Source organism: Scyliorhinus torazame, chromosome 5, assembly GCF_047496885.1.
Source record: "Scyliorhinus torazame isolate Kashiwa2021f chromosome 5, sScyTor2.1, whole genome shotgun sequence".
Lineage (NCBI taxonomy): Eukaryota > Metazoa > Chordata > Chondrichthyes > Carcharhiniformes > Scyliorhinidae > Scyliorhinus > Scyliorhinus torazame.
Window position 1 is genome coordinate 173648009 of NC_092711.1, and position 115942 is coordinate 173763950.

General features: G+C 46.7%; 4 protein-coding genes, 1 long non-coding RNA gene and 3 other non-coding genes across 13 annotated transcripts; 5 read left to right on the forward strand and 3 right to left on the reverse strand.

Moving 5' to 3' along the window:
- Nucleotides 1-23084: 23084 nt before the first annotated feature.
- LOC140420710 (uncharacterized) lies at nucleotides 23085-30199 on the reverse strand. Its single transcript, XM_072504709.1, has 2 exons — nucleotides 29641-30199; nucleotides 23085-25377 (listed from the first exon to the last, which is right to left on the reverse strand). The coding sequence occupies exon 2, from the start codon at nucleotides 25034-25036 to the stop codon at nucleotides 24167-24169; it is 870 nt and encodes a 289-aa protein (XP_072360810.1). The 5' UTR covers nucleotides 25037-25377; nucleotides 29641-30199; the 3' UTR covers nucleotides 23085-24166.
- A 17-nt stretch (nucleotides 30200-30216) lies between these two features.
- LOC140418051 (uncharacterized) lies at nucleotides 30217-110580 on the forward strand. The gene is made up of 4 exons (XM_072501478.1): nucleotides 30217-30443; nucleotides 33160-34557; nucleotides 101104-102693; nucleotides 110294-110580. Exons 2-3 carry the CDS (start codon nucleotides 33508-33510, stop codon nucleotides 102256-102258), a joined length of 2205 nt encoding a protein of 734 aa, XP_072357579.1. The 5' UTR covers nucleotides 30217-30443; nucleotides 33160-33507; the 3' UTR covers nucleotides 102259-102693; nucleotides 110294-110580.
- On the forward strand, nucleotides 43698-43769 carry trnae-cuc (transfer RNA glutamic acid (anticodon CUC)). The gene has a single exon. It is a non-coding gene; the product is annotated as a tRNA-Glu (tRNA).
- Nucleotides 44928-44999, forward strand: trnae-uuc (transfer RNA glutamic acid (anticodon UUC)). The gene has a single exon. It is a non-coding gene; the product is annotated as a tRNA-Glu (tRNA).
- trnae-uuc (transfer RNA glutamic acid (anticodon UUC)) lies at nucleotides 46204-46275 on the forward strand. The gene has a single exon. It is a non-coding gene; the product is annotated as a tRNA-Glu (tRNA).
- On the reverse strand, nucleotides 64466-76546 carry LOC140420709 (uncharacterized). 3 transcript variants are annotated; one of them, XM_072504707.1, is made up of 3 exons: nucleotides 72634-72730; nucleotides 70298-70352; nucleotides 64489-66375 (listed from the first exon to the last, which is right to left on the reverse strand). In XM_072504707.1, exon 3 carries the CDS (start codon nucleotides 66199-66201, stop codon nucleotides 65191-65193), a length of 1011 nt encoding a protein of 336 aa, XP_072360808.1. In that variant the 5' UTR covers nucleotides 66202-66375; nucleotides 70298-70352; nucleotides 72634-72730; the 3' UTR covers nucleotides 64489-65190. The 3 variants fall into 3 exon arrangements, with proteins under 3 accessions (XP_072360809.1, XP_072360808.1, XP_072360806.1); XM_072504708.1 differs by lacking the exons at nucleotides 70298-70352; nucleotides 72634-72730 and adding an exon at nucleotides 76329-76546 and having other exon boundaries at nucleotides 64466-66375; XM_072504705.1 differs by lacking the exon at nucleotides 70298-70352 and having other exon boundaries at nucleotides 72634-72768.
- Nucleotides 72852-80213, forward strand: LOC140420707 (uncharacterized). 4 transcript variants are annotated; one of them, XM_072504704.1, is made up of 3 exons: nucleotides 72852-73268; nucleotides 73661-73787; nucleotides 76781-80213. In XM_072504704.1, the coding sequence occupies exon 3, from the start codon at nucleotides 77127-77129 to the stop codon at nucleotides 78219-78221; it is 1095 nt and encodes a 364-aa protein (XP_072360805.1). In that variant the 5' UTR covers nucleotides 72852-73268; nucleotides 73661-73787; nucleotides 76781-77126; the 3' UTR covers nucleotides 78222-80213. The 4 variants fall into 4 exon arrangements, with proteins under 4 accessions (XP_072360805.1, XP_072360803.1, XP_072360802.1 ...); XM_072504702.1 differs by having other exon boundaries at nucleotides 72854-73268; nucleotides 76776-80213; XM_072504701.1 differs by having other exon boundaries at nucleotides 73044-73833; nucleotides 76776-80213.
- On the reverse strand, nucleotides 88761-96460 carry LOC140420717 (uncharacterized). The gene is made up of 2 exons (XR_011946530.1): nucleotides 96260-96460; nucleotides 88761-93247 (listed from the first exon to the last, which is right to left on the reverse strand). It is a non-coding gene; the product is annotated as an uncharacterized lncRNA (long non-coding RNA).
- Nucleotides 110581-115942: the final 5362 nt, after the last annotated feature.

Sequence of the window (115942 nt, forward strand, 5' to 3'; positions counted from 1 at the left end):
TCTGCCTCATGAGCTCAGCGTATCTCTCCCTTTATGCACATATGTCAGGCGGCATCTCGGATTTTATGTGCTAGATTCTCCACTGTCGGGATTCTCTGTTCCTCCAGCAGCACATCCACTCCCAGGGATTCTCCAATGGCGTGGGGCTGCCCACAATGGGAAGTCCCATTGGCCAGCTGGCAGGACAGAGAATCCCGCTGCCGGCGGGGGCGCCGCACCATAAAACTGGTGCAGCGGGACAGAGAATCCCACCCATGGTTTTCCTTTTAAGGTTCAGAGGTAATTGATCAAAATATTGTCAAGAAAAAGGCAACTTATTCATCTCATCTACACGTCCCTGAATCTCACTGGAATATAGGTGGACACCAGATTGATACATTCCAGTTAACTACACCCAAGGTGAGTTATTCTAATTCCTTTACTGTCCAGGACAATCAAATATTCCCATCTGATCCCAGGTATTAGCATATTCTGTTTGTTTATTCTTTATTGTCGATGTCAGGCTGGGGTTGTTCACCTTGGAACAGAGGGGGATGAGGGGAGATTTGATAGAGGTGGACAAGGTTATGACAGGTTTAGGTCAGGTGGATAAAGAAAAGCTGTTCCCATTAGCTGATGGGACAAAGATAGGGCCGGGGGGAGGGGGGGGGGGGGCACAGATTTTAGGATTTGGGTAAGTGATACAGGGGGATGTGAGGGAGAATATTTTTACACAGCGAGTAGTAATGACCTGGAACTCACTGCCCACGAGGGTGGAGGAATTGGAGATAACAACCAATTTCAAAATGAAATTGATGGGCACTAGAAGGAAATAAACTTGCAGGGGAACGGGGACATCGAGGGGGAATGGGACGGACTGGATTGTTCTACAGATTCAGCATGGACTCCAGTTACTGAATGGACCATGTTGAAGGTAACTTTGTGACATTGAACCCGAATCTGTGCAGCTGTTGATCAAAACGAACAACATTTTCATCAAATATTTCTGACTCCTGACCAATGGGAAAAGTCAGTGATGTGGAGATGCCGGCGTTGGACTGGGGTGAGCACAGTAAGAAGTTTTACAACACCAGGTTAAAGTCCAACAGGTTTGTTTCGATGTCACTAGCTTTCGGAGCGCTGCTCCTTCCTCAGGTAAATGAAGAGGTATGTTCCAGAAACATATATATAGACAGATTCAAAGATGCCAGACAATGCTTGGAATGCGAGCATTAGCAGGTGATTAAATCTTTACAGATCCAGAGATGGGGTAACCCCAGGTTAAAGAGGTGTGAATTGTGTCAAGCCAGGACAGTTGGTAGGATTTCGCAGTCCAGATGGTGGGGGATGAATGTAATGCAACATGAATCCCAGGTCCCGGTTGAGGCCGCACTCATGTGTGCGGAACTTGGCTATAAGTTTCTGCTCGGCGATTCTGCGTTGTCGCGGGTCCTGAAGGCCGCCTTGGAGAACGCTTACCCGGAGATCAGAGGCTGAATGCCCTTGACTGCTGAAGTGTTCCCCTACTGGGAGGGAACATTCCTGCCTGGTGATTGTCGCGCGATGTCCGTTCATTCGTTGTCGCAGCAACTGCATGGTCTCGCCAATGTACCACGCTTCGGGACATCCTTTCCTGCAGCGTATGAGGTAGACAACGTTGGCCGAGTTGCACGAGTAAGTACCGCGTACCTGGTGGGTGGTGTTCTCACGTGTAATGGTGGTATCCATGTCGATGATCTGGCACGCCTTGCAGAGATTGCCGTGGCAGGGTTGTGTGGTGTCGTGGTCACTGTTCTGAAGGGTGGCATCTTTGAATCTGTCTCTATATAAGTTTCTGGAACATACCTCTTCATTCACCTGAGGAAGGAGCAGCGCTCCGAAAGCTAGTGACATCAAAATAAACCTGTTGGACTTTAACCTGGTGTTGTAAGACTTCTTAATGGGAAAAGTGTTACCAGCTTCCCCACAACAAATTGAACCAATCAGCTTGAAGCGTCTTCGAACGATGAACTAAAACTTGTATCAAACAGAGTGTCCTGGAACAGCTGGTACTCTGACCCCTTCCTGACCTTCACACCAGTTTTGTTTATTCTTAAAGCTACAGTACAGTATCTGACACGAAAAGAGACATGCCACTGAAGAAATTTTGTCACCGAGCTTACGTACAGTACAACTAATTAATCACACAAACGTGTTAATGAGGTGATGTCTAACTGATACTGATGGCTGACTCCAACTATTCTCCATGGAATCACTTTTCTTTTTAGTGACTACAATGCATTGACATCACCAAACCTAAACACGTAGAGCTTTCATACTCATCGATCCTCAAACAGGCTGAATGTGCCCCGGTGCCCAAAGTGGGGAGTCACAGGAACAGGGTACAGAGGAGCCAAAGAGAAACTATTTGGGTCCAGAACATTGTGAACATCCTTTTACTCTGATTGTCTTTGATCCTCAAGTCATTTTCTGCTTCTTTTTTTTAAAAACCATGTTCGGTTTCATTAATAAACTTGTATCAGGAAAAATATTTGATTTTTCTGGACTTTTCATGATTAGATTGATGCACTTTAGGAAAGTGGGTGAGGGGTTGACAGGCTCTTTAACAGAAAGTGAGACCCTCTGAGGTAATTGGCAAAGGAGCCAGAGGGGGAGATGAGATTTTATTTTATTTTTTGACACAGCGAGTTGTTCTGATCTGCCTGAAAGCAGATTCAATTGTATATTACCAAAGAGTAAATACTTGAATGGGAAGAATTTGCAGGGCTGTGGGGAAAGGGCAGAGCAGTTGGATGAATGGCAGAGTCCTTTCAAAGAGATAGCAGAGGCACAATGGGCTGAATGGACTCCTCCTGCAGCCTGTGAATCTGAGCCTCCTGTTTTTGTGCAGATTAAAAGGGACAGATTTCATTGCAGCCTCTTCCCTATATATGTATTTAAAGAGATGGGTTTCTCTTTAGCTCTGAGTGACCGATATAACAATCAGTTGGAGGCCCATATGCCAGTCAGTCCTCCAGCACCTTCCTGTCTCTATTAGTGCAACGCCCATGGCAGTTTCCCAACAGGGGCACAGGCCCCATTATTCTCAGCTAAACCGGGCAGGAGATACAGAAGTCTGAGAACACGCACAAAGACTCAAAAACAGCTTCTTCCCCGCTGTTACCAGACTCCGAAATGTCCCTCTTCTGGACTGACCTCAGTAACACAATACCCTGTATGCTTCATCCGATGCCGGTGCTTATGTAGTTACATTGTATACCTTGTGTTGCCCTATTATGTATTTTCTTTTCTTCCCATGTACTTAATGATCTGTTGAGCTGCTCGCAAAAAAATACTTTTCACTGTACCTCGGTACACGTGACAATAAACAAATCCAATCCAATCCAATTCAGCCCACATCTCCGTCTCCTGCCTGTCATTGACATGACCAATACACAGACAAGTGCCCGAGGTTCAATGGGAAGTTAAAACTTGTGTCTCGAAATCAACACGTCAACATTTGTCAGTCAAACATGTTATTTATACTGGGATTTTTATTAGATTTAGGCACTGGAGGCAAAGGGTGGGGATTTTAAAGGGTAACTTTCCCTTTCTAACTTTGTATTGTCGAAAGCGTGAGCCATGGCTCAGTGGGCAGCTCTCTCACCTCTGAGTCAGAAGGTCCCAGTCAGGGACCTGTGGACAAAAAACAGTTCCAACATTCATCATTCCAGCACGGAGGGAGTGCTGCACTGTCAGAACAGCATTCTTTCAAATAAGATGTTTAACTGAGGCCCTGTCTGCCCATCTCAGGTGGGTGTAAAAGTGCCCACAGCCACTATTTTGAAGAAGAGCAGGGAAGTTACCCCAATGTCCCGGTCAATATTTATCCCTCAATCAACATCACTAAAACCAGATCATCTGCTCATTGTGACATTGCTGTGTGTGGGATCTTGCTGTGTGTAAATTGGCTGCAGTATTTCCTACATTACAACAATGACTACACTTCAAAAGTATTTCATTGGCTGTAAGCACTTTGGGACGTCCTGTGGTTGTGAAAGGTGCTATACAAATGCAAGTTTTTAAATTGAAGGTTTCTGTTATCTGATGTTGTTATCTGGAACTTAATTGATTTCAGCCACCCCCAACTTACCATTTAATAAAGTCACTTTGGTTCAGACAATACTTTAACCAATTAAGACAAAATCAGAATTCTCTGGGTAGCAAATTAAAAAATAACTTTATTAGATGAAAATGTTTACTGAACAACTTTCAGACATTGACTTTTACAACTTCATGTGGGTGATCAGTCTGTAGAAGCATAACCCTCTCTGGCTCCTTCTTTGACAGTAATTCTTGTAGAATTCAGCCTCGGGAGTCTGGCTCCTACATTGACAGTTATTTCCTTGGAACTCGCCCTCGGGAGTCTTCAGTACTTGGCCAGCAAGAAAGACCTTCAGAACCTCTACTTTTATCCCTAAAGTGACCATTACCTCACGTCAGAGTTGGGCCTGTTGTAACATGACAATTGGTCAATTTGGTCACTAGATTAATTTAATTGGATCCTAATTACTGACACCACCTTCTCTCATTATCTCAGACAGGAATACAATAGAACTGTTTCATACTATCCCTTTATCTGATTCTATACAATCCCTTATTCAGACAGTTTCAAATGTTGAGGCTAATCAGAGCTTGAAGGTCTCTCTTGTCAGTACATTTATCCTCATTGCACTTTCTTTGTACACAGCATTTAACCTTTGACATTTTTACAACAAATGAGAATCAGGGCACGATCTAATGGCCACGATGGGCAAGGCGCGAATCCAAGGGCGCCAGTTACATCACAGAAGAGTCCGAAACTGGGCACCAAGCGGCAATCGGTTTCCGATCTAACCGGCCTATTCCCATTGGCCAGATTAAGGCCAATCTCCAACCCGTTAACGGGAAGGACCCCCTATCTAAAGGCTGCACTTGATTTAAGCGACTCCCCAGTCGGTCACATGGACGCCAAGTATTGACCCACACAGACATGGGCCAGGCATCACAGTACCTGAACAGTCCCGCGTCATTGGAGACCCCCCCGAGTGGTCAGGGATAGGGGAGGGTGGTCCCCCGGCCCAGCCCCTGGAACGTGTGCACCTTGGCACTGCCAGACTGGCACCTTGGCACCGCAAACCTGGGTATTTCACACTCTGCCCATTTATGAAGATCACTCTAAGACTGAGTCTTGATTTTGTACAACAACCATGTCTTTCTCTCCATTTCAAATCCCCTGTGAAAATCCAAACACAGTGTATCGTAAATTATGAGATTTAAAACAGAACGAGTTGTTGGGATTCACTGCCTGACAATGGTGCAGGACGTAAATTCAACTGTAACTTTCAAAAGGGAACTGGACAGATTCTGTAGAAAAAGAAACTTGCAGAGCGATGGGACTAATTAGCTACCTCACTCAATGAGCTAGCATGGGAACGATGGACAGAATGGCCTCTTTCTGTTTTCTCGGAGACTCGTTTGCATTTGGAGAAAGTGGGAAATACCTGGAAGCCACTTCCTACGAGGGGGGGTAGAAGCAGAGATGTTGGAATGTTTCCAAAGGGAAATTCGATGGGCTTTTGAGGGAAATAAACTGACAGGAATATGGGGATAGAACGGGGCAATGGCTTGAACTACAGAGATCTACAAGTTGTGAATCTTTGGAATTCTCTACCCCAGAGGGCTGTGGGAGCTCAGTCATTGAGAGTGTTTAAAGCAGAGACTGACAGATTTCTAAATCCCAATAACACAAAGGGATATGGGGATAGTGTGGGGAAAAGGCATTGAAGTGGATGATCAGCCATGATTGTATTGAATGGTGGAGCAGGCTCGACGGGCTGAATGGCCAACTCCTGCTCCTCTGTTCCAATGATACAAAGATAGGTAGGAAAGTAAATTGTGAAGAGGACATAAGGAGGTTAAAAAGGCATATGTTAAATGAGTGTAATAAGATCTGCCAAATGGGGAACGTGGGAAAATGTGTGATTGTCCATGTTGGCCAGAAGAATAAAAAAGCTTATTATCTAAATGGTGAGAGATTGCAGAGCTCTGAGACTCAGAGGGATCTGGGTGTCCAAGAGCATGAATCACAGAAGGCGAGTATACAGGTACAGCAAGTAATTAGGAAAGCTAATAGAATGTTATTGTTTATTGTGAGGGGAATTGAATACAAAAGTAGGGAGGTTATGCTTCAGTTATACAGGACATTGGTGAGACCACATCTGGAGCACTGTGTACAGTATTGCTCTCATTTAAAGAATGATGTAAATGTGTTGGAAGCAGTTCAGAGAAGGTTTACTGGTCTCATACCTGGAATTGGAGGCTGGTCTTATGAGGAATGATTGGACAGGCTGGGCTTGTATCCGATGGAGTTTAGGTGACTTGATTGAACCGTATAAGATCCTGAGGGGCCTTGACAGGGTGGATGCGGAAAGGGTGTTTCCTCTTGTGGGAGAATCTAGAAATTGGAGTCACGTCAAAAGTAATAACTTGCCCATTTAAGGCTCATTTTTCTCTCAGAGGGTTGGGAGGCTTTGGAACTCTCTTCCTCAAAGGGCAGTGGAAGCAGAGTCTTTGAATATTTTTAAGGCAGAGCTGGATAGATTCTTGAAAAGCAAGGGGGTGAAAGTTTATCAGGGGTAGGTGGGAATAAGACCACACTAAGACCATAAGGAATAGGAGTAGGCCATTCGGCCCTTCCAGCCTGCTCCACCTTTCAATAGAATCATATCTGAAACCAACATTCCTCACGTTCACTTTCCTGCCCTTTCCCCGTAATCCTCGGTTCCCTGACTGATCAAGAATCTATCTCAGCTGGGCAACACAATGGCACAGTGGGTAGCACTGCTGCCTCACGGCACCGAGATCCCAAGTTCGATCCTGGCTCTGGGTCACTGTCCGTGTGGAGTTTGCCCATTCTCCCCGTGTTTGCATGGGTTTTGCCCCCACAACCCAAAGATGTGCAGGGTAGGTGGATTGGCCATGCTAAATTGCCCCTTAATTGGAAAAAAATGAATTGGCCACTCTAAATTTATATTAGAAGTAAAGAATTTTTTTTTTTACAAAAAGAATCAATCTCAGCCTTAAATATACACAAGGACTCTGCCCTCACAACTCTCAGTTCCAAAGACTTTCAGAAGAAATTCTTCCTCATTTCAGTCTTAAATCGGCTCTTCTTTGTTCTGAGCGATTTCTTCTGGTCCTAGACTCTCCCAAGAGGGGAATCATCCACTCAGCATCCCTCCATACCTGGGATCATCCTAGTGAAACTTCTCCAAACATCCTCCAATAAAATAATATCTTTCCTTAAATAAGGGGACCAAAACTGCTCTCAGTTCTCCAGATGTGGTCTCACCAGCACCTTGTACAGCTGCAGCAAGACTTCCCGACTCTTATACTCCAACCCCCTTGGAATCAGGGCCAACATTCCATTAGCCTTCCTGATTACCTGCTGCACCTGTCTGCTAGCTTTCTGTGTTTCGTGTACAAGTTCCCCCAAGTCCCTTTGTGTTGCAGCTTTCTGCAGTTTTTCTCCAGTTAAATAATACTGTTCTTTTGTTCTCCCTTCCAAAATGAACTTCACATTTTTCCACGTTATGCTCCATGTGGCAACATTTTGTCCACTTGCTTAACCTCTCAATATCTCTTTGCAAACTGTTTGTATCCCCCTCGCAACTTGCCTTTCCACCTATTTTTGTGTTGGCTCCAAATGTGGGCACAGTACGTTCACTTCCTTCCTCCAAGTCATTAATATAAATTGTACACAGTTACGGTCCCAGCACTGATCCCTGTAGAACCCCACTGGTTACAGGTCACCAACCTGAAAAAGAACCCCTTATCCCCACTCGCTGTTTTCTGCTCATTAGCCAATTCTCTATCCAGGCCAACAACATGGGTTCTTATCTCATGACTTAACGTTTTGTGAGGTACCTTGTCAAAGGCCTTCTGGAAGGTTAAATACAACACATCTACTGGTCCCCCTCTATCCACTCTGGTTGAGACTTCCTCGAAACACTCTGATAAATTAGTCAGACACGGTTTCCCTTTCACAAAGCCATGCTGACTCTGCTTGATTAGATTATGATTTTCTCAATGTGCTGCTATTACTTCCTAATAATTGATTCCAACATTTTTTTCAACAATAAATGTTAGGCTGATCGTCGTATAGTGTCTCGTTTTTGCCTCCCTCCCATTCTGAATCGGCGGGTTGTCACATTGGCAGTTTTCCAATCCTCTGGTACTTCTCCAGAATCCAAGGATGTTTGGAACATTACAATCAATGCATCCACTATCTCTGTAGACATTTCTTTTAGGATCCGAGGATGCAGCCATCCAGGGGACATATCTTATCCCCATCGGTTTGTCCAATACAACTTCTCCAGTGATGGCATTTAATTGCTCCCTCCGTATTCTTTCGTATTATTGGAATATTCGATTTATCTTCCACCATAAAGGCTCATGCAAAATATCTGTTTAACTCCTCTGCCATTTCCTTGTTCCCCATAACTGACACAGTGGCATGGAGGCACATGGTGGTTAGCACTGTTGCTTCACAGCTCCAGGGACCTGGGTTCAATTCCCGGCTTGGGTCACTGTCTGTGAGGAGTTTGCACGTTCCCCCCAAATTGCGTGGGTTTCCTCCGGGTGCTCCGGTTTCCTCCCACAAGTCCCAAAAGACGTGCTTGTTAGGTGAATTGGACATTCTGAATTCTCCCTCTGTATACCCGAACAGGTGCCGGAGTGTGGCGACTAGGGGATTTTCACAGTAACTTCATTGCAGTGTTAATGTAAGTCTACTTGTGACAATAATAAAGATGATTATAATAAAGAATATTATTACGCTCTCCCAAGATTTATTTTCTAAGGGGCCTCTTTGGAGTTGAGGTGTCAATCAGATCAGCCGGGAACTTATTGAATGGTGGAGCAGGCTCGAGGGGCCAAGTGACCTACTCCTGTTCCTAATTTGTGTGTTATCACATCCTTTGTAGTAGATTGTAGCATTTTCCCTCCTACTGATGTCAGGCTAATGGGTCTGTGGTTCCCCGTTTTCTCTCTCCCTCCTTTAATAGTGAGGTGACATTTACCACCTTCCAATCTGCATGAACCATTCCAGAATCTATAGAATTTTGAAAGATGATCACCAATGTATCCACTATCTCTACAGCCACCTCTTTCAACACTCTGGGATGGAGAGCATCAGCTTTTGGGGATTTATTAACTTACAACAAATTTCTCCAGTATTACTTTTTCACTAATACTAATATCTTTCAGTTCCTCGTGCTCACTGGTTCTCTGGTGTTTTTCGGACAATTTCTGTATCTTCCTCCATGAAGACAACACACATTGTTTAGTTTCTCTGCCATTTCCTTATTCCCCATTATAAACTCTGTGCCTGGAATGGACCCACATTGGTCTTTGCTAATCTTTTCCTTTTCACATTCCTATAGGAGCTTTTCCAGTCAGTTTTTATGTTTATCCCCAGTTTGCTCTTATATTCTATTTTCTCTTTATCAGTTTCTTGGTCCTCCTTTGCTGAATTCGAAAACAAGTTCCCAATCCTCAGGCTCACTATTATTTGGGCCACTTTATGAGTCTCCTCCATTGATCTAATAGAATCTTTAACTTTTCTTGTTAGCCACGATAGCTTCATTTTGCTGTTTAATTTTTGCTTCTTAAAGGAATCTATATTTTATGTAAATAAAATGGGAGTGGTTGCCTGTCTATTGTCTATCGTCATACAAAGAACAACAAAGAACAAAGGACAGTACAGCACAGGAACAGGCCCTTCGGCCCACTAAGCCTGCTCGGATCATGATGTCTGACTAAACTAAAACGTTTTGTGCTTCCAGGGTCTGTATCTGTCTATTCCCATCCTATTCATTTATTCGTCAAGATGCCTCTTAAACGTCACTATCATACCTGCTTCCACCACTTCCTCCGGCAGCGAGTTCCAGGCACTCACCACCCTCTGTGTAAAAAGCTTCCCTCGCACATCTCCTCTAAACTTTGCCCCTCGCACCTTAAACCTATGTCACCTGGTAATTAACTTTTCCAACCTGGGAAAAAGCTTCTGACTATCCACTCTGTCCATGCCAGTCATAATTTTGTGAACTTTTATCAGGTCATCCCTCAACCTCTGTCGCTTGAGAGAAAACAATCCGAATTTATCGAACCTCTCCTCATAGCTAATACCCTCCAGGCCAGTCAACATCCTGGTAAACCTCCTCTGTACTCTCTCCAAAGCCTCCACATCCTTTTGGTAATGTGCTGACCAGAATTGTACGCAATATTCCACATGTGGCCTAACTAAGGTTCTGTACAGCTGCAGCTGACTTGCCAATTTTTACACTCAATGCCCCGACCAATGAAGACAAGCATGCCGTCTGCCTTCTTAGCTCCTTATCCACCTGCATTGCCACTTTCAGTGATATGTTTATTGTAATTTCCCAATCTACCACAGCCAACTTGCCCGTCATACCATGACAGTTTCCTTCTGCGAGAAACACCCAGATAAATTAGGCAAAAGAACCCTGTGACCACCATAGCCCATCTTAATGGCAACATGGCTGCTTTGGGAACTAAATATCTTTCAACGTGCAAACACCTTTTCATTCTGTGCTCCTCGTCAAACTTGGAACCAGGTAATCGCAACGAGGCTCAAAAATGGTCAGCCCACCGGAGGCAGAGGTGTTAGACCGGCCAGTCCAGCAGAAAGAAACCCTCCAATCATCACCATTCACCAGATGTCAGAATGAACAAAATGCAGTCCTGGATGTCAGTGAGAGCAGAAACAATAACAACGGAGCCAACATCTGTAATTTATTCTGAACCTGTTGGAGTCACAACAGGTGTGATGAATCACAAACCCCTCCCCACATTGAGAGCAGATGAATGGTCTCTCCCCAGAATTAACTTGCTATTGTCTCCGTAGTTGGGATGGATCATTGAATGTCTCCCCTGCTCAGAGCAGGTGAATGGCTTCTTCCAGGTGTGAACTCACTCGTGTTCCCGCAGGGTGTTGGATATCTGAATTTCTTCTCTCACTAAGAACAGGTTAACACCTTCTCCCCAGTGTGAACTCGCTGGTGTATCCGCAGGCTGGATAACTGAGTGAATCCCTTCTCACACAGAGAGCAGGTGAACGGCCTCTCCCCAGTGTGAACTCGCTGATGTATCCGCAGGCTCGATGAAGTAGCGAATCCTTTCTCACACTGAGAGCAGGCGAACGGCCTCTCCCCTGTGTGAACTCGCTGATGTATCCACAGGCTCGATGAAGTAGTGAATCCCTTCTCACACTGAGAGCAGATGAACGGCTTCTCCCCAGTGTGAACTCGCTGGTGTGTCTGCAGGCTGGATAACTGAGCGAATCCCTTCTCACACAGAGAGCAGCTGAATGGTCTCTCCCCAGTGTGAACTCGCTGATGTATCCGCAGGCTCGATGAAGTAGTGAATCCCTTCTCACACTGAGAGCAGATGAACGGCCTCTCCCCTGTGTGAACTCGCTGATGTATCCACAGGCTCGATGAAGTAGTGAATCCCTTCTCACACTGAGAGCAGGTGAACGGCCTCTCCCCAGTGTGAACTCGCTGGTGTGTCCACAGGTCGGATAATTGAGTGAATCCCTTCCCACACACAGAGCAAGTGAATGGCCTCTCCCCAGTGTGAATGCGTCGATGAATTTCCAGGTGAGATGGGGCCCTGAATCCCTTCCCACAGTCCCCACATTTCCACGGTTTCTCCAGGGTGCGGGTGTCCTCATGTTTCTCCAGGTTTGTCGATCAGCTGAAGCCTCGTCCACACACAGGGCATGTGTACAGTCTCTCCCCACTGTGAATGGTGTGAAGTTTTTTCAGGCTTTGTAACTGGTTCAAGCTCTTTCCACGGTCAGTGCTCTGGAACACTCTCACTCGGGTGTGTGTGTGTCTCGGTGCTTTTCCAGTTACACTGATGTTTAAAATGTTTTGATGCCGACAGAAAAGACAAACATTTCTCCTGCTAGATTCAAAGGCCGATGATATTCAGTTCCAAGGAATTGAGACACTCAGTCAGATTGAGACGTGAAGTTTGAGATTTCTGTCTGTAATTCCTCCTCTTCTAATATCCTGTAAAAACAATTTACAAAAGACATCACTGTCAGTACCGGTTAGAAATTCAGAACAGACAATTCTAGTTGCTAGAGAACATTCTTTCCTCTCTCATTCCCCAAAAGCTGTAAATCTCCTTCCCACACACTCTCCCTCCATTCTTACTTTGCTGTATCTAATATTCACCCTCCCAATTCGCCTGAAGGTGCTGATTCAGGCCGATTGACAGATCCATGGTCGCTGCTTCCTGTCCGAGGCACAGAGATGACAACAAATACGAGCTGCAGTTGGCCACCCGGCCCATCGAGCCTGCTCGTCTATTCTGTGGGATCATTGGCCGCTCGATGTCAGTGACATTCTCCGTGTTATTGACCAGAGGCTGAGTGTGCTGACTCAATATCTGTGAGCTCATGAGGTCGAGGTGTAAAACACCATGAAGAGGCCCAATGTTTCGGAGGAGAGAATCCTGAACGTTGAGCAAGATGCTTCCTCGGCAGAGGCAAGAATTTAATCCTTGGAAAACCGGCTGAGTGCTGTGGTGGATTTCTGGCGGACTTGGAGAACCGAGGGTCAGAGAAAGAACATCCGAGTCGTCGGCCTGCCAGAAGGTGTGGAGGGTAAGGCTCCGGTTAGGTTCTTCGAGGACCGGCTGCCACGTTTTCTCAAGCTGGATGTGAAGCCTGGGTGTTTCAAATTAGAAAGGGCATCGGATCCTGTCTTTGAGGTCAAGGGATAGTTTTCATCCCAGGCCTGTAATCATTCACTTCCACAACTTGAAAGATCACCAGAAGGTCCTGGAGACAGATAAGGTGAGGTGAGACCTGGCTCCCACCTCACCTTACAGTGAATTATGTTGCTTTATCCTGTGACCCTGAAAATTGTATCCGACAATTCCGTCAAGTCTTTCAATAATCCGACTACTGCCTTGGTCTTTGCTAAATCGGATGAGCAGCATGGTAGCATAAGTGGATAGCACTGTGGTTTCACAGCGCCAGGATCCCAGGTTTGATTCCCCGCTGGGTCACTGCCTGTGTGGAGTCTATACGTTCTCCCAGTGTCTGCGTGGGTTTCCTCTGGGTGCTTCGGTTTCCTCCCACAGTCCAAAGACGTGCAGGTGAGGTGGATTGGCCATGATAAATTGCCCTTAGTGACCAAAAAGGTTAGGATGGGTTATTGGGTTACAGGGATAGGATGGAAGTGAGGGCTAAAGTGGATCGGTGCAGACTCAATGGGCTGAATGGCCTCCTTCTGCACTGTATGTTCTATGTGCTAAACCCTTGAAGGGCAAGGATTGGAGTGATGATTTGCAGTTCAGACTAACTCAGGCTCTAATCCGAACTCTTTCCCTATCATGGTGCTGGTGTTGTTGCCTGAAATTGTTATCTTTTATCCTGTTGAATGGAGTTGTTATTCTGTGAGCACCGATTAAATGCCTTCTTCTTCTCCTCGAGTGTTCCAGGGACTCGTATTATCTTATCTCAGTCATGGTAGATGTGCCGTGTGCTTATTATCCATCGTCTTTCTTCTATTATCCGAACGTTAATCATGGCAGAACCGAGTGGTGCCATTGCCGAAAGGGTGGTTCCACTGTGCTAAAGTGGATTGGTCACACTAAATTGCGCCTTAGTGTCCAAGGTGTTCAGGTTAGGTGGCTTGACCATGATCAATGCACCGGGTTAAAAGAATAGGATGCGGAGTGGGCTTCAGTGAACTGTTCTTTGTGAGGCTGACTGCAGACTTGAGGGGTGAATGGCCTTCTGCATTCTTGGAGTTCTATGTCATCTATGTTGTGTTATTCATTTTCATTTGTATATGCTGTTAGTCTGTTTGTCATATTTTACAAACTGAATTGTTATCCTCTGATTTTAGATAATCTTACCCTTTCCCCACTCACTATTTTAACCTGTTAACTAGTTGTTCAGTTGATCTGGCATTTCATCTCGAGGCTCTGGTCCCTCAAATATCCTGTTCCAAATTAATTCTGCAATGTGTTGCTTGTATTTATGTTGGCAATATCTCTTGTTCCGCTCTGTGCTCAGTTCCCACCATTTTTTCTGTTACTCTGTTGCACTCATTGTTTAGAAATGATTTAAAAAATAACAATTTATTAAAAATCTGTCCACCTCATCCGTGAATTTATTCAATGACCCCCACACCCCACTGGTCCCTGTGGAAGAGAAACCAGAGACTAATAGCCCTCTGAGTGAAGAGATGACTGGAAAGATATAACATAGCTACAGTACAATATTACAAGGCTAGAAATAATAATAAATGTACTTCAATGTACTACAGAACCATAAACACTATATCTAATCTGTACCATATAACAACACGAGATGTGTCTCTATCCAACATTAATTTACTGTCTTCTTAAATGTCAGCCATCTCCTGGAAAAAAACAGCCCTTTAATTGTGAACAAATAAATGTGTCAAGCTGAGGGAGCAAAGGATGTCAATGTCTTTACGACGAGGCCTGGGCCTTTCCAGAGTCTGCACCCTCCCTGGATTCACTTCCTTTCCCTTCATTTGCTGCAAGTGACCAATTGAAGGTCAGAATGAGAAAAGAAATGGAAAGGGGGAGAAAAGAAAGTGTTTTACTCACAGATGTTGGAGGCTGGAGGACGTTTCAGTCTGTGTGAATCCAATCTTCTTTCACATAAAGCCCGCGCTGATTGGAGGACCGGCGTCCTTCCGGTCCTAACTCTATCCATTAGCCAACACCTCACAGGAAGGTCAGGGGCTGGGCTTTCCTCCACACATGCGCAACTTCCCCTCACCCTTGGACATGCGCAGTACCTGATCACCCGCCCGTGCGGCGGATAGAGCGGGTTCCCCAGCGCGGGGGATTGTGGGAGCTACGGCCGACACTGTCCAAACTCCTGGGGTGAAAAGTGGAGGAGGCTTGGGCGGTTGTGTGCGAGCTTGGTGTCCGCCCCCGGGCCGATTCGAAAGGCAGGCCGCCTCTGGGAGCTTCCTGGGTGGGGTGAAACAGCAACTCGGCGCCCATTGCTCCTGGTCCCCAAGGGAAGGGGAGAAGACCGGTTTCGGAGTACTGTGACCAGTCGTGTTTCAAGTCAGCGGTTGAGCTGCGGAGACGCTGCTTCAGACTGCGAGGTTTACTGTCGGCGGTTTTGAGTTCGCCCAATGGAGGACGAAGGAATGGAGGAAGGATGGCAGCTGGATAGGCTGCTGGAAGCGGCGGGTCGGAACCGTGGTGTAGATTGTCCGATGGGCGGCCCACGGCCTGCAGCCCGGGGTGGGTTGCTGCCGTTCCTGGGGTCTCCGGGGGTTCGGCCCCCCTGGACGCCCTGTGGGCGGTTGGGACTGACTCTGGGACTTTCTTCCCCGTTGTCGACTGTTGCCAACATTGGAGCGACTCTGGCCGCTGCCATTGGAGGACTTTGAGGACATGTTGTTCCTTGTGAAATTTTGGCAGGAGCGCCGGGGTCATGATGTGGAACGTGCAAAATTAATGGACTCTTTTTACAGACTTTATTTTTTATTTCTTATGTGTGCTGAGGGATTTGTTTTCTTGTTTTCTTTGCTTTCGTTTTATTTCGTAGCCTATGACATTTAACTCATTTCGGTTTCTCCGAAATGGTATTTAGTATTAGTGGTGGAACGCTAGTTGATGCGAAACTGCTCTCCCTCCGAATGGTCCCGTGCCTTTGGGCGGGGTCCAGGAGGGGGGAACCCTCTCTCCTCCGCCGCGCCTGGGTCTGGCTCTCCGGAGGTCTGTGCTCTTAGCGAGGAGGGGCCTTTCCTCCGGAGTGTCGGCTGCAGGGCGGGGTGAACGGGGGTGGGTGAGCAGGGATTAGTGTTCGGTGATTGATTCTATCCTGTTAAATCTTTTCTGGGGTGAATTGAGGCCTGGTGCCTGATGATTGGGTTTTTGATATGATACTGTTAAAATGAATCGAGGCCCTGTGGGTCATATTTGTTTCCGAAGCGGCCGTATTGTATCGGGGCCTTGTGCCTCGCGACTGCTTGTCTTGTGTTTAGAGGTCGTCACCTTGAAATGTACTTGTGTTTTGTGGATTGTATTTTTGGTTTTTGTTTCATCTCTTTTGAAGCGGTCGTATGGTTCCGAGGCCTTGTGCCTCGCGACTGCTTGTTTTATGTGTTTAGAGATCGTTACCTCGAAATGTATTTGTGTCTTGTGGTTCTTTGTTCCTTTTTTCTTTGGAATGGTCGTTGGGTTTCGAGGCCTTGTGCCTCACGACTGTTCGTGTTATGTGACTGTTCGATTGTTACTTGAACTATGCGTAGGGCCTGTGCCTTGCGGCTGGTTGTGATAAGTGACTGGCTAATTGGTATCTGGAAACGTATTTCGGCCCTGTGCCTTGCAGCTGTTTGTGTTCAATGACTGTTACAACGTTACTGTGAAATGTAATTGGGCCTTGTGCCTTGCAGCTGTTTCGTGTTCAGTGACTGTTTAATTGTCAATTTGAAGTGTGTTCAATCGTCAATTTGAAGTGTAATGAGGCCTGGAGCCTTGTAAATTGGTTTCTGTAATAATTGTGACGACAATAAAAGAGTTACTCACAGATGTTGGAGACAGGAGGGATTTTCAGTCTGTGTGAAGCCCCAGGTTTCCTCATTGTCCAGCTTCCGCATTCAGACAACGGGGGAGCGAATTGGATGGTGGAAGAGAGTCCTTCCGGTTCACCAACTCTTACCATTGTTCAACAACCTTCCGGTGCACGCATCGGAATCCGCGATGACGTCCCAGGGTTCCAGTGCGCAGCAGCTCCGCCCCACTCATTGTTCCCCCTCCTCGAGACAAGGTTTCCAGGCAACCGGCTGACAGCTCCGGCCAGAGCGAGAAGCCTCTGGGTGATTTCCCCTCCCCCCGCACGGGGCTGCGCATGTCCAAAAGAGGAGAGGCTGCGCATGTGCAACGGAAAACCCACTCCCTGACCTTCCTGCTGAGGTATTGACCAATGGGAAGAGTTAGGACCGGAAGGATTCTTGTCCTCTAGCCAATCAACGCGAGGTTTGTGTGAATGAGGATTGAGCATCACACAGATTCAAACTTCCTCCTGTCTCCAGCATCTGGGAGTAAAACACTTTCTTTTCTCCCCCTTTCCATTTCTTTTCTCCCCCTTTCCATTTCTTTTCTCGTTCTCACCTTCAATTGGTGATTTGCAGCATCTGAAGGGAAAGGAAGTGAATCCAGGGAGGGTGTAGACTCTGGAAAGGTTGGCTCAGATCTCTCTCTCTAACACATTGACACCCTTTGCTCCCTCAGTTTGACACATTTATTTGTCTGGCTAAAAGAATGGTCTCTTTCATAATATCCACAATCCCACTATCCCCTGACGCTCTCAGTCCATCGCCAATGGTTCTTTTGCCAGGGCAAACAGCAGCGGGGAGAGTGGGCACCCTTGCCTCGTCCCCCACTGCAGCCTGAAATAATCTGAACTCACCCGGTTCGTCCGTATAAATGCCACCAGTGCCTGGTATAACAACGAGACCCAGCCCACAAAACCTCCCCAAATCCAAACCGCACCAGGACCTCCCACAAATAGTCCCACTGCACTCGATCAAAGGCCTTCTCTGCATCCAGTGCGACCACCACCTCGACCTCTCGTCCCTCTGGAGGTATCATGATCAGATTGAGTAGCCTCCTGATGTTGGCCGCCAAATGCCTCCCCTTCACAAACCCCGTCTCGTCCTCCCCTATCACCCCTGGTACACAATCCTCTACTCTCGAGGCCAAGATCTGAGCCAACATTTAGCAGGGAGATCGGTCTCGGTGACCCACATTGTTCCGGGTACTTTTCCCACTTCAAAATGAGGGAGAACGAAGCCTGCGACAATGTCGGGGGTGCACTCCCAGCTCCCTTGCCTCGTTAAATACCCTTACCAGCAGCGGCCCCAATACCCCCCCCCCCGAGAATTTCTTAGAAAATTCCACTAGGTACCCGTCTGGACCCTTGCCCAATTGCATTGCCTCCAGCCCCTCCACCGCTTCTACCAGCACAATTGGGTCCCCAGGGCCTCCACCAGTTCCTCATCCACCTTTGGGAACGCCAACCCCTCTATAAACCGCCTCATCCCCGGCTGGGGGTTCCGACTCATACAGCTTGCTATAAAAGTGCCTAAACACCCCATTCACCCCCGCCGGGTCCAAGACCATATTCCCTCCCGTGTCCTTCACTTTCCCGATCTCCCTCGCAGCCTCCTGTTTCCTCAACTGGTGCAGTAGCATCCTGCTCACATTCTCCCCGTACTCATACACCGCCCCTCTCGCCCTTATCAACTGTCCCATCGCCACTGTTCTGTTCCAGGAACAGGGTCACTTACTGATTAAAGGGACAGGATCTCTGTTCTGTACCAGGGACAGGGTCTCTCTGATTAAAGGGACAAGGTCTCTGTTCTGTTCCAGGGACAGGGTCTCTCTCTGATTAAAGGGACAGGATCTCTGTTCTGGCGAGGGTGTGGCCAGGGGGGGGGCGACAGCCCTGGCCATTTATTTTGTGGAGGCAGAGAGCGTTTCGTGGTGTGGCTGCCAACCCCTCACCGGTCGCAGCATCGGGGAGGGGGCTGCGCCAATTGTTTTCCATGTAAAACGCCACAGATCCTCCGCACTTAGCCTCGGAATTGGAAAATTTGGCCCAGGATCTCGCACTGATTAAAGGGACATGGGGCGGGATTCTCCGCTTGCCGACGGCGATTTTGTAATCAGCGATCAGGCAGAGAATTCGTTTCTCAGGCCGAATCGGGGGTGGCGCCTGTTTTTGGGCGCTCCGCACCTTCCAAAACGGCGTCATCGAGGAGTAAGCCACATGCCATTGGGACGGCCTCAGGACATTAACTGAAGGCCCTCCCCCGATGCTCCGCTCCCGACGGGCCAAATTCCCGACCGCGCAGTTGACGTGTGCGCCCAGCCGTGTGGCAACCTGTGTGGCGGCTGCGGACTGTGTCCAGCGGCTCCACAGTCGTCGCGGGGGGGGGGGGGGGGAGAGCCTTGCTGCTGGCCAGTGGGGGCTTCGGTGAGAGCTGGGGGGACTGGTGGCCCAGGGAGGTCCAGAGGGGCCACTATCTGTCAGGTTAGGTCCGCGCGCGGCCGACATGTTGTACAGCGCGACTGCTGCAGGTCGTCGCCATGCGCATGTGCGGCCACAGACCCGGCCATTCTCTGGCCGTTTATTTTGTGGAGGCCGTGCGTTTTACATGGCGCGGCTGCGAGCCCCTCTCCGGTCAGAGGATCGGTGCTGGGGCCTCACCCATTTTTCCCATGGAGAATGTTTCAATTCTCTGTGAATACCTAGCACAGCAAACGCAAGGTAAGAAGAAATAAAGAGGTTGGTTTATTTTTACACACACGGGGTGAGAGGGGTTTCCCAACATCCATCCATCCACTTTTGCACTCGTACAATAAACGGGGAATGAGGAAAAAGGAAGAGGGTTCCGGGAATGACCACAATAAAATACAAGTTATTGTTTTCCATGTGTCCAGAATCCAAAGTCTAATGGAATGTTCCTTCGGAGGGAGGTTTACTGTTATGGGAGATCTGTCTTTCCAGCAGTGAGACTTCCACGATGGGGGAAGACACAGAGAGTGAGTCAGTCTGGGAGGAACAAGAGCCAATGTTTCAGCCATTTGCAGGTTTTTTAATTTATATTATTATTGAAGTTTTTCCATTTTAACAAATATCCAACAAAAGCTCAGGATCGGTGCAGCACAGCAGAAATGTCTCAGCAATACAGAAATACAGGAGAGGACAGAAGGACGACAATACAGATGGACCAGTGTAATCATTAAACTTGGTGCCTCCGTATGTACCAATGGATAAAAGGGAGAGGAGAAAAAGGCCATGAAAACATGGTGAAACGGTGCACACCCTCCCACGTAGCGAGTGCTCGCACCGCCCACCAGAATTCAGGATAAGATCACGGCGTCAGGTTCGGGCGGGCGTCAGAACACATCTCCCCCAGCTCCAGTCATACCAGAGACATCAATAACATCTTTATGTTCCCTTCTCAGATACAAGACCTGTCTATACCTTAGCAGGAACCAGGCAACGATTCTTTAACCCCAAAATAACACACATAAATTTCAGAAATAAAATCAACAAGGACACTCGTCCTAAAAGGACGCAATAAAACCCCAACTCCAGCACAGCACAGAACAATCACTCAACACAATTACACAGAGAAGACCAGCAAATATTCACACAATTGGTTCAAATTCTAATCAATGCAGCTTCCAAGAGAATTTAAAAAAGTACTACCAAAAGCAAAGGGTCTCAGGATAACAAGGAACAAGATACAGCCCTGAGCACACGGTCCCCTGGTGCACGCTCCTCACCACAAGACAAAAAAGGGACAAAGTTGCACATTTAAAACCTCACTCAGCCTCTCAGCACAACACCCCGGCCAAGAAGGAACCTCTCAAGCAAAAGGGGGCAACAGGAAAGCGACCACAGTACAAGACCTGGCCCGGCCCTGTACACAGAAGTCAGGAAAGCAAGGATAGCCACACTGTGCCAGGACACCCAACCTCACTCCTCTCTCACCACATCCGAGGGCAGCGCACACAAGAAGATTCATGCCATCCACCACCAAGGAGATTCCACCCATAAGGAGAGGAAGATTTGTCGAGACACCCAACAACTGGGCATCTCTGGAGGGATGCGTCCTCCATCCCCGCACACGGCAAAGGCACCCCCCACCCCCACCGAGATACAATGTACCAAATCGGGGCCTACATCAGTACGCTACCTCCCCAAGGAAAAGTAACCCCAAAGGAGAGGAACATCAGGATTAGCCAAAGGATGGCAGACAAGAACCAGCACCATATGTGATAAGTCGATTGTCATCTATATTACCATCTGTATGGAAATAATAATACATGTATAATTGTTGTAGTTCCAGCATCCGACCTCCAGGTGGTGTGAGTATGTAGACACGTGACCCGGACACACCATGTGTTCCAGGAGAAGCTGTGGTGAGGAGTTTGCAGCAGTCGCATATTAGACTAGCCCTGTAGTATCTTAGTGTAAGTTAGTGTTAGACCATTATTTCCAACTGTATTAATCTTAGACATTTTAGTAATTTGTTAGTGTGTTAGTAATAAATAACTATGTTTATGAAACAAAGTCTAATGTTCTTTATTCACACGACAATATAAAGATTCAACATCTGCCCAATCAAAGAACATTGCACCGTGCACCGTCACAAAAAGGATACTCGGGGCAGAGCTGCGTAGCCTCATTGGCGTCAAAACACTGTCTCCCCACAGGAGACCCTGCTTCGACAAGGAGGGCATTCAGGAAGTCACTATATAATCCCACTTGGAGCAGGGTGCCTATCTCCCCCCTCAGCCTCACCCTCAGACCCAATGAGGGCTCAAACATCATTGATCCACAACACTCAGACTCTCACTCAAACTCTCCAACCCACAGGTTACTACCTCCCCAGTGGAACCTATCCCGAGAGGATTGATTGATGATTTGATTGATTGGTTTTATTGTTACGTGCACCGAGATACAGGGACAAGTATTGCTCTGCGTACAGTCCATACAAATCGTTCCATCCATGAAAAACAAAACATAGGACATACATAAATACACAATGTAAATGCATAGACACAGGCATCGGGTGAAGCATACGGAGCGCAGTACTACTCAGTGGAGAAGGTGTGTGAAGAGATCAGTTCAGTCTATAAGAGAGTTATTTAGGAGTCTAGTAACAGCAGGGAAGAAGCTGTTTTTTTATCTGTTAGTGCGTGTTCTCAGACTTTTGTATCTCACTGCCCGATAGAAGAGGTTTGATGAGAGAATAACCCGGATGGGAGGGGTCTTTGATTATGCTGCCCGCTTTCCCAAGGCAGTGGGAGGTGTAGACAGAGTCAATGGATGGGAGGCGGGTTCGCGTGATGGACTGGGCTGTGTTCACGACTCTCTGTAGTTTCTAATGGTCTTGCCCCGAGCAGTTGCCATACCAGGCTGTGGAGGAGGACCACAGGAGGAGCAGACTAGGGGCCTCCAAAGGGGACAACACAGGGAGGGAAACTCACTCCACCACCCAACAGACCCTCCGCCCGACCCAATAAACAGAGTTACTTCTGCCCTACTCTAGCCGATCAAGTGACCACTGCCATTCCCAGGCAGCCAAGAGAATATTGAAGAAGACAAGTGGAACAAGGATTAACTGACCACACCCAGTTCCTCGTGCTCACTAGTCCCCTTGGTTCTCTTGTGTTTTGGGTCGATTTCTGTGTCTTCCTCTGTGAAGACAGATACACATTGTTTAGTTTCTCTGACATTTCCTTATTCCCCGTTATAAACTCTCCTCTCAGCCTGGAACGGACTCACATTGGTCTTTACTAATCTTTTTCTTTTCACATTCTTATAGGAGCTTTTCCAGTCGGTTTTTATGTTTCTCGTCAGTTTGATCCCATATTCTATTTTCTCTTTCACAATTTATTAGTCCTCCTTTGCTGAATTCTAAATCAATCACCAATCCACAGGCGTACGGTTATTTTGGCCTCTTTATGAGCCTCTTCCTTTGATCTAATGGAATCCTTAAATTTTCTCGTTAGCCACAGTTGCATCACTTTTCCTGTGGCTGTTTGTTCCTTAAAGGAGTCTACATTTGATGTCAACATGTAATAATACCTTAAAAATTAGTGATTGCCTGTCTAATGTCATATCTATTGTTGTAATGTCCCATTCTACCACAAACAACATGCCTTTCAAACCTCGACAGTTTTCTTTGTGAAAAACACGTGGATAAATTAAACAAAGGAACCATGTAACCACCATAGCCCATCTTCATGGCAACGTGGCATGCTTTCAGAGGTTCCAAACACAAATGGGAACTAAATATCTTCCAACCACTGTTGCTATATTTACTTGCTATAAATATGGCAGCTAATAAGGTTGCCCTTCTTAATCTCGATATGAATAGGATATGCTTTCAGTCGCCAGGTATCAAATGATACCGCCACAAGGTTCAATCGGATATCGATCAAAGACCCAAACAACCAGTTCGTTAGTTCAAGATCAATAATACTTTATTTACACACAAGATTAACTTACACATGCAACATAAACACTATGAGCTAAATTACACCTATCACTATGACAACCTGTACTTAACTTCTGGCACCCGGCTTAGGTCAGAGGAACAGTGGCCTTTGTTCGAATCTGGATCTGCTGGGTCTGGAGAAGTAACTGTGGGGTTCAGCTCGGCTCATCCGCATGGTAGCGAGCGTTGAACTTGAACTTGCTTCTGGTCGTGGTGCTGCAGATGGAGTCAGACGTTGCCGGAGCGCCAGGTCCAAAAGAGACCGAACACATGGCAGTGTCTCTCTTCATCCTTGGGGGGTTTCGCACTCTATTGGGCGGTCCTCAGGTTTGGACCCAATAATTCGTCAGTCCTCGATCACTGCCTTCGAGCCGAGCCAATAAAGGGGAGGGTGCCTTGATGGCTGGGCGTGTCCTGAGCGGTCATTGACCTTGGCTGTTTATGCTTCCTGAGTAAAGGGAGTGGCGCCGATGTGTCTGGAATTGTATCGGATACCCGAGTACCAGTTCCTTTGTCTTAAGGAAATGGGTCATTAGCCTTCAAATCGGCTGGGGGTTTCGATCCTGTCTGGTTCTGCTTACAAATATACATTTAGGCTCTGAGCCTGCCTGAATCTTACATTGGCCATATTTACCTTGAGGCTTTGCAAATGTCCATGTGTCTTTGTAAGTGGCCATCCCAGGTGGCTACACCACCAAACACCCTTTCGCTCGGTGATCCTCGTGAAAGTTGAAGCCAGGAATTCACGACATGGCTCAATGATCATCAGCCCACTGGAGGCAAATTTGTGAGACCAACCAGTCCAGCAGGAAGATACCCTCCGCCCATCCCTATTGATCAACTGACAGAATTAACAAAATGCAGCCCTGGATGCAATTGAGAGCAGAACAGCAGAATCCAACCCCTGTAATCAATTGTGAACTTGGTGTGTGAGCATGTGCGATGAAACACAAAATCTCTCCCACACTGAGAGCAGGTGAACGGCCTCTCCCCAGTGAGAACTCGGCAGTGTCTCCATAGTTGGGATGGATCACTGAATATCTCACCTACTCAGAGCAGGTGAACGGCCTCTCCCCAGTGTGAACTCGCTGGTGTGTCCGCAGGGTGGGTAACCGAGAGAATCCTTTCCCACACTGAGAGCAGGTGAATGGCCTCTCCCCAGTGTGAACTCGCTGGTGGCGCCGCAGGTGGGATAACTGAGTGAATCCCTTCCCACACTGAGAGCAGGTGAACGGCTTCTCCCCAGTGTGAACTCGCTCATGTCTCTGCAGGCTGGATAACTGAGTGAATCCCTTCCCACACTGAGAGCAGGTGAACGGCTTCTCCCCAGTGTGAATTCGCTGATGTCTCTGCAGGCTGGATAACTCAGTGAATCCCTTCCCACATTGAGAGCAGGTGAACGGCCTCTCCCCAGTGTGAACTTGCAGATGTTTCTGCAGGGCAGATGAACGTTTGAATCTCTTCCCACACTGAGGGCAAGTGAACGGTCTCTCCCCAGTATGAACTCTCTGGTGTGTCCGCAGTTGGGGCAACTGAGTGAATCCCTTCCCACACTGAGAGCAAGTGAATGGCTTCTCCCCAGTGTGAACTCTCTGGTGTGCCTGCAGGGTAGATGAATGACCGAATCCCTTCCCACACTGAGAGCAGTATAATGGCCACTCCCCAGTGTGAACTCTCTGGTGTGACTGCAGGATGGATAACCGAGTGAATCTCTTCCCACACTGAGAGCAGGTGAACGGCCTCTCCCCAGTGTGAACTCGCCGATGTCTCTGCAGGTCAGAGAATTGAGTGAATCCTTTTCCACACTGAGAGCAGGTGAATGGCCTTTCCCCAGTGTGAATGCGCCGATGAATTTCCAGCACAGACGGTGCTGTGAATCCCTTCCCACAGTCCTCACATTTCCATGGTTTCTCCATGTTTTTGGTCTCCTCGTGTCTGTCCAGTTCGGACAATCATTTGAGGCGTCGTCCACACACAGAACACGTGTAGGGCCTCTTCCCGCTGTGAATGGTGCGATGTTTTTTCAGGCTGTATAACTGGTTAAAGCTCTTTCCACAGTCAGTGCTCTGGAACACTCTCACTCGGGTGTTTTTCCAGTCACACTGATGTTTAAAATCTTTGAAGATGACTGATGAGGCAAACATTTCTCCTTTAGATTCGAAGGCCAATGATATTCAGGTCCCAAGGAATTGAGTGACTGTCAGATCCAGACGACATGTATTAGATTTCTGTCTTTAATTTGTCCTCTTTGAATCTCCTGTTAAAACAATTTACAAAAGACATCACTGTAAGTACAGGATAGAAATTCAGAACAAACAATTCTAGTTTCTCTGGAACTTTCTTTTCTCTTGCATTCCGCAACATCTGTAAATATCCATCCCACACACTCTCCCTCCATTCACTGTATCTAATATTCACCTTCCCAATTCTCCTGAAGGTGCTGATTCAGGCTGATTGACAGATCCATGCTCATTGCTTCCTGCCCTGGACACAGGGACCATAACATATCGGAGCTGCAGTCGGCCATTCGAACCTGCTCAACCATTCAATGAGAGCATTGGCCGATCTACCTCAGCACCATTTTCCCGCACTGTCCCCCATATCCCTCGATAACTTCACTCCCTTGAAACGTTCGCAACCTCTGTCTTGAAAATACTTGATGACTGAGGTTCCACAGTCCTCTGGGGTAGAGAATTCCAAATGCTGACGGGGGAGTGAGGGGAAGCTGTGTTTGGTGGTGGAATCATGCTGGAGTTGGCAGAACTGGCGGAGGATGATTTCTTCAATGCGGAGGCTGGTGGGGTGAAAAGTGAGGACAGTGGGGATTCAGTGGTTCTGGGAGGGAGGAGCGAGGGGGAGGGCAGAGGTGTGGGAGATGGGTCGGACACGGGTGAGAGCCCCGTTGACCACAGTGGGTGGGAAGCCATGGTTAAGGAAGAATGAAGACACGTCAGCAGCACCATTTTGGAAAATGGCATCATCGGAACAGATGTGACGGAGGTGAAGGAACTGAGGGAATGGGATGAAGTCCTTGCAGGATGTGGGACATGAAGTGCTGGAGTCGACGTAGCTGTGGGAGTCGGTAGGTTTGTGATGGATATTAGTGGACAGTCTATCTCAGAAATTGAAACAGAAAGGTCAAGGAAGGAAAGGGAAGTGTTGGAGACAGACCATGTGGAGGTGATAGAGGGGTGCAAACCGAAGCAAAATGAATATATTTTTCCAGGCTTTGCAGAACACCTCCGGTCCATCCGCAAGCAGTTCCCAGACCTTCCTGTTGCTTGCCATTTCAACTCACCGCCCTGCTCTCAGTCCTGATTCACATAAAAGCCAGCGGGGAAATGAGGAAGATGAAACTTGATCCAGAATGCACTGCCTGACAGGCTGGTGGAAGCAGATTCAACACAGGGAGTTGGATAATTAGAAAGGGACTAGTTTTCAGGGTTCATGGGGAAAGGGCATGATAGTGGGACAAAATGAGTACTTCTTTCAAAGAGCCAGCACAGGCATGATGGGCCGAATGGCCTGTGTGGTGAGATTCTGTGATCAAAGATAAATAAATGTGTGTCTGCAATATGTACAGTGATGTCAATAATGTCTGGAATTCCCTTTTCCCCATTTCAGTTGTCTCCCTTTCCTTCCAATTTGATTTTAGACAAGGAGAACAGAAGCAAATGGCTTTCAGTACATTGAGCAGCCCTGATGTCTATTCTCAGCCAGCGTCACACAGAGGGGCAAGGTGTGGATTCTCAGACCAGCGAGTCAAGACAGCCTCTTTAAATGGGCAGTTCCCACAATGTATTCAGTGACCACCCTGGGCGCTCCTGTCCTCCCCAGTCAGCTGGCTCGTGCCAGGGACCCGGGTTTGATTCCCAGCTTGAGTCAGTGTCTGTGCAGAGTCTGCACATTCTCCCAGTGACTGCATGAGTTTCCTCCGGGTGCTCCAGTTTCCTCCCACAAGTCCCGAAAGACGTGCTTGTTATGTGAATTCGACATTCTGAATTCTCCCTCACTGTACCCGAACAGGTGCCGTAGTGTGGCGATTACGGTAATTTTATTGCAGTGATAATGGAAGCCTACTTGTGACACTAATAAAGATTTTTATTATTAGGTGGGATGAAGTATTGAATCTCTTCCCACAGTCAGAGCAGGCAAACGGCCTCTCGTCAGTATGAACTCGCTGGTGTGGCCACAGGCTGGATGGAACACTGAATACCTTTCCCACACAGAGCAGCAGAATGGTCACACCCTGGTGTGACTGTGTCAATGGGTTTCCACTGTAGATGGACAACGAAACCTCGCTGGTGTCTCCGCAGTGTGGATGACCTTCTAAACTTCTTTGTGCAGTGAGAGCAGCTAAACGATCTCTCCCCAGTGTGAATGCACTGGAGCATTTCCATCATTTCTCCATGGTGCGGGTGTGTCCTGCTGTCTCTCAAGGTTAGACAATCAATTGAAGACTCACACAGAATACGTGTATGGTCTCTGCCCGCTGTGAATGGTGCAATGCTTTTTCAGGTTCTTTCCACAAGTCAGTGAACTGGAACACTCTCACTCGGGTGTGTGTCTCGGTCTCTTCCAGTCACACTGATGTTTTAAACCTTTTGAAGCAGACGGAACAATCAAACATTGGTCCTCCTGGATTTAAAAGCCGTTGATATTCAATGAATTGAGTAACGGTCAGATTTTGATATGACATTTAAAAAAAAATTTAGAGTACCCACTTCAGGGGGCAGCACGGTAGCATTGTGGATAGCACAATTGCTTCACAGCTCCAGGGTCCCAGGTTCGATTCCGGCTTGGGTCACTGTCTGTGCGGAGTCTGCACATCCTCCCCGTGTGTGCGTGGGTTTCCTCCGGGTGCTCCGGTTTCCTCCCACAGTCCAAAGATGTGCAGTTTAGGTGGATTGGCCATGATAAATTGCCCTTAGTGTTGGGTGGGATTACTAGGTTATGGGGATAGGGTGGAGGTGTTGACCTTGGGTAGGGTGCTCTTTCCAAGAGCCGGTGCAGGCTCGATGGGCCGAATGGCCTCCTTCTGAACTGTAAATTCTATGAATTCATTTTTTCCAATTAAGGGGCAATTTAGCATGGTCAATCCACCTACCCTGCACATATTACATAGTTTACATAGAATTTACAGTGCAGAAGGAGGCCATTTGGCCCATCGAGTCTGCACCGCCTCCCGGAAAGAGCACCCCACCCAAGGTCAACACCTCCACCCCACCCCCACAACCCAGCAACCCCACCCAACACTAAGGGCAATTTTGGACACTAAGGGCAATTTATCACGGCCAATCCACCTAACTTGCACATCTTTGGACTGTGGGAGGAAACTGGAGCACCCGGAGGAAACCCATGCACACACGGGGAGGACGTGCAGACTCCGCACAGACAGTGACCCAGCCAGGAATCGAACCTGGGACCCTGGAGCTGTGAAGCAATTGTGCTAATCACTATGCTACCGTGCTGCCCGAACATCTTTGGGTTGTGGGGGCGAAACCCACGCAAATACGGGGAGATTCTGCAAACTCCACACAGACAGTGACCCAGAGCTGGGATCGAACCTGGGACCTCGGCACTGTGAGGCAGCAATGCTAACCACTGTGCCACCGTGCTGCCCACTGAAGTTTATATTATTTTAAAATATTTTTATTCAGGTTTTCAAAATTTTATCATTTGTACAACAAAAAAACAGACCCAAACCCCAACGCCTTTCACCCAAACCTCCAAACTGCCCTCCTGCTCTTTGACGGTCACCAGATCCCCAAAATATAACACAAACAAAACCCATCTCTGGTGAACCCCTCAACTGCCCCTCTCAGAGCAAATTTCACCTTCTCTGACTACAAGAACTCCATTAGATCCCCCAGCCATGCCGAGGCCCGGGGGGGGGGGGGGGGCGGGGGGTGAGGAAGCTGGTCTCCACCTCAACAGGTCCTGTCTGCAGGCAATCAACAAGGCGAAGGCTGAAACATCTGCCCACTCACCCTTTTGCAGCTCCAGCAGGTCTGACACCCGAATATGGCCTCCAGGAGACCCGGCTCCAAATCCACGTGCAGAACGTTAGACATGGTGCTGAAAATTGACACCCAAAATTTGTCCAACTTTGGGCAGGACCAGAACATGTGGACTTGATTGGCTGAACCCCTCCCACACCGCTAACAGCTATCCCCCCACCCCCTTGTACAACCGGCCCATCCTCACCTTCATTACACCCTGTGCACAACTTTCAACTGAATCAACCCCAGCCTCACACACGACGTTGAGGTGTTAACCCTCCGCAGCACCTCACACCATAGTCCTCCCTCCAACACCATCCCAAACTCTTCCTCCCACTTGGCCTCCATCCTTTCCATGGACACCCCGTCCTCCTCCATAATCCTACCATAGATCGCCAAAACAACCCACCCCCCACTGACAACAACGAGGGGTACGGTGCCAAATTCCGCACTTGCACGGGCCTGCAATCGACAAGGGGGAAAAGAGATGGAAAGGGGGATAAAAGAAAGTGTTTTACTCAGAGATTGGACAGAGGAGGAAGTTTCAGTCTGTGTGAACGTCAATCTTCATTCAGAGGCAGAGGAAGCAGCAGCTTCCTGGGGAATCTCTCGGCAGCCATCACCACAAATTCCGCACTCTGATTGGCAGGAAGACCCGTGCCCTTCCGATCTTCCTCGGATTCCCATTGGTCTCTGATGGCGCCAGATGGGACGGGAACAAGCCCACGTGGAGAAGGAGGGTCTCCTCCCTCCGGGTAGAGGAGCTGCTGTCCAATCCGCAGCATCGTGTTTCTGTGACCAGTGATATTGCCCCAATAGGAGGCTGAGCTGGGTACGTCCCTCTGAGTCATCCTGACGTCACAATAGAGCTGCCTGAATCAGCCAATAGAGATCATTCTGCTCCACAATGACGTTTCCGGATTCCAGTGAGCAGTCCGACGCGCGGGCGCGGCTGCTCTTGTTCCCCCGACACCTCCTCAGGACAAGGTTTCCAGGCAACCGGCTGCGGCCACAGGGAGAAGCCGCTTGGTGATCTCCGCCACTGAGCATGTTCAAGGTTGAGAAGAAGCTGCGCATGTTCAAGGTGGAGGGAAATCTGCGCATGTTCAAAGTAGAGGAAAAACTGCCCATGTTCAAGGTAGAGGAAAAGCTGCGCATATACGGAAGTGCCCATCCCTGACCTTTCTCCTCAGGTATTGACCAATGGGACCAGTGGGAGGACCGGAAGGACTCTGGTCCTCCAGTCAATCAGAGCGCGTGCTTTGTGTGAATAAAGATTGAGCTTCACACAGATTGAAATGTCCTCTTGACTCCAACATCTGTAAGTAAAACACTTTCTTTTCTCCCCTTTCCATTTCTTTTCTCATTCTGACTTTCAGTTGGTCACTTCCAGCAACTGAAGGGAAAGGAAGTGAATCCAGGGAGGGTGCAGACTCTGGAAAGGTTGGCCCAAGTCTCTCTCTCTTAGAATCACAGACTACAGCACAGATAAGGCCCTTCGGCCAATCAAGTCATCACCGATGCATGAAAAACACCTGACTTGCCTACCAAATGCCATTTGTCAGAGCGTGGCCCAAAGCCTTGAATGTTATGACATGCCAGGTCATTCAGGTACTTTTTAGAAGGATGTGAGGCCTCTTACACCCTCCCAGGCAGTGCATTCGAGACCATGATGTGGAGATGCCAGCGTTGGACTGGGGTAAGCACAGTAAGAAGTCTTGCAACACCAGGTTAAAGTCCAACAGGTGTTTCGAATCACTAGCTTTTGGAGCACAGCTCCTTCATCAGCTGAGTGAAGAGGTGGGTTCCACAACCACATATATAGACAAAGTCAATGATGCAAGACAATACTTTGAACGTAAGTATTTGCAGGCAATTAAGTCTTTACAGGTCCAGATGTAGCGACTGGAGAGAGGGATAATCGCAGGTTAAAGAGGTGTGAATTGTCTCAAGCCATGTCAGTTGGTAGGATTCCACAAGCTCAGGCCAGATGGTGGGGGTGAATGTAATTAGACATGAATCCAAGGTCCCGGTTGAGGCCGTACTCGTGCGTGTGGAACTTGGCTATCAGTTTCTGCTCGGCGATTCTGCGTTGGAGAAGGTTTACCGTAGATCAGAGGCTGAATGCTCTTGACTGCTGAAATGTTCCCCGACTGGAAGGGAACATTCCTCCCTGGCAGTTGTCGCACAAAGTCGTTTCATCCGTTTTCGCAGCATCTACATGGTCTCGCCAATGTACCACGCCTCGGGACATCCTTTCCTGCAGCGTATGAGGTAGACCATGTTGGCCGAGTCGCATGAGTCTGTACCGCGTGCCTGTTGGGTGGTGTTCCCACGTGTAATGATGGTACCCATGTTGGTGATCTGGCACGTCTTGCACAGGTTGCCATAGCAGGGTTGTGTGGTGTCGTGGTCGCTGTTCTCCTGAAGTACCATGACCACCCTCTGGGTAAACAGGTTTTTTCTCAATTCTCCCCTAATAATAATAATCTTTTATTGTCAGAAGTATGAAGCTACTGTGAAAAGCCCTTAGTCACCACATCCCGGCGCCTGTCCGGGTAAGCTGGTATGGGAATTGAACCCGTGCTGCTGGCTTTGTTCTGCATTACAAACCAGCTGTCTAGCCCGCTGAGCTAAACCAGCCCAAAACCTCCTACTCGTAGAATCTCATAGAACTTACAGTGCAGAAGGAGGCCGTTCGGCCCATCGAGTCTGCACCAGCCCTTGAAAAGAGCACCCTACCCAAGCCCACGCCTCCACCCTATGGCCATAACCCCACTTAACCTTTTTGGACACTAAGGGCAATTTATCACGACCAATCCACCGAACCTGCACATCTTTGGAAGGTGCGAGGAAACCTGAGCACCGGAGGAAACCCACGCACACACTGGGGGAACGTGCAGACTCCGCACAGACAGTGACCCAAGCCGGGAATCGAACCCGGGACCCTGGAGCTGTGAAGCAACTGTGCTACCCACTGTGCTACCGTGTTGCCTCATCTTGAACTTGTGTCCACTCTTCAACTAAGGTGAACAGCTGCTCTCTATCCACCCTGTCCATGCCCCTCATAATCTTGTACACCTCGATCAGGTTGTCCCTCAGTCTTCTCTGATTCACTGAAAACAACCCAAGCCTATCCAACCTCTCTTCATAACTTAACCGTTCCATCCCAGGCAACATCCTGGAGAATGGGCTCTGCACCTCCTCTAGTGCACTTCCATCCTTCCTATATAGTGGCGACCAGAATTGCACACAGTACTCCAGCTGTGGCCTCACCAAAGTTCTACACAATACCAACATGACCTCCCTGCTTTTGAAATCTATATCTCGGGTTGAATGGGCCGGTTAAACGATCTTGTGTTCTTGTGCATCTGATGAATTTGAATGCGGACATTGTGTTCTTGCAGAAGACGCACATAAAGGTGGAAAATCAGATGAGGCTAAGGAAGGGGTGGGTGGGGCAGGGATTCCCGTACCAGCTTAGACATGAAGACAAGGGTGATGGCGCTGTTGGTTAATAAGTGAGTGGCTTTTGAGGTGGGGGAACATTGTGGCCGATCCAGGGGGTGGGTATGTGATGGTTAGTGGGAAGTTGGAGGGGATGCCAATGGTCCTGGTGAATGTTTATGCCTGAATTGTGAATATGTGGACTTTGAGGTGGGTGTTTAGGAGCATCCAGGACCTGGACATCCATAGGCTGATTATGGTTTGTGTTGCCGAGGAGGGAGGCGGGGGGGAGGGAGGCGGGGGGGAGGGAGGCGGGGGGGAGGGAGGCGGGGGGGAGGGAGACGGGGTGGGGGAGCGGGGTGGGGGAGGGGGGGGGGTGCGGGGGGGGGTCGCTGAATCAGCACCTTCAGGAAAATTGGAAGGGTGATTATTAGATACAGCAGAGTGAGAATGGAGGGAGAGTGTGTGGGATGGAGATTTACAGTTTTTGGGAATGAGAGAGGAAAGAATGTTCTCTAGGAACTAGAATTGTCTGTTCTGAATTTCTATCCTGTACTGACAGTGATGATTTTTGTAATTTGTTTTTACAGGATATTAGAAAAGGAGGAATTACAGACCGAAATCGCAAAAGTCACATCTCGATCTGACAGTCCTTGGGACCTGAATATCATCGGCCTTTGAATCTAGAAGGAGAAATGTTTGACTAATCTGTCTGCTTGAAAAGACTTTAAACATCAATGTGACTGGGAAAGCACCGAGACACACACACCCGAGTGAGAGTGTTCCAGAGCACTGACTGTGGAAAGAGCTTTAACCAGTTACACAGCCTGAAAAAACGTCACACCATTCACAGCGGGGAGAGACCGTACACGTGTTCTGTGTGTGGATGAGGCTTCAACTGATTGTCCGACCTGGAGAGACACAAGGACACCCAATACATGGGGAAACCGTGGAAATGTGAAGCTTGTGGGAAGAGATTCCGAGTCCGATCGAAGCTGGAGATTCATCAACGCAGTCACACAGGGGAGAGGCCATTTACCTGCTCTGTGTGTGGGAAGGGATTCACTGAATTATCCAGCCTGAAGTCACATGAAAGAGTTCACACTGTGGAGAAGCCGTTTCCCTGCTCTCAGTGTGGGAAGGGATTCAGACATTCATCCACCCTGAAGTCACATCAGCGAATTCATACTGGGGAGAGACCGTTCACCTGCTCTCAATGTGAGAAGAGATTCACTGCGTTATCTAGCTTGAAGTCACACCAACGGGTTCACACTGGGGAGAAGCCATTCACCTGCTATCAGTGTGGGAAGGGATTCAGTCAGGTATCCAACCTGAAGACACACCAGCGAGTTCACACTGGGGAGAAGCTATTCACCTGCTCTCAGTGTGGGAAGGAATTCACTGCGTTATTCAGCCTGAAGTCACATCAGCGAATTCACACTGGGGAGAAGCCATTCACCTGCTCTCAGTGTGGGAAAGGATTTACTCAGTCACCCCACCTGCAGGCACACCAGCGAGTTCACAGTGGGGAGAGACCGTTCCCCTGCTCTCAGTGTGGGAAGGAATTCAGAGATTTATCCACCCTGCGGACACACCAGCGAATTCACACAGGGGAGAGGCCGTTCACCTGCTCTCAGTGTGGGAAGAGATTCGCTCAGTTATCCAGCCTGACGATACACCAGCGGGTTCACACAGGGGAGAGGCCGTTCATCTGTTCTCAGTGTGGGAAGGGATTCAGACATTCATCCACCCTGTGGAGACATGAGCGATTTCACACTGGGGAGAAGCCGTTCACCTGCTCTCAGTGTGGTAATGGATTCACTCAGTTATCCCACTTGAAGAGTCACCAGCGAATTCACACTGGGCAGAAGCCCTTCACCTGCTCTCATTGTGGGAAAGGATTCCGACATTCATCTAACCTGCAGAGACATCAGCGAGTTCACACGGGGAGAGGCCATTCACCTGCTCTGATTAGGGGAGGCATTGAGTGATCTATCTCACTTGCGGAGACACCGGCGAGTTCGCACAGGGGAGAGGCCATTCATCTGCTCTCAATGTGGGAACACATTTTGTGTATCATCACAACTACTGAGACACCAACAAGTTCACAATTGATTGCAGGGATTGAATTCTGCTGTTGTTGTTTCTGCTCTCAATTACATTCAGAACTGCAATTTATTCATCCTGTCAATTGGTCAATACGGCTAGTCTTTCTACTGGAAAGACTGGTCTTGCAACGTTTCCTCCAGTGGGCTGATGCTCTTTGAGCTTTGTTGCGAATACATGGTTTCCAATTTCACAAGGGTCAAGAGTGGAAATGTGTTGGAAGTTAGAAGATATTTAGTTCCCATTTCTGTTTGGAACCCCCTAAAGCATGCCACGTTGCCATGAAGATGGGCTTTGGTGGTTACATGGTTCTTTGTTTAATTTTTCTGTGTGTTTCTCAAAGAAGGAAACTGTTGAGGTATGAGGGACAGGTTGTCTGTGGTAGGTTGGGAAATTACAATAAAAGGTTAGACAATAAACAGACATTTGCTGGCATTTAAAGATTTATTACATATTTGCAACAAATACACATTCCTTTCAGCAACAAAAATCCACAGGAAAAGTGATGCAGTAATTCTTCCCACCTACTGAGACACCAAAAGGTTCACAATTGATTGCAGGAGTTGGCTTCTGTTATTGTTTCTACTCTCAATTATATCCAGCACTGCCTTTCGTTCATTTTCACAGCTGCTCAGATATAGATTCCTTTAAGAAACAAAAATCCAACAGGAATGGTGGTGCAACCGTAGCGAACAAGAAAAGTTACAGATTCCATTAGATCCAAGGAAGAGGCTCATAAAGTGGCAAAAATAGTCGTGAGCCTGAGGATTGGGAACTAGTTTTAGAATTTAGCAAAGGAGGATCAAGAAACTGATAAAGAGAAAATAGAATATGAGAGCAAACTGGGGAGAACTGGAAAAGCTCCTATAGGAATGTGAAAAGGAAAAGATTAGCAAAGACCAATGTGTGTCCATTCCAGACAGAGACAGGAGAGTTTATAATGGGGAATTAGGAAATGGCAGAGAAACTAAACAATGTGTGTCTGTCTTCATGGAGGAAGATACAGAAATTCTCCCCAAAACATGAGAACACCAAGAGGTTCTCACAATTGTGAGCATGAGTGAAAAAGTAGTACTGGAGAATGTAATTGGATTAAAAATTAATAAATCCCCAAAAGCTGATGCAGCATGGGTTCACAAAGGGTAGGTCGTGTCTGACTAATTTGGTAGAATTTTTTGAGGCCGTTACCAGTGCAGTAGATAACGGGGAGCCAATGGATGTGGTATATCTGGATTTCCAGAAAGCTTTTGACAAGGTGCCACACAAAAGGTTGCTGCATAAACTAAAGATGCATGGCATTGAGGTAAAGTGGTAGCATGGGTAGAGGATTGGTTAACTAACAGAAAGCAGAGAGTGGGGATAAATGGGTGTTTCTCTGGTTGGCAACCTGTAACTAGTGGGGTCCCTCAAGGATCAGTGTTGGGCCCGCAGTTGTTCACAATTTACATGGACGATTTGGAGTTGGGGACCAAGTACAATGTGTCAAAGTTTGCAGACGACACTAAGATGAGTGGTAAAGCAAAAGGTGCAGAGGATACCGGAAGTCTGCAGAAGGATTTGGATAAGTTAGGTGAATGGGCTAGGGTCTGGCAGATGGAATTCAATGTTGCCAAGTGTGAGGCTATCCATTTTGGGAGGAATAACAGCAGAATGGATTATTATTTAAACGGTAAGATGTTAAAACATGCTGCTGTGCAGAGGGACCTGGGTGTGCTGGTGCACGAGTCGCAAAAAGTTGGTGTGCAGGTGCAACAGGAGATTAAGAAGGCTAATCGAGTTTTGTCTTTCATTGCTAGAGGGATGGAGTTCAAGACTAGTGAGGTTATGCTGCAATTGTATAGGGTGTTGGTGAGGCCGCATCTGGAGTATTGTGTTCAGTTTTGGTCTCCTTACCTGAGAAAGGACATATTGGCACTGTAGGGAGTGCAGAGGAGATTCACTAGGTTGATCCCAGAGTTGAGGGGATTAGATTATGACGAGAGGTTGAGTAGACTGGGACTGTACTCATTGGAGTTAAGAAGGATGCGGGGGGGGGAATCTTATTGAGACAGAGCAAATTATGAAGGGAATAGGTAGGATAGATGCGGGCAGGTTGTTTCCACTGGTCGGGGAAAGCAGAACTAGGGGGCAGAGCCTCAAAATAAGGGGAAGTAGATTTAGGACGGAGTGTAGGAGGAACTTCTTCACCCAAAGGGTTGTGAATCTCTGGAATTCCTTGCCCAGTGAAGCAGTTGAGGCTCCTTCTTTAAACATTTTTAAGAAAAAGATGGATGCCTTTCTAAAGAATAAAGGGATTCGGGAATATGGTGTATGGGCCAGAGAGTGGAGCTGAGTCCACAAAAATCAGCCATGATCTCATCAAATGGAGGAGCAGGCTCGAGGGGCCAGATGGCCTACTCCTGTTCCTAATTCTTATGAATCCGACCAAGGTTCCCATTTTACGGGACGTGTCATGCAGAACGTCCTCATGATATTTGGCATCACCCAAAAATTCCACATAGCATACCACCCACGTGGTATCATGGAGGGCATGAATCGGACCCTAAAAACCACCCTCAGAAAAATGGTCCAGCAGAACAACAGCACTTGGGACTCAGTCCTCCCTTTTGTGCTGATGTTTTTGCGTAACACTATTTCTACCTCCAGAGGTTACACACCACACACCCTCCTGACCGGACGCCCCATGCAAGGCACAGAATATTTGTTAGGTTTGGACCTGACCAGCCCCGAAATGACGGCCCTCACACACGAGAAAGCCGTGGAGCAATTAGTTGCAAATGTTAAAACGGCTCAGCTAGCAGCCGCAGTAAAATTGGGCACCAGAAAGAAACAGCAAGGCTTGTTTCGACAAGACAGTGCATGCGACTGAGTATAGTATCTGACAGCAAGTGATGCTTTCTGTATATATCCCCAGCACATTCTTGTCACCAAAATACTCGGGTCCGTATTACATTGCGGATAAAGTAAGCCCTTCCGTTTACAAAATAAAGTACCCCAATGGTAAGACTGCGTGGTTTCATATAAACCAGCTGAAGGCTTATGGAACACAGTCGAACCACGCACACCACGTCATGCTTGACGCAGCACACCACACCCCGCCCACAGCCAACATAACCCTACCAACCCCCACCACGACCAGCCCAGCCACGACTCGACCTCGACTCCATCCCCGAAATATACACTCCGCCCCGGAACGCCCACAGACTGCAGCAGCAGAGACAGCGACTGTGGCTTGGACGATAGCCACAGCACGCCTCCCTACTATCCCCATGCACCAGGACCCACAACTAGCGACTCCGACTTCGATCCAAGTGATCCCTTCCTGATCACTTTCCTGAACAAGTCCCACCACCGAACCACACTGATGACCCCGCTTTTGTCCCCACACAACTAGACACCAATTAGTGGCACCGAGACAACTCATACCGACTCGTCCGCAACGACGAGAGTGACCCCACCTCACACCTTGCAGCCCTTTCAGCCCTAATCCACTCCAGAGTTTGGCACCCGGGAGAAGAGGACGACCTTGGGTCTGACTCCCAAACCGCCAACCCCTTTGCGACCCTGTTCGCAACCGAGAACTGAGGTGCCCAGATGATGTTTTAAAGGAACCGCTTGGGAGGAGTGTTGCCCTTTCTGATGGGACCTGCAGAATGTTTATGGTGTTTGTAAGTTTGTTCAATGTTGTATGTCCGACAGGAGAATTTTTCTCACTGCCACACGCCTATTCGGCCGAAACCTCTGAGAACTTGCCTTCAGAGACTAACCATTGCCAGACGCCAATTCACCTGAAACCTCTGAGGACTTACCCACAGAGACCCACCGTTGCCAGACACTTGTTCAGAGGAACTAGCTTGTCTGCAGACACTTGTTCGTGTACCAGGCGCCCGATCGTAACTGCCCTTCTGGTTCGAAGGATAGAACCACTACGGCAGCCCCACCACGATGACTACATTTTTGCCCGTTCTTGTCGGTTGCTCAGGCAGTGGAGAAACGGCTTGAGACCCGCCCTCCCTGGAAACCCCCCGCTGGTCAACTACGCTCGGGTAGGAGAGATACGGCATTGGTAGCCATCCTACCCGGGGACTCCATCCAAATCGTACCCGTCGCGGCCCATACGCACCTCATTTTGGCATTTTTCAGTTCAAAGGGTTTTGTTTGTTTAGGCAACCTTTAGGTTGCCAGCCATCTGCTATTTACATCCTGGAACATTTGGATGCTAAATCAGCACTGGTTCATCATTGGGAAGTGTGTCTTCTCCTAAAATTTTTTTTTTTTTTAAATGAGGGAGTCACACATAGTGACCAATTATAAAGGGAATAATTGGCACAAAAGGACAGACACACTAGCATACCAGATATTAAACAAAGATAGTTACAGACACTATGCTTGTTTCTACAGAACTCCAGAAGCTCCAGGATCGGAGAAAACAAAGAAAGAAAAGGAAAGAGACCAGCCATGAGGACTTCCTTCATATGGATCAACATAATGTTATTGGACATTTGGTTGCGCGTGACCGTGAACCCCATGACTTCAAACCCCCCCCCAGCCGTTAATGTTTCATTGCCCTGCAGTACCCAGAGCCCAGTCACCAGTGACACTACATCTTCTTGGTGTGCCAGGTTCATAACCTGGTACTCCCTGTCCTATGTGATCGAAACACTATTAGCGTTGGTGATGCTCTGCTGTGTAGTGCAGACTATGCGTCTACGAAAATAAAGAAGGATAACCTACCGCGCTCGAACCCCGGTATATAGGATCAGATCCCTTATGTTCGGTTACGACCAGACCCCCGACCCCCGCGATCTATTATAAAATAATAAAGTGCATTCACTTGCGTTTATTGTTGTTGTAAATAAAGAGATGTGAAAAACGTTTTCATGAGCAAAAATTGTATGATCCTGAGCTTGACTGCCAAGCCAGGAAAGACTGTCTGAAATGCTATGATTTTGTTGTATGATTGAGGAAGGTAGGATAATGGAATGTTTAAGCGAGTGTAGTATATTAAGGATAAGTTAGAGGTTCCAAGTTTGTTGTTTTGTAATGCATGTCCCTGTCTGACATAGCGCCCTTAGAATTGTTAGTTAAAAAATTTTGTGCATAGATATGGTCAGTGCAGAGGCCATGAAGGAAGTGTCCCCCCCCCCCCCCCCCCCCCGGGTCAGGGAATGGAAAGTAACATAATGATGTGATCCTTCACGCTTCGCGTTAGGATCACAAGGAGGAAATGTAGCCAGTTAAAATGGCTAACTCCCGATTAGAATGGCGAAACCCCGATTTAAAATGGCAAACGGAAGAGGCTGATGGGAAAATCAGCCAACAGGACTAAAACAAACAGCTGCAGGTAAAACTGTGGATTCGCCTCTGGGGAGGCCAGACAGAATCGATACCTGCAGCCATCAGCATAACAACACACCAGCCATCTGAATATGAATTAGCAATCCCCGGGAACAATGTGCAACAAATTAGACACAAAGCCAACCCAGACTTTTCGGCGCCAGCAGGAGCCTACACAAAGAGAGGTGAACGACCACCCCAAAACCGCCCATTGATCAAGGAATCGCTCCAGCATTGGAGAACATCGAACCAAGTGATTGGGACAAAGTCTAATCACTTGGAACCAGGTACAGGGTCCGCCCCGAAAGGTGGGAAGCCTCTGGGGACTATAAGAATAGAGTCCAAGTTCAAATCGATCTCTCTGCACCCTTCTTCTCTCTCCAGCCTTCGAGACCCTTCTGCTGACCTTCTGCAACAGCTGCTAAAATGGTAAGTCTTACTTCAATGCTCGCTACGAGATAGGCGCTCCTGGCTATCGACCTGTACCAGCTTTGAATCCCGCAGGCTCAGAACCCATACGAAAGGCCATTCGTTTCCCTGACCTGGTGGGCCATTCCCAAAGTTAAGTATTGGCCTGTTAGTTGTAGGAAGTAGCTTAGAAGTAGAATTAACGTATAAGTATTTACTGTATATAATAAATGTGCGTTGATTTAACTCTTACTAAGCGGTGTGTTGGATTATTGATCATTACTCGGACTTGAAGCTCGTGGCGGTATCAGAAAGATACCTGGCGACTCAAGAGCAAAGATGATAGAACAAGAGCAATTAAACTAAGGCTAAAACGAGCAACAATTGTCCTCTGCTCGCTTTTAAAGGCTTCCCATTCCTCTGGCTTCCCACTAATGCTCGCCACTTCGTAAGCTTTTTCTTTCGTTTTTATGCTGTCCTTGACATCCCTCATCAGCTATGGATGCCTTGTCCTCCCCTTAGCATATATTCTGCTCCTTGGGATGAATTTCTGTTGTGCCTGCCTAATAACCCCCCAAAACACCTGCCCTGCTAGGCTCCTTTTCCAATCAACTCCGGCTAGCTCCTCCCTCATGTCTTTGTAGTTACCTTTATTTCATTGTAATAAAATACGGTGAATGGCCTCCTGCACTGTAGGGATTTGAGAATCCCAAAATTATTGCACAGCACTTAGAAAACAGTGGCAGGATTGGGCAGAGTCAGCATGGATTTATGAAAGGGAAAATCATGCTTGACAAATCGGCTGGAATTCAGCAAAATGAGGGAAATGTTGACGCGGAGCTGGGTTCGATTCCCGGGCAGGGAATGATGCTTTATTGTTGTCCAGCAAACCGTTCAACGAAGCTGAATCGCAGTTTCACAGAAAAGAGCTCTGCCAGAATCAGTTAAGTGAGATTTGGTTGTTTCACATCAGAGCTGAAAAAGTCCAAGTGCAGCAGGTCGGGAACAAGTACAGATGCTGGAAGAGACGGAGAGATGTTGACTTCAGCCAAAATTTGGGTGGTAATTGGCCAGATGTTATTGCTCACGAAATACAAGTATCTCCCAGATCTGGGTGCAAATCTCGGGCGTGGCATCAGGAAAATTTCTCACTCAAATTATTCAGTGCATTGAGGTCTCAGGAGCTGAATACAACGAAAGAAACATAAGTCATTTAGGGATTGTGTAAATGCGGCGCGGAGGTTAAGTGAGCGGGGTATAATCTACCTGCATGTTTCTGATCCTGTGCTCGGTGTATTGGGAGGTTTGCTCCTGGTTGGAGTGTCCACGGGATGGGCAGTTAGCCGCTGATTGAAGCTGCAGTCCCCGCGTTCTGCTGGCAGCGAGTGAATGGAGAATTAGGGTAAAATCCTGCTGCTTGTCCCTCTCTCACCCACTGTGGAGCCGGGAAAAAAGAATCTCATTCAAAACTTGTGGAAGTGTAAATGTCACAAGGCTGTGAGATGACGTGTTGTGTTAATGTTTAACAACAAATCGGAACGAGGAAGCGTTGCCTCATAATTACAGATGAGTAAGTTTCTTGCTTATGCCCAGTATGAAACAGGGGAGTTTGTGTATGTTAAGCAAACGTGATAGTTTCACGTCAGAAAAAGATCAACAAAAATTCTAATATTGATCAAAACTTAATTGCGAAAAGGATTAATTGTCAATGTTTTGAAAAATTGAAATGAGTTATTTGAAATTACTAATGAATGTCCGCCGGATACGTTTCACAGCAGCCACAGTGATAAGGTTGGTGGGTTTTGGAAATTGGAAGTTACACATGAGCAGCTTTTGGGACTATTTCACCTCACTGTCGATTTCATGTTACATCGAACAACAATCGGTGTTGTGATTGGCTTAAGATGTCACTTGTGTTCATTTTAAACATGCAATATTGTATACTTCTAATGAAAACTCGGCCAAAATAAAAGGTGAATGATATACTGTAATCCCGGGTTAAAATTTTCCGTGTCAGTTTCCCGGGTGGTCTAGTGGTTAGGATTCGGCGCTTTTACCGCCGCGGGTTCGATTCCCGGTCAGGGAATGATGAATTATTGTTGTCCAGCAAAATGTTCAATGAAGCTGAATCGCAGTTTCACAGAAAAGAGCTGTGCCAGAATCAGTTCAGTGACATTTGTTGTTTGACATCAGAGCTGAAAAAGTCACAAGTGCAGCAGGTGGAGAACAAAGACAGAGGCAGGAAGAAACGGACAGTGATTGGCTGCAAGGTGAGAGAGATTATGAAGCTAGGGAAAATTTGAGTGGTATTGGGCCAGATTTTGATGCTCACACAGACACAATAAACGCCCCCCCCCCCCCTCCCCCCCCCCCCGCGATCAGGGTCCGAATCTCGGGCGTGATGACAAGAAAACTTCGAACTCAAATTATTCAGTCCATTGAGGTCACAGGAGCTGAATACAACAGAAGATGCTCAAAGGAAATGATGCTCGGAGGTTAAGTGAGCGGGGTATAATCTACCTGCATGTTTCTGAGCCTGTGCTCGGTGTATTGGGAGCTTTGCTCCTGGTTGGAGTGTCCCCGGGATGGGCAGTAACCCGCTGATTGAAGCTGCAGTCTATCTGCTGGCAGCGGGTGAATTGAGAGTGTGGGTAAAATCCTGCTGCTTGTCCCTCTCTCGCCCACTGTGGAGCCGGGGAAGAGAGAAACACATTCCAAACTTGTGGAAGTATAAATGTCACAAGGCTGTGAGATGACGTGTTGTGTTAATGTTTAACAACAAATCGGAACGAGGAAGCTTTGCCTCATAATTACAGATGAGTAAGTTTTAATGTTCCTGCCCTGTCTGGAACAGGGGAGTTTGTTTATGTTCAGCAAACGTGATAGTTTCACTTCAGAAAAAGATCAACATAAACTGGAAACTTCAAATTTATCAAAACTTAATTGCGACAAAAAATGTTTTTAACAATTGAAATGAGTTATTTCTATTTACTGATGAATGTTTGCCGGATGTTGCGTTGTAAGTTTCACAGGAGCCACAGTGATCAAGTTGGTGGGTTTTGGAAATTGGAAGTTACACATGAGCAGCTTGTTGGGCTATTTCACCTCACTGTCGATTTCATGTTTCAGCGACAGCAATTGGTGTTGTGATTAGCTAAAGATGTCACTTCTGTTCATTCTAAACATGTAATTTTGTATATTTCTAATTAAAACTGGGAAATAAGAATGAAAGGCGAATGATATACTGTCAGACGGGTTAAAAACCTGGTTGTCAGTTTCCCTGGTGGTCTAGTGGTTAGAATTCGGCGCTCTCACCGCCGCGGCCCGGGTTCAATTCCCGGTCAGGCAATGATGCTTTATTGTTGTCCACCAAACCGTTCAACGAAGCTGAATCGCAGTTTCACAGAAAAGAGCTCTGCCAGAATCAGTTAAGTGACATTTGTCGTTTCACATCAGAGCTGAAAAAGTCGAGAACAAATACAGAGGCAGGAAGAAACGGTCAGTGATTGGCTGCAATGTGAGAGAGATGTTGACGCAAGTGCAGATCTGCGTGGTATTGGGCCAGATAATATTGCTCTCACAGACAGAAATATCTCCCCGATCTCGGTGCAAATCTCCAACGTGATGACAAGAAAACTTCTCACTGAAATTATTCAGTCCATTGAGGTCACAGGATCTGAATACACCGAAAGAAGCTCAAAGGATGTTCCACTGACTGAGGGATTGTGTAAATGCTGCTCGGAGGTTAAGTGAGCGGGGTATAATCTACCTGCATGTTTCTGAGCCTGTGCTCGGTGTATTGGGAGCTTTGCTCCTGGTTGGAGTGTCCCCGGGATGGGCAGTAACCCGCTGATTGAAGCTGCAGTCCCAGCGTTCGGGTAAAATCCTGCTGCTTGTCCCTCTCTCACCCACTGTAGAGCCAGGCAATAAATAATCTCATTGAAAACTTGTGGAAGTGTAAATGTCACATGGCTGTGAGATGACGTGTTGTGTTAATGTTTAACAACATATCGGAACCAGGAAGCTTTGCTCATAGTTACAGATGAGTACTTATTAATATTCCTGCCCAGTGTGAAACAGGAGAGTTTGTGTTTGTTCAGCAAACGTGATAGTTTCACTTCAGAAAAAGATCAACATAAACTGGAAACTTCAAATTTTGATCAAAACTTAATTGCGACAAAAAATGTTTTTAACAATTGAAATGAGTTATTTCTATTTACTGATGAATGCCTGCCGGATGTTGTGTTGTAAGTTTCACAGGAGCCACAGTGATCAAGTTGGTGGGTTTTGGAAATTGGAAGTTACACATGAGCAACTTGTTGGGCTATTTCACCTCACTGTCGATTTCATGTTCCAGCGAACAACAATCGGTGTTGTGATTAGCTAAAGATGTCACTTGTGTTCATTTTAAACATGTAATTTTGTATACTTCTAATGAAAACTCGGAAATCCAAATAAAAGGTGAGTGATATACCGTCAACCCGGGTTACAACTTTTGTCGTTAGTTTCCCTGGTGGTCTAGTGGTTAGGATTCGGCGCTTTCACTGCCGCGGCCCGGGTTCGATTCCCGGTCAGGGAATGATGAGTTATTGTTGCCCAGCAAAATATTCAATGAAGCTGAATCGCAGTTTCACAGAAAAGAGCTGTGCCAGAATCAGTTCAGTGACATTTGTTGTTTCACATCAGAGCTGAAAAAGGTCACAAGTGCAGCAGGTGGAGAACAAAGACAGAGGCAGGAAGAAACGGACAGTGATTGGCTGCAAAGTGAGAGAGATTATGAAGCAAGCGAAAATTTGAGTGGTATTGGGCCAGATTTTGATGCTCACAAAGACACAGTAATCGCCCCCGCCCCCCCCCACACCCCCAATCAGGGTCCGAATTTCGGGCGTGATGACAAGAAAACTTCGAACTCAAATTATTCAGTCCATTGAGGTTACAGGAGCTGAATACAACAGAAGAAGCTCAAAGGAAATGATACTCACTGAGGGATTGTGTAAATGCTGCTCGGAGGTTAAGTGAGCGGGGTATAATCTACCTGCATGTTTCTGAGCCTGTGCTCGGTGTATTGAGAGCTTTGCTCCTGGTTGGAGTGTACCCGGGATGGGCAGTAACCCGCTGATTGAAGCTGCAGTCCCCGCGTTCGGGTAAAATCCTGCTGCTTGTCCCTCTCTCACCCACTGTGGAGCCGGGGAAGAAAGAATCTCATTCAAAACTTGTGGAACTGTAAATGTCACATGGCTGTGAGATGACGTGTTGTGTTAATGTTTAACAACATATCGGAACCAGGAAGCTTTCCTCATAGTTACAGATGAGTACTTTTTAATATTCCTGCCCAGTGTGAAACAGGAGAGTTTGTGTTTGTTCCGCAAACGTGTGATACTTCCAGTTCAGAATAAGAACATCAAAAATTGGAAACTATTCTAATTTTGATCAAAACTTAATTGCGAAAAGGATTAATTATGTTTTCAAAAAGTAAAATGAGTTATTTGAAATGACGAATGAATGTACGCCGGATGACGTGTTGTCAGTTTCACAGGGGCCACAGTGATAAGGTTGGTGGGTTTAGGAAATTGGAAGTTACACATGAGCAGCTTTTGGGACTATTTCACCTCACTGTCGATTTCATGTTACAGCGAACAACAATCGGTGTTGTGATTGGCTGAAGATGTCACTTGTGTTCATTTTAAACATGTAATTTTGTATACTTCTAATGAAAACTCGGAAATCAAAATAAAAGGCGAGTAATATACTGTCAACCCGGGTTACAACTTTTATCGTTAGTTTCCCTGGTGGTCTAGTGGTTAGGATTCGGCGCTTTCACCGCCGTGGCCCGGGTTCGATTCCCGGTCAGGGAATGATGAATTATTGTTGCCCAGCAAACCGTTCAACGAAGCTGAATCGCAGTTTCACATCAGAGATTTGTCGTTTCACATCAGAGCTGAAAAAGTCACAAGTGCAGCAGGTCGAGAACAAATACAGAGGCAGGAAGAAACGGTCAGTGATTGGCTGCAATGCAAGTAAGAGAGATGTTGACGCAAGCGCAAATCTGCGTGGTATTGGGCCAGATGTTATTGCTCTCACAGACAGAAATATCTCCCCGATCTCGGTGCAAATCTCCAACGTGATGACAAGAAAACTTCGAACTGAAATTATTCAGTCCATTGAGGTCACAGGAGCTGAATACACCTAAAGAAGCTCAAAGGAAATGGGGGGAGCAGATACGTGGAGATTTAGCCGGCCGGCAGGAGGGAGTTCTCGTACTCCTCCCACGTCCAAAGGTGTACTCACGAATTTACTACTTTGTTGTGAGTCTGGACCTGCTGGCCGGAATGGTGGGGGCAGAATATTCGGCAATTGCCAGATCGGACCATGCTCCGCACTGGGTAGACCAGCAGTTTTGTAAGGACAGCTTTCAGCACCCACCATGGAGGCTGGAAGTTGGACTATTTGCGGACGAGGCGGTGTATGAGAAGCTGGTGAAATGCATGCAGAATTACCTGCAGGTGAACAATACTGGAGAAGTCTCAGCAGCGGGAGGCACTGAAGGTAGTGGTGAGAGGGGAGCTGATTTCAACCCGGGTGTACAGGGACAGGACAGATAGGGCTGAGACGGACCGACTCATTAAGGAAATTCTACGGACGGACAGGAGTTACGCGGAATCCCCGAGGCCAGAGTTACTCAGGAAACGACAGAGGCTGCAGGCCGAATTTGGGGTGCTGACTACAGGTAAGGCTGTAGAGCAGCTTAGAAAGGTAACGGTGATTTATGAGCATGGGGAGAAGGCCAGTAGAATGCTTGCACAGCAACTGAGGAAGAGGGAAGCGGCTAGGGAAATAGGGAGGGTAGTGGATGGGGTAGGTAATCTAGTGGGTGTTCCAGCAGGGCTGAACAAGGTCTTTAGGGACTTTTGTAGGAACCTGTACACTTCGGAACCACCCGGGGGAATGAGGCGATTCCTGGACGGACTGACCGTCCCAAGAGTGGGGAGACGTTGGTGGACGGACTGGGGGCCCTGGTCAGGATCGAAGAGGTATTGGGGGCCAGAAGGTCATGCAATTGGGTAAAGCTCCGGGACCGGGCGGGTATCCGGAGGAGTTTTACAAAACATTTGCTGGGATAGTGGGGCCGGTGCTGGTCAGGGTCTTTAACAAGGCACAGACAGAGGGAGTTTACCCCCAACGATGTCGCAGGCCACCATCTCACTCATTCTGAAACGGGATAAGGACACGGAGGCCTGTGGGTCATACAGGCCGATCTCTTTGATTAACGTAGATGCCAAGCTACTGGCCAACATTTTGGTGACCAGAGTTGAGGACTGTGTACCGGATGTAACTGTGGAGGACCAAACCGGGTTTGTAAAGGGGAGGCAGCTGGTGGCCAACATAAGAAGGCTGCTCAACGTGATTATGATGCCCCCGAAGAGTAGGGAGGTAGAGATAGTGGTAGCCATGGATGCTGAAAAGGCTTTTGACCGGGTCGAGTGGGATTTTCTGTGGGAGGTACTAGGATGGTTCGGGTTCAGGCGGGGTTCATCGACTGGGTTAGGCTATTGTATCAGGCCCCGGAGGCGAACAGGACAACATCAGACTACTTTAGACTGCACCGTGGGACAAGACAGGGCTACCCTCTCTCCCCACTACTGTTTGTGCTGGCCATAGAGATTGCACCGTAAAATTGCACTGAGATCTTCTAGGGGCTGGAAAGGGCTAGTCCTGGGGGGGGGGGGGGGGGGGGGGGGGGGGGGGCGGAGAAGAGTGGAACATAGAGTCTTGTTATATGCGGATGATCTGCTGTTATATGTATCAGACCCAATGGTGGGGATGGACGGTATTATGGCAACTCTGAGGGAATTTAGCCGGTTCTTCGAATACAAATTGAACATGGCTAAGAGCGAGTTGTTTGTAATTCAGGCGAGGGGGCAGGAGAGTAGGCTGAAGGGGTTGCCGTTCAGGCTGGTGGGGGAAGAGTTTCCGATATTTGGGGATTCAGATGGCACGGGACTGGGACAGGTTGCACAAGCTCAACCTGTCCCAACTGATGGAACGAGTGAGGGAGGAGGTCCGGAGGTGGGATGCGCTCCCGCTGTCATTGGCGGGGAGGGTGCAGACTGTTAAGATGACGATTCTCCCGCGGTTCTTGGCTGATCTTTTGTGGACTCAGCTCCACTTTCCGGCCCGAACACCATAACCCTTAATCCCTTTATTCTTCAAAAAACTATCTATCTTTATCTTAAAAACATTTACTGAAGGTGCCTCTACTGCTTCACTGGGCAAGGAATTCCATAGATTCACAACCCTTTGGGTGAAGAAGTTCCTCCTAAACTCAGTCCTAAATCTACTTCCCCTTATTTTGAGGCTATGCCCCCTAGTTCTGCTTTCACCCGCCAGTGGAAACAACCTGCCCGCATCTATCCTATCTATTCCCTTCATAATTTTATATGTTTCTATAAGATTCCCCCCTCATCCTTCTAAATTCCAACGAGTACAGTCCCAGTCTACTCAACCTCTCCTCGTAATCCAACCCCTTCAGCTCTGGGATTAATCGAGTGAATCTCCTCTGCACACCCTCCAGTGCCAGTACGTCCTTTCTCAAGTAAGGAGACCAAAACTGAACACAGGATACTCTCTCACTTGCATTGCAGCCAATCACTGACCGTTTCTTCCTGCCTCTAGTAGGTACTAGAAAGGGTTAATGAGCTACAATTTTCTGGAGCTCGGTGCACAACACAACATGAAGTAAGAGGATAGACTTCAGTCAACAGAACAAGAGACAGCTCCACAGTCACCTGGAAGCTGAGAGCTGGTGATCCAGAGTGAACGGACTGATCCACTGCCTTTGTTAATTATTGTGATTTTGTACTTATTACAATTAACTTAATAAATTCTGTGACAATATTCTTGTACCTGGAATGGTCTGTAACTAGTCAGGAGCTGCAGGTAACGTTCACAACACATTCTAACGTGTGATTGATTTGAATATTATAATTGAGATTGAAGCCAAACCCGGATCTTACAATAGGGTCAAATTTCACATTCTGTTTGGGTAACCTGCACCAACAGTGATGGCTTTTGTAAACTCCTTTTACAGGTTATTAGAAGGGGAGGAGTTACAGAATGAAATTTCACTCCAAACACCACATCAAGATGTGACAGAGTCACTCGATTCATGGGAGCTGAATATCATCGACCTTTGAATTTAGAATGAGAAATGTTCGTCTGTTCTTCTGCTGAAAGAGATTTTTAAACATCACTCAGTGTACAGACACTGAGCCAGGCTCATCCGAGTGAGGCATCACTAAAAAAATCCATTTTATATCTTGCAGCTCACCCAAAGATGGAAATTTCAGCACACATTTCTCCATCTTGTATTTTTTAATGTTTTGTTTGCCCGTTAAATATCCTCGACCTCTGGATGTTTCATTACAGAACTCAGCTCGAAGACATCAAAACTTGTATCCGGCCTTATCTGTGTGCCCCATTCGTCAATTCAACTTTGCAGCAGCTCAGTCCCAGCTTTGGAAACATCTTCATCTTTCTGTGAGGCCCCGGCCCCATTGACTGTGACAGGGTTCATACTGTCTCCCTGAGATTGTTGATGTAAAGTCACGTCAGACCCACACTGCCCGATTTCCACTCCAATTTATTTAAAGGTCCCAGAAGTCTGACTCCAACCTTAAATGTTGTTCTGACCCTGTCAGTAACATTGTTTTGGAACTCACTAGTACCACCACATAGGCAGTCATCAACATGCATCATAAAGATGCCCAAGAGTTTCCTGCCATGGTACCAATAAAGCACGGCAGCTTCTGCCTTCAGGTAGAGACAACCCGACTTGAACAAAACTGATCTAACTGAGAAGTGCCATACATTGAACAAAACATCGTTCAAAACATAGACAAACTTATTGAACTTCCAAAGTCTTCCATCTCCATCTGGCACCGTAGGAGGTTGTAGAAACACTGCCCTCTGGAGGTGATCCCCCAGCGCAAATGCAGCTTTTATGTTTCTTGACTGAAAGTTCCGGGAAAATGTCACGAAAAGGGCCAAAGAAATTTCAGAATGACCTTTCCACTGTGGGTGAGTCCACTCTGACCTCTTTATCTCCCAAAGCTTCTTCAAATCCCTGAGCCATTAACCGCACCTTGGGCCTTATAAACGCCATCCGGTTGGACCTTTTCTGTGCAGATCCATCGATGTGATGATGCTGGCTGACCCCCTATCTGGGACCTCTGAACACACGCCAAACTCTGTCCAACTGCCAAATCTTTCTGTTTAGCCTCCCGTACGCCTTTATCCCCTCATTTTTCGGCAGCTACAAAACCCTCTCGGTCACGGGGACCTCTGCATCACCCCCTAACATATCCTTGCCATAAAACCGACAATTCCCTGCCTGAAATGTTCCAGTTATTGAAATTACATTGAATGGATGTCAAAGAAACAGACCAGAAACAGCTCCCTGAGGTTCTGAGGAATCCCCAGTGGTCAGTCAAACTGAATTAAACACGGGTGGTATAAAACAAACAATACTCATCCGGTATCTGCTGTCCACGGGGACTTTCCTTTAATCAAAGCCGTCAGTGGATCCTGTTCCTGACATCAGACTGTTGTGGGACAAATGTCACTCAAAGTCCAGAGTTGGTTAAAGTTTGGGAATCTTTATTACAAACATGCAGGGAATGCTTCAGCAAACCGAAGCATCTCTGGGAGTAGTTACAATAACACACGTTTATACACAGTACAGTTGCAGCTGTTTTGTCTGTAAGTTAGTGGGAAAGTACAGGACGTAAAGGGAACAACTCGAAAACAGCTCACTTATTGGCTATAGTGACTTCATCTCTCACAAAACACATCCCGGGAAACAATAGCCAGACCAGTAATCCAGAGACCCAGGATAATGCAATAGGGATCCAGGTTCCGCAGATAGTGGAATTTAAATTAATTAAAAATCTGGAATTAAAAGATATCGATGACCATGAAAGCATTGTCGATAGTTGTAAAAACCCATCTGGTTTCTTTTAGATCCACCTGTAGTGGGGGAATAACACTATTTACCATCCAGGATAAAATAAATGTACTTCAGCCTTTGTGGATCATTTCAGTGGAAATGTGCTCTCCCCCAGGCTCAAAGAGCATCAGCCCACTGGAAGCAAAATCGTGAGACCGGCCAATCCAGCAGAAAGAAACCCTCCGACCCTCCCACTTCACCAAGTGTCAGAATGAACAAAGTTTGATTTGATTAAATTTATTCACATGCACCGAGGTCCAGTGAAACGTATTGTTCTGCGTACAATACAGACAGATAATTTTATGCATGAAAAAACATGGGACATATGATAAATACACAATTTAAATACGTAGACATCAGGTGAAGCATACGGAGTGTAGTGTTACTCAGAAAAGATGTGTGGAGAGATCTGTTCAGTCCATAAGAGGGTCATTCAGGAGTCTGGTAGCAACGGAAAGAAGCTGTTTTGAATCTGTTATTACGTGTTCTCAGACTTTTGTATCACCTGCCCAATGGAAGAGATTGGAAAAGAGAATAACCTCAGTGAAAGGGTCTTTGATTTTGCTGCCCGCTTTCCCAAAGCAGCGGGAGGTGTAGACAGAGTCAATGGATGGGAGGCGGGTTTGTGTGAGGGACTGGGCTGTGTTCACAACTCTCTGTAGTTTCTTAGTCTTGGGCTGAGCAGTTGCCATACCAAGTGTCATGAGAGTCCCTTTAAGAAATGTTTTTGTCTTATCACATGGCTTCAGTGATGTCATTGTGTGGGTGGAGCTGGGCTGTGGCTCTGGGAGTTGGTTTTACTTCTGCTTTGGTTTGGGGCTGTTTTGTGGTCTGTGTTTTTTGCTTTCGCTTTCACATTTTTGGCTGCTGTACTCAGAAAGAGGAGTATTTTGGCCTGTCTCTCTATCTTCATTTTAAAAGCTGTTTCCAGACTGCTTGATAACTTGAAAAGAAATAATTGCTTTCTGGAAGGAATTCAAACCTGCTGTTTTGGAAAGGAAACAAGAGCATCCAAACCAGGTCTTGAGTGCTGTGTGCTGGGCCACACCTTTGAAAAGGAGGTACTGCTTTATGGGATTTTGTTATTAAATTGGAACAGTTAAAGGGGGGAATTTATTAAGGGTTATACATAGATTACTGTAGCTGTGTGGGGTATTTATCTTTGTAATTTATAAAAATGCTTACTGTGTGTGTTTATAAAAATGTTAACTAAATTCATAGAATAAAGCTTGTTTTGATTAAAAGTGCTTGAGGCCTCTGTTGAATAACACCTGAAAGGCAGCCCTTGTGCTCATCGGAACCAAAATCAATAAACAATTGTAGGTCAGGTGAACTCCATGATATACTTTGGAGTTTTCTGAACCCTGGCCCATAACACAAGCTGTGATGCAGCCAGATAAGATGTTTTCTATGGTGCTCCTGTAAAGGTTGGTGCACCTGTAATAATTGGTAAAAGGCAATGATAATAATCTTTATAATTATCACAAGTAGGCTTACGTTAACACTGCAATGAAGTTACTATGAAAATCCCCTAGTCGCCACACTCTGGCGCCTGTTTGGGTTCACTGAGGGAGAATTCAGAATGTCCAATTCACCTAACAAGCACGTCCTTTGGGACTTGTGGGAGGAAAACGGAGCACCCGGAGGAAACCCACGCAGACAAGAGGAGAACATGCATACTCCGCACAGACGGTGACCCAAGCGGGAATCGAACCTGGGACGTTGGCGCTGTGAAGCAACAATGCTAACCACTGTGTTACCGTGCTGCCCATGTGGCAATCAATGTGGGCATGCTGAATTTCCTTAGTTTCCTGAGGAAGTATATGTTTCTTGGTTGTAGCGTCGATGTGGGTAGACCAGGACAGAATGCTGGTGATGTGCACACCTCGGAATTTGAAGCTAACCATCCCCACCTTGGCCCCATTAATGCAGAAAGGGGTGTATACAATGCTTTGCTTCCTGAAGTCAATGACCAGCTCCTTACTTTTGCTGACATTGAGGAAGAGATTGTTGTCATTACACCATGCCACTAGGTTCTCCATCTCCCTCCTATACTTTGACTCATCGTTGTTTGATATCCGACTCATTACGGTCGTGTCTTCAGCAAACTTGTAGATGGAGCGGGATCAAATTTTGCCACAGTCGTGTGTGTATCATGAGTGTAGTAGGGGGCTAAGTACGCAGCCTTGTGGGGCCCCGGTATTGAGGACTATCATGAAGGAGGTGTTGTTGTTTATTCTTACTGATTGTGGTCTATGTACTAGGAAGTCGAGGATCCAGTTGCAGAGGGAGGAGCCAAGCCCTAAGTTTTGGAGTTTTGATATGAGCTTGGCTGGGATTATGGTGTTGAAGGCGGAGCTGTAGTCAATCAATAAGAGTCTGATGTAGGAGTGCTTGTTTTCGAGATGATCCAGGGGTGAGTATAGGGTCAGGGAGTTGGCATCTGCTGTGGACATGTTGTGGCGGTGTGCGAATTGCAGTGGATCAAGGAATGCTGGGAGTCTGGAGTTGATGTCTCCAACATCTCAAAGCAATTCATAATGATCGATGTCAAGGCCACCGGACGGTATTCATTGAGGCACGTTGACTGCTTCTTCTTTGGCACCAGTATGATGGTGGTCTTCCTGAAGCAGGTGGGAACCTCGGAGTAGGGAGAGGTTGAGGATTCCGCAAACACACCTGCCAGTGGGTCAACGCAGGATCTGGGTTCATGACCTGGGTTCTCGTCTGGACCCATCGCTTTACGAGGGTTCACTTTCAAGAAGGCCAATCTGACTTTGGAGGCTGACGGTGGGTATGGGTGTGTCCAAGGCTGCTGGTACAGTTGACAACAGTTTGTTGGTTTCCTGCTCAAAACAAGCATCGAATGCATTGAGTTTGTCGGGAAGGGGTGCGCTGTTGCTGAAGATTCTACTCAGCTTTACTTTGTAGCCCGTTATGTTGTTTAAGCCCTGCCACAACCGACGAGAGAGTCCACGTCATTAGTCTGTGACTCTAGCTTAGTCTGGTATTGTCTCTTGGAGTCCCTGATGGCTTTGCGGAGGTCGTATCTAGATTTCTGTATAGATCCGGGTTGCCCGAGTTGAACGCCTCAGACCTGGCGCCCTTGATGTTTGTGTCGCAGTGGTCAAGGATGTTAAGGATGTTGGGGTCCCTTTCGGGACAGGAGATGTGTTGGTGGAATTTTGCCAGCACACTCTTGAGGTTGGCCTGGTTAAAGTCCCCGGCCACTATGCACAAGGCCTTCGGGTATTCTGTTTCACTGTTATTTATAGTGGTGTACAATTGATCAAGCGCCTTCTTCTAATCAAAGCCCCCTCCCTCCCGGCTTACTCACTCTTCCAACTTCTTCCATCGGGCAGGAGATACAGAAGTCTGAGAACATGCACAAACAGACTCTAAAACAGCTTTTTTCCTGCTGTTACCAGACTCCTAAATGACCCTCTTATGGACTGACCTCATTAACACTACACCCTGTATGCTTCATCCGATGCCGGTGCTTATGTATTACATTGCATACCTTGTGTTGCCCTATTATGTATTTTCTTTCATTCCCTTTTCTTCCCATGTACTTAATGATCTGTCGAGCTGCTCGCAGATGAATACTTTTCACTGTACCTCGGTACACGTGACAATAAACAAATCCAATCCAATCCACTTCACTTCCGCCTGGGGTGGGATGTAGACCGCCATGATGATGGCAGAAGTGAACTCCGTGGAAGGCAGTATGGATGGCACTTCACAGTCGGGTATTCCAGGTCCAGGCAGCAGTAGTTCGCCAGGGTCGCCACATCCGAGCACCAGGAGTTGACGAGGAGACAAACCCCTCCACCCACTCCAGGTTCAGTCCTGGATGTGGTTAACAGCAGGAAAAACAGCAGAATCTAACCCAACATCACTTGTGAACCCTTTGGTGTCTCAGCATGTTGGACGACTGTGTGAATCCCTCCCCACAGTGAGAGCAGGTGAATGGCTTCTTTCCAGTGTGAACTCGCTGGTGTCTCCGCAATGTGGATGATGTTCTAAACCTCTTTGTACAGTGAATGCGCTGGTGTTCCATCAGTACCTGAGAGCTTTTTGAAACCCACTCCCACAGTCAGAGCATTTAAAGGGTCTCTCATTGGTGTGAGTGACATTGTGGCTCAGCAAGTGATGACCGAGTGAATCTTTTCCCAGTCGGAGAGGTGAACGGGCTCTGCCCGGTGTGACCTTGCTCGTGTTTCATCAGGTTGGATGAGCTCTTTGCGCAGTGAGAGCAGCTGAACAGTCTCTCCTCAGTGTGAATGCGCTGGTGGGACATCAGTAGCTGTGAGCTTTTGAAACCCCTCCTGCAGACAGAGCATTTAAAGGGCCTGCTCTTGGTGTGAGTGACATTGTGGCTACGCAGGCCGGATAATTGAGCAAATCCCTTATCACACACAGTGCAGATGAAGGGCTTCTCCCCGGTGTGAAGTCGCTGGTGTGCCTGCAGGTTGGAAAACTGAGTGAATCCCATATCACACACAGTGCAGATGAATGGCCTCTCCCCTGTGTGAACACGTTGATGTGTCTGCAGGTGGCATAACCGAGTGAATTCCTTCTCACATACAGTGCAGGTGAATGGCCTCTCCCCGGTGTGAACTCTCTGGTGTCTCTGCAGGTGGGATAACTGAATGAATTCCTTCGCACAGTCAGAGCAGGTGAATGGCTTCTCTCCAGTGTGAACTCGTTCGTGTCTCCGCAAGTTACCAATGTCAGTGAATCCCTTTTCACACTGAGAGCAGGTGAAAGGCTTCTCTCCAGTGTGACTGCGTTGATGCCTTTCCAACCTGCATGGGGCTGTGAATCCCTTCGCACACACAGAGCAGGTGAATGGCCTCTCTCCAGTGTGACTGCGTTGATGCCTTTCCAGCCCATACGGGCCTTTGAATCCCTTCCCACAGTCCTCACATTTCCATGGTTTCTCCATGGTCCGGGTGATCTTGCGTCTCACCACGCTGGACGATCAGTCGAAGTCTCGTCCACACACAGAACACATATACAGTCTCTCCCTGCTGTGAATGGTATAGTATTTTTTCAGGCTGTGTAACTGGTTAAAGCTCTTTCCACAGTCAGTGCACTGGAACAATCTCACGTGGGTTTGTGTGTGTCTCAGTGCTTTTCCAAACAAACTGATGTTTAAAATCTCTTGAAGCAGACAGAATAGACAAACATTTCTCCTTCTAGATTCAAAGGTCGATGATATTCGGTTCCCAGTTCTTGACGTGATATTTAGTTTGAGAGATCCACCTCAAACCCCTCTCGTTCTAACTTCCTGCAAAAAGATTTTACAAAAATCATCACTGTCAGTACAGGATAGAAATTCAGAACAGACAATTCTAGTTTCTATCAAACATTGTTAGCTCTCTCTCTTTCCCTCAAATGCTCTAAATCTCGATTCCACACACTCTCCCTCCAGTCTCACTCTGCTGTATCTAATATTCACCCTCCCAATTCTCCTGAAGGCACTGATTCAGGCTGATCGATCTCTCCAAGCTCACTGCTTCCTGTCCTGGACACAGAGGCTGCCAGACAGATATATGTCTCTGTTACTGGATGATAAATGTGTGTAATATACAGACTGGATTCACTTCCTTCCCCTCCCAATTCTTATGAAGGTGCTGATTGGTGCTGATCAACAAATCTAAACTCACAAACAACCTGTACAAGAGTAGAGACTCTCCATCTAAGTATATTTACTGATTAGAGATGGGGTGATCCCGAGGAAGAATTTTATTTAGTCATGGAGTGGGCATGATCAGGAACCCACTGCCCACAAGGATTGTGGAAGTCGAGATGATCAATAATTCAAAATAAAATATGAAGAAAATAAGCTTTCAGGGGAACAGGGATATCGAGGGGGAATGGGACTGACTGGATTACTGTACAGAGAGTCAGCATTGACTTGAGCTACCAAATGGATTCTGTCAGTGCTGCAATGACTGTATGACTGGAAATATATAATGTAGGTACAGTACTATATTACAAAACTAGAAATAATAATACATGTATTTTGTTACAGAACCATCAATAATATATATAATACATTCCATATAACACTAGATATATCTCTGTCCGATATAAAAAATTTTAAAATTCATTTACGGGGTGTGGATGTCGATGATGAGGCCAGCATTTATTGCCCATCCCCAGTTGCCCTTCAGAAGGTGGTGATGAGTTGCCTTCTTGAACCGCTGCAGTCCTTGAGTTGTAGGTACATCCCCTGTGCTGTCAGGGAAGGAGTTCCAGGATGTCGCCCCAGCAACAATGAAGGAAGGGTGATATATTTCCAAGTCTGTCTGGTGAGTGACTTGGAGGTGAACCTCCAGGTAGTGGGGTTCCCAGTTATCTGCTGCTCTTGTCCTTCTAGATAGTAGTGGTCATGGGTTTGGAAGGTGCTGTCGGAGGAACCTTGGTGAGTTACTGCAGTGCACATTGTAGATGGTATACATGGCTGCCACTGTTCGTTGGTGTTTCGGAATGGGGAGCAGTCAAGCAGGCTGCTTTGTTCTGGATGGTGTAGAGCAGCATCTTGAGTGTTGTTGGAGCTGCACTCAACCAGGCAAGTGGTGATTATTCTATTACACGCCTGACATGTGCCTGGTATATGGTGGACTGGCTTTGGGGGTCTGGAGGTGCGTAACTCGCTGTAGTCTTTGGCCTGCCCTGGTGGTGACCATATTAATATGGCTAGTCCAGTTCAGTTTCTAATCAATGGTAACCCTCAGGATGTTGGTTGTGGAGGATTCAGCGATGCTAATACCACTGAAGGAGATGGTCATTGTCTGGCACTTGGTGCAGCACAAATGGAACTTGCCACTTATCAGCCAACATCTGGACACTGTGCAGGACATGCTGCATTTGGACATGGACTGCTTCATTATCTGAGGAGTCACGAATGGTGCTGAACATTGTGCAGTCATCCACAAACCCACTTCTCATCTTATGATGAAAGGGAGGTCATTGATGAAGCAGCTAAAGATGGTTGGGCCTAGGAGTGTGCCCTGAGGAACACCTGGAGCAGAGATGATTGACCTCCAACCACCACAACCATCTTCCTTTGTGCCAGGTATGACTCCAACCACCGGAGAGTTTTCCCCGATTCCCATTAACTTCAGTTTAGGTGGGGCTCTTTGATGCCATAGTCGGTCAAATGCTGCCTTGATACCAAGGGCAGTCACTCTCACCTCACCTCTGGCATTCAGCTCTTTTGTCCATATTTGAACCAAGGCTGTAATGAGGTCAGGAGCTGAGTGACCCTGGTTGGACCCAAACTGAGCGTCTGTGAGCAGGTTTTGCTGAGCAAGTACCACTTGATAACGCTGTTAATGACTCCTTCCATCACTTTGCTGTTGGCGGAGTGTATTCCGACAGGGAAGTAATTGGTTGGGTTTGATTGTCCTGTTTACTGTTCCCTTTAATGTCAGCCATCTCCTGGGGAAACCAGCCCTTTAAATGTGAACATTAGGAAAAAGACCATCATTTTCACCAGACAAATAAATGTGTCAAGCCGAGGGAGCAAAGGATGTCAATGTCTTTCAGACAGCCAGAGAGAGAGAGACCGCCAAGCTCTCCAGAGTCTGCACCCTCCCTGGATTCACTTCCTTTCCCTTCAGTTGCTGCAAGTCACCAATTGAAGGTCAGAATGAGACAATAAATGGTAAGAGGAAGAAAAGAAAGTGTTTTACTCACAGATGTTGCAGACAGGAGGAAGGTTCAGTCTGTGTGCAGCTCAAGCTCACCCAGGGTTGGCGGAACAACAGCTTTGCTCGGCAGAAACCTCCATGTCCAGCTTCCGCATTGAGACAATGGGGGAGCTCTGATTGGTGGAGGAGCAGAATCTTTCCGGTCCTCCCATCTTCCTATTGGTCAACACCTCAGCAGTAAGGTCAGCGGAAGTGAGCTCTCCTGCACATGCGCAGCGTCCCCTTCCCTTAGACATGCGCAGTCCCGGGTTAGAGGAGGGGTGGATCATCGACGGCCGGAACTGTCAGCCGGTTGCCTGGAAACCTTTTCTCGAGGATATGTGGGGGAAGGGGAACAATGGGTGGGGGCGGGACTCCCGCCTCTGCGCGCTGGGCAGTGACGTCACCTCGGAGCGGACTTATTGATTTAGAGGACGTACTCCTTTGTGATGTCACAATGTGGCGGTTGGACAATGAGTTTCAGACTAAAACCTCCTCCTCTGGGCAACATCTGGGAGCAAATCAATGTCCCCCCCTTTCAGAAGGTCATAAAATATAGGAGCAGAATTAGGCCATTCAACCCGATGAAAAATCTGTCTAACTCCTTCCTAAATGTGCTCACTGTCCCAGCTCCACCGCACTCTGGGGTAGTGAATTCCACAGATTCACAGCCCTTTGGGAGAAGCAGTTTCTCCTCAACTCTTCAGATTTTCCTCCCTCTTTTTTAAAATAATCTTTATTGTCACAAATAGGCTTACATTAACACTGCAATGAAGTTACTCTGAAAAGCCCAACTTCCTTTTCGACCACACACGGAGAATTCAGAATGTCCAAATTATCTAACAGCATGTCTTTCGGGGCTTGTGGGAGGAAATTGAAACACCTGGTGGAATCATAGAATTTACAGTGCAGAAGGAGGACATTCAGCCCATCGAATCGGCACCAGCCCCTGGAAAGAGCACCCCAGCCCAGCCCACGCCTCCACCCCATCCCCGTAACCCAATCAACGCACCTAACCTTTTTGGACACTAAGGGGAATTTATCATGGCCAATCCACCTAACCTGCACATCTTTGGACTGTGGGAGGAAACTGGAGCACCCGTACAAAACCTACGAAGACACAGGGAGAACATGCAGACTCCACACAGCCAGTGACCCAAGCCGGAATCGAACCTGGGACCCTGGAGATGTGAAGCAACTGTGCTAACCACTGTGCTACCATGCCGGCCATCTTATCCTAAGACTTATCCTTATCCTAAAGTTCTTTTCCTAAGAACCTCTTGTTCTGGAATGCCTGAAAGACGTGCTATTAGGTGAATTGAACATTCTGAATTCTCCTTCAGTGTACCCTAACAGGCGCCAGAATGATGCGACTTGTAACTTCATTGCCGTGGTTTAAAAAAAAATTTTAAGTACCCAATTCATTTTTTCCAATTAAAGGGTAATTTAGCATGGCCTGCATATCTTTGGGTTGTGGGGGCGAAACCCATGCAAACACGGGGAGAATGTGCAAACTCTGCATGGACAGTGACCCAGATCCAGGATCGAACCTGGTACCTCGGTGCCATGAGGCGGCAGTGCTAACCACTGTGCCGCCATTGCGGTGTTAATGCAAGCCTACTTGTGACAAAAATAAAGATTATTATTATTAAGTGGGAGTAGCCTCTCCAAGGCAGCCTTCAGGATGCGCGACAATGCCAAGCAGAAACTTATAGCCAAGTTCCGCACACACGAGTACGGCCTTGACCGGGACCTTGGATTCATGTTGCATTACATTCACCCCCCGCCCCCCACCACCACCATCTGGCCTGGGCTTGCAAAATTCTACCAATTGTCCTGGCTTGAGACAATTCACACCTCTTTAACCTGTGATTATCCCTCTCTCCAGTCACTCAGTCTGGACCTGTAAGGATTAATTACCTGCAAAGACTCGCATTCAAAAGTAACGTCTTGTATCATTGACTTTGTCTATGTATATGTTTCTGGAACCCACCTCTTCATTCACCGGAGGAAGGAGCTGTGGTCCGAAAACTAGTGATTCGAAACAAACCTGTTGGACTTTAACCTGGTGTTGTAAGACTTCATACTGTGCTCACCCCAGTCCAATGTCGGCATTACCATATTAAAGTAAAGGGGCAAACTGGCAGCCCGGTGGCACAGTGGTTAGTGCTGCTGCCTCACGGCGCCGAGGTCCCAGGTTCGATCCCGGCTCCGTATGGAGTTTGCACATTCTCCCTGTGTTTGCGTGGGTTTCACCCCCACAACCCAAAGATGTGCAGGGTATGTGAACTGGTAATGCTAAATTGCCCCTTAATTGGAAAAAATAAATTGGGTACTCTAAAAAAATTTTTTAAAGTAAAAGGGCAAAGTCTATTTATTGTTTAAGGGATACATTCCTAATAAAAATAGTGTTTATCCATTATTGCTTCTAGTTTTTTGCAGTAAAAGATATAAAACCTGAAGTTTTTGCCTGATGACTCTTTAATTTGTTCACTGGGTTTAGAATTTATTTAAAGTTACTTATCTTTTCAGAAATCTTAAACAGTTGATTTAGAGCTACAAGTTTCAACTTCCCATTAAGCCTCAGGCAACTTCTGTCTCTCTATTGCCCATGTCAATGACAGCCCAGTAACAGAGCGGAGGACTGGATATGCCGTCACTCCCTGTAGGAGCTGGAATCAGTAGAAAGAAGAACCATAGTTTCTGGTTGAGCTTTGTGTTATCTGTCTGACCATGATGACCATATATAAATAGCTAAACAGGTAATATGTTGTGATGAGGGTTTAGAAACAAACCCTGGGTAGACCTGTTCATTGAAGCTGTGGGCTTGTCAGCTGTACAGTGAAACCAGGCATCCAACAGCCACAGAGACCTCTAATATTGGACACTGGGTTTAACCCTGTTCTGTATTAAACAGACCTATCTGATACTGGCGGTGATATAGTTAATCTGACCCTTCATTCAATTCCAAAAGTGAATAACATTGATTCAAGCACAGTGATTACTCTGTTAATCTGTGAACAAAGTGGTGTCAGTTCATGCAGATCTCTGTCTGAACTCGATTTCATTACTTATTTTTGTTACTGACTGGTCTAGTGTCCAATCTAAAAGGACGGTAGCACAGTGGTTAGCACAGTCACTTCACAGCTCCAGGTTCAATTCCCGGCTTGGGTCACTGTCAGTGTGGAGCCTGCACGTTCTCCCCGTGTCTGCGTGGGTTTCCATCGGGTGCTCCAGTTTCCTCCCACAGTCCAAAGATGTGCAGGTTAGGTGGATTGGTTGTGATAAATTGCCCTTAGTGTCCAAAAAAGATTAGCTGGGGTTACTGGGTTACGGGGGTAGGGTGGAGGCATGGGCTTAAGTAGGGTCTCCTTCCAAGAGCCAGTGCAGACTCGATGGGCCAAATGGCCTCCTTCTGCACTGTAAATTCCATGATTCCTTCTCTGACACAGCTTTTTGATTTGTGTTTCCTGTCTGCAAAACCTCTCTGCTCATCGCCTGGGAAAGGTGATTACAAAGGACATTGTTGTAAGTAAAGGGTAGAAATCCAGAACTGACAATTCTAGTCATCAGAGAACATACTTTTCCCTCTCAAACTATAAATCACTGTTCCCCACACACTCCCTATTGATCATTGATCGAATACATCCTCCTATCACATTACCATGGGCACCTCACCAACAGAGAGACAGGAAGGTGCTGGAGGATGGACTGGAAATGGGGCTCTACCAATCAGTGCATGAGGTTTGGGACGATGTGGGGGGGTTATGGTATCGTGACCCACAGGGTTCAGTTCTCATGTCCAAAGCAAGGAGTCATGGGAACAGGGTACAAAGAGACACAATTTGGATCCTGAACATTGTGAACATCCTTTTACTTTGGTTGTCTTTGATCCTCAAGTCATTCTGTCTTTATCATCTTGTTTGTTTCATTAATTAATATTTATTATAAAAATGTTGATTTTTCGGACTTTTCATGATTAGATTGATGCACTTGCGGGAAAGTGGGTGAGAGGGGTTGACAGGCTCTTTTTAAAAATAAATTTAGAGTAGCGAATTATGTTTTATCCAATTAAGGGGCAATTTAGCAGAGCCAATCCATCAATCCTGCACATCTTTGGGTTGTGGGGTGAGACCCACGCAGACACGGGGAGAATGTGCAAACTCCACACGGTCAGTGACCTGGGCTGGGATTGAACCCGGGGCCTCAGCGCCACGAGGCAGTGGTGCTAACCACTGCACCACTGTGCCATCCCTGGCAGACTCTTTTATCAGAAAGTGAGTCCCTCCAATGTAATTGGCAAAGGAGCCAGAGAGAGAGATGAGATTTTATTTTTGACACATGAAGTGTGTGTGATTCTCTAATTTTGGAGATGCACTCATCCAGGTAACTGGAGAGTGACCCATCACACTCCTGACCTCTGGATAATGGATAGGCTTTCAGGAGTTCGGAGGTGAGTGACTCACAACAGGATTCCCAGCCTCTGACCCATCCTTGTAGCCACAGTATTTATATGGCTAGTCCAGTTCAGTTTCTGGTCAATGGTAATGTTGATAGTGGGGTAAATGGGGTGGTTAGATTCTCATGAGGGAGGTGGTCATTGCCTGCCATTTGTGTGGCTCAAAGTTACTTGCAGGACTGCAGAGCTCAGATCTGATCCATTGGTTGTTGGATTGTTTAGCTCTGTCTGTTGATTGCTGCTTTTGATGTTTGGCATGCAAATAGTCCGGTTTCATTCTTAATAACACTCCTGCCTCGCAGTGCAGGAACCCGGATTCAATTCCAGCCTTGGGTGACTGTCTGTGTGGAGTTTGCATATTCTCCCCGTGTTTGCAAGGGTTTCCTCCATCGCTCTGGAGTCCTCCCATAGTCCAAAGATATACAGGTTGAGTGAGGTTATGGGGATATGGCAGAGGAATAGACTGAGGTAGCTGTTCTGGGTACGGTTGGTGCAGACTCGATGGGCCGATTGGTCCCCTTCTGTACTGTAGAATTCCATTCTATGGAATAAACATCCTTGCAGATTCTTACAGCTTTGTGGCTGGGCCATTTCAGAGTCAACCACATTGTTGTGGATCTGGAGTCACATGTAGTCCAGACCAGGTAAGGAGGCAGATTTCCTTCCCGAAAGGGCATTAGTAAACCAGATGGGTTTTTTCACCAACAATGGAGAAGATCATTAGACTTATAGTTTGTGTTTTTAATGTATGTATTTTATACCAAATACAATCAATTATACAAACAAACAACAACCAAATACCGTTGGCTTTCAAACAGTTTCTCATTTTCCCCCTTTTTCTCCCTAAACTACCCCAACATCCTTTTCCCAACTGAAACCCCCCCCCCCCTCCCCTCCCCCACCGGGCAACAAACATATCCTTAAATAGAGACAGAAAGACCCTCCGTCCTACGCAGAACCCTCTTCACCCTCGGAGAACCCTTCTCCAATTCCGCCAAATCCCCCAACCATGCCGATACCTTCGGTGGGGCGACCGACCTCCAACCCAGTGAGATTCGCCGCCGGGCAATCATAGTGGTGAAGACCCACTTCCCCTCCAGCAGCTCTGGCAGATCCGAAACACCAGAAAGCCCCACCTCGGAAATCAATGGCCAGAATCCCCCAACTTCGGGCACACCCAAAACATGTGAACATGATTGACAGGTCCCCTCCTGTACCTCTCACATCTGTCCTCAACCTCAGGGAAGAACCCATCCATACCAGCCCGAGTCACAAATGCAAAAAACAACATAACATTTACAAAATTTGTATATACACGTCGAGACAGAAATTTACAAGGATTCCCAAGGCAGCGGGAGGTGTTGACAGTCAATGGATGGGAGGCGGGTTTGTGAGATGGACTGGGCGGTGTTCACGACTCTCTGAAGTTTCTTGCAGTCTTGGACCGAGCAGTTGCCAGGCCAGGCTGTGATGCAATCAGATAAGATGCTTTCTATAGTACATCTGTTAAAGTTGGTAAGAGTCAATGTGGAAGTGCCGAATTTCCTTAGTTGCCTGAGGAAGTATAGGCGCTGTTGTGCTTACAGCAGAATCCAACCCGTCATCACTCATGAACTTGCTGGTGCCTCACCAGGTATGTTGACCGAGTGAATCCTTTCTCACACACGGTGCAGGTGAATGGCCTCTCCCCGGTATGAAGACACTGGTGTGCCTGCAAAGTGGCTAACTGAGCAAATCCCTTCCCACAGACCGAGCAGGTGAATGGCCTCTTCCCAGTGTGAACTCGCTGGTGTGCCTGCAGATTGGGTAACTTAGTGAATTCCTTTCCACACACAGTGCAGGGGAACGGCCTCTCCCCGGTGTGAATTTGTTGGTGTACCTGTAGGTGGGATAACTGAGTGAATCCTATCCCACACTGAGAGCAGGTGAATGGCCTCTCCCCAGTGTGAACTCGCTGGTGTGCCTGCAGGTTGTGTAACTGAATGAATTCCTTTCCACACACACTGCAGGTGAACGGTTTCTCCCCAGTGTGAATTCGCTGGTGTACCTGTAGGTGGGATAACTGAGTGAATGCGGTCCCACACTGAGAGCAGGTGAATGGCCTCTCCCCAGTGTGAACTCGCTGATGTGCCTGCAGGTTGGATAACCGAGTGAATCCTGTCCCACAATCAGAGCAGGTGAATGGCCTCTCCCCAGTGTGAATTCGCTGGTGCGTCAGCAAATAGGCTGAGTTTCGAAACCTCTTTGTGCAGTGAGAGCAGCTAAACGGTCTCTCCTCAGTGTGAATTTGTTGGTGTGTCAGCAGTTGGGATGAATAACTGAACCCCTTTCCACACGTGGAGCAGGTGAATAGCCTCTCCGTGTCGTGGACTGGCTGGTGCCTGTGTAGGTTGGATAACAGAGCAAATCCCTTCCCACACATGGAGCAGGTGAATGGCTTCTCCCTGACGTGGACTGACTGGTGAGTGTGCAGGTTGGATAACAGCGCAAATCCCTTCCCACATGTGGAGCAGGTGAAAGGCCTCTCTCCAGTGTGACTGCGCCGATGAGTTTCCAGTACAGATGGGAATCTGAATCCCTTCCCGCAGTCCCCACATTGCCACCGTTTCTCCATGGTCCAGTCACGCTTATGTTTAAAACCTTCTGAAGCAGAAAGAAGATAAGCCTTTATCCTTCTCGATTCAAAGGCCGATGATATTCAAGTCCCGGTGAATTGAGTGACTCAGTCAGATGGAGACGTGAGGTTTGGTTTGAGATTGCTGTCTGGAATTCTTCCTCTTCTAATATCCTGTAAAGGAATTTACAAATGTCATCACTGTCAGTACATGCTAGAAATTCAGAACAGACAATTCTAGTTTCTCTGGAATATTCTTTCCCCTCTCATTCCCCAAAAGGTGTAAATCTCCATCCCACACACTCTCCCTCCATTCTCACTCTGCTGTGTCTAATATTCACCCTCCCAATTCTCCTGAAGGTGCTGATTCAGGCTGATTGACAGATCCGTGCTCACTGCTTCCTGTCCAGGACACAGACATCTGAAAATATTTGTGCAGGCTGCCAGCCTAACGGAAATATGTAACTGGACTAAAATTGTGTTTAATGTTCAGGATTGTTTCAGATGGTTAAGATACAGGGGGCTGTGATTGATCACGATCTTGAACTTGCTGCCAGTGAGGGTCCTCAAGCAGAGCTGATCAATAATTTCTAACTGAAATTGGATGGATGCTGCAGGGTTACAGAATGGGACCCACTCCAGACTGACAGAATTGGTCGACATCAACTCGAGTTGTCCTTCTGTGCCACAACGACGTTATGACTGGAAATCTGTTGGGTGAAAATATTCACGAATAGACCTTTCTGGTGAGCAAGAGAAGCAATGTATTGTTACAGAGCTCTGGGAGAAGAGTCCCAGAACCCGTGGAAACATCTTCCCGTTCGAGCCAGGGCTTACGCTGGTTTAATATACAGTTTCAAAAAGCGGAATTAGTTTGTGTACTCATTTACATGTAGCCAATCGATTCCCCGATTAACACATTCAGATCACATTTCTCCAATCAGGTCCTTACACATTAGGTTTGTAATTGATAATGTGGAAAGATGTGTCATTTGAAACATGGAAGTCTGGCAATACCGGATTTAAGAAACATGAGAGGATGCAGGGAAAGATCCCACAAATGGTTAATAGCAGCTGCAAAGAGCAGGATTATAAAATGCAGATTCCTTCTTCCAAACAGACTTAGCAAACAGACAGGATTTTTGTAAGCACCTGGAAAAGCATGGATGAGGTGATAAATGTAAACCTTTCAAGTTATAACCAAGTGGATTTTTAGCATACAGCTAAAAGCAATGTTTCACACCTTCATTGAAATTAACTATCTTAGTAAGCAGCTGGAAAGGAAAGGATGAGATTCAGTTGAATTTGGTGACAATACTAGGTGTGAAATTTTGCTAATATCAGGTAAATTAAATAAAATTGGAGACTATCAGTCTACGAGAAACATAATTTAAAGCTAAAATCAAAGTGAAAATTATGAGCTGGGGACACAATTGGAAAATAAAACTATAGAAATGACAGGGACCAAGATTCACACCCCTCTTGCAATCAAAGCATTTTGAATATCACAAAGGAACTTTGAACATCACAAAGGAACTTTGAACATCACAAAAGACGATGTAATCAGATCTGAGGGCTGAGGCCATGCCCAAAATGAATACTTAGTCGTGTGTTAGAAAATTCAGATTAAAGGTACCTTTTACAATCCAAGTGAAATAAAAGTTACTTTACAATAAAGACATAAAAACTTAATAACTGCTTGAAAAATATATAAACCCAGAGACCAGAGCAGGAACTACAAGAACCAGAGGGAGAGAGAGAGAGAGAGAGAGAAGGGACAAGAGAAGCAAGCAGAGTCAGCTTACAGTCAGCTCGGTCATGGGGCAAAGCAAGGTAGCCGAGCTAAAACAGCTAATACATCCAAGGAAGACTAGAATTTAAAGAGGAGGCAGAGTCAGCTCAGAGCCAGCCAGCAGAGCCAGCTCTCACAGCTCGGTACATGGGAAAGATAGGACATAGCAACCGAGCTAACCAGCGAATACATCTAAAGAAGACCAGATTTTAAAAAGATTGATTGTCAAGTTGGGCCTGAAGGTCCCTTCAACCAACCAGAAGGATCCAGAAGCAAGATCTTTTTACTTTTCTGTAAAGACAGTGATTGCATCTTTTAAAAGAAAAAATATATAATAATAAAATAACTTAAAAGTTTTAACCTGAAATAGTGTTTATTCCAAAGTCTACTTTAACTTACTTTACAATGCGGGACCCAGGATCGATACTACTAAGTGGTAAGTAAATGAAATCTTCAGTGAAGGTATGGGTTATACCGGGGGATAACTTGAAAATATAGTTTGACCTGAATAGCACCCACCGAATCCCTGTTCACTATTTAGAATGTCGGCCCTTTTTGGAAAAGGGGGACTTCTAAGAATAGTGGTGAGTTTTCAACAACAGGTTACATTGTTCCAATCAGCTCTTTACATTTGTGATTACATATTGGTCATGGTGTCTCAGGGAGTGATGCACAAAGAGGGCCTCTTCCTCTTTTGGTTGCTATTTTGATTTTGGTCACTCGCTCCTGTGGTTGTGGAGCAATGGGTCAGTTACATACACAGGATGCACCTGGTCAGGGGACACTTGTTTTCATCAAAGTTTGTGTTCAGCAGAATTCAGTGTTCATACATTCGAAGGTGACAGGGTGTGTATTATACGGCCTTTGCGGCATGCGGCTTCAGAGATGTTCCGTATCTACACCTTACCTGTAGCTCATCAACTACCCTTCACATGAAGTCCTCCACACATTGTTCGATATTTCTGTCATCTTTGTTGTTGCCAGGTGCACATATCAAAGGGTTCAATGTTCCAGTCTCATCGTCTGTCACTGTGCTAGCAACAGGCATCATCTGAGCCACCATGACTTTACAGCAAGTATTAAAACATCCAATAATTAAACAACATATTACAAGGATTATGACTCGCCCATGTGTCAGGTATGATCACCAGGATCCTCCCAGTAACCAATCTAACCATCCATTCCCCGGTGATTCATGTAACTTTTTAACCTCCTGGTGGATATGATCCGCAAGGTTAGTGATGTTCTCCGAGCTGTCAGGAATATAGGTACAACATTCGGAGCCAATTCTGGTACAAGTTCCACCCTCACTAAGCAGGAGGTAATTTAGGGCCATTCGGTTTTGCAGTGTCACTGTCCTTATTGCTACCATTTCGGTGCTCATCTTGATCAGTGCCTCGGTAGTATCGTTTGCCACTTCTTCCAGAATGTTAGCGACCTTTCGTAGTTCTTTTATGGCAAAGGCCACTCCTATGGTGGTGATGGTGGGGTTGGGGGGGGGTGGGGGGGTAAAATTCCAAAGTATCGCTGTGTCTCGGTTATCTCTTTTCTGTAAGGCCTGGGTTCTCTCTCAGGGTCCGTATGTGGTGTACATAGGGAACAACATATCCTAAGTAGCAGGATCCTGTCGACTTACTGGGAGCCATGGGTAAGCTTTGTGTCCACAAATAAAGTGGACATTATAATGTACCGTTATATGCTGTGTATCGCATCGGATTAGTTCCCATTGTCACTACCCAGATCCACTCTCTTGCCCCTGGGTATGTGTTATTGGGCAACTCTTTCAGCTATGCATATCCCTTGGAGATGTCATATGTCCATCGGCATGTGCTGTGTCCCACGCTAATCACCCTGGGCCATCCCGTTGGGGTTCTTTGCAGACATAACACCTCATTAGTCCACCTCATATCAGTGATTGCGAACCATGGTGGAGCTTGGGTGAAATTATACCGGGGTTGGTAAAACCCGGTGAACACCCCTGAGATGGTACCCTGCCTTCTTCCATTGTTCTAGCTGTATGGCGTATATATCTATCCCCGCGATATCGTCCATCGATTTCCCCCGCGTCTCGTTCTGCTGAATTATTCACGCTGCCACCTCCGTTATATTAAAGGGCACTGATCTCAGGGGTAATCCCCCTTTTGCATGGGTTGGCACATGGGCACACACCCAACAGCTAGAGACATCTATGCCTTTCGCATATAAACATGACATGTACAAGTAGGTATTTACATGCAAGTCCCGTTAATCCTGCGTTGGGAGTCTACTCCCGGTTACTACCATCAAACATATTATCATTCTTACAGCAAACATCATGGGTCTTCTGCAGTTTTTCGGAATTTTGGTTGTGTGGAGTTACCTGATTTGAACATAAATACATATTTTTACTCTCGGTATACTTTTAATTGTGCCCAATGTTTCCATCGTCCCATACCCTTTATGTTCGCACATACACAGGTATCCCCACTGATCAGGACTTGATATGGTCCTGTCCATCGGGGGCGAACCCAGGCTTTCCAGGTAGCACCTTTACCATCACCTTCGTCTCTGCTGTAGGGACATCAGGGAATGCGGTCCAAAATAAGTCCAGATTTTTCTCCTTTGTCTCCTGCCCAGTCCACACTGGCTGCCGCATTTCCTTTAACTGATTACGGAGCTCTAATATGTATCTACGCGTCCTGTCCCTTATCGGACTATTTCTTCTCCCCGTTATTATCCCCTGCACAGTTGCATAGCTCATCCCGTCGTCACCTCATAGGATGATAATCCAGTTGTTCGGTTTGGGCTCGCTCTTAACTTCATTAGGACAATGAGCAGCACATCTACCCATTGCTGCCGATTCTCCCCTAGAGCCTTTGTCAGGGCAGTTTTTAGGGTCCTATTCATCTGCTCTACCATTCCTAAGCTTTGGGGATGGTCAGGGATGTGGAATTTTTGTTCAATCCCCATCGACTCACATGTTTTCTTCATTACTGTTCCAGTAAAGTGTGTTCCTTGGTCCGAATCTAGTTGCAAGGGTATCCCCCAGCGAGGAATCACATCCTTGTCTAATATTCATGCCACGGTTGTGGCTGTGCAGTCGCGGGTTTGGAATGCCTCCACCCATCTGGTAAATTGGTTAATTATTACTAGGCAGTATCGTTCTCCCTGGCTCGGGGGTTGTGATCCAGTAAAGTCAATTTGGAGATTCTCCCAGGGTCCCTTTGGTCTCGGCTGATGTGCCACCCAGATCTTTACGGGGCGCCCCGGGTTGTACTGCGCACATGGGATGCATCTCTGACAGTGCTTAGCTATATCTCTCCCCATTCCTGGCCACCACCATTCCTTTCCAATAAGTGTATTATGGCCTCTCTTCCTGCCTGGTCCATACTATGGTGTAATTCAAGGAGGGTCTGCCTGAGGCAGGCAGGGGCAATTACCCTTCCATTCTTCCTCAAGATCCCTTTCTTATCTGGCTTCGCCCCTTTTTTTATCCCATTCCTCCTTTTCTTCCCTTGATATGTCTTTGTGTAATTATTCAACACTGACATCTTCTACCTGGGCACTTATGACGGGAATGTCGTGTTCCAGGGCAATTTGGGCCGCCTTGTCTGTTGCTTCATTACTTTTTTGTTGGGGTGTCCCTGTCTTCTGGTGGGCCTTAATGTTTATCACTGCTACCTGTCACGGTAACTTTGTGGCTTCCAATAAGGCTTCTATACATTGTTGTTGTTTTATCCTATCTCCTCCAGAAGTGACAAAGCCTCTCCTTTCCCATGCCATCATATAGTTGTGCACGACCCTGAAGGCATACCTACTATCTGTGTATATGTTCACCGTCTTCCCCTTGGCCATGATCAGGGCCGGAGTGAAAACCATCAATTCAGCCACCTCTGCTGACAGTGCTTCTTCCAGCCTTCCCGAGAGGACTTTTCTTAATTTGTCATCTACTAATGCCCATCCGGTTCGTGGGGACCATTGACATATTTTCTCATTCCATCTGCATCCAGGTGAGTTCTGGGGTTTCTAGAGGGTCTTCTTCTACTATCATACCACTTACCTCCTCATCTATCTCAGAGTATACATAGAACTCTCCTGTGTATATGATTCCTTCTGCAGGGTTTTCCCCGGTGTCCTTTATGATGACCACTGATCTATCATTAGGAATTAAGTAAGTAGTCTTACAACGTCAGGTTAAAGTCCAACAGATTTGTTTCAAATCACCAGCTTTCGGAACACAGCTCCTTCCTCAGGTGAAGGAGCTGAATTTTCCTCAGCTGAAGGTGAACTTTCACCCGAGGAAGGAGCTGAGCTCCGAAAGCTAGTTGGACTTTAACCAGGGGTTGTAAGACTTCTTACTGTGCCCACCCCAGTCCAACACCGGCATCTCCACATCATTAGGAATTAACACTGTTTCCCAGTGGGCCTGTTGTAGGTTTGAGACTGATCTGAGCTTACTGTTGTTCAACATTTCTACAATGGTATGCCTGGTGTGTAAAATGATATCTCCGTTCATTACTGTAGGTTCGCTGACCCTGACCGCCCATGCTGCGCAGTCCAGAACTGCCACGCAGCGAGACAAGCCCGTCTTGTTGAGTAATATGCCACTGGTCTTCGCCTGTCCCCGTGGACTTCGGTCACTACTGCGGCATGGAACTCACCTTCGTTCCTGCAATGTATGTAGGTCGGCTTTCTCAGGTCTGGTGGACCGAGGCCGGGGGCAGAAGTCAATGCTTGTTTTAACTTCCCGTGTGCTTCTTCCTGTTCCGGTCCTCATTCTATGGAGCAGACTGATTCCTATTGGCTGATTGCGGCAAGGCTCCCCGTGACGTCACAATGCGGAAGTGACATTTTGAGCCTCACAGTTATTCCTATTGGACAAGTGATCCACTGTGACGTCTAAAGGACGGAAGTGACATTTTGAGCTTCAGAGTGATTTCTATTCAGAGTGATTCGTACAGGATTGCATTGTGACGTCACAGGAATGGAGGGGCGTTCGCAGTCAGTTTGGGACAAACAAAATGCTGCAGATTGGAAATGAGCTCAGTGCGTCCGGCGGTGAAAGCCCCGCCCACCCCCACGTGGGGCCCGAATCCACCCCCTATTGGCTACAGGAACAATGGAAACCTGGGGAGGAACGGAAAAACGCTGGGCCTGCAGCAGATCAGTGTCTTTGTGTCAATGGCTGCACGGAGCTTCCTCCACTGGTCTGCCCAGCAAAGCTGCTGCTCCTCTGTCTGAGTGAATATCGATCTTCACACAGACTGAAACTTCCTCCTGTCTCCAACATCTGGGAGTAAAACACTTTCTTTTCTCCCCCTTTCCATTTCTTTTCAAATTCTGACCTTCAATTGCTTTAAAAAAAAATTTTTTTTAAAGTATCCAATTATTTCTTTATTCCAATTAAGGGGCAATTTGGCATGGCCAATTCACCTACCCTGCATATCTTTGGGCTGTGGGGGTGAGACCCACGCAGACATGGGGAGAATGTGCAAACCCCACATGTATAGTGACCTGAGGCCAGGATCAAACCTGGGACCTCAGCACTGTGAGGCAGCAATGCGATCCATTGTCACCGTGTCACCCCTGACCTTCAATTGTTGACTTATTTAAATCCCCAGGCCTCCATGGGAGGCAAGGGAGGAGATTGAAGAGGATCTGACAATTTCAAATCTTCTCTGGTCACAGGAGCGGAGCTAGAGGACAGGAGGACAGATAATGTAGTACCATTATTCAAAAGAAGTAAGAAAATACCAGGAAATTACAGACCAGTGAGTCTAACTTCAGTGTGTGGAGATGCCGGCGTTGGACTGGGGTGAGCACAGTAAGAAGTCTTACAATACCAGGTTAAAGTCCAACAGGTTTGTTTCAAATCACTAGCTTTCGGAGCACTGCTCCTTCCTCAGGTGAACGAAGAGGTGGGTTCCAGAAACATATATATAGACAAAGTCTAAGCTGCAATACGATGCTTTGAATACAAGTTTTTGCAGGTAATTAAGTCTGCAGGTCCAGACGGAACAACTGGGGAGAGGGAGAATCACAGGTTAAAGAGGTGTGAATTGTCTCAGGCCAGGAGAGTTGGTAGGATTTTGTTTCGATTTGGATTTTGGTCTGACATCAGTGGTCGTTAACTATTGGAAAAAAACTCTGGGGCAGAATTGATCAAGGATAGTCAACATGGTTTTGTCAGGGGGAGATCGGGTCTTTCAAATTTGATCTGAATTTTTTGAGGAGGTGACTAGGTGATGAAGGCTGTACAGTTAATGCAGTTTAAGTGGACTTCTGTGAGCCTTTTGATAAAGCCTGACACGGAAGACTAGTCAGGAAGATAAAAGCCCTGGGGATACAGGGCAATTTGTCAAATTGAATCCAAAATTGGCTTTCTGGCAGGAGGCAGAGGGTGATGGTCGAAGATTGTCTTTGTCACTGGAAGTCTGTGTCCAGTGATATTCCGATGGGATCAGTACTGGGTCCCTTGTTGTTTGTAGTGTACATTAATGATCGGGTGTGAATGTAGGAAGTAAGTACGTTTGCAGAGGACACAGAAATTGGTGGTGTGGGAAATAGTGAGGAGGAAAGCCTTAGATTACAGGATGATGTGGACGGACTGGTTAGATGGACAGAACAGTGGCAAATGGAATTTAACTCTGAAAAGTGTGAGGTCATGAATTTTGGGAGGATTAACAAGGCAAGAGAATATACAATGAATGGTCGGACCCTAGGAAGTACAGAGGACCAGAGGGACCTTGGTGTGCATGTCCATAGGTCCCTGAAGACAGCAGGACAGGTAGATAAGGTGGTCACGAGGGGATATAAGAGTATAGGTCAGAGGAGCAGAATTAGGCCATTCAATCCATAGGGTTATGGGATTCATGCTTCTATTGGCTGAGGTATAGAATATAAGAGCAGGGAGCATTTGATCGGCCAAAGCATACAAGGCTGTGGACCAAGTGGTGGGAAATGGGATGAGAATAGATAGGTACTAGATAGCTGATGCTGAAATGATGGGCTGGAGGGCTTCTTGTTCTGCTGTAAAACTCTGATTCTATGAGGACAGAGAGATGTCTGGTGTTGTTTTATTGCACAGATTAGATATATTATTGATTGTTCTGGAATAAAGTACATTGATTATTCTGGTTTTGTAATATAGTCCTGTAGCTACGTTATATATTTCCAGTCAGATTTATAACAGAAGACGAGGAGTCCATTGGACGTTTCAAGTCGATGCCCACTCTGTTGAGCAATTCTGTCAGTGTCGAGTGGGTCACATTCTGCGACCCTGCATTGCCCATCCAATTTCAGTTAGAAATTATTCATCATCTTTGCTTTAAAAATAAAGTTTTTCAGTTTTACAAATTCTTATAGAACATACAAATTTTTATAAAACCCCAAAACATCTACCAAGAAAAAAAGAAACAAAACACAATCCGACACAAGACAACTCCACCCCCCCACCTCCCAATCCCCCCCACCTCCCAATCTCCCCCCCACCCCCCGCCACAGCAACTGATAGTGACCAGCTCCTTGAAGTAAGTAATAGAAGGCCACTACCTTGAGTAAAACTCTGGACTGATCCCCTCACGGTGTATTTAACCTTTTCAGTATAAAAATTCCATTAGATCCCCACACCATGCTGGGGCACTTGGTGGGGTTGGAGACCTCCACCGAGCAGGACTCACCTCTGGGTGATCAACGAGGGGAAGGCAAGAACATCGGCCTCCGCTCTCCCGTCTGCAGCCCCAGCGAGTCCGACACCCCAAATATGGCAACCAAAGGGCAGGGCTCCAGTTCGATATTGATAATCGCCGACATGGTACTAAAGAAGGAGACCTGAAAGCTCACTAGTTTGGGTCAGGACCAGGACATGTGTGTGTGGTTGGCCGGCCGGACCTCTGGAACACCGCTCACACCTATTGTCCACATCCGGGGAAAAACTGCTCATCCTCTCCTTGGTTAGGTGTCCCCTAAACACTACCTTGAGCTGGACCAAGCCCAGTCTCGCACACAAGGACGTGGAGTTCACCCTGCCAAGGACTTCACTCCACACCCCATCATCTCCTACAGGCCCCACATCCTCCTCCCACTTCACTTTCACTCCATCCACTGAGCTTACTTCTTCTGAAAGGATCCGCCCATAGATTCCAGATGTGTTACCCTCCTCCGATCCCGCAAGTAAAAGGATCCTTTCCATTAGAGATGCTAGCAGAGCTTGCCCTTGTTTCTCAAGGTACTTCCCAACCTGCTTCTCAAACTCCGAGGCCAGTGCCCCCACCAGCATATCCCTCGTGATAGGAACGGCTGCACCCACTGGAGTCAATTCCACCAACCTCCCTCCTGATGAGCCACACGCACTCACCAAATCCGTCGAAGGGTTTCCTCTCGTAACTTCCTTCCCATCAGACTTTTTTAAATTTTCAGCATGATTTTGTCGACGTGTTCACTGAACCTTCAGCTTGACCCAAGTTTGTTCACATAAATTCCCCGGGAATTGGGCAAAAAGGACGAAAAAAACCAACCATCCTGATGGTGCGACGTAGTGTGTGACCTTCTCCAACATACAGCCACCGGAGATCTGACAGGAAGCAGTGAGCAGGGATCTGTCAATCAGCCTGAATCAGCACCTTCAGGAGAATTGGGAGGGTGAATATTAGATACAGCAGAGTGAGAATGGAGGGAGAGTGTGTGGGATGGAGAGTTACAGCTTGTGGGGGATGAGAGAGGAAAGAATGTTCCAGAGAAACTAGAATTGTCTGTTTTGAATTTCTATCCTGCACTGACAGTGATGTCTTTTGTTAACTCCTAGTCCAGAATATTCAACAGTGAGGATTTACAGAAAGAAATCTCAAACCAAACATCACATCAAGATCTGACCGAGTCACTCGGTTCATTAGGTCCTGAATATCATCGGCCTTTGAATCTGGAAAGAGAAATGCTTCCCTGATTTGTCAGCTTCAAAAGATTTTAACCATCAGTGTGACTGGAAAAGCATCGAGACACACACACCCGAGTGAGAGTGTTCCAGAGCATTGACTGTGGAAAGAGCTTTAACCAGTTACACAGCCTGAAAAAACATCACACCATTCACAGCGGGGAGAGACCGTACACGTGTTCTGTTTCAACTGATTGTCCGACCTGGAGAGACACGAGGAGACCCATGGAGAAACCGTGGAAATGTGGGGACTGTGGGAAGGGATTCAGGGCCCCATCAAAGCTCGAAGCTCATAGACGCATTCACAGTGGGGAGAGGCCGTTCACCTGCTCTCAGTGTGGAAAGGGATTCATTCAGTTATCCAACCTGCAGAGACATCAGCGGGGTAACACTGGGGAGAAACCTTTTACCTGTTCTCAGTTTGGGAAGAGATTCACTCAGTTATCCAGCCTGAACTCACACCATCGAGTTCACACTGGGGTGACGCCATTCACCTGCTCTGAGTGTGGGAAAAGATTCACTCGGTTATCCAGCCTGAAGTCACACCAGCGAGTTCACACTGGGGAGAGGCCATTCACCTGCTCTCAGTGTGGGAAGAGATTCACTCACTTATCCAGCATGCGGAGACATCAGCGAGTTCACACTGGTGAGAGGCCATTCACCTGCTCTCAGTGTGGGAAGGGATTCACTCACTTATTCAATCTGCAGACACACCACCGACTTCACACCGGGGAGAGGCCATTCACCTGCTCTGACTGTGGAAAGGAATTCTCTCGACTATCCCACCTGCAAACAGACCAGCGAATTCACACTGGGGAAAAGCCATTTAGTTGCTCTCAATGTGGGAAACGATTCAATGATTCATCCGCACTGCGGAAACATCAGCGAGTTCACACTGGGGAGAGGCTGTTCACCTGCTCTGTGTGTGGGTGGGGATTCACTCAGTTATCCATCCTGCAGACACACCAGCAAGTACACACTGGGGAGAGGCCATTCACCTGCTCTGGCTGTGGGCAGAAATTCTCTCGGTTATCCAGCCTGCAGAGACACCAGCGAGTTCACACTGGGGAGAAGCTATTCACCTGCTCTCAGTGTGGGAAGGAATTCACTCGGTTATCCAGCCTGCAGACACACCAGAGAGTTCACACTGGGGAGAGGCTGTTCACCTGCTCTGACTGTGGGAAGGGATTTACTCAGTTATCCACACTGCGAGTACACGAGCAAGTTCACACTGGAGAGAGGCCCTTCACCTGCTCAGTGTGTGGGAAAGGATTCAGTCAGTCATCAGACCTGCTGAGACACCAGCGAGTTCACAAGTGATGACAGGGGTTGGATTCTGCTGTTATTGCTGCTGTTAATCACACCCAGGACTGAACCGTGTTGATTCTGACACTTGGTGCAGTGGGAGGGTGGGAGGGTTTCTTTCTGCTGGATTGGCCATGACTTTGCTTCCAGTGGTCTGATGATCATTGAGCCTGGGAGAGCACATTTCCACTGAAATAATCCACAAAAGCTGATGGAAGGACATTTATTTTATCATGCAAAGTAAATAATGTTTTTCCTACCACTACAGGCAGATCTAATATAAATACATTTGTCTCTTTGGGAAGGATGCATCATCAATGGGTGCACACTCTCCCCGTGTCTGCGTGGGTTTCCTCCGGGTGCTCCGGTTTCCTCCCACAAGTCCCGAAAGATGTGCTTGTTAGGTGAATTGGACATTCTGAATTCTCCCTCCGTGACCTGAACAGGTGCCGGAATGTGGCGACTAGGGGCTTTTCACAGTAACTTCATTGCAGTGTTAATATAAGCCTACTTGTGACACTAATAGAGATTATTATTAAAGAAGGAAGTAAAGGATTAAACTGAAAGTGCTGCACAAATTTGAAAAGGTTTGTGTTCGGTCAAAGGTGGGACCGATTTTAAGAAGCAGCAAAAAATGAACAAAAATATAATAAAGAGGTAGGAAGGAAGTAGAGTCTGAGGGTAAACTAGCTCGAATATATAAATAGATAGAATCAGATGTGGCATGATTTATACAGTTGGGAGTTAAGGTCAGAACTTCAGCTTGGAACTGCCAACAAACAGCCTCGTCCATAGTACTTGAGGAAAAGGACAGTCACATTGCTGGGTGTTTATTGTAGACCCCCAGATAGTCAGCGGGAAATTGAGGAGCAGATATGTGCGCAAATCATGGAGGTGTGTAATAATAATAATAGGGTAATTATCTAAGGTGATTTCAACTTTCCCAACATTAATTGGAATAGTCATCAATAGTCATCATGTTAAGAGTTTAGTTAATAATCTTTATTAATGTCACAAGTAGGCTTACATTAACACTGCAATGACGTTACTGTGAAAATCCCCCAGTCGCCACATTCCGGCTCCTGTTCAGGTACACTGAGAGAGAATTCAGAATTTCCAATCCACCCAACAAGCAGATGGAGTAGAGTTCTGAAAATGTATGCAGGAGAACGTTTTAGCTCAATATGTAGAGGGTCCAACAAGGGATGGTGCAGAGCTGGACCTAATTCTGGGGAATGAAGCCGGCAGGTGGTTGATGTGTTGGTGGGGGAGCATTTTAGTGATGGCGACCACAACATGGTACAAAATAAAATGGACAAGTTGCAAAAAAAGGTTGTGTATTAGGAGAGAGCGGATTTTAGTAAAATAAGACCATGGAAGTACAAGAGTTACTTGTGGGAAAATCTACAGAAGAGCACTGGGGTCATTCAAAAAGGAAATGGGGAGGGTATAGGCCCAACATGTTCCCTCGAGGGTAATAGGAAGGAATAACAAGCACAGAGAACCATGGATGGCCAGAGACATTCAGGATAAGATGAGAAGGAAAAGAGAGTCTTTTAGCAAGTACAAAGGGAGCAATCAACAAAGGCATTAGTGGAGTATAGAAAGTGCAGGGTGGAGTTTAAGAAAGCAATTAGGAGAGCAAAGAAAGGACATGAGAAAGTTCTGGCTGGTAAAAGTAGGGAAAATCCCAAGATATTCTCTAAGTATATCAATAACCGGGGAAAGAGTCGGGCCCATTCGAGATGAGGGGGAGTCTGTGGGTGGAGCCAGAGGACATTGGCAGGATGTTGAACAAATTCTTCACATCTGTCTTCACCCAAGAGAATGAGGAGGTAGATATGGAACTCGGGGAGAGAGACTGTGAGGTTCTTGAGCAAATAGGGAATGACAAGGTATTGGAGGTGTTGGCAGGCTTAAAAGTGGACAAATCTCCATATGCAGATGATGTATGTCCCAGGATGCTGTGGGAGGGAAGGGAGGAGATTGCACGGACTCTGCCCCAAATTTTTAACTGCTCTCTGGCCACAGAGGACTGGAGAATAGCTAATATGGTCCCACTATTTAAGAAAGGTTGTAGAGATAAGCCAGGGAACTACAGAGCAGTGAGTCTCACGTCAGTGGTAGAGAAACTGTTGGCGAAAATTCTGAATGAGAGAATCTATTTCCACTTGGAGAGGCAAGGATTGATCAGGATTCGTCAGCATGACTTTGTCAGAGGGAGGTAATGCCTAACAAATTTGATTGAATTTTTTGAGCATGTGACCAAGTGTGTAGATGAGGGTAGTGCAGTTGATGGTGGTAAGGGGCTGTTTAGCACAGGGCTAAATCGCTGGGTTTGAAAGCAGACCAAGGCAGGCCAGCAGCACGGTTCAATTCCCGTAACAGCCTCCCCGAACAGGCGCCGAAATGTGGCGACTAGGGGCTTTTCACAGTAACTTCATTGAAGCCTACTTGTGACAATAAGCGATTTTCATTTCATTTTATATGGATTTCTGCAAAGCCTTTGACAAGGTCCCACATGGGAAACATATTACAAAGACAAATGCACATGGGATACAGGGTAACTTGATACGGTGGATTCAAAATTGACTTGGCTGGAGGAGACCAAGGGTGATGACAGACGGCTGCTTTAGTGACTGGAAGCCAGTGTCCAGTGGTGTCCCACAGGGATCTGAGCTGGGTCCCCTATTGTTCATCATTTATATAAACAACATAGATGACGATGTGGGGGGTACGATCAGTAGGTTTACAGATGACACAAAGATTGGCCGGTTGGTTAACAGTGAGGTGGAGTGTCTTGGGTTGCAGGAAGATCCAGACGGGATGGTCAAGTTGGAAGAAAAAAGGAGATGGAATTGAACCCTGAAGTGTGAGGTGATACACTTTGGAAGTTGAAATTTGACTAGGAAGTATTCACTAATTGACCTGACAGTGGGAAGTTCCGAGGAACAAGGGAACATTGGCGTGCTGTCCATAGATTTCTGAAGGCAGAAGGGCAGGTTAATAGGGTGGTGAAAAGAGGCATATGGGACACTCACTTTTATTAATTGGGGCATAGATTACAAAAGCAGGGAGGTCATGTTGGAGTCGTGTAGAAGTTTGGTGAGACCACAGCTGGAGTACTGTGTACAATTCTGGTCACCAAATTATAGGAAGAATGTGGTTGTACTGGAAAGTGGAGCTGAGTCCACAAAAGATCAGCCATGATCTCATTGAATGGTGGAGCAGGCTCGAGGGGCCAGATGGCCTACTCCTAGTTCTTATGTACTGGAGGGGTGCAGAGGAGATTCACCAGGATGTTGCCTGGGATGGAACATTTTAAGTTGTGAACAGAGGTTGGATAGGCTTGGGTTGTTTTCGTTGGAGCAGAAAAGACTGAAGGGCAGCATGATTGCACAGTGGTTAGCACCGTTGCCACACAGCGCCAGAGACCTGGGTTCGACTGTCTGTGTGGAGTTTGCATGTTCTCCCTGTGTCTGCGTGGGTTTCCCTCGTGTGCTCCAGTTTCCTCCCACAGTCCGAAGATGTGCAGGTTAGATGGATTGGCCCTGCTAAATTGCCTCGAGGTGGGGAATTGGCCGAGATAAGGTGCTCTTTCAGAGGGCCGGTGCAGACACGATGGACTGAATGGCCTCCTTCTGCACTGTAGGGATTCTATGACCTGATCAAGGTGTACAAAATTATGAGTGGCATGGACAGGGTGGATCCAGGGTGGACAGCAGCTGTTCCCTTTAGTTCAAAGGTCAGCTACAAGGGGACAGAAGTTCAAGGTGAGGGGCAAGAGGCTTAGGGGGATTTGAGGAAAAACATTTTTACCCAGAGGGTGCTGACAGTTTGGAATTCACTGCCAATGAGGGTAGTAGAGGCGGGTTGCCTCACATCCTTTAAAAAGTATCTGGATGAATACTTGGCATGTTCTAACATTGAAGGACCAGGTGCTGGCAAATGGGATTGAGGAGGCAGGTCAGGTGTCTTTTATGCTTCGCTGCAGACACTGATGGGCTGAAGAGCCTCTTCTGCACTGTATTATTCTGTAAAGATCTGGATGAAGGTTTTGAACTTCAATCGCTTTAATTGATGGGGGGGGGGGGGGGGGGGACTGGAAAGGACTCTCGCTGGAAATCACATGAGAGAGGAAAAAAAACTTCAATCGTCAACCTGCTCAGTTGTGAAGGTAATGTCATTGGGGAACAAGCTGAGGAAGGAAGGCTATGTTTGCTGGCTCTCTCGGTCTTTCTGCCTTGTCTAAAATTGTGTGTGGCTCTCACCCTGCAGTCAGAGAACTCTCAGTGTGACTGGTCTGTATTTAAAACTGCAAAGCTGGGACCAGTTGGTGATAAATCCCAGATTTATCCACCTGGACCAGCTTTACACGGGAAACCCCAGGTCAACAGCCTGAAGACCCTGCAAACTTTATCCTTTGTTTTGTAACAGCCTCTGAAGAGAGACTTTATCTGTTTGTTGTTTGTTTGTCTATGTGTGTACTAGAGGAATTCTTCAGGAAGACATTGATAGTTTTACTTCTCAATTACAACCGTGCATTTATCAATGCTTGTAACTTGTTAAAAGTACTTTAATAATAAACAGTAGTCTATTGAAAGAAGCCTTGGTAAAGACCTTTTTGGGGAGATTGGAAGAGAAGTTGAACCGTTGGCCATTTTGGTGAGTAAATTGAAGCTTTAGGTGAATGGTACAACCTGGTTGTGGGGCGAGATACTACTCACACTCCTCCCATCCTGATCGGAACAATTTGAAGAGGAAAAGAGTAACTAAAGCTGGCATTTGTCCTCTCGAGAGTGAGTCTGGGGAATTGATAGTGGAAAACAACAAAATGGAGGTGGCTTTAAACAGGTATTTTGTGTCTATCTTCATGGTAGAAGCCTTAAAAAAATTCAGAAATGTAATTGAAAACCAAGAGGCGATAGAGAAGGATGAACATCGAACAATCACTGAGAAAAGTTCCAAGGAAACTATTGGACCCAAAGGCTGACAAGCCCCAGGGCCAGATGACTTGTATCCTAGGGTTTTAAAAATAGTGGTGGCACAGAGAGTAGATGCATTGGTTGTAATCTCCCAAAATTCCTCAGATTCTGGAAGGGTCCCAGTGATTGGAAAATAGAGAATGTAACACTTTTGTTCAGGAAAGAAGGGAGGAGAAAGCAGGAAACCATAGGCCAGTTAGCCTAACATGTGTGTCATAGAATCATAGAACATACAGTGCAGAAGGAGGCCATTCGGCCCATCGAGTCTGCACAGACCCACTTAAGGCCTCACTTTCTCCTTATCCCCCTAACCCAATAACCCCTCATAGAAATGTTACAGCACAGAAGGCCATTCAACCCATCTTGTCCGTGCCAGCCCGAGGACGCCCAGGTGCCCTTTCTAATCCCACCTTCCTGCACTCGGTCCATAGCCCTGTAGCTCAGAGCACTTAAGGTGCAGGGCCAGGTACTAACAGTTTAGGGTCTCTGCCTCCTCCACTAACTCGCGCAGCGAATTCCAGATTCCTACTAACTACCCTCTGCATAAAAAAAGTTCTTCCTCATGTTCCCTCTACACTTTCTGCTTCTTATCTTGAATCTATGTCCCCTGGTTCTAGAATTCTCCACCATGGGAAACAATTTTAACCTGTCCACTCTGTCTCTCCCGCCTCAATAAAGTCATCCATCAGCCTTCGTTGTTCCAAAGAAAATAACCCCAAACTATCCAATCTCACCCCGTAGCTACACTTTTCTAGGCCCAACAATATGTGTACTTGTACACCAAGATCTCTCACTTCATCCACCCCTCTTCGTATATTCACTTTTATTGTGTACTCCCTACAACTGTTTGACCTCTCTAAATGCATGACCTCACACATCTCTGTGTTAAATTCCATCTGCCACTTTATCACCCACTCCACCAATTCATCTATATCATTCTGGAGATTGTATCTATCCTCGACACAGTCCACCACTCGGCCAATCTTTGTGTCGACTGCACATTTCCCAATCGTGCATGTTCACGTCCAAATCGTTAATCTATAACACAAACAGTAAGAGTCCTAAAACCGAACCGTGTAGTACACCACTTGAAACAACTTTCTAATTGCAAGGGAAGCCATTGACCATTACCGTTTGTTTCTTGTTACTAAGCCAACTTTTTATCCAGTTTGCCACATTGCTCTATATCCCATGGGCTTTCACTTTCTTGACCAATCTGCCAATTGGGACTTTGTCAAACGCCTTGCTAAAATCCATGCACACCACATCCACTGCACTACCTTCATCTACCTTTCTTGTTTGTCACTTGCTCAAAGAATTCAATCAAATTTGTGAGGCAGGACATTCCTTTAACTAATCCATGCTGACTATCCTTGACTAGTCCATGCCTTTCTATGTGACAGTCAATCCTATCTCTCAGGATTGATTCTAGTAATTTGCCCACCACTACATAAGACTAACTGGCCTATAATTGTTTGACTTTGTGATAGGGAAAGTCTGAGAATCCATTATTAAGGAGGTTACAGTAGGATACTTAGAAAATCATAATGTGATCAGGCAGAGCCAACATGGCTTTGTGAAAGGGAAATTGTGTATAACTAATCTGTTAGAGTTTTTTCATGCAATAACATTCAAGGTGGATAAAGGGGAACCGGTAGATGTGGCGGACTTCAAATTCCAGAAAGCATTTGATAAGGTGTCACATCAAAGGTTACTGCACAAGATAAGATGACATGGAGCGGGGGGGGGGGGGGGGGCGTGGTAACATATTTACACGGATAAAGGATTTGTTAGCTAACAGGAAGCAGAGAGTAGGGATAAATAGATCCCTTTCTGATTGTCAAGCTGTAACTGGTGGAGTGACACCGGGATCAGTGCTGGTTCCTCAAATATTTACAATCTACATCAATGAGTTAGATGAAGAGATCAAATATATGAAAGTTAAATTGAGCAATGACACCGGGGTAGAGAGGAAAGATGTCAACAGGAAGTGGAGATTCTGCAAATGGATGGGGCCAGGTTCAGTGAGTGGGCAGAAATCTGTCAGATGGAGAATAACGGGAGTAAATGTGACCTTGTCTGTTTTGGCAGGAGGAATGGAAAAGCTGTATATTATTCAAATGGAGCGAGATTGCAGAACTCTGAGGTACAGAGGGATCTGGGTGTCCTGGTACAGGAATCACAAAAGCTTATTGTGCAGGCACAGCAGGTGATTGGGAAGGGAAATGGAATATGGACATTTATTGCAAAGGGAAAGGATTATAAAAGAGGGAAGTTTCACTGCAGCTGTACAGGGCCTTGGTGAGACCACATCTGGAATACTGTGTACAGATTCAGTCTCCGTATTTGGGAATAAAGATATAATTGCTTTAGAATCAGTTCAGAGAAGGTTCACTTGACCCATTCCTGGGATGAGGGGCTGATTGGATGAAGAGGTTGAACAGGTTGGGCCCAATCCCACTGGAGTTTGGAAGAATGGGAGGTGATCTTATTGAAACATGGAATATTCTGAGGGGACTGGACAAGGTGGATACCCAGAAGATGTTTCCTCTTGTGGGGGACAAGGGAACTCAGAGGCAGATTTTAAGAATAAGAGGTTTCCCGTTAAAGACAGAGATGATGATTTTTATTTTGTGCCTCAAGAGGGTGATGAGAGTGGAATTCTCTTCCTAGACAGCAGTGGATCATTGGCTCACTGAATCTACTCAGGGCTGAGTTCCACAGATTGTTGACAGACAAGTGAGTCCAGGTTTATGGGGGTGGGAGCAGACAGGAAGGTGGAGCCAAGACCACAGTCAGATCAGCCACGATCTTATTGAATGGTGCAGCAGGCTTGAGGGGCCGAATGGCCTACTCCTGCTCCGAAGTCCAATGTTCCCCTGTTGCTTTGCAAACTTCAAACTACCATCAGGTCACCCTTCAGTCTTCTCTATTCTAGGGAAAAGCCCCAGCTTTTCCTGAGGGTGAAATGTTCTCAGTTCTGGTATTATTCTTGTGAATCTTTGTTACACCTTATCCAGTGCCTCTATTTCCTTTTTCTGAATGGAAATCATAAATGTTGTCAGTGCTCCCAGTGTAATCTAACCCTGGTTCTCAACAACATAACCCTGCTTTTCAATTCTCTCCCTCCAGAATGGAACCCTATATATGGGCCCCACATCGCAGGAAAGATGTGAAGTTCTCAGAGAGATTGCAGGGGAGATTGACGAGAATGGCACCAGGGATGAAGGACTTCAGTGAGTTGGATAGACTACAGAGGATGAAATTTTCTCTTTAGATCAGAGCCATAAGGACAGAGAAGGAGGCCATTTGGCCCATCGAGTCAATGCCAAATTTCTGTAGAGCCAACCAGTCGGTCCCACTGCTCCATTCTCTCCCCCAGCCCCACAAAGTGAAATTGAGTGAGGGGCCGGAGTTTTCCTCCCGCTCGAGGTGTGGGCTGTAAAAATCCTGGGGGAACCCCAACTTCAGGTTTTCTTGCTAATTACTGAACATTAAATTAAATTCAATGACTGGCTGTGGATTTATTTTGAATTTGATTGTTACACTTCTCCTGTTTTTATTCCTGTTCTGATTACGCTCTGGGTAAGGATGGTTGACAGGTGACAGGATGGGAAATTGTGGTTTGGGTCTTCACTGACCAAATGTTTTATTGATCAGAAAGGTGTAAAAGGGACCAAACTGCAGCAGAAATCGAGCAGAGCTGAGAACAGACAACTTGCTGTGTGGGAACAGGGAGATAAACAGTTCCCAGAGGACAGAGAAAACAAGAGTGCCTGGAATCCTAGACAACACCTGGCTGTCAAGGCCACCATGTTTTCACTGCTTGGCATGGGAATGCTGACTCCCCGTACCGGGGACGGAGCGTGGGGAAGACAATTGTTTGAGAGTTTGACGTGGTTTGGGCGGGTACAGATGGTTCAATGACAGGCTTTGTAATTGGTCCGTTCAAATGTTAGCTCAGCAATGATTGGGTTAAATCAGTCTCCATAGACTTTGTGATGTAATAAAGTATAAGAAGGGATTCCCCGAGCACAGAGATTTGTTGAGGTTTTACATATTCCACTGACTGGGACCATGGCATCTGGGGCAGAACAGGGAGCATTTACCTGGAGATGGTGCTTCTACCCAGAGCATAATGGTAATGCTGCTGCACTTTGATACTACTGCTCAGACATTAGCATGTGTCAGCTCTTATTTCTACTGAATAACATCTAACCACGGTCACCAATAAGGGTTATCACTGTGAATCATTTCAGAGTTTGGGGAAGCGGGTGTTAAGGGTCTATACATACAAATTAGGAGCAGGAGCAGGCCATTCGGCCCCTCAAGCCTGCTCCACCATTCAATAAGATCAGGGCTGATCTGATTGTGGTCCCAACTCCACTTTCCTTCCTCCACCCTTTCACTCCCTCGTCAATCAAGAATTTATCAAACTCAGCCTTAAAACGTATTCGCTGCCCCTGCCCCTCCACTCTCTGGGGAAGAGAGATCACAGACCCAGGGCCCTCAGGAGAACAAATATCCTCATCAGCATCTTAAATGGGAAACCCCTTGGGCTGGATTCTCCGCCTTGCCAGCAGCGCACCCATGCTGGGGATTTCCTGGCGGCGTGGGGCTGCCCACAATGGGAAACCCCATTGACCGGCTGGTGAGACGGAGAATCCCACAGCCAGCGGGGCGCACTGCACCAGAAAACAGAATCACAGCCCCGGTTTTTAAACAGTCTCCCCGAGTTCTAGTCTCTGCCACAAGGAGAAACATCCTCCCAGCATTCTGTCAATTCCACTCAGGACCTCGTGTTTCAATAAGATCATCTCTCATTCTTCTCAACTCAATGGATACAGTCCCAACCTGTCAAACCTTTCCTCAGAGGATAACCCCCTCATTCCAGAATCCGGGGAGTCAACCTCCTCTGAACTGCTTCTAATGCAACTATCTCATTTCTGAAATAAGGAGACCCAAACTGTACACAGTGCTCTAAATATGGTCTCTCCAAGGCCCTGTACAACTGCAGCAAAACATCCCGACTTTTATATTCCAGTCCCCTTGCAATAAACAACAATATTCCATTGTGCTTCCCAATCGCTGGCTGTACCTGCAAACTAATTTACTGAGATTCCTGTATCAGGACACCCAGATCCCTCTGTACCTCAGAGTTCTGAAATCTTTCTCCATTTATATCTGCTGTTTTATTTAATCCTCCCTGCCAAAGTGGACAAATTCACATTTTTCCACGTTATGCTCCATCCGTAACATTTTTGTCCATTCACTTAACCTATTTGTTGTCCTTTGCAGATTCCTTAAGTCCACGTCACAAATTACTTTCTGGCCTATCTTTGTGTCATCAGCAAATTTCGCTGTCAAGGATGTCACGGTGGTGCAGTGGTTAGCACTGCTGTCTCACAGCTCTGAGGACCCGGGTTTGATCCAGGCCGGGTCACTGTCCTTGTGGAGTTTGCACATTATCCCCGTAATTGCGTGAGTCTCACCCACAGAACCCAAAAATGTGCAGGGTCGGTGAACTGGCCACACTAAACTGCCCCTTAAGTGGAAAAAAAAAAGAGAATTGGGTACTTTAACTTTATTTTTTTTTAAATTAGCCGCCATGCATTCGATTCCATCATCCAACTCATTATTATTAGAAACAGCATTGACTAAACATTACTTTTGTCGGAAACCTACACATTAAAGTATAAAATAGAACATTGCCCTTTACACAATCAAAAACCGCACTTCACAATTATATTTAATCTACCCCGGAAGTCGAAACTTAATCGTTTCAGAACCAGTGCAAAGTGATGATTCATTCCCCAGAGTTCCATTGTTTTCTCTGTCTGGCAGCCTTTAACCCCAGAACAATCTTTCACGGTGAATGATTGGCGAGATACCAGAAAACCGAGAGTAGGCATAAATCAGTCATTTTCTGGTTGGCAAGATGTAATGAGCGGTGTGTCACCGGGATCAGTGCTGGAGCCTCAACTTTTTATAATTTATATCAATGACTCGGATGACGGGACCAACGGTATTGTCATTAAGTTTGCTGATGATGCAGGCAAAAAGGAAAAGGAGGTGATGTCGCACTGATAATAAGGGATGGCATCAGTACATTAGTAAGGGAGGATCTCAGTCAGGAATCTGTTTGGGTGGAGCTAAGAAACAGCATGGGGCAGCAAACATTGGTAAGAGTTGTTTATAGACCACCAAACAGTAGTGGTAGTGATGGGGCATGGGATTAAACAGGAGATTAGAGAAGCTATGGTTAAAACAGTTATCATGGGTGACTTCAATCTGCATATAGACTGTGAGAACTTAATGAGCACTGATGCTGTGGAGGACATGTTTCTGGAGTGTGTAGGGACGGTTTTCTAGAACAGTAAATTGAGGAACCGACTAGAGAACCAGCTGTCTTAGATCCAGTATTAAGTAGCGATAAAGGGTTAATTAATAATAATCTTTATTGTCACAAGTAGGCTCACATTAACACTGCAATGAAGTTACTGTGAAAAGCCCTAGTCGCCACATTCCGTCGCCTGTTCGGGTACACAGAGGGAGAATTCAGAATGTCCAAATTACCTAACAGCACGTCTTTCGGGAATTGTGGGAGGAAACCGGAGCATCTGGAGTAAACCCACACAGACACGGGGAGAACGTGCAGACTCCACACAGACAGTGGCCCAAGCCGGGAATCGAACCTGGGACCCTGGCGCTGTGGAGCAACAGTGCTACCCATAGTGCTACCGTGCCGCCCATAATAATCTTGCTGTGAAAGAACTTTTTTGGATGAATGACCACACTATGACAGAATTTTACATTAAGTTTGAAAGTGAGGTATTTCAATCTGAAGCCAGGGTGTTAAATTTGAACAAAGGAAATGATGACGGTGTGAGGGACAAATTGGCTGAGGTGGATTGGGGAAAATACATTAAAGGTGTGACAGTACACAGGAAATGGAGAGACTTTATAGAATTATTACACAGTTTACATTCCTTCAAGGCACAAGAACCCCAAAAAGTCAGTCAACCGTGGCTAACAGAGGAAATTTTAAAAAGCATTAAAAGATTTAGAGTAACCAATTCATTTTTTCTAATTAAGGGGCAATTTATCATGGCCAATCCACCTACCCTGCTCATCTTTGGGTTGTGGGGGCGAAACCCACGCAAACACAGGGATAATGTGCAAACTCCACATAGACAGTGACCTGGGACGGGATCAAACCAGGGACCTCGGTGCCGTGAGGCAGCAGTGCTAACCACTGTGCCACCGTTATGCCCGCTAACGGTAGAGGAAGTTAAAGACAGTATAAGATATGGAAGAAAAGGTCAATAAAGTTACCAGAAATAATAAAGCTGAGGATTGGGAGGATTTTACAATTGTGCAAAGGAGGGCGAAGACACTCATAAAGAAAGGGAGAATAGAATATCAATGTAAACCCAAATAAACCCATAAAAATGGACTGTAAAAGCCTCTGTCGGTACATAAAAAGGAAACATTTGGTGAAGATAAACATGGATCTTTTATAGGTAGAGACAGGAGAATTTTATAATCGAGCATAGATCTTTTTAAATGTCATAAACAAGTGCAGAAAGTCATCGAGAAGACTAATGAAATGCTGGCCTTTATATTTAGAGGACTGGAGTATAAGGACGCAAACGTTATGCTGCAGCTTTACAAAACTCTAGTTAGACCCCACTTGGAGACTGTGAGCAGTTCTGGGCACTAAACCTGGAGGTGACCAGCTGTGTAGATGAGGGAAATGCATTTGACGGAGTCTATTTGGACTTCAGCAAGGCTTTTGATAAGGTCCCACATGGGAGACTGATAGCGAAGGTAAGAGCCCATGAAATCCAAGAAAATTTGGATCCAATATTGGCTGAGGGGCAGGAAGCAGAGGGTGATAGTTGAGGGGTATTTTACTGACTGGAAGCCTGTGTCCAGTGGGGTCTCACAGAGGTCAGTATTGGGGCCCTTGCTGTCTGTGGTTTATATAAATGACTTGGACATGAATGTAGGAGGGTTGATCAGTAAGTTTGCGGATGACATGAAAATTGGTGGGGTGGTAAATAGTGAGGAGGATAGCCTTTCAATACAGGGGGGATATAGACGGGTTGGTCAGATGGGCTGATCAGTGGTAAATGGAATTCAATCTGGATAAGTGTGAAGTGATGCACTTGGGCAGGTCAAACAAGGCAAGGGAATACATGATAAACAGACCCTAGGAAGGACCGAGGATCAGAGGGACTTGGTGTGCATGTACACCAGTCCCTTAAGGTGGCAGAGCAGGAGGATCCAGTGGTTAAGAAGGCATATGGCATACGTGTCTTTATTAGCTGAGGCATAGAGTTTAAGAGCAGGGAGGTTATGCTTGAACTGTATAAAACATTGGTTAGGCCACAGCGAGAGTATTGTGTGCAGTTCTGGAATCCACATTATAGGAGGGATGGGATAGCACTGGAAAGGGTGCAGAGGAGATTTACCAGGATGTTTCCTGGGTTGGAGAGTTTTAGTTATGACGAGAGATTGGATAGACTTGGATTGTTTTCCTTGGAGCAGCGGAGACTGAGGGGAACATGATTGAGACGTAAAAAATTGAGGGACATAAATAGAGTAGACAGGAAAAAACCTTTCCCTTTGGTGGAGGGATCAGTGACCAGGGGGCACAGATTTAAGGTAAGAGGCAGGAGGTTTAGAGGGAATGTTAAGAAAAGCTTTTTTACCCAGAGGGTGGTGGGAGTTTGGAACTCGCTGCCTGAAAGGCTGGTGGAAGCAGAAACCCTCATAACATTTAAGAAGCATTTAGATCGGCACTTGCGATGCCCAGGCTATAGGCCAAGTGCTAGAAAATGGGATTAGAATAGTTAAGTGGTTGTTTTGGACTGGCGCAGACTCGATGGGCCGAAAGGCCTTTATGTGCTGTATGACTCTATGACCGATGTGAAGTTGAGGTTACAATCAGATCAGCTTGTGTCTCTGATGGATAAACGAGTGATTCACTTCTCACACTGAGAGCAGGTGAACGGCTTCTCCCCATTGTGAACTCGCTGATGTTTCCGCAGGATGAATAAATGTCTGAATCCTTTCCCACACTGAGAGCAGGTAAACGGCCTCTCCCTAGTGTGAATCCGTTGGTGTCTCTGCAGGCTGGATAATTGAGTGAATCCCTTCTCACACTGACAGCAGGTGAACGGCTTCTCCCCATTGTGAACTTGCTGATGTCTCTGCAGGGTGGACGAACGACTGAATCCCTTCCCACACTGAAAGCAGGTGAAAGGCCTCTCCCCAGTGTCAACTCGCTGGTGTGACGTCAGGCTGGATAACGCACTGAATCTGTTCCCACATTGAGAGCAGGTGAATGGCTTCTCCCCATTGTGAAATCGCTGATGTGTGTGCAGGCTGTATAAATGTTTGAATCCCTTCCCACATTGAGAGCAGGTGAACGGTCTCTCCCCAGTATGAGCCGCTGGTGTCTCTGCAGGCTGAATAATTGAGTGAATCCCTTCCCACACTGAGAGCAGGTGAATGGCCTTGCCTCAGTATGAACTCGCTGGTGTCTGTGAAGGTTGGATAACTGAGTGAATCCCTTCTCACACTGAGAGCAGGTGAACGGCTTCTCCCCAGTGTGAATGCGTCGATGAGCTTCCAGCAAACATGGGGCTCTGTATCCCTTCCCACAATCCGAACATTTCCACGGTTTCTCCATGTTTTGGATCTCCTTGTGTCTCCACAGATTGGATAATTGAAGCCTTGACCACACACAAACACGTGTACGGTCTCTCCCCGCTGTGAATGGTGTGATGCTTTTTCAGGCTGTGTAACTGGTTAAAGCTCTTTCCACAGTCAGTGCTCTGGAACACTCTCACTCGGGTGTGTGCGTGTCCCGGTGCTTTTCCAGTCACACTGATGTTTAAAATCTTTTGAAGTCAACACAAGAGGCAAACATTTCTCCTTCTAGATTCAAAGGCTGATGATATTCAGGACCAAAGGAATCGAGTGACTCTGCCAGATTGAGACGAGACGTTCGAGATTTCTGTCTGTAATTCGTCCTCTTCTAATATCCTGCAGAAACAATTTACAAAAGACATCACTGTCAGTACAGGATAGAAATTCAGAACAGACAATTCTAGTTTCTATGGAACATTCTTTCCTCTCTCATTCCCCAAAAGCTGTAAATCTCTGTCCCCCACAGACCCAAAACATGGAGAAACCGTGGAAATGTTCGGATTGTGGGAAGGGATACAGTGCCCCATGTTTGCTGGAAGGTCATTGACTCATTCACACTGGGAAGAAGCCGTTCATCTGCTCTCAGTGTGTGAAGGGATTCACTCAATTATCCAGCCTGCTGAGACACCAGCGGATCCAATCCAATCCATATTTTCGCAGGGAATGAATGGGGCATCCATCACCCTATCAGAAGGAAAATGATTGTCTCCTTTCTCAAGGAGAAAGTCGACATAGCTTTATTCCAGGAAACTCATCTAGATTAAACTCAATTGGGGCGACACAGTGGCATGGTGGTTAGAACTGCTGCCTCACATCTCAAGGGTCCCAGGTTCAATTCTGGCCTTGGGTGACTGGCTGTGTGGAGTTTGCACATTCTCCCAGTGTCTGTGTGGGTTTCCTCTGGGATCTCCGGTTTCCTCCCACAGTCCAAAAATGTGCAGATTAGGTGGATTGGCCATGCTAAATTGCCCCTTAGTGTTCAAAAGGGGCTGTTTAGCATAGGGCTAAATCGCTGGCTTTGAAAGCAGACCAAGGCATGCCAGCAGCACGGTTCAATTCCCGTACCAGCCTCCCCGAACAGGCGCCGGAATGTGGCGACTAGGGGCTTTTCACAGTAACTTCATTTGAAGCCTACTTGTGACAATAAGCGATTTTCATTTCATTTCAAAAAGGTTTGGTAGGGTTACTGGGTGACTAGGATAGGCTGGTGCATGGGCTTAAGGAAGTGCTCTTTCAAAGGCAGGTGCAGACATGATGGGCCGAATGGCCTCCTTCTGCAATGTAGGGATTCTATGATGAGGAATACTTTAAATTGAGGCAGGATTTGGTGAGGCAGGTTTTTTTCGCCTCTTTTTCATCAAGTAGCAGGGGTGTGGCAATCTTTATTAATAAAAATAACCCTTTTAAGGTTGAAACCTGCACCAAGGACAAAGCAGATAGATATGTGATCATTAGAGGTTCGGTGCATGGAGATGTTGGTTCAATAATGAATGTTTATGGATCCCCGAATTACTCCCGGAGTTAATTACAAAGGCTTTAGTGGATTTCGCAGAGTTAGCTTCAACTAACATTTTTGTGGTTGGCGACTTCAACTGCCACTTATATCCTCTGGTAGATAAGCTCCCGGTTACCAAGAACCCCCCACGCTTCAAGCTAGGGCGTAGCCTTGGCTTGTGAGGAGGTGGGTTATGTGGATGTTTGGAGAACTTTGCACCTGAGGGGCAGAGATTTTATGTTCTTTCCAGCTCCACATCAATGTCATACTTGAATCAACAACTTTTTTGTGCCGGAGACGATCCTACACCTGGTGTCCTCCTGCAACACAGGAAACATTATAATTTTGGACCAATCCACCTCACCCCTCCATTTTTCTGGAGCTTCTGCTCGAGGGCTCACCCCCAGGTCGAGAAAGTGGAGGTTTGATGCCTTCCTGATAAGAGGACTTCATTTACTACACATTCTACGGAAGGGTTTGAGTTCTTCCGTTAACTCAGCCCCTGGAATATCCCCCTCCAGACGTGTAAAGCTCATGGCGGGGGGGAATGAATATTTCTTACACTGCAAATAAGAGGTGCAGGTGTTGGAGAACCAGCGCCGTCTGGAGGTTTGTTTGGCGAAGGCCGAGGAGAATTATAAGGAGGCCCGAGTAAGCTATTGCTGAAGGAGGTTAACGCAGCAAGACTCCCTATTTACTCAGCAGGTTGAGAAAAGTTGAAAGTTTGCGAGGCATAAGTTGTACGAGTTTGGGAGTAACCTGAGCAAATACAAAGGCCGACTTTGGAGCGATTTTCTCTGTGCGGCTTGGCAAAGGGAAAAGGGTCACGAAGACGGAGGAAATAAACAGGAATTTTGGGAATTCTATGCAGGGTAATACAAGTCTGAGCAGTCTGGTGATGTGTTGGAGGTGTGGAGCATTATTTCTCTTCCTTGAATCTCCCGGAGGCCTCAGAAAGCCAGCGTGAGGCGCTTAATGCTACTCTTTCTAGGGAAGCGATGTCAAAGACCATGAAGGAGCTTCAGCCAGGTAAAGTGCTGGAACCACATGGCTGTGGGTGTGGGGTTTACAGGAGATTTGAGGTTTACTGTTGGAACTATTTGTGGGTATGTATTATCACTTTGACTCAAGTATGCTGCCATCGACTCTTTGTGAGGCTGTTTGATTCTGAAGCGAACAAGGATCTAGGGAGTGTGTCTCTTATCAGCCAATCTATCCTTTGAATGTTGACTTGAAACTGCTATCTAAAGTTTTGGTGAGAAAGCTGGAGGGCATCCTTCCAACAATCAATTTATTTTTTAAATTTAGAGTACCCAATTCATTTTTTCTAATTTAGGGACAATTTAGCTTGGCCAATCCACCTCCCCTGCATATCTTTGGGTTGTGGGGGTGAAACCCACAAACACGGGGAGAATGTGCAAACCCTACACGGACAGTGACCCAGAGCCGCGATGAAACCTGGGACCTCGGCGCCGTGAGGCAGCAGTGCTAACCACTGCACCACCGTGCTGCCCTCCTTCCGACAATCATGAGGGAGGACCAGTCTGACCTCGCTCTGCATCACTAACCAGCTGAGCTAAATTGGCTCCTAATTATATTACAAGCTGGGCAGCGGCAGGGTTCATGAATGTCGTATTTGGGCTTCTGAGAAGATCTCGACAAATAAATGTGTCAAGCTGAGGGAGCAAAGGATGTCAATGTCTTTAATGGAGAGAGAGACCTGGGCCAAGCTTTGCAGAATCTGCACCCTCCCTGGATTCACTTCCTTTCCCTTCAGTTGCTGCAAGTGACCAATTGAAGGTGAGAATGAGAAAAGAAATGGAAAGGGGGAGAAAAGAAAGTGTTTTACTCACAGATGTTGGAGACGGGAGGAGGTTTGCGTCCTTGTGAAGTTCAATCGAGCAGTCACACAAAGCACGAGCTGATTAGCTGGAGGACCAGAGTCCTTCTGGTCCTCCAATTCTTGCCATTGGTCAATACCTCAGGTAAAAGGTCAGAAGGCGGGCTACCCATTGCACATGCGCAGCCTCCCCTCTCCCTTGGACATGCGCAGGGGGAGATCACCGATTGGCTTCTCGCTCTGGCCGTCAGCCGGTTGCCTGGAAACCTTGTCTCGAGGAGGTTCTGTTGTCGGTTTATTTTCCCCCTTGTTCAAGGGGCGGGCGAAACAACGGGTGGGGGCGGGGAGCGCCGGGCCTGCGCACTGGAACCCGGTGACGACTGCGCGGAAGAGTAATTCCTATTGGCTGATTCGGGCAGTGCCCCATTGTGATGTCACGGCGGAAGTGAAGGGAAAAACTGTTGTCTCCAACATCTGTGAGTAAAACACTTTTTTTCCCCCCCCTTTCCATTTCTCATTCTGACCTTCAATTGGTGACTTGCAGCAACTGAAGGGAAAGGAAGTGAATACAGGGAGGGTGCAGACTCTGCAAAGCTTGGCCCAGGTCTCTCTCTCTCTCAAAGACATTGACATCCTTTGCTCCCTCAGCTTGACACATTATTTGTCTGGCTAAAAGGATGGTCTCTCGCCACCGGGGGTAGCAGCGCGGTTGGGTGACCTGCACGGCTTCCTGCGGTTAGAGAAGATAAAGTATGAGTTAAGGGTGCAGCAGGGGGGTTTGCGAAAAGGTGGGGGATGTTTGTGACCATGTTTGAGGAGCTGTTTGTCGGGGGGGGGGGTGAAAAAGGAGAAAAATCTGTACAAACTGTATAGTTGATTGTTGGCAAGAATGTTTCCCGGGGTGTTCATTTGCTGTAACCTACTTTGTTACAAGTTTGACTAAAATGTGTTTTTAAAAATAAATAAATAAATAAAAGGATGGTCTCTTTCCTGATGTTCACAATTAAAGGAAGAGAAAATGCTGGAAAATCTCAGCAGGTCTGGCAGCATCTGGAGGGAGAGAAAAAGCTGATGTTTAGAGTCTGATCACTCTTTGACAAACCTTTTGTGACAAAGAGTCATCGGACTCGAAACGTCAGCTCTTTTCTCTCCCTACCGATGCTGCCAGACCTGCTGAGATTTTCCAACATTTTCTCATTCGTTTCCGATTCCAGCACCCGCAGTAATTTTCTTTTATCACAATTAAAGGGCTGGTTTCTCCAAGAGATGGCTGACATTTAATGGGACAGTAAATTAATATCGGCTAGGGATATGTCTAGTATTTTTAAATTAGATATATTATTTATGGTCTGTAATAAAGTACATTTACTATTATTTCTGGTTGTGTAATATTGTACTGTCACTACTTATATATTTCCAGTCATCTCTTCACTCAAAAAGCTATTAGTCTATGGAATTGTCTTCCATAGGGATCAGTGGAGTCTGTGGGTCACTGAATATATTAAAGGATGAGTTGGACAGATTTTTAATATTTCTTTTGCCATGTTTTTTTACCATTTTTTAAATAATGAATGCAACAGAATAACAGAAATATTGATGGAAATGGGTACAGTGTAGAACAACTGATACTGCCAGCATATGTACAAGCAACACATTGCAGAATTAATTCATAGCCGGATATTTGAGCGACCAGAGTCTCTAGATGAAATGCCAGATCAGTTATTAGGTTAACATAGTGAGTGGGGAAAGAGGGTAAGGTTATATGAAAACAGAAGAATAACAATGCAGGGCGCATACCCCAAAATATTACAAAACAGACTAACAGCATAGTCAAATTAAAATAACATAGATGACACAGAATCTCTATAGTGCAGAATGAGGCCATTCACTTCTTCAAGTCTGCACTGACCCTCAGAAGAAGCACTCACAGAGGCAGACTCCTCATCCTATTCACATAATCCGGTGCATTGATCATGGTCAACCCACCTAACCTAGCATCATTTGTGCGGAGGGGCAAGAATTCAAAAATCCCTAAAATAGTCCTACAATGGAGAAGAAACATGGGAGACCTGGCCCTCCCGAACTTGCAATACTATCACTGGTCAGCCACGGCCGAATGAGTGAGGAGATGGGTAAAGGACCCAGACATGGAATGGTTGATGATGGACAAGTCCTCATGTACAGGAATGACCTCCGGGCCCTCGCCACAGCAACACTCCCATCCCTGCCAGCACCAGTCCAGTGGTGGTAGCTACCCTGAGAACCTGGAACCAGATGTGGCAGCATTTCAGTCTGACCGATGTGTCCATCATGGCCCCCATCTGCAGCAACCATCGGTTTGTACCAACCATTCTCAACACCACCTTCAAGAGGTAGAGACGGGACGGGGGAACACTGATGGTGAGGGACTTTTACACGGGAAATAGACTAGCGACCTTAGAGGAGCTGACGGAGAGACTGGACCTACCAAACAGGGATGAGCTCCAGGTCAAAGTCATTCTCTGCAAGGAGCCACCAGCATACCCAGGAACCTGAGAAACACAATGCAAGAGGAGTTACTGGACGCAGACAGTCTGGAAACTGGGGATCTGTACAGACGACTCTTAATAAGGAAGCGCTCCTTACTTAATGAAACCCAGGAAAAATGGGAGGAAGAGCGAGGGACGGAAATAGGGTGGGGACTCTGGAGCGAACTACTGAACGGGACCAACTCCGCCTTCTCCTACGCAAGGCTAAGCTTCATGCAGCTGAATGTTGTGCACAGCACATACCTGACAAGAACCCAAATGAGCAGGTTCTTCCCGGAGATGGAGGACAAATGTGAATGGTGCCAGCGGGTCCTGGCAAACCGTGCCCACATGTTCTGGGTATGCCCCAGACTTGTTGAATTCTGGACAGCCTATTTAGAGGCAATGTCCATGGTTATGAGGGTGGAGCCGTGCCCACAAATGGCAGTCTTCGGGGTATCAGACCAGCCAGAACTATTCATGGGGAAGAGGCTGGACGCCCTTGCCTTTGCTTCTCTAATCGGCCGCTGGAGAATCCTGCTCGGCTGGTGATCAGCAGCACCACCCACAGCTGCAGACTGGCTGGCAGACCTATCGGAATTTCTCCACCTGGAGAAGATCAAGTTCACCGTCCAAGGGTCAGAGGATGGTTCATAGATTATCATAGAATTTACAGTGCAGAAGGAGGCCATTTGGCCCATCGAGTCTGCACCGGCTCTTGGAAAGAGCACCCTACCCAGGTTCAGCACCCCCACCCAACACTAAGGGCAATTTTGGACACTAAGGGCAATTTATCATGACCAATCCACCTAACCCGCACATCTTTGGACTGTGGGAGGAAACCGGAGCACCCGGAGGAAACCCACGCACACACGGGGAGGATGTGCAGACTCCGCACAGACAGTGACCCAAGCCGGAATCGAACCTGGGACCCTGGAGCTGTGAAGCAATTGTGCTATCCACAATGCTACCATGCTACCGTGTTCCCACAAAGTGTGGAGGCCATTCACCAACTTGTTCCAGGACATGTTTGAAGCCAGCAGCCAATGGAACACTGGGGAGGGAGCTGGGCGTACAGGAGCCAACGGGATCACAGGGAGCAGGCAGGAAAAGAGGGGGGCTACTGGGAAAAGGAGGGAGAGGCCAGAAATCAACTGACACAGAGAGCAGAGTACAAAAACATAAGAAGAGGAACCCCCAAGGGATGGTTTAAAACAGGACGGGGAGTGCATGGGGCGGAAGGGGGGAGGCCCATCAACAAAATGGGGGGGGGAAGGGAGGGCACCGTCCACTTGTAAATAACAGATAACTCCCATTGTACAGTGAAGGGCCCAGGAAAGGACCCAGAAACGACGAGTGAAGGGGGCGGAGGGGAGGGACGGGAGATGGGGGGACCGGCACAAAGGAAATTGACATGCACATTGTAATCGGCAGAGTTACCCTGACTGCTTGGATAGTGTATAATAAGCATTGCCACAACCCTGCGACTCAATGGAAAGGAGGTGAAAAAATCTGCCCCAACTAATCCCGCGTCAATTTAAAGTGTTTCTCATAATCCAGATGAGTTTCCTGTACTAAACCTATGTTGACTTTCTCCTTAAGAAAGGAGAGGATCTTTTTTCCTTCTGATAGGGTGATGGATGCCCCGTACATTCCCTGAGAAAATTTGCAGATTAACTGCCGCCATTAGTTAGGCGACAGAGAGACAGGAACAGATTTTCACACCACAATCGGGCATGCACCATTACCCCCTCCTCCAACTCACTTTACACCAGAGGCACCAAAGTTTCCCCAAACTGCTCCATTCACAGATAAAAGCCCCGTCTGTACCAGAGTAGGATAAAGTCAACAACACATAAACCCTCCCTAAAGAACAAAAATACAAAAGAATCACCACCACAATAGATCCAAGGGGACATTCCTCAATAAGATCGAGGACCCGGAGGGTTAACCCCACGGCCAGACTGCCGTTACCCTCAGGATACCTTCTCCAAAATGAGGGGAAGAAAAGTAACTTTTGTAAATTGTTTTTACAGGATATTAGAAGAGGAGGAATTACAGACAGAAATCTCAAACATCACGTCTCGATCTGACTGAGTCTCTCAATTCCTTGTAACTGAATATCACCGGACTTTGAATTTAGAAGGAGAAATGTTTGTCGTTTCTGTCGGCTTCAAAACATCAGTGTGACTGGAAAAGCCCCGAGCCACACACACCCGGGTGAGAGTGTTCCAGAGCACTGACTGTGGAAAGAGTTTGAACCAGTTGCACAGATTGAAAAAAAAAAATCTCACCATTCACATTGGGGAAAGACCGTACACGTGTTCTGTGTGGACCAGGCTTCAACTGATCGACAAACCTGGAGAGACACGAGGACACGCCCACCCTGGAGAAACGGTGGAAATGTGGGGACTGTGGGAAGGGATTCAGGGCTCCATCTGCACTGGAAGCTCATCGGCACATTCACACCGGGGAGAGGCCGTTCATCTGCTCGGTGTGTGGGAAGGGATTCGGTGATTCATCCAACCTGCGGATACATCAGCGGGTTCACACTGGGGAGAAGCCGTTCATCTGCTCTCAATGTGAGAAGGGATTCACTCAGTTAGCTAACCTGCAGTCACACCAGCGAGTTCACACTGGGGAGAGGCCGTTCACCTGCCCTGTGTGTGGGAAGGGATTCGGTCATTCATCTAACCTGCGGATACATCAGCGAGTTCACACTGGGGAGAAGCCGTTCACCTGCTCTCAATGTGAGAAGGGATTCGCTCAATCATCCGACCTGCGGATACATCAGCGAATTCACACTGGGGAGAGGCCGTTCACCTGCTCTCAATGTGAGAAGGAATTCATTCAATCATCCGACCTGCAGAAACACCAGCGAATTCACACTGGGGAGAGGCCGTTCACCTGCTCTCAGTGTGAGAAGGGATTCAGTCAGTTATCCGCCCTGCAATCACACCAGCGAGTTCACACTGGGGAGAGGCCGTTCATTTGCTCTGTGTGTGGGAAGGGATTTGGTGATTCATCCAACCTGCGGATACACCAGCGAGTTCACACTGGGGAGAAGCCGTTCACCTGCTCTGTGTGTGAGAAGGGATTCACTCAATTATGCATCCTGCGGATACATCAGCGGATTCACACTGGGGAGAGGCCGTTCACCTGCTCTCAGTGTGAGAAGGGATTCACTCAATCATCCGACCTGCAGAAACACCAGCGAGTTCACACTGGGGAGAAGCCATTCTCCTGCTCTCAGTGTGAGAAGGGATTCACTCAATCATCCAGCCTGCTGACACACCAGCGAGTTCACACTGGGGAGAGGCCGTTCACCTGCTCTCAGTGTGAGAAGGGATTCACTACTTCATCGAGCCTGCTGACACACCAGCGAGTTCACACTGGGGAGAGGCCGTTCAGCTGCTCTCAGTGTGGGAAGGGATTCACTCGGTTATCCCACCTGCAAACACACCTGCGAGTTCACACAGGGGGGAAGGTATTAACCTGCTCTTAGTGAGAGAAGGGATTCAGATATCCAAACACCCTGCAGGAACACTAGTGAGTTCACACCTGGAAGAGGCCATTCACCTGCTCTGAGCAGGGGAGACATTTAATGAACCGTCCCAACTATGAAGACACTAGTGAGTTAATTCTGGGGCGACACCATTCATCTCTCAATGTGGGGAGGGGTTTTGTGATTCATCTCACCTGTTGTGACTCCAACAAGTTCACAAATTCCAGATGTTGGCTCCGTTGTTATTGTTTCTGCCCTCACTGACATCCAGGACTGCATTTTGTTCATTCTGACATCTGGTGAATGGTGATGATTGGAGGGTTTCTTTCTGCTGGACTGGCCGGTCTAACACCTCTGCCTCCGGTGGGCTGACCATTTTTGAGCCTCGTTGCGATAACCTGGTTCCAAGTTTGACGAGGAGCACAGAATGAAAAGGTGTTTGCACGTTGGAAGATATTTAGTTCCCAAAGCAGCCACGTTGCCATGAAGATGGGCTATGGTGGTTACAGGGTTCTTTTGCCTAATTTATCTGGGTGTTTCTCGCAGAAGGAAACTGTCATGGTCTGAGGAGCAAGTTGTCTGTGGTAGGTTGGGAAATTACAATAAATATATCACTGAAAGTGGCAACGCAGGTGGATAAGGAGCTAAGAAGGCAGACGGCATGCTTGTCTTCATTGGTCGGGGCATTGAGTATAAAAATTGGCAAGTCATGCTGCAGCTGTACAGAACCTTAGTTAGGCCACACGTGGAATATTGCCTACAATTCTGGTCACCACATTACCAAAAGGATGTGGAGGCTTTGGAGAGAGTACAGACGAGGTTTACCAGGATGTTTCCTGGCCTGGAGGGTATTAGCTGTCAGGAGCGGTTGGATAAACTTGAATTGTATTCATGAGAGCGACGGAGTTGAGGGACGACCTGATAAAAGAGTGGACAGTCAGAAGCTTTTTCCCAGGTTGGAAAAGTCAATTACCAGGTGACATAGGTTTAAGGTGCGAGGGGCAAAGTTCAGAGGAGATGTGCGAGGGAAGTTTTTTTACACAGAGGGTGGTGAGTGCCTGGAACTCGCTGCCAGAGGAGGTGGTGGAAGCAGGTACGATAGTGACGTTTAAGAGGCATCTTGACAAATACATGATTCGGATGGGAATACAGACCCTGGAAGCACAGAAGGTTTTAGTTTATTTATTTATTTTTAAAAATGTTTTTATTCTCCATTTTCACATTTTCCTTCAAAGTTTACACCCCACCCACTAACAAACAGTAAACGGTAACAAATATAAAATCAATCCCCTTAACAATACCAACAATCCCTTCCTCCCACCACCCCAAACAACAGCCCGCCTGTCAATATATGCATCCAATAAAACAAACCCTCCCACGGTGGCAACAAAAAACAAAGGAGGAAAAGAAAAAGGAGTCCAGGACCGCCCAGGATCACCATTAACCTATAGAGTCCACTCCCACTCCCCCTCCCCACCCCCCCCCCCCCCACCCCTACACTCAACGCCATCCAACCTCTGAAAGAGTACCGTACATGATACCCAAGAGTTGTAAACACCTCCCAGTCTCCAACTCCTCCCATCCACTGCCTCCTGTAAAACTCCTCCCCCCAACCTCGGTTCCTTCCCCCCCAACTTTCCACCGCGGCTAGACCACTCGGACCCTGTTCTGCCAGGCTCCGATGGCCGCAGCCCCTCCCCCCACCTCACTCCCGTTCACTGGCCAGCTTAAACCGGCCAGCGTGGAGGCCCCCGCCCGGGTCCCTTTCCCCTTGCCCGGCCCTAGGAAAGCCCAGAAATCCCATTTTAGCACACAAACCCCGCATATCCACCTACACCCCAAAGAACCCTCATTACGACTGAAAGTCCCATTTCTTCTCTTGTCCAAATATATACAACATTGGCTCCTTTAGCCCATACACCCGCACGCAGTGAAACAAAAAAGAAGAAAATACAGTCCTGAGGTTACATCGGCACATGGCCATTTCTCCGTTCTGCCACAGTCCTTCTGCCTTTGCAAACTCCTCCGCTGCTTCCGCCGTTCCAAAATAAAAGTCCTTGAGCTTGTAAGTCACCCTCAGCTTCGCTGAATATACAATGCCACACTGCACCTTGCCAATGTACAGTGCCCTCTTCACCCGATTGAAGGCAGCCCACCTCCTCGCCAGCTCCACCGTAAAGTCCTGGTATACACGTATACCAGCTCCAGCCCTCTGCACCACCCGCTTCTGCTTGGCCCAGCACAGGACCTTCTCCTTCACACTGTACCTACGGAAGCACAGAGTCACTACCCTTGGCAGCTCACTCGCCTTTGGTACAGGCCTCCACGACCGATGAGCCCGATCCAGTTCATATCGGGAGGGATCCTCCCCCTCCCCCAATAGTTTCGCCAGCATCGCGGCAAAATACTCAGTTGGCCTCGGTCCTTCAACTCCTTCGGGCAGCCCCACAATCCTCAAATTCTGTCGCCTGGATCTGTTTTCCAGGTCTTCTATTTTTCCTCGCAGATCCTTGTTAATGTCCATCACCTTCCGCATCTCCTTCCCCATCGAGGTAAGTTGATCACCGTGCTGCAATAATGTCTCCTCCACTTCCTTCAGCGCCTCCCCTTGCTCCCGCACCTCCGCCACTGCGCTCGCCATCGCCGTCGTCACCGGGGAAATCGCCTCCTCCACCAGCACACTCAAAACCTCTCTCATCTCCTTCCTCATTGTCTCCATGTATTTTGTAAACTGCCTTCATGTATTTTGTAAACTGCCTTTCGAATTCCGCAACCATCACCGTAGTTATTTCTTCAGCCGTAAGCAATACGGCCTCCCCTGGTGCTCCAGCCTCCATTTTCCTTGATGATCCCGCGGTGACCTTTCCACTCCCTGACGGACCTTCAGCTGTTTTCTTTACGGCCGGTTTTTTGCTCCCCCTCGACATTGTTCTTCACTGTGCCTTCACTGCCGCCTCTGTGCCTTCTCCCTGCTTTTGCCGCCTCCGTGGACCCTGGGACCGGGCTTAAAGCCCCGAAAATGCTGTTCCCGAATGGGAGCCCTCCATTGTGCGGCTGCCTCCCGCCCGCCGTCACCGGAAGTCCAAGAAGGTTTTAGTTTAGACAGCTATCATGATCCGAGAAGGCTTGGTGGGTCGAAGGGCCTGTTCCTGTGCTGTACTGTCCTTTGTTCTTTGTATGACGACAGACAATAGACAGGCAACCACTTGCATTTTATTTACGTAAAATATAGATTCCTTTAAGAAGCAAAAATTAAACAGCAAAATGAAGCTATCGTGGCTGACAAGAAAAGTTAAAGATTCCATTAGATCAATGAAGGAGACTCAAAGTGGCCCAAATAGTAGTTAGTCTGAGGATCGGGAACTTGTTTTAGAATTCAGCAAAGGACCAAGAAACTGATAAAGAGAAAATAGAATATGAGAGCAAACTGGGGAGAAACATAAAAACCAACTGGAAAAGCTCCTATCGGAATGTGAAAAGGAAAAGATTAGCAAAGACCAATGTGGGTCCATTCCAGGCAGAGACAGGAGAGTTTATAATGGGGAATAAGGAAATGGCAGAGAAACTAAACAATGTGTGTCTGTCTTCATGGAGGAAGACACAGAAATTGTCTCAAAAACACGAGAGAACCAAAGGACTAGTGATCACGAGGGACTGAAAGAGATAGTGGATGCATTGATTGTAATTTTCCAAAAATCCTTGGATTCTGGAGAAGTACCAGAGGATTGGAAAACTGCCAATGTGACAACCCCCCAAATCAAAGTGGGAGGAGGCAAAAACGAGACACTGTAGGACTATTGAAAAAAATGTTGGAATCAATTATTAGGAAGTAATAGCAGCACATTGAGAAAATCATAATCTAATCAAGCAGAGTCAGCATGGCTTTGTGAAAGGGAAACCGTGTCTGATAATTTATCAGAGTGTTTCGAGGAGTTTTCAACCAGAGTGGATAGAGGGGGACCAGTAGATATAATTTCATAGAATTTACAGTGCAGAAGGAGGCCATTCGGCCCATCGAGTCTGCACCGGCTCTTCGAAAGAGCACCCTACCCAAGGTCCACACCTCCACCCTATCCCCACAACCCGGAATCGAACCTGGGACCCTGAGCTGTGAAGCAATTGTGCGATCCACAATGCTACCATGCTGCCCCGGCTCTTGTGTTGTATTTAAACTTCCAGAAGGCCTTTGACAAGGTACCTCACAAAACGTTGTCATGAGATGAGAACCCATGGAGTTGGAGGTAGGATATTGGCTAATGAGCAGAAAACAGCGAGTGGGGATAAGGGGTTCTTTTTCAGGTTGGTGACCTGTAACCAGTGGGGTTCCACAGGGGTCAGTCCTGGGACCGCAACTGTGTACAATTTATATGAATGACTTGGAGGAAGGAAGTGAACGTACTGTGCCCAAATTTGCAGATGACACATAAATAGATGGAAAGGCAAGTTGCGAGGGGGATACAAACAGTTTGCAAAGAGATATTGAGAGGTTAAGCAAGTGGACAAAAGGTTGCCACATGGAGCATAATGTGGGAAAATGTGAAGTTCATTTTGGAAGGGAGAACAAAAGAACAGTATTATTTAAATGGAGAAAATCTGCAGAAAGCTGCAACACAAAGAGACTTGGGGGAACTTGTGCACGAAACACAGAAAGCTAGCAGACAGGTGCAGCAGGTAATCAGGAAGGCTAATGGAATGTTGGCCCTGATTCCAAGGGGGTTGGAGTATAAGAGTCGGGAAGTCTTGCTGCAGCTGTACAAGGTGCTGGTGACACCACATCTGGAAAACTGTGAGCAGTTTTGGTCCCCTTATTTAAGGAAAGATATTTTATTGGAGGAGGTTCAGTGAAGGTTCACGAGGATGGTCCCAGGTATGGGGGGATTGTCTTCGGGGCAAACGTTAAACAGGTTGGGACTCTACTCATTGGAATTTAGAAGAATGATAGGTGATCTCATTGAAACATACAGGATTCTGAAGGAGCTTCACAGGGTAAATGCTGAGAGGATGTTTCCCCTCACGGGAGAATCTAGGACCAGAGGGCATAGCCTCAGAATAAAGAGATGTCAATTTTAGACTGAGATGAGGAGGAATTTCTTCTGAGAGTCTTTGGAACTGAGAGTTGTGGGGACAGAGTCCTTGTATATATTTAAGGCTGAGATAGATTCTTTTTTCTTTTTGTTTGTTTTTTAAAATGTGAATTTAGAGTGCCCAATTCATTATTTTCCAATTAAGGGGCAATTTAGCGTGGCCAATCCACCTACCCTGCACATCTTTGGGTTGTGGGGGTGAAACGCACACAAACACGGGGAGAATGTGCAAACTCCACACGGACCGTGACCCAGAGCCGGGTTCGAACCTGGAACCTTGGCGGCGTGAGGCAGCAGTGCTAACCACTGCACCACCGTGTTGCCCAGCTGAGATAGATTCTTGATCAGTGAGGGAACCGAGGATTACGGGGAAAGGGCAGGAAAGTGAATGTGAGGAATGTTGGTTTCAGCCATGATCCTATTGAAATGTGGAGCAGGCTGGAAGGGCCGAATGGCCTATTCCTATTCCTTATGGTCTTAGTGTGGTCTTATTCCCACCTACCCCGATAAACTTTCACCCCCTTGATTTTCAGGAATCTATCCGGCTTTGCCTTAAAAATATTCAAAGACTCTGCTTCCACTGCCCTTTGAGGAAGAGAGTTCCAAAGACTCCCAACCCTCTGAGAGATAACGTTCTCCTCTGCCTTAAATGGGCAAGTTATTACTTTTGAAGTGACTCCAATTTCTAGATTCTCCCACAAGAGGAAACATCCTTTCCACATCCACCCTGTCAAGGTCCCTCAGCATCTTATACGGTTCAATCAAGTCTCCTAAACTCCATCGGGCACAAGCCCAACCTGTCCAATCATTCCTCATAAGACCAGCCTCCAATTCCAGGTATGAGTCCAGTAAACCTTCTCTGAACTGCTTCCAACACATTTACATCATACCTTAAATGAGAGTAATACTGTACACAGTGCTCCAGATGTGGTCTCGCCAATATAGTACATGGAACATATAGTGCAGAAGGAGGCCATTCAGCCCATCGAGTGCACCAACCCACTTAAGCGCTATCCCCGTAACCCAATAAGCCCTCCTAACCTTTTTGATCACTAAGGTCAATTTATCGTGGCCAACCACCTGACCTGCACACCTTTGGACTGAGAGGAAACCGGAGCACCTGGAGGAAACCCACGCAGACACGGGGAGAACGTGCAGACTCCACAGACAGTGATCCAGTGGGGAATCGATTCTCGGACCCTGGAGCTGTGATGCCACAGTGGTATCCACTTGTGCTACCATGTATAACTGAAGCATAACCTCCCTACTTTTGTATTCAATTCCCCTCACAATAAACAATAACATTCTATTAGCTTTCCTAATAACTTGCTGTACCTGTATACTCGCCTTTTGTGATTCATGCTCTTGGACTCCCAGATCCCTCTGAATCTCAGATCTCTGCAACCTCTCACCATTTAGATAATAAGCTTTTTTATTCTTCTGGCCAATATGGACAATTACACATTTTCCCACATTATTCTCCATTTGGCAGATCTTATTTCACTCATTTAACATCTACCTTTTTTCCTCCTTATGTCCTCTTCATAATTTACTTTCCTGCTTATCTTTGTATCATTGGAACATAGGAGCAGGAGTTGGCCATTCAGCCCGTCGAGCCTGCTCCGCCATTCAATACGATCATGGCTGATCATCCACTTCAATGGCTATTTCCCACACTGTCCCCATATCCCTTTGTGTTATTGGTATTTAGAAATCTGGCAGTCTCTGTTTTAAACACAATCAATGACTGAGCTCCCACAGCCCTCATGGGTAGAGAATTCCAAAGATTCACAACTTGTAGATCAAACCATTGCCCCGTCCTATTCCCATATCCCTGTCAGTTTATTTCCCTTAAAAGCCCATCCAATTTCCTTTGGGAAACATTCCATCATCTCGGCTTCTACCCGCATCGTAGGAAGTGGCTTCCAGATATTTCCCACTTTCTTCAAATGCAGAAGTGAGCACAGAAAGAGGCCATCCCGCTCATTGTTCCCATGCTAGCTCTTTGAATTAACTAATTAGTCCCATCGCCCGGCAAGTTTCTTTTCCTACAGAATCTGTCCAGTTCCCTTGTGAAAGTTATTGTTGAATTTCCTTCCTGCACCTTTATTAGGCAGTGAATCTCAACAACTCGTTCTGTTTTAAATATAATAATTTCACGATACGCTGAGTTTCGATTTTCACGGGATTTGAAATGGAGAGAAAGACATGGTTGTTGCACAAAATCAAGACTCAATCTTTATGAATGATCTTAGTGAGTGGGCAGAGTGTGAAATGTCCAGGTTTGTGGTGCCAAGATGCCAGTCTGGCAGTGCCAAGATGCACACGTCCCAGGGGCTGTGCCAGGGGGGCACCCTGCCCTAGCCCTGACCATTCGGGGGCCTCCATGGCCCGGGAACCCCTCGGGTACCATGATGCCCGGCCCATGTCTGTGTGGGGCCAATACTCATCGGCGTCCATGTGACCGACTGGGGAGTCGCTTAAATCAAGCTTTGCCTTTAGATAGGGGGTCCTTCCCGTTAACGGGATGGAGATTGGCCTTAATCCGGCCAGTGGGAATAGGTCGGTTAGATCGGAAACTGATTGGCGCTTGGTGCCCAGTTTCAGACTCTCCTGCGATCTAACTGGCGCACTTGGATTCGCGCCTTGCGCATCGTGGCCATTAGGTCGTGCCCTGATTCTCATTTGCTGTAAAAATGTCAAAGGTTAATTGCTGTGTATAAAGAAAGTGCAATGAGGATAAATGTACTGACAAGAGAGACCTTCAAACTCTGATTAGTCTCAACATTTGAAACTGTATGAATAAGGGATTGTATAGAATCAGATAAAGGGATAGTATGAAACAGTTCTATTGTATTCCTGTCTGAGATAATGAGAAGGTGGAGTCAGTAATTGGGGATCCAATTAAATTAATCTAGTGACCAAATTGACCAATTATCATGTTACAACAGACCCAACTCTGACGTGAGGTAATGGTCACTTTGGGGATAAAAGTAGAGGTTCTGAAGATCTTCCTTGCTGGCCAAGTACTGAAGACTCCCGAGGCCGAGTTCCAAAGAAATTACTGTCAAAGAAGGAGCCAGACTCCCGAGGCTGAATTCCACAAGAATTACTGTCAGAGAAGGAGCCAGAGAGGGTTACGCTTCTACAGACTGATCACCCACATGAAGTTGGAAAAGTCCATGTCTTAAAGTTGTTCAGTAAACATTTTCATTTAATAAACTTATTTTTAAATTTACTATCCAGAGAATTTTGATTTTGTCTTAATTGGTTAAAGTCTTGTCTGAACCAAAGTGAATTTATTAAATCGCAAGTTGGGTGTGGCTCAAATCAATTAAGTTCCAGATAACAAGATCAGATAACATAAACCTTCAATTAAAAAACTTACATGTCTATAGCGCCTTTCACAACCACAGAACGTCCCAAAGTGCTTTACAGCCAATGAAGTTCTTTTGAAGTGTAGTCACTGTTGTAATGTAGGAAGCGCAGCGGCCAATTTCCACACAGCAAGATCCCACACACCAAATGATAATGAGCAGATGATCTGGTTTTAGTGATGTTGATTGAGGGATAAATATTGACCGGGACACCGGGGATAACTCCCCTGCTCTTCTTCAAAATGCTGGCTGTGGGAACTTTTACATCCACCTGGGGGGGACGGGACAGGGCCTCAGTTTAACATCTTATTTGAAAGAAAGCTGTTCTGACAGTGCAGCACTCACTCAGTGCTGGGACCAGGAATGTTGGAACTGGTTTTTGTCCACAGGTCCCCAACTGGGTCTTAACCTTCTGATCCAGAGGTGATAGTGCTGCCCCCTGAGCCATGGCGGACACTAGTTAGAAAGGAAAAGTTATACTTTAAAACCCTCCACCCTTTGCCTCCGATACCTCAATCTAATAATTAAAAACCCAGTGTAAATAACATATATTTCACTGACAAATGTTGAAGTGTTGATTTTGAGCCACAGGTTTTAACTCACCACTTGTTCCTCGGGCACCTTTCTGTCTCTTGCTCATATCAATGACAGCCGGGCGACAGAGCTGAGGGATGAATTTAGCTGAGAATAACGGGGCCTGTGTCCCAGTTGGGAAACTGCCATGGGCGTCGCAGTAATAGAGAGACAGGAAGGTGTTGGAGGACTGACTGGGAAATGGGCCACCAACCAATTATTACAATCGGTCACTATTCCGATCCCAGACCAGACCCCAACAGTGGCTAGGATACTGGACCAAAACCCCAACATTTCAGTTTATTTGTGTGACTGTGCGGAAGGAATGATTCACTCCAGGAATGATCGCATGAAGAAATAGGGCTTGGTTATTTTTAAAATAAAACTTTATTGTGGCTACAATATTAAACTTTTTAACTTCACACCCAAAACAACAGCTTACAATTACCCATTTAAACATTACTACTTAATCTCCCATTAAACAACAGGAAAAGAAAGATACAGATCTCAATCTATCTCACTGTGGGAGAATTGTGGACCCAAAATTGAACTTCTCTCTCCAAATCTTTCTCCAAAAACTGCTCTCTATAATTTTGCAGTGAATCACACTCTAACCCCACGCTTTTAACCCTTAAATTGCCCAATACATTTATAATCAAATTTTCCTAAAATCTTCCAATCGTCACACCTCCCCCTTCAAAAAAAATGAACCAGCAATGTACGCAGATGGCTTTATTTTTCTAAAAACTTTTTAAATTTTAAACATTTCTTATGATTACATGCAATTTGTACTCTATAACATTTTACATTTTTCAACAGGCAAACATACACACGAGTGTAGTCCATTTTAGTCTTCGCACATGTCACAGTCGCGAGCATAAATTTACCCATTCCTAGATTTCCAAAGACCGGGGCGGCCTCCAAGATTACACAAGAAAAGCTTCAACAATTCACTGATATGTAGTTGCCTGGCTCTGACAGCAGAATTCTTCTCTTGATGGTCAGACAGGTTGCTATCGATGCTGCAGCATTCATCATCTATTCTTCACATTTATCATATGCTTTGTATTCTGTGTTTGTTGAGGATAGCCAAAAATAATTGGTAACAGATGCAGGTGAGATGTTTCCCCTGGTTGGAGAGTCTAGAACCAGGGGACACAATTTCAAAATAAGGGGGAAGCCATTTAGGACCAGTCTCAGAGGAGACATTTCTTTACACAGAGGGTTGTGAATCTTTGGAATTCTCTACCCCAGAGGGCTGTGGAAGCTCAGTCATTGAGTGTGTTTAAAGCAGAAGCTGACAGATTTCTAAATACCAATAACATGAAATGAAACGAAAATCGCTTATTGTCACAAGTAGGCTTCAAATGAAGTTACTGTGAAAAGCCCCGAATTGCCACATTCTGGCGCCTGTTTGGGGAGGCTGGTACAGGGATTGAACCCTCGCTGCTGGCCTTATCCTGCTTTACGAGCCAGCTGTTTTAGCCCACTGTGCTAAACCAGCCCCTACACAAAGGGATATGGGGATAGTGTGGGGGAAAAGGCATTGAAGTGGATGATCAGCCATGATCGTATTGAATGGTGGAGCAGGTTCGACGGGCTGAATAGCCAAGTCCTGCTCCTATGTTCCAATTATAACAAAGATAGGAAGGAAAGTAAATTGTGAATGGGACATAAGGAGACTAAAGTGATATAGGTAGGTTAAGTGAGTGGGAAAAAATCTGCCAAATGGAGCATAATGAGGGAAAAATGTGAAATTGTCCATCTTGGTAGAAAGAATAAAAAAAGCTTATAATCTAAACGGTGAGAGATTGCAGAGCTCTGAGATTCAGAGGGATCTGGGTGTCCAAGAGCATGAATCACAAAAGGCGAGTATACAGGTACAGCAAGTAATTAGGAAAGCTAATAGAATGTTATTGTTTATTGTGAGGGGAATTGAATACAAAAGTAGGAAGGTTATGCTTCAGTTACAAAGGACATTGGTGAGACCACATCTGGAGCACTGTGTACAGTATTGCTCTCATTTAAGGAATGATGTTAATGTGTTGGAAGCAGTTCAGAGAAGGTTTACTGGACTCATATCTGGAATTGGAGGCTGGTCTTATGAGGAATGATTGGACAGGCTGGGCTTGTGTCCGATGGAGTTTAGGTGACTTGATTGAACCGTAAAAGATCCTGAGGGGCCTTGACAGGGTGGATGTGGAAAGGATGTTTCCTCTTGTGGGAGAATCTAGAAATTGGAGTCACTTTAAAAGTAATAACTCGCCCATTTAAGGCAGAGGAGAACTTTTTTCTCTCTGAGGGTCGTGAGTCTTTGGAGCACTCTTCCTCAAAGGGCAGTGGAAGCAGAGTCTGCGAATATTTTGAAGGCAGAGCTGGATAGATTCTTGGTAAGCAAGAGGGTGAAAGGTTATCGGGAGGGTAGCGGGAATGTGGATTGCAAGTTACAATCAGAGCAGCTGTGAACTTATTGAATGGTGGAGCAGGCTCAAGGGTCCGAGTGGCCTACTCCTGCTCCTAAATCGTCTGTTATCACATCCTTTATAATAGATTGTAGCATTTTCCCTCCTACTGATGTCAGGCTAATGCGTCTGTGGTTCCCTGTTTTCTCTCTCCCTCCTTAAATAGTGGGGTTACATTTACCACCTTCCAACCTGCAGGAACCATTCCAGAATCTATAGAATCTTTGAAAGATGATCACCAATGTATCCACTATCTCTACAGCCACATCTTTCAGCACTCTGGGATGTAGAGCATCAACTTTGTGGGATTTATTAACTTTCAACCCACATTAATTTCTCCAATACTACTTTGTTCCTAATACTAATCTCTTTCAGTCCCTCTTGAACACCAGTTCCTTGGTTCCCTTGAGTTTTTGAACAATTTTCTGTATGTTCCTCCATGAAGATAGACACACATTTAGTTTCTCTGCCATTTTCTTATTCTCCATTATAAACTCTCCTGTCTCTGCCTGGAATGGACCATGTTGGTCTTTGCTAATCTTTTCCTTTTCACATTCCTATAGGAGCTTTTCCAGTGGGTTTTTATGTTTCTCCCCAGTTTGCTCTCATATTCAATTTTTTTTTGTCAGTTTCTTGGTCCTCCTTTGCTGAATTCCAAACAAGTTCCCAATCCTCAGGCTTACTACTGTTTTGGCCACTTCAAGAGCCGCTTCCTTTGATCTAATGGGATCTTTAACTTTGATTTGTGTTCCTTAAAGGAATCTTGTTGTATTCTGTAAAATGAAAGTCACCAAAGGACCATGGGCTGCTCTCCCCTTTGAGAGAGAGAGAGCTTACTGGTGATTACTTACTTGAGGGTCACCACACTTCAGTTGAGGGGCAATGTTGAAAAGGCAAGGCCTTCATGAATAACCTCTGTAGGGGAATTGAACCCATGCTGTTGGCGTCGCTCCGCATCATGAAACAGCCAACTGAGCTAACTGACCAGCTGGTAAATATGTAATATTTCCTTTAATATTAGCTAATCCCTGTTTCCCAATCCACCTCAAACAACGTGCCCCTCCGAGGGGGCTGTTTAGCACAGGGCTAAATCGCTGGCTTTGAAAGCAGGCCAAGGCAGGCCAGCAGCACAGTTCAATTCCCCTACCAGCCTCCCCGAACAGGCACCGGAATGTGGCGACTAGGGGCTTTTCACAGTAACTTCATTTGAAGCCTACTTGTGACAATAAGCGATTTTCATTTCATTTATTTCATACCCTTATAGTTTTCTTCTGTGAGGAACACCCAAATAAATTAAACAGAAAAAAACATATAACCACCACAGCCCATCTCCATGGCAAGGTGGCAAGCTTTGGGGGTTCCAAACAGAAATGGGAACTAAATACCTTCAAACTTACAAACACTCTTTCAGTCTGTGATCCTCGTGAAATTTAGAACCAGGCAATTGCAACAAGTCTCAAAGAGCATCAGCCCACTGGAGGCAACCTCGTGAGACCGGCAGTCCAGCAGAAAGAAATCGTCTGACCATCCCCATTGGCCAACTGTCAGAATGAACAAAATGCAGTCCTGGATGTAATTGAAGGCGAAACAATAACAGAATCCAACAACTGTAATCAATTGTGAACTTGGCGAATCAGCAGCTGCGATGAATCACAGATTTCCTTCCCAGGCTGTGGGCACGAGTGGCCTTTATCCGGTGTGAAGTCGTTGTTGTGTCCGCAGGCTGGATAAGTGAATAAATCCTTTCCCACACTGAGAGCAGGTGAACGGCCTCTCCTCAGTGTGAACTTGCTGATGTGACCGTAGGCTGGTTGAAACATAGAATGCCTTCCCACACTGAGGGCATTTGCATGGCCTCTCCCCAGTGTGTATTCGGTCATGTGACTGCAGGGTGTCTGACCGAGTGAATCTCTTCCCACACTGAGAGCAGGTGTATGGCTTCTCCCCTGTGTGAACTCGCTGGTGTTTCTTCAATATGGATAGCTCAGTAAATCCCTTCCCACAAGCAGAGCAGGTGAATGGCCTCTCTCCAGTGTGAACTCGCTGGTGTTTCACTAGTACGGATGAAACACGGAATCCCTTCCCACACTGAGAGCAGGTGAACGGCCTCTCCCCAGTGTGAACTCGCTGATGTTTCTTCAGGCTGGATAACTCAGTGAATCCCTTCCCACACAGAGAGCATGTGAAT

What these genes read in the sequence shown, in the direction of transcription:
- LOC140420710 (XM_072504709.1), bottom strand. Translation starts at nt 25,036, where the DNA reads ATGGAGAAACCATGGAAATGTGAGGACTGTGGGAAGGGATTCACAGCA.
- LOC140418051 (XM_072501478.1), top strand. Translation starts at nt 33,508, where the DNA reads ATGGGGAAACCGTGGAAATGTGAAGCTTGTGGGAAGAGATTCCGAGTC. An exon ending in TGATTAGGGGAGGCATTGAG is followed by an intron (nt 34,558 to 101,103) that starts TGATCTATCTCA and finishes GGCTTCAACTGA; the next exon opens with TCGACAAACCTGGAGAGACA.
- LOC140420709 (XM_072504708.1), bottom strand. Translation starts at nt 66,201, where the DNA reads ATGGAGAAACGGTGGCAATGTGGGGACTGCGGGAAGGGATTCAGATTC.
- LOC140420707 (XM_072504704.1), top strand. Translation starts at nt 77,127, where the DNA reads ATGGAGAAACCGTGGAAATGTGGGGACTGTGGGAAGGGATTCAGGGCC.